The sequence below is a fragment of the Watersipora subatra genome, chromosome 5 (assembly GCF_963576615.1).
Source record: "Watersipora subatra chromosome 5, tzWatSuba1.1, whole genome shotgun sequence".
Lineage (NCBI taxonomy): Eukaryota > Metazoa > Bryozoa > Gymnolaemata > Cheilostomatida > Watersiporidae > Watersipora > Watersipora subatra.
This window is the reverse complement of record NC_088712.1, coordinates 56416402-56560580: the sequence shown is the minus strand read 5'-3', so window position 1 is coordinate 56560580 and position 144179 is coordinate 56416402. Positions and strand designations below refer to the sequence as shown.

Below are 144179 nucleotides of genomic sequence, written 5' to 3'. Positions count from 1 at the left end.
ACTTAAGCCAACTACAGGGCATATTTAAATAATGCCTTGGCGCCACAAAGGATTATAATGGTATGTGACTTTACTGCTTTTGCAAATCTGATGAGCTGTACCATAAAAGCTTTACAGATAAAATTTTTAGCTGAGATTACTCAATGAAAATAGTCGATGTGTTAACTTGCATTTACTATGTGTTATGAAAAAAGTGAAACCGGTAAAATTTGGCTGCCATAAATATTATGAGGCACACACAATACTTGCCAAAAACCATGTCAATTTTCTTATTGAAAACTGACAACAGTTTTTCGTTTGCATCAGAATAAGTATGTTTAGTTTGCATAATAAAAATTACTTGTTACAAAAATGGCAAATCTTTTAAATGCAATCTTAATGTTGTGTTTATTAACAATTTTTTAATGACTGCTATAATTAGAAATACTGGCCAGTGGGCTATGTACAAAGGATATAAACATGCAAGTTTAGTAACTGCTATTAATGATACAAAATTAATGACTTATACATAGGGAGATTATCATGTTAAAAAAACACGAAGAATAGTTCATCACTATATAATTACATGATTATAGGATCTACAAATGAGCCAATGAAGATAGAGATGTGTGAATTGTGAGTACATATCTGACATTTATTTATATAACCTCCATGAAGTATTGATCAGTTTGTCTGACCAGCCGATCTGATTAACAGCGTTAATACAATAAAGTGAATATATACATGTGTAATTACTTAATGACCCATTTTAAACAGTTTCATCATTTTGTGTAGCTGATGAAAAGCTTTGAACCTGTAGACAACATATTCAGGTTTAATTCTAAAAAAGGACAATGGCTGGAGCATATAAAGTACCTGCCCTTAAATACCTGCCTAATTTACACTGCAAACAGGCAATTGTCTGACTAGAGTTCATTAAAACCATTATAGTTATCAGTTGCATAAGATTACTGAAAATAAGGTGACACAACAGAAGCTTGTAGATAATTGGTAGATTGAGAAGTACCAGCTTTCTGAAAGACAAAAAGAACTAACCTTGTAGTTATAGCAAGTGTATTGTAATCCTAAGAAAAACGAACCACTGACCCAGCTGCCTCCGAGGATTATGCTGATCTGCTGCAGCAGCCCAAAGAGTGTTCATTTTAACAACAAACAGCTAATTAATAATCAATAAGTGAGTCAGACTCCCTTACAGCTTTTATAACATGTGCTATTGATTGGTAACACAAGGTTGCATAATCTGCAAAATGGAAACGACAAAAACCCATTAGTCAAGAAAATTGACATCAAAATCTGAATTGTTCAACTATATATTCGTTTGTTATCTTGTTAGCTCCACTATCAAGTTGTACTAAAAAATTCTTGATTTGCTGGGCCATCAAACTTGCAGCAATCAATGCAGAATAATTCGAGAGATCTGAAAGAACATCTATTTACGTAGATGTGAAAGTAGCCAGAAGCTCAACAGTTTTATGTCACTGCACAGACTCCTTAAAAGTTTCTTTTAAATCACAACAGAAGCTTTGTCATGGCCAGGATATACTATAAATAAATTTAACTTGATGCTTCTAATTAGAATATATTACAAAACATTTGACGTTTCTTTCATTTTATAGGCGGAAAGGAACAAACATCCTCATTTAGTTTCTCCTGCTTCTAGCTGCAGCAAGTATCCCTTGATCAATAGAACTGTCCATCAGAAAGACTCCTCCAGCTTTTGTAGCTAATGCTATTGCTGGTACATAATATAGCCAAACGATAAAGCTGACATACTTTATGCACAGGAAACAGATAGGTGATGAAATTTAAAATGATGAGAAAGTTGAAGTTTAATATAGTAAAATATATGCTACAAATTAGCTTTAGGTGTGTATTTAATAAGCTAAGTTTATTTAAGTTAAGTTTAATGCTTATGTCATACGTTTTTCTTGAAGGTAATTACTCCATATAGAATATGCTGCACATAGTACATTGCAATCGTACATTTTATTGCAGATCCTAACCACTAAATACACTAAAGCTAGTGTAAGTAACTGTAATTACTAAGATTAACATACTATTTTGTTACTAATTTTTAATATGTACAATACGTGTATAAAACTTTGATGCTTTTTACCATGCAGTGTTTGCATTATGCAGTTACCATGACTTCTTATATCTTTCTATAAGAGATTTTTGCCTATGATGCCAACACTGAAAAAAATAAAAATCGTATTGTAAGGGTTTGCACTAAAGTATTGCAAAGTATAAAAATTGGTAAAAGAGAAAACATAGTCATTCTTTGTTACAGGCTGTCTTTGCTACAACACACGTGAGTACCTATCTTATACAACAACCTTGAACCTATCATATCGCTACTGTCAGATATTACACAAAATTGAAAACACTCTACCATACTTTATCGCAATTAAAATGTTTTTTTTTATGGAAGACAAAATTTATTGAACTAGCATTGGTCACAATGTATCAAAGTTCATTAGAGTTGCAGGAAAGTTCAGTAGAATGCAGACTATCAAAGCTGCGCATAACTAACTAAGCCAGAGTTAGAAGAAGGAAAAGTCAACCAGTACAACAGAGTTTCTAAGAATAAAGGAAAGCTTGTATGTTCATATCCAGCAACTACCACAATATTACGTTGTATTTTAGCGCATTAGTCGTCAACAGTCCTGTTTTATTACATGGTCCGCTCTGGCATAATCAAGATTACGACTAAATAACTTAAAGAAATCACTGAAAGAAATAGACTGTCAATATTATTGACGACTAAATAGAATATTTAGCTGGCATCAATCACTAAATCATGCCTAATTTGGGATTCCAATCAAGATGGTATTCCCAGTGAAACTATAAAAATTCCAACGGGTTTTTTAGATTCCAACCATAATGGTATTCCCTACAGCATTGAAAATCTTGTATTTTTTGGGATCTATATCATCATGGTATTCCCGCTTAGTTGAAAATTTCTTGAAACAAACATGCTTTAATGGATTATCATGATCCTAATAATTGTTCATTACAATATAAAGAATAACGCTTTAAATTAGTAAGGCCGAATACCCAAAAGTTTTTGAAACAAATAAAGCTATTTTTTTTATCAAAAGTTTAATGATGAACACATGTAGTTCGAAGATATTGCGCTCCAGATCATGCGAAGATTCAGCCACTTGAATGCATAACTGATAAAAGTGCTTTAAGCTCATAGCTCATATCTCCTAAGACTTTTCCAATTAAAATGGTAACACAAGAAAATGTATCAGTACTGCTACTTTTTAGCACAGAAACATGGTAAAAAACATATATAAGCAAGCTTAAGAGCCAATCATTGACAGATAGCCACAGGATTTCTGCACCAACAGAACTGTTCAAGTTTTTTCATCTTATGAGCTAAATTTGTTCTTTCAGGCAACCAATAGAAGAACTGTTTCATCAAATGCGGAAAAGGCTGATATACTAGAGCAAAATATACAAGCAAAACTAAATAATCTGATCACGACAGGGCTTGAGCGCATGACTTTCTGCTAAGTAGGATTGCAATTTAACTAACTGAAATAGATGGCCTCTCTACCACCCACTCCTGTATTCCCATCGAAAACAAACCCAATTCAGCAATTAATAAATAAGGCATAATAGTTGCTGATTAAACAAGAATTAAACTACAGCTAACATTCAGTCAACCTGCTGATTGGCTAACAAGTGGGGACAGTTTCCTGTTTTTGGTGGGTAACACATTGCCTTGTGTAAATTGATTATAGTTTATTGAACAGCATTAAAATGCCTATCAAAATGTTCTCTCTTCTTTTCCTTGGTGGTTAAATGAAATAAAGAAACGTTTATCAGCTTTCTCTTGAATGACAAAAAGAGGCAAGTGGTTATGATTGGTTCACTACCTATTCACAAAGATGAATCTGCATTTGCTAAGGGAGTATTTTTAGGAAAGAATTAACGACTTTCCTAAAGCCTGATTCCCATATCAATTGCGAGACCCAGGCGATAATATTGCACAGCAAAACGCTTGCGACGCTAGACTCGGCGGCTTATGTTCACATAAAGCTGCATCGCTGATAACCGCAAAAAATGTTCGCTCGCCATACCATATTTATAATGCTGACCTTCACCTGTACAGTGCATTTCGGGAAGGTTTTGTCTGCGACTTTTGGCACAATTTGAACAGCACTGAACTCTTGCATTGCCGCCAGCAACTACCTGCGGTACCCGGCGGGTAGGTTCCCATTTCACCGCTAAAAGCCAGCGGTGCTGTTGGCAGTGCTTTGCGACATATATGGAAACTAGGCTTAATGCTAATCAATAGGCTGAACCTCTTGTGCATGAGAATCTTACAACTTTTCACGCCTGAACAATATCATAGCACTGATCCCATATAATGGCGGTAATAATTGGGTGGCAATAATACTGATGACTACAATTGTACTACTAGTTAGCTAGCCATTGTCATTTTCAGATTTTCGTATTCACTCGAGACCAAACTAATAGTTGTTATACAGGTTTAGCTCAAAAAGTCAGTTACTGTAAAAAGTGATGTGTTTAAACGAGAACTGTCCAATATTATGTATTCTAAACTTTTGTTACCATCCCTTACAGACCTCTTTTACAAGCAATACTGCTACTCGAGAAGCCAAAAATCATATTCTGTAACACGTATTCAAACAATAAACAGGCATATAAAGCTATGAAGGGTGAAGAAGCATATACTTGAATTACTCCTAGGAGTTGGGTTTTTCAGGGACAAGTCATAAACTGTTGCGTAAAGTTGCCATGAAAAGGTTTTTTGCTCCACTTAAATCTTCCTTTGTCTCTAACCATTTGTTTTTAACTCTGCATACTTTTTCTTATTTGCCCACTTGGATATTTTTTACCAGTTTCCTGTCTGAGACTGTATTTGATCTCTTCCCCTATTCTCTCTCGCAGACACATTCCAGTTTTTCTAACATTAATCTTACAAGATCTAGTAAAATCTGCTCTATTTTCACGGGAACTATTATTTCTGCTTCTTATAATATTAATTTTCATTTTTGATGTGTTACCTAATTTTCTGTGTCGCCCATTCGCTTACACAGCCGGCTGAATCAGATAACTTCATTCAATATAATTGGTGAGTGTAGTACAAAGACAAGGAATGCAAAATAATTGATCAAAAGTCACAAATAAAATGAGGAAAAATATATTACTGTTCAATTCAATATAATACAGATAGATACAAGCGGTATATAACTTCAGTGTATCATCTCTGTTTACCAAAAAAGGAGCGTAGTTTAGTACCACCAATAGATTTGTTCACATGTCTGATTGTGAGGGAAATCCTTGTTCCTCGACTAACAGTATCCCCAGTTTTATAGATCGTCTCTTCGATATTGCGTATAGACTCATTGAGTGCGTCACTTTCTACCTCTTTTATACCATGAAGGTAGGATGTGTACATCAGCTCTTGAACTAACACTAGACTACGTCTCTCTAGTAGAACTGACCCAATGTATCTGTCGTCTAACGTACTAGTTCGTGACTCCTACAATGGAAGGATAAATGTAAGGAAGGGATTATTTCAAAAGTTGTAGATGATCAGTATGGTGACAAATAAGCCTTTCATTTACATATGATAGAATTAAAACCGGCATATTTCTTCTATCACCGATCTTTTTACTGTTCTGAGTGAGGATATTTACTGTTCTGAGTGAGGATATTCTTCTTCCTATTTTATGACTCACAAAGCACATAAATTCTATGGGCCCTTCCAAGTTTAGTTGATGAACTAACCATTGAGTGTTAAGGAGTGAATTAGCTAAAAAACTAGAGAGCGTGACATTTTAGTCAATGTCCCTATTTTGGCTTTTAGAACCCAAATATTTTGGCACCTCAAAATATCATAGATAAATCAATCAAGCATGCTCAACAGTTTCAACCTTAGCTAGTTAAAAGGCAGCATAATATCAATAAGAGCATAAACAATAAATACAACAATGTACTGATGAAAAGATGCCACGATTAAGAGTGTAAATCATGACACCACTCTCGAAGTGCTATCAAAAAGTTAACTTGAAAAGGATGTGATGCTATTCCAGGTTAGGATAGCCACTTGGGCTAATTTTCACAGCCATACACATCATTTTTTTCGAAACCAAAGGCAGAAATGGTTTATTTATAATAAAACATAACTCAATGTTTTTATGAATAAAAAACAACCAAATGATAACTGAAATAGGATACCAAACGATCTCGACAGCTATCTGTGACCAGAGTAACTTATTTTGTAAAAGTTGTGAAAAATACGTATATCACCATTGCTTCAACTCGATCTTGGCAATTGGCAAATGAAACAGTACATTAAGTTTTCACTGAAACCCACACACAATTGAATTAGAATAAAACACATCCATACAGAGGTACCAGACTTTCAGCTATCTGAAACTAAGGAAGTCTAAATGAATTGTATAGCTATTCAAACAAATAGAGCTTGGAGAAATACTGCTTATAATTTTCAAGTAAATATACAAGCCACACATGGAAGACAACATGAAAGACCGACGCTGAACCAGCAAAACCATCTTTTCCAAACACATCAAACCATGATTGTAATTGTTCTTTTATTATTTGTGGAACTTGGGTATATCATACTTAATTATTAATTATTCTTTGATTATTACTTAATCAAAATTATTCATACAAAGGACTAGTAACTTCATTTAATACAAGAAAAACAATAGCTTTTAAACTTTGATTACTTTTTGTCTTTTATATAAAATCAAGCCTTCATGTTCTGACAGAGCTTGTATCAGACATATGACATACTGCAGGCACCTCTAGTAAAATTGAAAGGTAAACGACATAGACATTGATGCCTTATGCACTAACCGAGATAAGGCACACAAGTTGTACATATGGCAATGAGACAAAACGTGATGAAACAAAAAGATGATAGAGTCCAGATCTCAGTATCTCAAATACTTAGAGTGATTCCACAGCAACATACGCTATATTTGTTTTTTTTAGCGTAATGCAAAGTTTCAAGAGTTTTAGTGATTAGATGATATATTTTATAAGCCATTTGATTAACATTTGATCATAAAATATTTACCTGAAACAGGCATGGGGCAAAAAACTAGTGTCAATTTTTTATCTCATGCATTTACCCCTTGAATTCTAAACAATGATTACTTCAAGGGTCTAATTACATACATGTAACTTGATATGCTAATGGATAAGCGATGATAAAAAGATCTGTTCAGACCTAAAATTTCACACTTACCTATTGCACTTGGTCTTTTCTTGTACTCAAAATAGAGTACAGTTTGAGTACAAGCCATACTATACTAATTCGATTCTGTTTTGACATCATAAGGCAAAAGTGTCGCATAGAGAGTTATAAGAAACCCATAGAAATTACCTAATGCAAACACTGCCTGGTAATAAAACATCAATTTTTTTCATACATGTGCATACTAAAAACTGGTAACAAAATAGTTAGTTACTAAGGTTAACTATGTTAACCTAAGTAACTATAGTTATCTATAGTAAAATTAGTGTATTTAGTGGCTATTATCTGTAATAAAATGTAACATTACAATGTACTACATGCAGAGTTCTTATCATCAAAACAGACGTGTAACATAAATGCTGAATCTAACTTAAATGAATTTAGCTTACTGAAAACATACTTGAAGCTCAAGTTTTAGTGTGTATTATACTAAATTTCAAATTTGCCATCGTCTAATCACTTATCACCTATCAGTTTTATCGCCTATCTGTGTTCGGTTTCGTTTTCAGTTTAACTTATAATGAGTAGAGTGAGAGGAGAGAAAGGAGAAAAAGGAGAGAGAGCAAGCATTGTATCTCTTTCAGGCGTTGAGGAAGGGATTTCGGAGAATTGCATATTTGTTATTCTGACATACTCAACATACTGACTGCCAAACTTGAATTTCAAGAAAAGTTTTTTTGAAGTCGTGTAGTGAAAATAAATCATATGGCGGGAATAAAAACCATTGTATTCCACATCGTAAAGCGGAAAAATCAATTAACAGGGACTTCGTAACCCAGGCCGCACTGTATACGTAAAAATCTGTTTATCTTAAAGAGTCATTCACTCCAAATTTTGAAAGATTTTGTTACAAGGTATAAATACTTTTCTATCATTTGAGATCTTGTACGTTGCTTTAAGTGACCTGATTGCCAGGATGTTTCCGTATTAAAATTGAAAAAGATTTGATCGCTATTAAAATGCTCAGCCATGCCCAGGCTTCCAAAAATGCCATCGATAGCCATACTCATTGTTTAAATGTTATAAAAATAGGCTCTCATCAGCATCTGGTACTTTCATGTTTACACAACATTTAGAGGAAAACAATTGGACAAGTTTTAACCGACCTATCGTTAAATCATTTGAGACATCTATAGCATTGCACCTGAAGCTATAGTTGAAATTTCATTAAAAAATTAATGAGCCAATACAAAATATTATATACCATGTATGTCAACAGTGATGTAACACTGCAACTTGAGCGCTACAGCGAATGTCATAACAAGAGGGACAAATTAGACATCAGCATTAAATATCATGCATGATATTACTATACAAACAATATTATCACTGAAATTTATAGAAGTTTGACTGTTGACATCATTTTTGAAGTTGTTTTTTGAGTGTTTTAACTTAGATGAGGTTTGTTCGATTTTAATTTTGGAACATCCTGACAATCAAATCACTGGAACAATGAACAAAATCTCAAATGATAGAAAAATACTGACACTTTCTGATAAAATTTTTTAAAAATTTGACGCCAGTTACCCTCTAAGTTTGAATATGTTAAGATGTGTACATGTTAGCATAGAATTAAGCTCACAAACTTAACACATAATAAACTCGTAAACAAATATGCATGAGGAGGAGTGAACAAGACTCCTGTTTACTAAATAATTTGCAATGTCTATGAGTGAGAACGATGTATAACATACATTCAAACTAATGTTGCTATCTTCCAGGTGTCTGTAGAAGTCGAGTACACCATGACTGCCTATTGTTATGGTCGATACTGTAGGGTAGAAGAGGTCACCATCTTCATGAGGCTAAATAAAAACAGTACCAGACATTCCTATATGTAACATTTGATGTCTGTGAAGGAATACATTAATTGGAAATATATATCAGTGTTCATGTTGTTTAAATATCAATGTATGAAATGATTTATGACAAAGAGTTATAAAAAGACGGAGCGTTTTAACACGAATGTATTAACAAACATGCTTTTGAGTAATGATACAGTCACTTATATGTAAAATATGAGAGAACAGAAAAAATAAACTTATTAATATTAGTATTGTATGAAGATTACGCAAATCTAATAGAATCACTAAAATTGCAGGAACAAAACTTTACATAAAAAGCTGATGATGTTCATCGCACTTACTATACTTTACAAGCAGTTGATTTCATGCAAAATATTACTAAGCATTACAATAATCTCATTATACAAACACAACTTTCACTGAGTTTTAAGGTTTATCAAAGTCTAAGCTAGAGTTTTTCCAGCCATAAAAAAACTAGTGACAAAGATTTCTTATTTTTTAAATTCCATTAGTGTTTTTCAATTAATTCTTCAAAAATTATATACTTTTAAGTAGCCTTTTTAGCCAATCAACATGCAAACTGAAATGCTTTCTATAAAGATAAAATAGTGATGAAATAGGTTAGTAAACCATCACCAAAAGCAGATTGTTAAAATATCAGCATCCCTTGTATAAATCTTATATTGCACGTGTTACTATGGTTGTGTTCCATGTTTTAATAACATGGGATTGCAACATGGACCATAACTTTATAGAGAGATATCTTATCAACTGTTTCTATAGCTATCTTATTCTACTACTCATATTGATAGGTTAACATACCATAATGCCTTGACCTCTGAGGTACTCATTGACTAGACAGTGGTTTGGTTTCAAAACTCCGAATGCCCCAATATCAGCGATTCTACTCATGTAGGTCTGAAGCCACTGTAAATAATAAATAAAGATAAACATAATAATAAAATTAATCAATATATTTCAAGTACATGTATACTTTATATCAGAGCTATTGTGATTAAAACTAAACAATGATATTACACAGGCTCCAACCACAGCAATGTATACAATCACCTTCAGCAATACTGTATAATAATCAGTTGCAAAAGAGCTGACTACTTTGAAAAACAAGAATTTCGAGACGAAATCTGGGATTGCTAAAACTCCGAAATGCCTGGCACGTCACTCGAGTATCAGTAGGCATCCCCGCAGAAAGCGTGAAATTAATCTGTATATATATAATTAGTTCCTTTAGCAGTTACTACTGCTGAAGGAAACATATATAACCTATATACATAAGATTAGTGCTGGGCGTGGGTAATAAAACTCGTTGAACTCGCAGGTTTATCTTCTCTCGAGTCTCGGGTAATAGAGAATTTGAGTATTTCGATCTTGTGGGTTCGGGTTTTGACTTGCGAGTTCGGGTTTGGTACACGAATCCATCGAGTAGAGTGGACAAAAACTTGGTTTATTGCGCCCTGTGCATAAATACTGTTTGATAACCCACCTGTTAACCCTTTGAACCCTGGCCTTTTTTGTCAATGCGCGTCAGTAAACCTGGGCAATCTGTCCAACAACCCGAAGTTTTTAAACTTTTATTATATATATCTGAGCGTGCTCATAATACAATGATATTTGGCTCAAACACAATAAAAAATCGGGCAACCCACAACAAATGTCATCAAACAGAAAAAAACAGTACTTTCCCATTATTTGGGCTAACACTATAAAAGTTTGTACGATTTAAAAAAAAACTCGTAACAACATTCACAATAGCATCATATCCATTGAGCACATGTTCATCATTATTTTATGCCTCAAAACATACTAAAAAATTATAATTAGTATTATAAAATTCTTTATTTGCATCACAATAATTTATGGTCTACCAACAAACGAGTCGTGTCGATTTTTTCGAGATATCGTTCGAATAAAATTTGTTATCAAACAAAGGAAGTAAGTAAAGATATTTGAAAACTGTTACAAATGGAAGTGAAATTTCTGGTCTAATATCTCGTGCAAAACTTAATTTGATTGGTTTACGCTGTTACTTAGAAACGACTTTTGTAAACAGTCATGTGAATGCTGGAATTCCGGCCGATAGAGATTCTGACACACCCTACGCAACGCCTGAAAACCGACCATTGGTGTTCAAACTTCAAAGGGTTCAGGCTGCGAGCACGAATAGTAAAAAACAATAAATAAATTGGCTAGAATTATAATTGCAATGTTAATTTTAGAATATGTCTGATGTTTGGAACATTTAGACATGAAACCCGTATCAACAAACCGATACCCAAAAAACCCGTTGGCCAAGAAGTACTCGTGCCAAGCACTACCATCTACTCAATAGTCGAATGGAAGGGGACGAGTCTAAACTCGTTGACCAAGAAATACTCGTACCCAGCACTACATAGAATGCTACCTTAATGATGAAAATTCGCGTTAAAAAAACCGGTAGATACGAACAGTGTTATGTGTATGCCAAAAATGTTCAAACAGATATGCCAAAAAGTAGATTTTGCATTGCGTGCGTTTTTCATGAGTGGTGCGGCTTTTCGCTGCTGATACCAAAGTATTCGCAACATGCAGTAACACTTCTGAAAAATCCAGTAGCATTTCTTTTACAGCAGTACTGTTTCTTTCCAGTTGTACACATCTTTATACAGCATATTGTTTTATTATTATTTAGTGTTTTCAAATACAGTACAAACCAAGTACAAATAGGTTACTTATATAATCCTTAAACATATATATCCATTCAAAATAATGAGCTGAGACAACTTATGAACACATTTGCTTAATGAATGGCGGTTCAGAACATATCTCATTCCTAAGTAGGGGAGCACTTTTATACATATTTCCTTAAGCCGTTAATGTACACACATACTGCCAAAGGAAATGTATATAATACCGTAAGTCCTTATGCTCAAGCCGCGCGGCTTGTCGTTGAGCGCGGCTTTTGGTTCAAGGTAATAAGCCGTGGCTAAATCCAAGTTTTTAAAACTTACGTGAGGCTTAGGGCGGCTTCTCGATAAATGCGGTCTCTGCTCAGTTCCGCGCTATAACCATAGAACCGCAGTCATGATACGCTTTTATGTACGGGATTTTGGCAACCTACTCGTTTATTTTCAGGGTCATGTTTATGGAATACTTTAGACTAACGAATAATTTATTGCTATGTTTAACTCACCACAGTCGTAGGTCATTAAAACCGTTTTATTCCTGACCGCATATTTCCATAAACGTGAAGCCATCTAACAGCGCAATAAAAATTTAGCTGAGACACGACGAAAAGTTGTTGATGCAAGGGTTTAGAAATTTTAATTCGAACTTGGAAGTAAAAGAAAATTCTTTTCACATGTACTGATGTAGCCTGTTTTCTTATTCAAGAGTACTAGGTATAACGAAACCCTTCTCAACACTCTCGCTCCTGAAGGGGGTCAAGGACGACAAAACCTCGGTCATTAGCCGCGGTCTGTGGGCATACGCGGCTTGTTAGAGGATTATTTTTTCTTTCGTGAATCATCTGGTTTTGAGCACAAGCCGCGCGGCTTGAGCATGAGGACTTACGGTATACATTATTTACATAAATACATTTATATATAATATATATTCGAATATTGTGTTTATGATATATAATAAATATTACATTTATAATATAATTATAATATATAAATGATATTATAATTATAATATATAAATGATGTTATAATTATAATATATAATAAATAATATATTATTTATTATACTAGAAATTCCACTGTCATACAGCCCACGACCAAAGTAATAATGGAAAAAAGAAAGGGTACTGTTGGTTGTTGAAAAAGTAGTTCTCAGCAGGAATTGACAGAGTATAGTGTAAATGAGACTGGTTTGAGATGATATAAAATAAATTTGAGGGAGCACGACTCTAAAAAGGCGCAACAGAAATAACATAAATGTAACAGAAATAAATATTAATAAAATAAATAATTAACTATCTCAAACTTATTTTTTACAATAATAAAGCAAATATTAATTCAAGCTGTAGACCTAAACTACTGTAAGTAATTAAACTAACAACAGCAATAATGAAATATGTTTATTATAGCTCTGAAATGCAATATTACAAGTAAAATATATTGTAATATACAGTTTGAAAGTTGGTTGTGTTGAATGCAGAACAGTTTTGACAGCGATATGTAACAGAAATAAATATTAATAAAATAAATATTTAACTATCTCAAACTTATGTTTTACAATAATAAAATAAATATTAATTCAAGCTGTAGACCTAACCTACTGTACGTAATTTAACTAACAACAACAATGCCAACAATAAAGAAATATCTTTATTATATCTCTGAAATGCAATATTAAAAGTTAAACGGCAAACTGATGTGTAATATACAGTTTGAAAGTTGGTTGTGTTGTGATGAATGTAGAATGGTTTTGACAGCGATATGTAACAGAGAGCAAGCGTTGACATTTACGCGTCTGGAAGTTTTATGCAAACTGGAGTGAAATAAAGAAATATTCTTGTCATAAAAGGGCGTTGTAGTAACGCCCTACCTTGTAGATAAGATGTAAAGAAATCTGGCTGATGTTCTAGATAATTTGAAAAACCTTCGATAATTAGACAAAAACGTAGGCTGATAAACTGTGTACCACATTTTCGTACCTGTAAATCGGTCTGCGCCTCAAACAGTACACAAACAGTACACAGTAAACAGTTCTACTATCTGTCGCATGGCTTTATTGGCGTTTCGTAGGTCGGTCGAAACTATTAATAAACCAAGCTGTTCAAGCGTTTTGTGGCGATTTGTGGCAATACTTTATCGTTCTATTCTCTGTCGCTCGGCGTTTCAATTTCCGGTCTTAACTTTTATTAAACGAAGCTTTTCAAGCGTTTTGTGACGATTTTCGTCCTAATAAATCTGTTTATTTATGTATAATCCGATCAGATGGGTTAGTTTTAGGAATTTGCGATAACCTTTCAAAGGCTTGGTAACATATTTAAATAGGTTTATATGCGTTTTGTGTCATTATTATACTTAAACGACTTTACTGAAAAATTGTTGATAGGATTTCGTTGCAAGGGTTTGGTGACGGCCGTTAACGGATAATTTTTCGGGAGTTGTGTGCACATGTGCAATTATCATAATTCTCCCAATCAATCGTTTCACTCTTGTTTGGTCGTGGGAAAATATATATAAATATATATATTTATATATGGTAGATTGTTTAATAATCACTTACATGCTAGTTTCCATGCAAAAAATTGTACTACATCACTGGAAACGCTGCTAGCAGTTATGTTTCAATTTAAAGATTACAGCAGAGTAGAGAAGTTATCAAGAAGCCAAGTGTAATAATGATGAGACAAGGATTAACTAATGGTATTAGCAAAAGATGACATACAGTTGGTAAGGGTTCCTCAATCATGCCCTTTGCTTGAGGCAGGCCTCCTACAAAATACATTCATGGTACATAAGCTAAATAATATGCCAACCAAGGTGCAGCAATGATCAAAGCATGTTGGAATATGCTCAAAGCTTCAGTTCAATCTTATTATTTATACATCGGTTAGTGAAAGATAGATGTGAACAGCTTGAGCATGGCTCACACTGGATTGAAACCTCATTGAACCTGAGTGCAAACACTGGTATAATATTACGCAAATAGAATGCTTGGTTAGGCTAAACTTGCATATTTAGCTTGACCACTGCTACCATCTTGACTAGTGGAATTACACTATAGAATAGATGATAAGTATTCCAAACATACTTGACTATATTTAAAGTGAGTTACCAAATTGCTAGCAATGTAATTTTTGTATATTTCAACATACCTAAACTCACCTGAACATTCAAGCAACATTTACTACTTGTAACAGAGCGCATGTCACCAAAGAATGTTTATATACTTGTAGATACCACAAATGTACTCAAAACAGGCTTTCATTTGTTTAGCCTCAATGTTGGTTAATTGGAAAAAAATCTTGCTTTTACAACTACCTGTTCAGCTATAGAAATTGAGATTGAAATTTAGTTGCGAGAAAAATTATCAATAACAGCAAACAAGTAGCCCTAAACAGAGACCTCAACCGGAGGCATTTTACATTGAATCTGTTGATTCAAATTAAAACGTGCTGACTAGTTTTACAGAAAAGAATAATAAAAGCCTGCATGTAGATGTAGAACATAGTTTCAAAAAACATAAACCGGCACACGCCCAACTAAGGTTGAGTGCTTCAGATTTAGTTAAAACCAGAATTTACACTTACATGTACTTTTGAGCAAATCAAACAAAACTACTAAGCGAAAAGTGAAGGATTATTTTAATCAACATATTTTACTAGTAAAAAATTGTTCCAATGTACCTTATACGAATCAGTCATACACTTCACAAATGCTATCTTGATATTTGAATCATTCACATTCTAATTTAAAAAAAAATCCTGTTAAATGCAAAACATAGCAGCCTCCTAATGAAAACCCATAAATGTCAAGTTGGCAAAGTCCCACGAAACATGTTTTACAAATACCATTACTTATTTCAAAGTAATCTAACAAATGTGTCAATACATGGTCTCTAGTTGGTGTATTTTATGTACTGCAGGTGACAAGATCTCGAAAAACAGCTAATGAGGCTGACTATAGAAAATAATGAATTGTTCACTAATTTACTTTATAGTAGAAACACACCAAAACCCAATTACGCCAAAATGGTAACTAAATATGCCAATAGATTCAATTAATTAAAATACTGGTAAAAATTCCAATCCAGTTAAATTTTATGACTGCATAAAACGGGTAACAGGCAATAGTAAATTATTGCAAAAATAATAACTGCCAAAGATTTTCGTAAAGAACAAAAGGTACAAAAAGCTTATGAGTATACAACAATATTTAGTTGAAAATTATTTCACAGTGCACCCTCGGGATACGATTACCCTGATATACGATTTTTTTCACCTTACGAAGTTGAACATTGTGAGATCTTCACCTCGCTATAAGAATTTTATTTCACGATACGATTTTGAGAAAAGTTTCACCCGAGTTAAAATTTGGCGGTCGGTGTGCTCATCACGCACGTCGAAATAACAAAGACACCGAAATACAGTTTACCGAAAACGTTTTCAGAACGTTAAGAAGAGATACGATGACTGACTTCTCTCAAGACAGCATTTCGTGTGGAAATTTCGTGTAAAATACACAAACGAGAGCAAATATTCATTTTCAGCGTTATACTCTCTTTTACTATAAACTTTTAGTCAGCATACGTATATAACTACCAGTATCCATATTTAATTCGTTAGCTATGGAATCTGAGACCGTTACACAACGAAGAAAAAATGATTTCCGTGTCAACAAAGTTGGAAGTCATAAATAAATAAGAAGAAAGCGCCCGTATTGTTAATATTGTCAAGGAATATGGTCGTAACTAATCAGAATTTGCAGTTATTATTAAAGCAAGCACAAGGAGGAGCTTACGACTGACGATTTGAAACAGTTGGAAGGCCATGCACGCGATCAGCATTAAAGAGGAGCAACCCTTTAGTATGGGCGAGGGCCGAGGAACTAGAAGATACAGAAAAACCTACATTGGCAGAAATATTTCAAGTGTTTAATTTACTGATGTGGACTGGTACATAAAAACAATGCGTGTGGAATGTATATCATTATTTATATTTTTGTGGCATGATTTATTCATTTCATGTTTTATTTATTTCATTTTGATTTTATGTTTTATTTTCTTGTTCAACATGTCTTTGCAGTCCGGCCTGTTCTCTACTACGTAAATACAATTCATCGTATGTATGTAACTCATATATAACTAGCTACTCAAGATAGTTGACGCATCCACATTACTTTCTGAAACTTGCTAAAGCCCTGTCCTCTAGGGTACAAATACGTCCCAACTTTGTATGTTTGGTTACATTGATTCTTGTGCACATTTCATATAAGACAAACTACTGTACCACCTTCTCTGGGTCCTTTTACAAGCGCTAGCTAGCAATTTTCTGCATTGCACCATCAACTTTTTCTTTTAAACCAGTAGAAAAATTGGACAGGAATGGACAACTTCTTTTAGCTTGCTAAAAAAATTCCAATTCATTACGTATTAAATTTTCAAGTGTACAGCAACATAATTAGCATTGATACGCTTTTGCCTCCTCTCTGCTTTACTCGCTACATGTTCCTGCTGAAGCCACGTTACTCCAAAGGTATGTACGCCCTGTATAGCAAATAAAATTTTATTTTTCTTTTCGGTAGCCATTAAATGGTCAAGTGTGCGAGAGGCCGCTTTCTATAACTGCATCGCTCGGCCTAATTGATTTAGGTTGAAAAAGGTTTCAACCAGACACGCTAAATTTTATAGTGAAAGTGAAGATAGGGACTGTTGAAGAATAAAACTTCGTGATAAAAGTTGAAATTCAGTAAAATAGTTCAAAGTACATACTAAAACTTAGTTTTAAGTGTTGGTTTAACAAGCTAAACTTACTTGAAGTGATTTCAAAGTTTATGTTATGCGTACTTTTTGAATGTAAGAACTCCTTACCGTACGTACTGCATTTGGTAAACACACTATAATTTTGCATTTTATTGCAAATCATAACCATTAAAATACACTAAATACAATACAGTTACTGTAGGTAACTATAATTAATAAAGTTAACATACTATTTTGTTGCTAATTGTCGATATGTACACATTTTTATAAAAAATTTGACGATTTTTACCAGGGGGTGTTTGCATTGTATAATTACAATGGTCTCTATACCTCGATATACGAATTTTTCACCATACGATGTCAACCCTGGAACGAGTTAACATCGTATCTCGAGGGTGAACTGTATTCTAATCTTGAGCTTAAGGAAAAGTACAAGAAAGTTATAGTGCATAAAAAAAGCCAGTGGTGACAGAGTGCAACACGGGTTCATCATAATAAAATAGAAATCACCGACCTGCTGTGGTTCCTCATCTTTTCTAGATTTAGATTAACAGTGATAACCGAATACAGGTTTAAAAAACTTACACTTCATTCACGAATATATTATAATTTACAGACCATAAAATACTTGAGGTTTTTATACAACATCAAAACAACCATCTCTCTTACCCCAGTTCTGTAGCCTACGATTAGATAGTTGTGTCCACTTTGTTTTTGGTGAATCATATATTTTCCGCATCAGCATCTCTTCCTCATCTTCAGTGATAAACTTTGGAAAGTATGTGATCTTTTTTGGAAGCTCCGTAACCTCCATGACATCTTATGAAGCTTTCTGAAGAGAAACCTAACACAAAAAAATTACATAAAAAGTATATGTAAAAAATAAATCAAGATTTTAACACACGATCAAAGTGCAAATACTGCGACAAGTCAGAAAAACTTCATATTGGCTTATGTATGTGTGAATGTGCATATAAAGCTTTTTTTACTAGAATTCTACTTTCATTTCCATCTTCAACTTAAAAGTTTTTTCATGATTGATACAAAATTCAAGTGCATATCACACAAACTATTAGGCAGAGAAACTAGCGAAAAATTGTAATAACATAAAACTGAGTAAAATCTCTAACAGAACCCTGTGCTAGTAACCGGTTATAAACAGTTATAGTGAAGGTGTCATAGATGTGACCAAATATGAAGTGAAACATCGTCAATTGCGACAGACACATGCCAACACACAACTATAATCAAACTAAGTTGTGAAGTCACCAAATGAGTTGTGCTTCCATTTAACTGTTGTATAAAAATTACTAGTGATACATGTCGAGTGTTCACATACATGTAACTGGTAATCTTAGTGATACAGTGGTTGCCGCTTACGGGAGGTTGAGTGGGGTGGAGAAAAGTGGGGTAGGTTGAGCAAAAGGACAGGTTGAGCCATGCTGACCTTTTCAAAAACCATTAAAAATTAGTTGTGTTCTTTTCCAGAAGGTCAAAGTTCAATGTTAGCCATTTTGAAACCATTGGAACTTGCATCAGATGCATGGTAAGCGAAATATTTCTAAAATAGTAGAAAACACCCTTAAAAGTAAATATTGTCTTCCATAATCAACTAACTATATTTTCTTCACATTTTTGTTTACAGTCTCCTCATTAACATATATTTAGAAGCAACATGTTTATGTTAATTTCTTCTTCAATTACCATCAATTGCAAATAATATCCGTTTATTTTGGCATGTGTATTCAATATGAGCATAAGGGGCAGGTTGAGCCAATTGGCTAGGGGGCAAGTTGAGTCAGGCTCAACCTGCCCTACATCAGTGTAACTGCTAAAACAGAATGCATTAAACACCAATTTTTTTAAGTACCTGTACACTTTAAAGAATACAATGCCACATAAGTATGAAAGAAAAACAGACAGAGCTCAAGACAGTGATATGAAAAAAAAGAAACTAAGCGAAGCTGATAAACTTGTGAAAGGTGAGGGTGGGCGATTCGTGCAGCTGCGAGAGAAAGGCATTGATAGGATGACTCTAGATAGATTCATCAAAAATAACAACAAGTATGGCTGTGAAAAGTGTAGTGAAGTGAAAAGAGTCGTCACAAAAGAACAAGAAGCTGAGCTGGTACAACATATCAGAACTTTAGACCATAAATTCTATGGACTTAATACAGAGCACTGTAAGAAGATAGCATATGATTTTGCAGCATCTAATCACATCAACACGCCTTCCAGTTGGAACGAAAATCAGAAAACAGGCAAGTTAAGGGTTGAAATAATTATGGCCTTATCAACTCATTCATTTTGTCGGTTGTAATTTTACTGTTGCATATTCATCATGCGTAAGCATTAAGGCCAAACCAAATTAATAGTAAACTCTGTGTCAGGACTCAAAATCAGCAATTGACAAGTGAGAAAGGTGTTTATTTTTAAAATATAAATTTTACAAGGTTTGAGGGCAGCACAAGGGCGATCTTTGTTAAAAGTTTATTTCAGTTTCAAGCATTCTGGTAGAAGTCACATAGTTTAAAAAATGGTTCAAATTGGTATTCAGAGCATGAATAATCCATTTTTATGTAAATAGTGACTTCAAACCAATTTGCATGCAAATTACAGCATGTTGTTTAATGATTGCTAAAAAGTATTGCGCATGAGGAAGTAGTTTGGCTTCGGTGCTTACATGAACAATGACCATGAGCGAGTGAGGAATGTGTTTATTGATGTGAAAAAAGCATCAGGAAAGTGACACAGAGATAACTATTTATTTGGTTTCGCTTAATACAGCAAAAACAGTTTTGTTTTTAAGATCAATATTAATTGTCTTTTTACAGGAAAGGATTGGCGTAGCTCTTTCATGACCAATCAAAAATTCTCAGTTCGAGCTCCTGAAGCTATCTCAGTGACTCGACAAGCTGGTTTCAATCGGGTTGCTGTAAATGAATTCTTCCATAAACTATTAGACCTACTTGGAAGATATGTATTTAGAGCAGCAAGTGCATTCTGTCAGCAAGCAGTTAGAATTCATGTAATGCAAATTTTCTACAAAAATTCTGTACATTGATGCCTGAATAAGTAATGAGCTTTGCGTTGAATACATGGTTAATGTGTCAACACTTTTTATTTCAGATATGAGTTTGCGCCTCAACAGATATATAATCTAGATGAAATGAGCATTACAACTGTCCAGGTGCCTGCCAAAGTGATCCGCTCTAAGAGCAAAAACAGGTTAGAGCCGTTGCATCCCATTAGCGTGGTGAACTTTCTACTTTGTGCTGTGCAATAAGTGCGGGTGGAAATTACATACCACCTTTCTTTATATTTTCACCTGTCTTCAAAAAAGAGGTTTCCATGAATGGCACTCTGCCAGGTGCAAAGGGAGTTGCTTCCAAGTCAGGCTACATGACATCAGAGATATTTGTAGCTGACTACATGCCATTTTTCATCAAACACTTTTATTGTTCACCAAATAAGCCAGTTCTGCTGACTTTGGATAACCACAATTCCCATGTGTCATTAGAAGTAGTTGAGCTATGCAAGTGATCAAATATCAAGCTTCTTACTCTACCTCCACACACCTCTCACAAGCTTCAGCCTCTCGATCGAGTAGTCTTGGATCCCCTGAAATCCTATTTCAAAAAGGCTTGTGACAACTGGATACGTTCTAATTCTGCTAGACCTATATCGATCTATGACATAGGTCAATTAGCTGCTACTGCATTCAACTTGAGTATGAAGCCAACTAATATTTTATCATGGTTTTCATGTACTGGCATTTTTCCTTTAAATACTCAAATATTTGGTGATCACGAGCTCATGGCAGCCAACGTGACAGACTGACCACTTCCAAACTATGTATATGATGAAAAAATATGCAGCCTGCAACCCTTTCTACTGCAAATGATGAAGAACATTCTGAAACATCTGCTACTGGAAGTGATGATAATCATCCTGCAACCTTTAAAACTCAGAAATGGCTACTTATTCACTATAATGGGTCATCAATAGTAATTGTATGAAGTAAGAAAAGTAGTTGTATTCCTGGTATTTTGAATAAAATATGTTATAGTTATTACAATTAAGTCAAATAACCTTATCCTGATCTTTGCAAAAAGATGTCATAGGGTAACTGTCTCAAGTATATTAACCTTAACAAACACTGTATGATGTATGGAACATGATTGGAATATGTTTTTTCCACAATCAATCAAACACGCGGTAGTCTCCTCAAAATGATAGTGAATAAGTAATATTTAAAAAGAAACTGTGTAATTGCACCCATGATATTGCTTAGCAGAAGTATATCCAAACTAAAACAGAGCAGTGCAGAAATTATTAATTATGACAATCAAGCCAATTCTCAAAAATTGGCACGCTAAAATCAGACAGAAAAATCGATGTTACAGTGAGAAGTAGACGAGGAAACACAAAAAATTGTTTTATGCAACGTTTACGCCAACAACTTGGTTGAACAAAAATGGCAACAGGAAAAATTACTTGTGTGACGAGTTGAAATGAAAAAGGTCTGTATATTATGGGTGTTCAAGACAGGAAGGGCACGCTGGTGGGCCCATCCGACACAAAAGGTTCAGAGATGGTGATAAATAAAAATAAGAAAGATGACAGACACAAAACACCCATAAATAAATCTTTAAGTCTTAAATAACATAAATCCTCAAAACAAACAGCTAAATACCGTAAATGACTGATTGTTGCCATTTCATAAGATGGATATTGAAACATAACTTATTTTTCAAGGGATTGCGCTTGTGAAATAGCTACTTTTTAGGTTATTCTGTACTTCGGTGTAAGCAATACTTATTGATGATAGTGGCCCTTAGCATGCAGCTTTCAATAAATCAATCAGCATTAACTGGATCAAGCAGCCTGTCTTAGCCTCTGTATATAGGACTGTGCATTGTCAATGGCAGGGTGAACTGAGCTCGAGTGTGAAAATATTCAGAAAAAGAACCTCTCTGAGTTTATGTTTTAATCGGCCTCTTCAAATGACAAAGCTAAAAAATGATCACTGCGACCCAAAAAGTGCTTAAAACCTGTGAAGAAACCAAGCTAAAACATTGTTCATCAAAACATTCCGTTAATCTCGTGTCCTAAATGGTTGAAATAAGTTGAAACATTTTTCTCTTTTTCACTACATCCTGAGTTTCTTTAGGCAAAAATAACCATAGCACAGCTCACTTGGATTGACTTCTGCTATACTAAGCAAAAACATGGATGCATTGAAAATGAGGTTATGGCCCCTTTTAAAAGCCTTGTCACTTTTTGAGACTATGAAGAGTAAAAATACTATTATTTAAAATTGAGCGCACTTCCAACTGAGACATACAAAGGTACCATGGGTAGTAAATTCAATTACGGAATAAACCTGGTAAAAGGGTGTTGGTGAACCAACTGACATCTCTAGTAGAATAACCCAAATCTACCGCCTAGGGCATGGTGAATATATGTAACAGCAGACTCGTGTCAAAACTGCGTATGTCCCTCATCATCAGGCACTACAGAAAACTTGAATACTAGGCTAACCATACAGATATATATGACAGAACAAACTCGGAAAAAAACAAGCCAGGCACATGACATCCAAAAATGTGACATTCAGCAGAAGCTATAAACAAATATGTCTCTGAGAAAAAAAATTCAATACAATGGCTAACAAATCGCTATAATAACCAGCACTCGGCAAAATTTTTCATGTTCACCTGTGCAGGGATGAAGACATTTTTGGATCAGCGTGGTAATAAGATGCATCGTCACGAAGTGCTTCAAGATGTATTGAGCAACAAAGATCAAAGAACCATCTACAACAAATGCAATGTCTAGAAATTGTTGTTTTCAGATAAGAAGCAACTTGAAAGCTGTAGATAATGCTCTCGCAAGTAAAGAAACCAGAAAAGCAGACAGATTATAGAAAGTACCACAATTAGTAGAGCATATCTGAATGGTCTTCTAAGAACTACTACGAAAAGTTGCTCAAGTTATGATGAAAAGATGATTTTTTTCAAAGGAAGGTACACGTAGGTGTGCAGCAATGCAGTATGTTCCAACAAAGCCAAACCCGTAAGGTTTAAAACTTTTATTCTAGCACGTTTATGTGGAATAGTTTCTGGTTTTAAGATTTATGAAAAAAGCAGGAACATTAGCAGAATCCAATTCAGAGAATGGATAGGAGGGAACGAAGTAGAAGAAACAAGTGATTAAAGGGTAGGGAAGTATTTGCTTTGTGACAGGTTTTTCACCATTATTCTGTTGATTGAAAATCTAGCCAACCGGACTATCTCTCATTGAAATGATTATTGGTGAATATCTATGTGCCAGTGCAGGCCTATTTTGACAAGGTCACAATGTCAAAACTAAGAAGTACAATGGAGCAACCCGTTACAAAAGGTAAAGAGAATAAAAAAAGTCCGTGTGGTGAAATGGTTTTATAGCAAAAAAATCCTCGAAGCAAAGATTATAGAAGATGGTGTAAGCAACAAACAGTCTTCATTACTATTCCAAGACGAGCAGTTTTTAGCTGATGCAACTTATCAACGGGCAGTGTTGATTTTTGTAACAAGCCATATCCTACCACAGAGTAAGTCAGGTCAAAATGATGGCCGATTTGTGAAATTATAGTGTACATCTGCTAAACTTAGCAGTTGATTTTAGTAGAGTTGCCCCGATTTTCATATCGGAATCGGTGCCGATATGGGTGTTAAGTATCTGAATCGATATCGGCCAATCTTTTCTTAAAAAATCGGAAACTTCAGATACTTTTTACATATCAGCTATTTAGCAGAAACTTGTATTTTAGCCTGCTACTTTAATAAAAAAATCATCAGCTGCGAGCTCCTTGCTTTTACCTAATGAATTCCGGACCTGTCACACAATCTATTTCATATCTATAGCCTAATCAACATCCACACAGCTGAGCAACTTTTTGGCTTTAGTCAGGACGTAATCACAAAGTGCGGTATTTCCCAATAACAGCGATATGATTTATTGCGGCCAATCACGAACAATAGAACCATAATGAGAAACAAGAATGCGGTGTAATATTTCTATTTACTAGCATTGCGAAAGTAATTTGATCAATTGATGCATAAAGTTATCTCTCTCTCTTGATCATGACGATATGATGTATCGTTTGTATCGCATAAAATAACCTCAGTGGCTTATCGGTGTTTAGCCTGTCCTCCATGATCTGTGGTTTCAGTACTACCGGCTACATCGAGTTGCATTTTACAACTAGTTGCATTGGAACCACGCTTGTCTTTATGTTGAAATTATTTTTACTATCACTAAAGTTATTATGGCAACAAATAGAAGACGTTTTATTGCTGCTGAAGATTATACAGAGGATTCAAGCAGTGATATTGACTACTACCAAACAACAGATGAATCAGATGATTCTGGTGATGAAACTGTGCGTCCTAGGACTGCTACTAGTGATACATGGACAGTTTTAGCTGATAATCAAAGAGACATTGATTCAGGTTTGCCATTGCCAGCTGTTGCAGCAGCTCCCCTGCCTGCACCTGGTCCTGTGAATCCACCTGACAGCAATGCAGCTCTTCTTGATTACTTCAGTAAGTTTTGTACCATGGATTTTTGGCATTTGCTAGTAGAGCAAACTAACCATTATGCTCAAACATATCTCACACAGAATCCAAATCTACCTCCATATTCAAGCCGCTTGAGCTTGAACAGACACAGATGAAGTAGAGATGAAGGCTTTCTTGGATTTGGTACTGAATATGGCATTGAATCAGAAGCCAACTATTGCTGCATACTGGGATGAGGCAAACAGCTCACAAGAAATTCCATACTTTCTAAATGTCATGACTGTAAATCGTTTCAAACTGCAGCTTCAGTTTTTTCATGTGTCTGATAATGCACTGATCTTACCTCGTGATGATCCAAATCATGATCCTTTGCACAAATTCACGCCAGTAATGGAGAGGTTCAATAGTCACTTTGCTGCTAGTTATATTTGGCTAGAGATGTGAGCATAGATGAATCGATTGTTGGGTTCAAAGGAAGGCATATTGTGGAGGACTGGACAAACGCTAACCATGCTCTTAGCTTTAGACACCGATATTCTTTGTTATGACCTTAGGTGTGCTTCTTTTATATCTTATTATGTAATAACCTTATGTGTGCTTCTTTTATATCCTATTATATAATACTGTGTTTCTGGGCCTGCCGTCATGCCATTATGTTATTGTCTGGGCCTGCCATTATACCATTATATGTTATTATCTAGGCCTGCCTCACAGGCCTGCCACAACGCATTTAGTGCTACATAATCATTATGTAAGTGGGCGGGGTGAAACCATATAAAAGGAGGAGGCGCAGGCCACCTCATTGGGATTTTTACTTGTGAGCTCGATGCTGCTTAACGCTGTATTGCATATGTGCTGATTATATATATAATAAATAGACTACATTTATTCATACGAACTGATCATGTTTATGCCTGCCTGGTTGGCTTAGTCAGGATCATTCTGCCAGAACTGATCTGGCTTCAAGTACGAACTGCTTGGGAGATACCTAAGGAAGGCTAGGGGTTGGCTACGCTACAACCGGACTTGATCAGAAATGCGATAGCATTAGAGATCAGGCCCTACAGTAAGCTAGCCGGGACCTAGACTAGCCAAGATAGGGTCTCAGAGAGCAGGCTGTGTTAGTATTCCAAGTGAGCCTGAACTGAGGGCAACTAGCCGCGGCCTGATCAGACCACTAGGTGTGTCAGGCAGGCCGACGAGGGGAAGGCCCAGTGTTCAGACTGCACCGGCTTGTTAGGAAAGTAAGGCTGGCTCAGCTACCGGGGCCAAACCTTTACAATATGATGGTGACTTACATCAAAATAAAATAACACCACCAGTGGGGCCCTAAAATGTACATACTTGCTGAGTCACCCACGGGTTACATCCACCGAAACATGTTTCGTTTGCCGAAGAAGTACCAACCGCCACAGAGTCAGAAAGGACAACCATATGATGTGTGCGTGAAGCTGATGGATGGTCATCTCAACAAAAGACACCATTTAAGTGTAGCTAATTATTACACAAGCATTGATCTGTGTTCTGACCTACCCCAAAAAGGTACTTACTGTACAGGGACTATATGTTCAAACCGACGTGGTTTACCACCAGCAGTGAAAGACAACAAAACACTAGGAAAAGGGGAGCATGACAGTCTTTGTAAGGGTGCAATCCTAGCTGTAAACTTTCACGACAGAAAGTGTGTAAAGTTTCTTTCAACTCTATAGCTACTGCTAAGACTGAGATTGCTCAGAGACGTATTGGCGACGAGTTTCAACGGCCATCTGTACTAGGATTGTATAACTCCACAATGGGCGGTGTCAATCTCTCAGATGAACTGACGTGTGAGTATGCTGATGAAAGACATACGGTCAAGATGTGGAAAAACATTGTCTTCCATCTAATTGACAGAGCAGCAGTGAACAGCTATATTTGCTTCCAGAAGAATGGTGAAAAAGTGGTCTCACGCTACAGCTTCATGATTCGGCTAGTTGAGGAGCTAATTGGTGGTTATCATTCAGGTGGACGAAAACGTGGATGTCCAACTACCGGTGCCAGTGATACTAGGCTGATTGGTAGGCACTTCATTCGCTTTATTCCTGATAAAAAAGAGAAAGAAGTGGTTGGTTTGTGGAGATGGAGAAGGATATTCTGGAACAAGAATACGAACATACTGTCCAACTTGCGACGTTGGTTTGTGCATCGGAGAGTGTGATGAGCGTTACCATACTCACTCCAACTACAAACTGTAGCTTGACATTTCTTTATATGTGAACATGATGTTCGATGATATACATGTTTGTATTTGTTTTGTATTATAACAGTTTATAACAATGTCATATTGTTTGTATTATAACAGTTTGTAACAGTGTTGTTTGAAATTTAAATAAACTGGATAAAACAATTATAATTCCGCAGTATTCATTTATTGTGAGTTACAAATTAGTGATTATTTGACACAATGATAGCATTCAGATAACCTACCAAAGTATATTCAGCTACTTCAACATAGCTGGATGGTTCTTTTGTATGTTCATAGCTAGTAAAACTAACAAATATCATTGAAATATTTGCAGCCGAACTCATCAAATATAGTACAAGTATATACAAGACAAAATCGATTATAATTTTGCAACAATCGTTTTTTTTCTAAAATGGGGTATTCTGCTTCTATTGCAGCACTCAGATACTCTACCAAGGCATACCTAGCAGCTATAACACAGTATGATGTTTACTTTCTATGTTTGTAAACAGTAAAACTAAAAAAAAGAATTATTGAAATACCTGCAGCCAAAGTAGTGCAAATAGGTATTGAAAATTGCATATTTCCCCCCAATAAATTAGCATTTTGGGTATTTTTTTTAGAAAAAAATCAAAACCCGAAAGGGTTAACTTAGTATAAAATTTTATGACCTAGTTTTGGTTTCACTACAACTTACAATGAGTAACACTGAACTGAGAGAGCGAGCATCATATCCCTTTGAGACATTGTAGGAGAGATTTCAGCCAATAGCATATCGCTATCCTCGCTATTCCAATGTATTCAGCATGCTGGCAGCCAAATTTGAACTTCAAGAGAACTTCTGTTGATGTCATATGGTGAAAAAAATGTTGTACGGTGGAGACGAAAAAACCTGTTCCATATCGGGATGCAAAAAATAATCGTATAACAGGAACATGGTAACCATGGATGCACTGTAAATGGTGTTTGTTGATTTCAAATAGGCTTTTGAAACAATGAACAGAACCGGCTTGCACACTATTTTCAGGAAGCTTGGATATCCTGGTCACTTCATCAACCTACATGTAGTGTCAGTCCAAGATTGTGGAATGAATGCGCCAGCGAGCATGAGACGTGAATTCTGGGAACCAATCATTGTCGAAACTGGTGGAAAAAAATGTCATGTCATAAGCCGTCAGTGCTCAAGGCAAAATCGCAAAAGCAGCTGCTAAACTGAGTTTGAATGAAGTGCTAAAAATTATTTGTACGGTGACTAATACCAAAGGTTATTAACAAATAAGAGACACTCTTTTTAGAGAAAATGAACACAAAAAGTGCACTTCAGTAAAATGAGCAACACTGTCCTGTAATGGCAAAAACTGACCAAGACAACAATGATTGGATGAGATAACTGAAAGTGCGCGTCTTATGAAACTAATTCGTAACCTGATTACAACCTTAGATATAAAACCCCTGCACTTATCGTAGTCAGACAACATCAAGTATGGAAATTTAAATTTTTGGTTGAGTATGATTTTTTTCACTGATCATTTGCTGATTGTGCATCTGGGATATCGTAATAGTTTTATGGATATCCCAAAGAATACATTCAAATACAATACACGCAAATACAAAAGATTTGGAAATCTTCGCCAAATACATCAGAAGTTTGACAATGTATGAACCATCACAGCGTGATCTACAAAGGAGTAAGTCTACCATAATTTAGCTTAAAAAAAGTTCAAGCCATTATAGCGTAATCAGAGTACAAGTATTATAAAACAAAAAAAAACAAATTTTTACCACCGAGGCAATTTACTATATAAACGGCAAAAAATCTGTCTGTGTGTGTGTATGTGTGTGTTTTAGCCCACCTTATAGAGCGATCTGTCCCTTTTTCGATTTTCGAACTGAGTTAGTATGAGTAAGTAGTAAAATTTAATTAGTAGTTGTGGGATATTATGTAAATATCTGAGGCTTCCTAGTGATTAGCCGGTAACAGGGGACTGGCTTTTATGGAGAGCCAGGGCTTTGAAAAGCTGGCTTTTTCTGTGAGGGGCTGGCTTTGAAAAGCTAGATTTTCAACGGTCTCGCTATATAAGCAGGCGTTAAACAGATGCTTCAAAGAAGGCTCAGCAGGAGGGCAAGTGAGCTAATCATCTGTATTGCCTTGCTTCAACTGACAAGCTTTGCCTTGGGGAGATCAGACTTGATAGTCCATTGGGTAGTAGTGTGGCTGCTGATTTGGTTTGCCTACGAGTTGGCCGTAGGGACTGCCGTGAGATCGGTAACAGCATTCTGCTGTGGGCATGTATCTCCATGGTGAAGGCTGGTGGCAAAGGGGAGGTTGGTGTATCATCGTAGCAGCTTGGTGCTGCACAGCAATATCCTTGTTATATTGCTAACAGTAGTCAAGTTACTATTTTAAATAAAATTTACTACTCATTAAACAAAGTAATGGCTAGTAACTTACATGTAATTAATATTTACTGCCAACGTGTACAGGTAAGGTCACGTGACTGTTTGCTTTTTCCGGCCACCTAAACAATTGATGGCCACAATGAAAAAACCAGTGATGTCACACTTGCAGTTTCGAGAAAATCATTTTTTAAGATTTGAGACTGGCTCACGCAATCAAAATACAGCTTATGACAAATATATGTAGGTTTATTGACAGATACATAGTTTGGTGCTTATAAAATATCATTTTTAACTCAGAATATTGGTTTTTTATAATTCAGTAGTCAAAAATGAACATGCATGTACTAGGCAACGGACATCACCTATTTTTCCATTTGAATACACTTAAAAAGGTTTTGCTCGATTAAACATATTTTTTTCATTTCAAACTACATTTAACCATAGTATAAGTACTGTAACACAACCAGTAATTGATAGCAGTTTGAAGTTGCACTACAATGTCTAAATTTCATCACTATCTGCTGTCACAACATCACTAGTTGTAAAATTGGCAAAATATGGTTGAATCTCTAGTTTGCAAAATTGTTTAAGGACCTGCCAATCTTGGTATTTTGCTTTGCTGACTGGCAATCGACTGATGGTAATGATAGTTGATTGAGTTCAATGAAGAAGCTTAGATGGTTTTTTAATAGCACTTTCGATGTAACTGCCATTTGACGATTCTCTATAAAACGCCATGAGCTTGCTTTCCGTATTCGCAGCTTTCACTTGACGTATAGGCCTAGTTTTCATTGGGCAATTTGTCTGGTACATCTGTTTAAGATATTCTGTGTTATTAAAGAACTTTGAGCTGTTAAGATAGATTGTATTAAAGGGTTTAGGATGTTTGCGAGCATTTCAAAACAACTTTACCCAATTAGACGGTAGATCTACGTCTGACTTGCAACTCACTGCAGTCATGTCTCAATCAAATTCTACATAAGAATGTTCACACATTGAATAGCTTATTGTGATCTGGTTAAAAAAGGTTTTCTTATGCACAATCCAATAAAAATAGTGAATGAGTGTGTAGTTTTTGTTCTGTCCAGCGTATCCATCACAGAACGAATCTAACTGCACTATTTCGGGATCTATGTGACTTTCGATGAGGCCTTCTTCTCTCTACTTTACACACAGTTATTAGCAAAGATAAATAATCGTTTTGTGTTCTTTGTAGTGTAAAATTGATTAAAATCAGTAAACAACTTCTGCTTGTCATCTGCTCGCAATTACAAAGCATGTTTACCATTTGCATAAGCAATTTTCTCCTGTTGTGTGGCTAGAAACCTTTTGGTTTTTAGCTTGCTTTTGTGCCCTACCATCTTTTCTTTGTTTTCTAGGCTTCTCAGTTTATTTTGAAGACTCAATCTATATCCAGATGCCATCATTATTAATAAGAATTTAACGAACAAGCGCGGTTACGCATCGATCGTTTCTGCTAGCTAAGCAACATTAAACAATGCAAGACTGCGTTAACGAGCAAAACGCTCTTTGATTGGTTAGCTATTGGACTTAACCGATTTTTCCATATTACGGCTTGGACATCTCCTGTTTTTTCATTTGAGCATAAAATTTAAACAGTTTTTCATAGGATAACACGGGTTTTTCCAAAATTTTAATTCACCATACAATTCTACAGCACAAATGCTACAGGTAGGTAACGATAACTCCAAAAAAACCAAAATGTGACATAACTGGTTTTCCATTGTGGTCTTCAATTCTTTTCGCGTCGAAATTACCTACTAAGTTTCTTCTTCAAAAAGGCAAGTACTTTTCATTCAGTGTTGTATTGACTATGAATTGCCATAGCTCCACTACTTAACCCTTTCACTGCCGTTCATGTACAAATTTAGCTATCGGCCTACTGCCAGCCATTTTGACGATATTGCTTATGTATCTGCCCATGCATTGCTTATGTATTTGCCGGTATTGCATATGTATACAATATTTTTTCAATTTCAAACTTTATCTAGAACATTTTGGTTATATATTTTTGATTTTGCCAACATGTTAACAAACAATGCTATTCAAAAAATTCATGGTATTTATACTTTGTGCATTGATAAAGCGATGTGAAACTACGATTGCTACGAAGCTAAAACCATCCTCTACAATGTTCCTTATTCTTACAAAACTGTTACTTTCACCACCATCAGAGTCAGTGCTACTATTACGATTTTAATCATTTGTGTAAATCTGAATGGGCTATGATGTCATCAACATAGGTAATTATTTGTTTTCTAACTCGGAAGGCATTTATAAAACTTACACACAAAAAATGTTTGTTTTTAAGTTGGAATTTCCCAAACAGATTTAAAATTAAATTTTAAGCTAATTTTAAGCTAATTTTATAGAGAAACCTTAGGAAAACACTGTCACTACCATAAAAGTCCTAAAGATTGCTGGTTATGTTATCAACGAATAATAAAATTCAGTTACTATGCAACTGCTGGGAAAGTCACAAATACGCGTCTACGGCAGTCGACCATAGAAAACAGATAAATGCATCAACGGCAGTGAGTGTTAAAAACGTTGAATTTGCCATTGTTTGTGATAGTAAAAATGTTCATTTCCTTCTGCAACTGAATTACTTTTACTTGTTTTTCTAGCTACGAGTACTACAGAACTACAGCTACTACAGAACTTGCACGGGTACTGCTACTGCGTTTTATCTACTAAATTCCTACTTCAAAAAGGTAAGTACTTCTCATGCAATGTTGTATTGTCTATGAATTGCACCCACTACTTAAAAATGTTGGATTTGCCACTGTTCAAGATAGTAAACATGTTTATTTCCTTCCGCATCTGAATAACTTTTACTTTTTCAGCTAAGAGTACTACAGAACTACAGCTACTACAGAACTTGCACGGATACTCCGAGCGTTGCGATAGGCGACAGTGACTGCATATTTGGAGTTGTTTTACAGCATGAACGACAATTCTCAATAAACTTCTTGCTGTACATGAATCTATTCCCGTAAATGGGTAATGCAGCTCGTAACATCTAAAAACTTTGCTTCTTTAATTCCAGCAATGACTGATTAATTCAAAGATAGGTTGAGTCATCTAAAAACATGTACATATGTACTGTAGTAGAAAAAAATCAGTTATTACTGCATGTAGAAAAATGATTTCAGATTTTCGTTAATCATTTTTTCAGTATTGTGAACTGGATTTTATTTCTATCCATTTGCACCAACTTCTTGCTTTATCAATTTGTTGCCCTGTAGATATCGTTGTTTCAATCCATGCATTGGGAAGGATGGGATAAGTTGAACGTATGTACAAATTGAACCATCGTAAGAATTGCCTTTCAGACAACTTTAACCTAATATATAGGTCACATGACCCACACAGTGTGATTACACTATTTATTGTAATTAGCCATTACAGCATTGCAAAGTAAACTAAAATCTTACATATTTCAATTTTACTTCTTGAAAATGAATATTTTGAAGCTGGAAAGCAGACATTCATCTAGGCTGCTGCAAACTGTTTGCTAGTGGATGTCTATTGCATAGAAAACAATTATTGGTATTGTTATTTCATTTGAACACAAATTTTGGCTTTCATCTAATGAATAAACCTTGTTCTTCCTATAAGGTAAGTTGAGCTGGTGCTGAAGGGGTAAGTTGAACATATGTCCAAATGAGAATGTGGAATTTACGTTATAAGAGGTATATGTTACAGGAGCGGCTACTGTGTAATACTGATGAGACTGGCCTCACCAGGGTGGAGAACCACTAAGGTATTATTGCTCCTCATGGCAAAAAGCAGATTGTGTCTATCACAACTCAAGAACAAGGAGAGCTGGTGACATATGTTGTAAGTAACAGCACCGCTGGAGTAGCGGTCCCCTCATTGTTTACTTTTCCATGGACAAAATACAATAACAGTTGGACAGTAAATGGATCTACATGGTCTATGGGTTGCACTGGCCAATCAAGATCTGGATGAATGATCTTTCTGCCTCATTTTGTAAAACATGTCAAACTAGGTAATGATGACCCGGTGCTGCTTATTCTCAACAGTCTCACATTCCCAACAGTCTCACATTTTCACGAGTCTCACATCAGCATCAACTCCCTCAACTTCGCTATGACACATGGTATCCATATGCTGACCCCATCGCCTCATTGCTCTCACAAGCTACAAACACTTGACTGTAGCATTTACAGACAACTAACAATTTATTATAATCGGGCAATGGAGGACTTTGTCCGCTCTCATATTGAAAATGGAGTAACCAATTATGGCATTACTTCTATTCCGGCAATTGCCCATAACCAAACTATGAACATTGCAAATGTAGTTTCTAGATTTATAGCACTAGGTATCTCAATCATTTATTTGAGATATCTTTCAAGAGAGTGATTTTGCGGCAGTGGGAATATCAGAAAAATATTGTCCAGAGGGTAGTTTGGCTGACGCTGAGCTTAGGCATTACCTTTCTGTTGCTGTAGTCGCAAGGCCATCAACATCTCATGTAGTAGTAGAATCATTGCCCAGCACATCAGCAGCATATGTATCACCAAAGGAGATATTACCATGGCCCCGCCTATAAGGGGGCATGGTATGAGAAGGGGGATGAAAGAAGAGAAAATCAGTAATAATTACTGACACTCCCGCCAAAAAGGCTCTCAAGAGTGAAAAAAGCAAAGCGATGGCAGCGTAAGATGTCAAATCAAAAGCTGATGAAGAGTTTCAAGCGCACTGCTGTCGAGTTGTCAGACACCAGCGATGAGCCAGAACCTGTGCCATCTGAGCACGATAGTGACAATGCACTTACAGACGAAGATAAGGAAATTCAAGCCAAAGATATTCTAGTGGAAACGTTTGTTCTTTTTGAATACACAGAAATGAACGAAATTATTCTACACTGCTCAGATTAAACCCATATCTTGACAAAAGTATGAGATTGGTTGCCTGAAGAAAATTGGGCAATTCAACTGGTTCATTAAGCCCTCCATCAAATATCCTGACATTAGTGAAATTGACAGGATACTCCTAAAACCGATTTCAAAAGGCCTTGGGATTTGAGTGCTGGTATAGTTTCACATTTCAAATTGACATTAAAACAACAGTATACACTACATAAAACTTGTATTGTCATAATTTTTTGCTGAATATTTCATCACTGTTTTTAGTTATAACTTACTGCAAAATTTATTATTCTTACTTAAAACTTTATGGGCTGTAACATTATTACCGTATGCTTAACTTACCCCAATAGGTAATTCAACTTGGAACAGGGTTGGTTGAAGATGAACCGACTATCAACAGTTTTTTAAATAACAAACCATGAACAAACTTTTATGGTTACTTACTTGTAATGATGATATTACATAGCAAACCCCTCTACATTTTCACTATTAAAGTTTAAAAAACAAATATCGGCATTTAATGATAGAATCTGCATTTTTTTTATAAAAGTGGTGGCAACTCACCTCGACCTTTCCTACTATTACTGCGTCAATCAGTGTTAAAGTATGAATAGGATTACATTGGCAAAATGTTCACTTGATAATTATTGTATTTGAACACAAGCTAAGGGTTATGTTTTTTGATAATATCTCGGCTGTTCGGTTCAAATAGCTGAGATATTATAGAGCTTTGTGTATGGATTATACCACATCTTGTTGTTGGAAGAGGGTTAATGAAGTAGTCTTGCTTCATATCTGCTATACGTGACTACTACAGACTACTGCTAATGTAAGTTGCTTCATATGCAAAGTTCTAAGAATTTATTAATGTAAAGTGAAGTTAATGTGTTGACAATTTTGTATGGACTTTATGCAAAACTTAAATTTAATATGCCACTTGCAGAATACTCCTATTTTTATCAAATGAGTCTGTAAAGCTGTTCTTATTTATGTTCTCTAAGTTTTCTTGTTGAGAGTAATTTTCTTCTAATCAAATGATGTATGCATGCCGTTATAAAGCCCTGATTCCGCCACATGTGCGATCAATAATGTAGAGCATTCTTTTACTGATAGAGGTTAAACTATAACTGTCACGAACAACTTTTATCAAATTCATTAGGTAAATCAGACACGCTGATTCCGGTTTTGTACTTAAAATAAAGATTAGTTTACTAACCTTAAGTCATTTAGGCTTTTTTAAAGCGTTTCAATATCCGTTTTGAAAACAACACAATCGGCATTACAAGCTCCGCCCATAAATATGTGACGAAACCTAGCTTTTTCAGGAACGGAAGTTACGAATTTTTAGTCCGATTTAGAATAATAGATTGGTGTCTTAAAACCCATTGTTATCTAAATCCAGCCTGTAAAATAATTTCAGTTTTTTATGAAAGGTATATAAACTATTTAAAATTGTTCGTAGCTTGTTACATGATGTTTAAATGGGCTGAACGCCGAGAAAAATGAGCTCAAAAAGTGCGGTTTTATCACAATCTAGCGTTGTTATCGCGCTTTTTTAAATATGCAATGCTAAATAGCTTATCTACCTTTCAGAAAAGACATATTATTTTTAAGGCTGAATTTAGATATTAATGGATTTTAAAACACCCATCTCTATTATTCTAAATCGGTCTAAACATCCCTACGTAACTTCTGTTCCTAAAAAGCTAGGTTACGTCACGTAGTTATGGGCGGAGCTTGTTATGCCGATTGTGTTGTTTTCGAGACCGATATTAAAACGCTGTAAAAAAGCCTTTATTACTCTGAAAGTTAGTGGACTAATCTTTATTTTGAGTACAAAATTGGAATCAGCGTGTCTGATTTACCTAGTAAATACGATAAAAGTTGTTCGTGACAGTTATGGTTTAATAATTGTAAGTGTGTACTATACTATGTAGTTTTATTTGAATTAATATGCAACATTGCTTTTGTATGTGGAACTTGATGCTAATATGTTTACTTCCGTAATATTGTATTTTTGATAATTTTTCCCTGTTAGTGTTATACAGATATATCTTTGTACAAAGTCTAATACTAACATTATTCAATATTACAAGGCACAGTATTTTGGAATAATAAAACTAGTTGCCAACGACCTACACTATTACCCTTGACCTTGATGCATATGTGCACAACCAGGTCATTTTATGCACATAACATTATCCCCGAGTCAAACTGTAAGCACTATTTGCAATTAGTTGCATATCATAAGCTTATTGCATGCCACCTGTTAGCGATAACTGACAGGCCTGAGACTGGGAGCAAACTTACACTGTTTTTACATCATTATCAATTGGACCTTTCCTAACCATCGGTCACTTATAGTATGACCATTAACTATGTGATGTGTAAGTAGACTGAGCAAAACATTTTGTATGCTTTATTAACTCATGTGAGCGTGTCTTGTGTCAGTTTAAATAAGAAAGAATGAAACTATGATCGAGTTCTATCTTTTTTCAGGATTCGTAACAACTTGTGAACTAGCATTTTAAAAGTACACTAGCACTTGTACTACTGAATAACATAATGTGCTGATGATTATTATTAGCAGCAGCAGAATTACCACATACTAATAGTTTGTATACACTAGCACTATACGCTAGTACTAGTAATTGAGACCAGCAAGTTTATGAGTCACACCAGCAGTAAGCACTTCATTCATTGCTACCTTACTATTCCCATAATTATATTAGTAGATTAATTAGAAGATTAGTGTTAAATGATACAATGGCACTTTTATACCAGCGCACTTTTCACACTAGCTTCTTTGTTCTAGTGCATTCAGAGCCAGGGGGGCATTTGCATTTCTTCTCAAGGATATTAAAACCAGGTCATTTTACATAGCTCCACATAATGATATTGTGTTGAATTATCTCTTTACGTCTTGAGTAGTGAGTTCTTGATAAGGCACTCAGTGAACAGATAACTCCAAATCAGTACAAATTTCTAATCAAAATTCACATTCATAACAGTTGTTGAGGAACAGAGCAATACGTTTTGCAGGTCTTTGATAAAGCTTCTCAGTCAGGAAAGTACACAGAATAAATGAACTGAGTTGACCATTTAGTGCACAATACTAAAGCAATGATTTCTATAAAAATTTACATGGAGGTGATGAATCAACCTAAAATGGAGAAAAGAATGATTTCAGAGCCCCATAATGTGAAAACAGATTTTCCCATGCACTCATTCCACCAAAAACCCAGCTCTGCTTAAAATCATTAACTTGTTACAAATTTGGTATTGAGCATTGTTCAAAACACTTGTTAAAGGCTTGGACAATTTGGAGTTGTCAACCCGAATATAAGATTTTGAGTATGAACGTTGGTTCAAAGTACTTTAGTACAATGACTTGGGTTCTTAGTATCGTATCTAATATTATATTTTCTACAGACTGTTCTTTTGAGAACTGAAAATCTTATGCTTACATGTTATATTTAGTTAATAGCAATTCATTTTACTCAATGTTAGTTTGCTTTTTCACTTCCATATACTCATGCATACATATTTTCATGTAGCTTTGATATACTATTAGTAGTCTATACCAGGTGTAGCTGACTCCAAGTTACATGTGCTTTAGCTTTTCTTGTTTGCGTGCTGCTGTTTTAATATTACTTCATTACTTCCTGTTCATCATCAGCCATGTTGTAGTATAGTTGTAATAATCGTTGCTATCGATCTATATCTTCATCCATCCAACATTTGGGGTGCTAATGGCATCATCTACACCCTCAACAAGTTATGGGACCAGGAGCAGACTCTACTTTGATGGCAACCAAGACTATTACCTTATATGGGAAACCAGATTTATCAATTACGTATAGACACTAGACAAAGGAGTTCATAAAGCCATATTACCCAAAGAAGGTGACTGTATAGAAAACATCTGCTTCCTCCTGTGAATCAGCAATCAACATACCACTGCCCATTTGATGAGTTTCAGAGTATCATAACTTAACATTAATAAAGATATGTGTCTATTGTGAAGTACGATGTTGTGGTCTGGGGTTATGAGGGCGACCATTATTGATTAGTACCGGAGATGTGACACCATTCTAGGGACCCAATGAGGTGTTTTTAGGTCATTTAGGTAGCCGGCAGCAGCACCTATTCTGTCAAGCCAGCTAGCAGCAGTGGTAACAGCCACTGACAGCCCTTTATTAATGCTTTCAGTACCAGAAAATAATTGTTACATTTCTTTATCACTTATTTACTGTATAATTTTAACCTAAAGCAGACAACTATAATTATACTGTTACATGGACTAAACAGAGACAAAGGTGTGTGTTTTAAATACATTATTTGTGTTTTGTAATGTACTTCTGCAATGTGTTATGTAACCTTTTACAGATATGTTTTCATGTGTGTCTTATTATGTATTTACTCGCTAGTATTGGTTGCTTGTTATATTATATCTACGTTTGTAGAATTCACGGTGTAACAGATGGTCATATTCAATGAATAAATCAACCTCTACCATCTCAACCATCAGAGAACTTAAACCGTCCTATAGTCTAGTAACACAGTGCAATCCGTATAAATTGAAAAACGAGCAGTACAAGCTGGCAATCCGCATAAATTGCTATAGTGAGAATGAAGTATTGGACAAAAGATCACTTCAACTTATTATGAATGACACTAAGGGCAATGGCCAATATGCTCTTAAAGTATTATGACAACATTATGTATCAACAGAGAAATCTAGAATATTGACACTATATGAAGAGTTAAAAAATCCTACGCATCGCTGACAATGAGGACATCAACGATTACATAATCAGGGCAGAACGAGCAGCAACTAGCTTGCGAGCTGCCAAATAAAGTTTCCGATAATTTAGTTATTGCGATGATTCTCAAAGGTCTACCTGAAGCCTATAAGCCTTTCATTGTTATACACACTCAACTCGACCAAGCCAAAACTGACAGAATTAAAAGCTGCTGTAAGTAACTTTGCGAATACAGAATCTATGTGTGGTATAGCACAGATGGCCTTAGCTCTTGCTGCAACCAATAGTGGTCCATCCAAACATCACTCAGTCTGGTAACAACAGTACGCAAAAAAAGTATGGCCTGTGGAAAGACAAATCACAAAACGTCTGACTGCTAGTCAAAAACAAAGTTATAATGTACATACTGTCACAGAGATGGCCACCTTGAAAAAGTGTGTCATATTAAAGAACTCGACAAGAAGAAGGCAGGTAATAGTGAAAACTCATCTGCTAATGCTACAAAATCAACTGAACTCTCATTCAGTAATACTGCCATAACTGAACTTGCATGCACTACATGTAACAATGACACTAGATTACTAGTAGGCTGCGGCGCAACATGTCACATTGTAAACAATGCACACTTCTTCACTTCTCACGACACTACCTTCAACCCTAAACTACACTACATTCAACTTGCTGATGGTACCAAAACCAATGAGCTAGCAACAGCTGAAGGTAAAGCTAATTTCTTTATATCTGATGCTAATGGTAAGCTACACAAAGTATCCCTTGATAACGCGTTGTTGGCACCTGACTTTCCTGTTAGTTTATATTTCTATGCAAGCGGGTGCTGAAATAACCTTTGCTAAAAATAGAACAAAGTTTACAGCCAAAAACACAAAATTTAACATAACTAAGGATGGCAAGTTGGACTACTTAGAAACCGCTGCTAATTGTAACGACGCAATCAATGTTACAAAATCCATTGATGAATGGCATGTGGTTTTGGGTCATATCAATCATGACGATATTCTGAGTCTACAGAATATTACAAATGGAGTGTGAGTTGAACCTGGCAAACAAAATCATACTTGCACAACATGCACCACTAACAAAATGACTAGACTCCCTAAATCTTATGATGACGACCCTGCCGATGCTACTAAGCCGTTGGAATGTGTGCACTCAGACTTATGTGGTTCTACAAATCCATTGTCAAGAGAAAGACATAAATACGTAATAAACTTCATTGATGAATACTCTAGCACAGGGGTCTCCAAACTATGGCCCGTGGGCCAGATGCGGCCTGTTGGGCCCCTCAATCCAGCCTGCAGAGACACTCAAGAAAATCTTAAACAAAATAAAAATATTATCAAACAAAATAAACATTGTGCAGAAAATGCACGTTATGACTCAAGCCAAGTAGCAAGAGTGGCTTGAGTCAATTTGTGTCCCAACTTCCTATTCGTAATTCCGTTTCAAGCACATTGCGAAATTTAAAGAGCTGAGGGATAACGTGGAAATTTTTTATATTTCAATGCTCATAATGGTTGATAAGAGGAAAAGAGAAGTAGATGATGAATGTCGGCAAATTCAAGAAGAGTGGAGTGTTAAATACTTCTTCATCGAATCTGCAGATAAAGCATTGTGTGTCATCTGTCATGAGACTGTTGCAGTATTGAATAAGTACAATTTTCGCCACCATTACCAAAGCAAACACCAGAGAAAATATTCACAATTTGAAAGAAATATACGTGAAGAGAAACTCGCAAAGTTAAAGCAGTCCATTAATTCTAAAAGATCAGTTTTCCCAAAAGCTTCAAAACAAAATGAATCGATAAGGGCTAGTTTTAAAGTGGCTTATATTCTCGCTAAAAATGGCAAGCCTTTGACAGATGGTGAGATAATAAAAAACTGTTTGCTAAAGAATGTGGATGAACTTTGTCTGGAAAAATCAAATTCTATTAAAACTATAACATTGGGTGACAATACTGTTGCCCGGCGAATTGGAGACATGAGCACAAACCTAAAAGAGCAAATTGCCAGCAATGCTAAGAATTTTGTGCATTTTTTCTTTGGCAATGGATGAGTCAACGGAAAGGTGTGGCACTTTCCAGTTGCTAATTTTCATTCGAGGTGTGGATGCCAATGTAAATATCATTCAAGAGTTGGCTTCACTGAACAGTATGTACAACACAACGACTGGAGAAGACTTGATGAAAGAAATACAGAAAACATTTGAGCAATATAGTTTGGATTGGAATCGACTGAAATGCTTAACTATAGATGGGGGAAGAAATATGTGTGGTGTGAAGAAAGGATTGGTGGGACAAATCAAACAATTTTGTGCTGGAAAAGATATATCAGAACCAATGTTTCTACATTGCATAAAACACCAACAAGCTCTTTGTGCTAAGTATGTGGACATTAGCTGTGTGTTGGACACTGTAACAACAATGGTGAATTTGATAAAATTACATGAACTGAATTACAGACAGTTCAGGGAAATGTTAAGAGAGACTGAGACAGAATCTGTAGACATGCCATATTGCACTGCAGTAGGATGGCTAAGTTGTGGAAACGTGCTGTCAAGGGTTTTTGAGCTAAAAAAGGAAATTGCTGAATTTCTTGCAGGAAAAGGGAAGCATCAAACATTACTGTCTGATAAAGCGTGAATATGTAAGTTGGCTTTTGCTGCAGATATCACTGGCCATATCAACAGTCTAAATCTTAAACTACAGGGAGAAAAAACCTCATTAGTGATTTGTTCACACATCTAAAGGCCTTCAGGCACAAACTAGACCTGTTCTTGAAACAAGTTCAGGTTATGAATTTAACACATTTTAAAAACTGTACAGAGGCTATGGTAGAAGCTAACACAGATTTTCCAATTTCATTTGCTTGTGGGATTATTGAAGAGCTTCAACATCAATTTCAGGAGAGATTTGCTGATTTGCATGCAAAAGCAAATGAGTTGAGACTCTTTCAAAATCCGTTTGAAGTGGATGCAGCTGCATGTCCAGACTGTTTACAATTAGAGGTGATTGAGCTACAAGCAAATGACTCCCTGAGGGATAAATTTAAAGAAGGGCTTGTTCAATTTTACCGATTGTTACCTAAAGAGAACTATCAAAATTTGAGGCATTTTGCTGCAGGACTGCTATCTATGTTTGGCACCACTTACTTGTGTGAAAAAACTTTTTCTAGAATGAAGTATGTGAAAAACTGTTATAGAACAAACATGTCAGATGAAAATCTGAGGGCTCTTCTAATGCTTGGGACCTCAAACCTAAAGCCCGACTTTTTCACAATTTTGTCATCAAAAAGCCAATTTCACCACTTACATTGAGGAAACTGAACAGACTAATTGTGATTTTGTTATGATATTACTCTTGGTTGAAATTTAACCTTTAAATTTTGAATAAATATCTTCTTAACTAATGAAGCTTGTGTTATGTACTTCGTTTTATTAAAATATTCGCTCTTTGACCAGCGGTATACGGTTTGTCAGTCCTCAACATGCTGGCTGAAAGTTCATGTGGCCCTCTGGCTGTAAAGTTTGGAGACCCCTGCTCTAGCATGTTGTTCGTATACACACTCAGAGCTAAAACCGAAGCTCACACAGCTTTACAAAAGTTTTTGGCAGATGTAGCTCCCATTGGAAAGGTACGAGAACTGCACTCAGATAACGGAGGCGAGTACATAGGTGCACAATTTCAGAAAACACTCCTAGCTAACTGTTTTAAACAAACTACTTGCACTTCACATCAAAATGATAAATCAGAAAAGTCATGGTGTTCACTCTAAGAATGTCAAGATGCCGAATTCCTGAAGGCAACGTAGCTAAGAACACCCGGCAATACGCTGCACAACAGGCAAGCTACCTGAAAAACAGAAGCTACCAGCGACGTACAAAATCAACTGCGTATACTCTGTTCACAGGTAATAAACCTGACATGAGTGAAGTGTATAGATTCGGCACAAAATGGACTTACAGAATGCACAATGAAGGGCACAAACAAAAGCTAGACAGCGGAGGCAAACTTGGTGTGTATCTTGGTATCAACGCTAAAAACAAAATATACTATGTTTTGTCTGACAACAAAGTCATCACTACACGTAATGCCACCAAATACACCAACACTTCGGCGGGCTACGGTTTGATTGAAACAAGACCTACTGTGCCAACCCACGACAGAGCCCACTAGCTCTAGCATGTTTCAGCAACAGTCAGATGCAACGAATCAGCTCATTACGCCAGAGCAAGTCAATAGTGACACACCTCAAAGAGAGCAGACAATTCCCTTTTCAACAGCTGACCAATATGATCACCCAAGAAGAGAGAAAACCTTCTGCTCATCTACCTGATTATTCTTTTTCTGTCACTGACCATACCTACACTACAAACATGATACCTCTCATACCTACCACATAAAGAGGCTATCGACTCTGAAGACTGCAATCAATGGAAAGCTGCCATGGATGCACTACAAACTAGCAACGCATGGAATGTTGTGCCATTACCTGACAACCAAGAGAAAACCAAAGGTCATTGGGTGTATACAGTTAAACAAGGTAGTCAACCTAAGAAAGTACAGTTTAAAGCTAGATATGTAGCCCGAAGGTACTCTCAGATTTGTGGTACAGACTATGACGAGACATATTCACCTATTACAAAGTTTACATCTATTTGTACACTGCTCCAAAAAGCTGTAAAAGAAAACTGTATTTACATCAGATGAACGTGAAGGAAGCATACCTAAACACTCCTATTGACAAGGACATATATGTACAATCGCCGGGATATGAGATTACAGAGGCAAATGGTACACGCTTGATTTGCAATTCAAACAAGTCATTATATGAATTAAAACAGTGTGGCAGAAATTGGTCTGTATCTCTCAAAAACTATTTAAAATCTATAGGATATATGGCCAATGACATTGACTCATGCCTATATACAAAACTACTCGATGAAAAACAAATCATTATATGTACTCTTTTGGGTTGATGACATAATTATTGCAAGCAATAGCCGTAACCTCATAACTGCCATTAAGCAGTCACTTCAACACAAGTTCCACATGGATGATCATGGCGAGCTCAAGTGGTTCTTAGGTATCGACTTTCAACGACTAGCAAATGGCAACTATAAAATGAGTCAAGTACGCTATGCTAAAGCTATTCTTAAAGGTTAAATTGCAACAAAATTCGCATGACAGTTATTTGGTATCCAAAGATTCACCACGCCTTACTCTGCGGTGTCGTAAGTGCAAAATATGTGAAAATGTGATTACAAGCTCCTAAAGGCTCAAAAACGGACATTTAATCGCAGCCATCACAAAGACGCCGTAAATCCCTAAATCTACTTTCAGGGATTTATTTATGAGAGCAGTAGAGCAAGCTGTACCTCGTGGGACACCAGGCAATAAACGAAAGCCGTGGATAACACAGCACTATTCGGCAACTGAGAAAACGAAACCGACTATTCAAAACCTTTGTTTTAACAAAAACTGTAGTCTAAAGTACGACTAAAACATCATGTTAAACATTGTAGACAACTGGTTGAAGCCGACTATAGAGGGTACATAAATAACCACATATGCAAAGAACTGACCAATCGCAACACAAAGCCACTATTTAGGTACATTGAAAATAGACGGAAGATGCACAACACTAATAAAAGCATTGAGAACAGTGCAGATAACTCACCCTTACAAATCGCAAATACCTTTGCTGTTGCGTTCGCTTCAGTGTTTACTGAGAATAATGGCCAGTTCAGTCGCTGTCTGCCTAAATATAATGTTCAGGTTGCTAATGATTCCATCCAGTTTAATCCACACGGTGTTCATAAAATGCTAATCAAATTAGATGCTAGAAAGGGTTCAGGGCCTGACGGCTTATCTGCTGCACTGCTCAATTTTTCTGCAGATGGAATATATCAAGTTTTGACAATTATTATGCAACATTCCTATGACACCTCAACAGTTCCCTTTGACTGGCGAAATGCCGATAGCAAAAAACTAATGTGAATTTTTTTGAAATAAACCTTTAGACGCTTCAACATACTGGACTGCAAACCAGCTAACACGCCTGCCAAGAAAGCCTTAGTTCTTAAAAAGGCTACTGATGCTGATTAGATAGACTCAAGTTTTTCATATCGTCGAGCACTTGGGAGCCTAATCTACCTAATGACAGGCACACGACCCGACATGAGTTGGATAATTTCATAACTCTCCTAATTCCTCAACAAACCTACTACATCACACGTAGCTGCCGTAAAGATAGTACTTTGTTACATCAAAGGTACTCTATCATACTCTTTCACATTTACATCAACTACTGGTACCCTATATGGCTACACCGACTTTGATCGGGGAGGCGATACTGATGACTGTCGCTCCACTACTAGCTATTTTTACAAAGCGGGAGGTACACCCATAACTTTAATAAACCCTAGATTGGCAAATAGCTATCATCACAGTAGAGCAAAAGTGAGGCATATAATTGGCTACTGTTTTCACGACGTTATGTCACAGTGATGTGCATCAGGGCAACAGATCCTTCAGTTGAGCAATGAGTTTAGCAGTGAAAGCATGCTTGTCATACTAGTTTTCAAGTCATAAACGTAACAATGAGACTAAATTCTTGGTGAAATGTCATCAGATGAGACTACAACACCTCAGGTATGTTAACCCACAATAAAACTTTCAAATACTTGGTAAACCTAACCTTTGCGCATGTACTATATCATCGGTTCACTTTGTAAGAAACTACTGGAAACAAACTAACTACCAACTCAACTGAACTTACTTGTCTCATCATGGTCTCATAACAACGAACATACCTTTCTATGATTATGCTGAATTTAAAGTGAAGTGAATGAATGCTTGGGACTATAAAAAAAGAATATCTAGACTGATTACAACAACACATATTAACAAACTTGTCTCTCAGCTGATAGGCTTGTAATCTAGCTTGGCATGATTGATCAAATGCCTTTTTTGTCTCAGTCCAAGAAATGTAATGATATTCATTCTAATACTGTATATGTATGTATTGGTAATGTTTACGATGAGAAAAAATCAAGCCGCTGCTGGTGCTGTGCCTATGGATTTTCAAACAATCCTGAGAAATGCCCAGATCTGATGTTTAACCACTTTCCAAACAAGAAACGAGCTGAAACCCGGAATGCTTGGGTAAAGGCGGTGCGAAGACAGGGTTGGACTCCAACATCAAACTCTGTAATATGCAGTGGAAATTTTGAGAAAGACTGCTACAAAGTTCCACCGAATATTGGAAAACACCAATGCTAAAATCTGATGCAATACCTACAATATTTACAGCTTATCCAACCTACCTTCAGCCAAAAGCTGTGAAAAGACGGACACCAACCATAAGAACAGAAAGCCGGCCGAAATGTGGAAAAAAATCTCAGACACCAGCCAGCAGCATAATATCTGACCCCGGAGATATTACACCTGCTGGTACTACTGCCGCTTCAAAGTAGGAATCTAGTTCAACCAACCTTAGACAAAAACTATCTGACCTAGTTGTTTTCAGTCATGTGTAATGGGTGTTTAATACAAAAGGTCCGGCTTAACTGCTTCTAAATCTCCTTTTATTCATTAGTTTGTTGTTAGCTTAATTTTTATTTGGTCACTCTTGGTATTATAAATGGTATAAAACCCGCCACATGTTGGGTTTTTTACATCATTGATGATATAGAAGCTTTAAATCATTGGTATTATCTATTACCATGTATGTAAGATTCTTGCCTTTCTCATCCAAAGTCAGTTCTATATATTTTCAATAAAATGCGCAGTTTCAGATGCACAAACTAAGACAAATTTGTGCGGTTTTTAGTATTATGTCAATAGGAACTTATAGATCAGCTGATTAACTCTTACTACACATCACCACGACACTGTGACATGCTGTTCATACTCCTCACTTATTTTAATTATTCACATATCTAGGGTTTATTATATCTATTGGTACACAACCTAGCTGAAAATACGTAAACAGCCGACTGTAGCACTCTAATCAAGTGAACCAGAATATATGACAATCGCTGAAGGTGCAAAAGAGGCACTTTACCTACGCCAATTATCTAAGTCGGTCAGTATGTCACAACCTGACTCTACGACAATGTATGTTGAAAATCGGAGTGCAATTGCTTTAGCTAAAAACATTGCAGGTCAGTACAACCACATGGAGCAAATTGACATTCGTTACCACTTTAATCCACAACAAACTGACATTACTTGTCGCTAGATCGATACTAAGAGCAACCTCGCTGACATTCTAACTAAACCGATTGACAAAGTCGCTCACATCAACCATGTACGTAAGTCCCAGATATAAATACAATGTATATTCAACCCAAATACAAAAATTTTAAATATGTACAACGGTTCAAAGTACTTTACTACAATTGCTTGGGTTCTTAACATTGTGTCTAATATTATATCTTCTACAAACTGCTCCTTCAACCCAAAATGTGTTACTGTATTTTGTATTCATTTCCTAATTGATATGTTGTGTTTTATTTTTTGTGACACTACCTATGCCATATCATACATAAATATGTTGAGAACTGACAATATCACGCTTGCATATTATATTTAGCTAATAGCATTTCATTTTACTCAATGTTAGTTGGCTTGTTCACTTCCATATACTCATGCATACATATACTCATGTAGTTTTGGTATACTATTAGTAGTGGTTGTAGTAAATTTGCATAAAATTTACGAACAAAAATTTTCCCCCACTAAATCAAAAGGACATTTCCCCATTAAATGTCGGTGGCACTTTGATGGGCTGAAGAAAGGACGGGAGCAAAGGCTAAAACTACATTAGCAAGTCAATCAGGGATTATTTATCTAACTAAAGAATTCAAATTTCAATGACTAACGAAGAATGGAATAAATGCAAGCTTAAATGCGCTCACTAAAACAATTATAAGGCACCCGCTATCTTGGGCTTACAAGCAAACAATCCTCTGAACTTCAAGAAAGAATATTTGTTGGTTCTTTGTTTTATTATTAACTTTTTTTCCATATTAATTTATGTATTACAAATATGTAGCAAAATTTTTATATTATGTATTACTTGTAAATAGTGTTTGTTTTTTTTTTTAAATTAACTGCTGCTTTGACCTACAAATGTCACCTACTTGTAACCACCAATCGTATGTTTTGTTTGCTTCTGCTCGCTTATTTACCAGTTGTTTTTGCATTTGAGGAGCAGTCAAGACTTGACTAGTATGGTGAGACATGACAGCTTGGCTTAAAAGGTGTGCTAGTCTATACACAGTCTGCTATCGGCTGTTATAGAGCCTGATTTATCGGCTCTTGTTGGAGTTGCGCTGGTATATATACGATCTGCTATCAGCTGTTATATATTGTAGAGTCTAATTTATCGGCTCTTGTTGGAGTTGCACTGGTATATATACAGTCTGCTATCGGCTGTTATAGAGCCTGATTTATCGACTCTTGTTGAAGTTGCGCTGGTATATATGCGATCTGCTATCAGCTGTTATATATTGTTGAGTCTGATTTGTCGGCTCTTGTTGGATTTGCGCTGGTATATATGCAGTCTGCTATCGACTGTTATATAGAGTCTGATTTATCGGCTCTTTTGCTGGGATAGCAATGATATTTATAGTCCGCTATCGGCTGCAGTATATAGAGCAGGGGTGCCCAAATGGAGGCTCACGGGCCTGATCAGGCCCTCAAGTTGTTTTTATCAGGCCCCCCGAGCTGTTGTAATTCTTTTTAATGTTTTGCAAATTTTAAAGTTTGTTTGGCAATGCATTATTGTTATTGTACCAGTAGTAATGATTAGTTATCTGGAATAACCTGACCAGCATTATTGATAATACTCAAGTTTAGTTTTGCATTAGTGTGGAGGATTTGTCAGCATAAATTGTTTGATTAGGGAATATCCAACAGCCCCCCATTTGAGATTGGTTCAACTTTAGTTTTTTACCTACAGGGAATTTCCCAGCTTGCATTTTTAGGACTTCTACTATGACTAATGACTTGAAAAATTAATTCATAGGCGATCATGGCTCAGAGATTAGTACACAGAGAAAACTGACGTTTTAATCCAGACCGGAATACACAATTCTTTTTTAATGAAGTAAAAGGGCAACCTATATGTTTGATATGCAGCAATTCAGTTGCTGTAAACAAGGTAGCAAATGTCAAAAGGCATTACACTCAAAACCATCCAGACTGACGGAAGATTTCCTTCAGGTACAGCTAGGAGGACAAAAAAAAAACTTGATAAACTAACAAGGCAGGCTAATGAACAAATGGCTATGATGAGGGGCGCTACAAGCTTGCAACAAAGAGCAGCTACTGCTGGGTATGAGGTTTGTTATAAAATTGCCAAAGCAATGGTTCCATAGAGCTGCAGCGAATTGTTCAAAGAAAAGAATGCATGGTTCAATAACTGTTCAAAGAATGCCATTCAAAAGCTCTACCCTGAAAAGCAAGATATTCAGCAAGCTGTTCAGTCGGTACCGCTATCTAGGAATACATGTACACGACAAATAGAAGCTATAGCAACTCATGTGACTGAAGGTGTCATATATAACTTGAACAGGTGTGAATCATTTTCAGTTGCAGTAGATGAGAGTACCGACATAAACTATGTTGCTCAGCTGAATGTGTTTGTTCGGTATTATCTCAACAAGTTTAGTGAGGACCTTTCAGCAGTTATTTCACTGACAGAATGTACTTCTGGAGAAGATATATATCAGGCATTCAAGGCTTACATGAACTCCCATAAAGTGTCAATGCATAAGATAATATCTGTGGTAACAGATGGCGCCCCAGCTGTGGTGGGTGTATACTATGGTTTTGTTAATCACCTAAAAAATAACATTCCTCAGATGATTGCATTTTATTGTATCATACACGAAAGCGTTCTCCATGTACAACTGAAAGACGAATATGGAAGTCTTATGCTGGACATAATAAAACTAATAAACATTCTCAGATCAAAATCATCTCTATGACATCTCCAGCTTAGAAAATTTCTACAGATGTCTGATTCCCAGTATGAATTGTTAGTACACAACAATGTCAGGTTAGTACCATATTGCTATCTTCGAATTATATTTGACATACTTATTTTCATTACATTATGATGAGATAAAAAACACTGCAAAGTTGTGAATATTGTCAATTATTTTTAATATACATTCTACTTTAATGTACTTGTACAGATGGCTGAGTAAGGTTAGAGCTTTGCAAAGAGTGTAGTCTGTAAGACAGCACATTAGGCTCCGTTTCTTAGTGAGATTGGAGGAGATGCAGCAGATCGATTTTTAAAGATTCTCAGATCGGAGCATTCACTGAGAGACATGGCTTTTCTGACAGACATTTTGGCTTATCTGAATGACATAAATTCGAAGTTGCAGGGTGAAGGTTGTAATGTGGTAAAATTTTGACAGGCAGTAACATCTTTTAAAGACAAACTCCACTGCTTTCACGAGGACATAAACAGTGATATGAACCACTTTCCAATCATCAGGGAAATCTGAATAGTCGTGATGATGTTGTGGACCTTATAGCAGCACACACTTTTCTCATTGATGTTTCTTCAGAGATGAAGCGTCGCTTTGCTACCTTTGATAGTATCAATGGCATTATTGAGCTGGTTGCGTGCCCATTTCAGGCACATCAGCTTTGGAAAGCAAAAGTTGATAAATTTCTTCATGTTCAGACAGATGTGGCAGAATTAGAGCTGTGTGATTTAAAGGAATATATACTGGCTAAAGTTCAATTTGCTGGCTGCATGTGTATATATATATATATAAATGTATATATACTAGCGCGTGTACATTTATACTATATATATAGTAGATATATATATGTATATATATCTACTATATAAATGGCAAAAAATCTGTCTGTGTATTTGTGTGTGCGTGTGGGTTAGTCCACCTTATAGATAGAGCAGTCATTCCTCAATTCAGACATACGAGGCAAACTAAATTAATATGAGTAGTAAATAAATTATAGAGCAGTCTTTCCTTTTTTTCAACTTGGTCATACGGTGAAATCTATTTCGGCATAGATGTCGTTTAGAGCGCCTATTGTTAAACCGAAACAGTCATGTTTTGCCGAAATATCTATAGCGAAATACATGTAGATTGTTTATAAATTTCACCACGGTCGTACGAAGCCAACGGAAGGTCACGAGAAGTTTGTTTTTTTCAGCCACCTCGACAATTATTTTTGCGTCGAAAATTACTTACTAAAGTTCTACTTCAAAAAGGTAAGTACCTCTCATTCAATGTTGTATTGTCTATGAATTGCCGCACATCTACTACTTAAAACGCTGAATTTGCCACTGTTTCTGATAGTAAACATGTTCATTTCCTTCAGCATCTGAATTACTTTTACTTTTTTTCAGCTATGAGTACTACAGAACTACAGCTACTACAGAACTTGCATGGGTACTCCGAGCGTTGCGATAGGCGATGGTGAGAAGAAAAAGAGCAGGGTATATTACAAAAAAGCACATCTGATTCACTTTTAGAAATGATCCCAATGGAAAATATCCCTCAAAAACCCTAAACACAAGAAGTTTCACCAATTAAAACACTCACCCCTTGAAGCAGTACGATGCGTCCCAAAATGCCTACTGCCAAAACACAAGAACAGATTGATTGCCGTAGAGAATGAGATCAAATTTGCAAAGCAGCAGCTAGACGAGCAGAAACTCCTGAGCAAACACGGCTACAACTAGAACAGGCTAGAATAACTACTGCAGCTGCTAAAAGTACAGAAACTGCAGAGCAAACACAGCTACGCCTACAACAAACCAGAATAGCTACTGCAGCTGCTACAAGTGCAAAAACTGCAGAGCAAACACAGCTACGCCTACAACGACACAAAATAGCTACTGCATCTGCTATAAGTGCAGAAACTGGAGGGCAAACACAGCTACGCCTACATCAAAACAGAACTGCTACTGCCGCTGCTAGAAAAGCAGAAACTGCTGAACAAGCACAGCTATGTTGAGAGCAGGCCAGAATAGATGCTGCAGCTGCTAAAATTGCAGACTGCTGAGCCGACCCAGCAGCGATTCAAATGGCTCAGTGCAGCTGCTACAGCTGCCAAACGTGCAGAAACCTCCGAGCAGATGCAGCGGCAACAATAACATGATGCACTAGCTACAGCGGCTGCTTGGCGAGCTGAATTTCCAGAGCAGACGCAACGGTGACAACAGCAAGATGCACTAACTATAGCAGCTGCTCGGCCAGCTGTACGTTGCCTGCTCAAAAGTAGGCACGAGCAGAAAACTTTTTTTCACACACCCTAAAGAAAAACAAAAAATGTTGTCTATCCGCAAGTGTTGCGTTGAATTAACATTGTGTTATTATTGTTATGTTATACTTTCATTCAATTAACGCTATGTTATTGTTATGCCATGCTATGTCCTTCATGTTCTGCTATAGCTACATATTATCCACATGCAGCATTTTTTAACATATCTTTCAGTGTATACATATCTATATTTTCATGCATTCGTTTCTCTTATTGCATCTCATAAAAAGGCTATCATGTTGGCGTTGTTTTATTATTGTTAGGTGCTAATTCTGGATCTGTCTTGACATCATACTGTCTGTGGTGCTATACATGTAAATCTTGCTAATAGTAAATTTTATCAACACGACCACATTACTGTGGCACTGCTTGTATATACCGTGTCAGAACACAGGCTATAGACAAAGAACTGGTGAGCCCTGATTAGTGTTTTAAGCATGTAGGGGTCTCCATTTAATAAATGCTGATGATAGCAAAATATTTTGTAGAATTTCTTGAAACATGCAAAATTTTTCAATACTGCCAGTTTGAAGAACTTCAGTTTGCCTAGCAATGTCAATTTCATTATCAGTTCTCTGTACAAAAATAGGACAACTCCGATTTGAGTGGTTCGAGACTGATGTATTGTAGACTAGCTGTCAAACACATTGCAGATTTCCATTGTTCTCCCCAACATTATTGACATATATGACTGCATATGTGTATGCAGTCTGATCAGGGCAACAATTTCAGCAGACTGAATATTTGGAGTTGTTTTACAGTATGAAAGACAACTCTTAATAAACCTCTTGCTGTACGTGAATCTGTTCCCGTAGATGGGTAAAGCAGCTAGTATATATATATATATATATATATAATGTGCTATTGGCTGTAATATATAGAGCCTGTATTATCAGCTCTTGTTGGAGTTGCGCTGGTATATACACAGTCTGCTATCGGATGTTATACAGAGTCTGATATATCAGCTCTTGTTGGGGTTGCGTTGGTATATCCACAGTCTGCTATCGGCTGTGGGATAGCGAGTCGGTATTAATGGTTTTTACACTGATAGTGACGAAAGTGTAGTTAAATTGGAGGTGCCTAAGCTACTATAACCAAGCATCAGTTCCTGCTTGGCCTGGTTCGGGTGTTGCCATGATTTTACTTCATTGTCTATACCAGGAGTAGCTGACTCCAAGTTACATGTGCTTTAGCTTTTCTTGTTTGTGTGCTGCTGTTTTTGTATTACATCATTACTTCCTGTTCCTCGTCAGCCATGTTGTCGTATAGTTGTAATAAAGGTTGCTATCGATCTATATCTGCATCCATCAAACATTTGCGTTGCTAATGGCATCATCTACACACTCAACTTGGTCCTTTAACCCAAAATGTGTTATTGTGTTTCCTATTCATTTCCTAACAGATATGTCGTGTTTTATGATTTGTGTTTTATGCTATATACCTATACCATGTCATATATAAATTTTGATGTCCATTTTTGTTTGTTTTCACTGTATTCTCTGGCTTAGATTGTGAGACTGAAGTAAAGGTATAAACTGGAAATCGAACACCATTATTATCATCAGTTCACTTTCTGATAATTCACATAAAATTCACACTACTCATACAAAGATATGTTACAAAACGTTAATCACATCAGACGATCACATTCTAGTGTTATGCTTGGTGCCTTCAAAACTATACACAGGTATAGTGAGGTTAGGCAGAAAACCGTATACTTGTTAACGAAGAATTAAATTTGTTTGTGACAAACTTAAGCTGGGTTCTGATAGGTTCTACGTCATTGCTGACAAAAAATAAAACAGGTTGGAAAAATTAATTGCGTGTAAGCTATCACTCGCGACATTTTTTATCCGTAGGGCGATGAGGATACTGATCTCCAACAACGAATCCAATATACTTTTGTTTGCGTTTTATCTAGAAGAGTCAGAACGCTATTGGATTATCAAATAAACCCTAGCTAATAGCAGTTTCGAGCCGGCGAAGCGTATCGTTCGGAGCGATAACGGACCCGCCGTTACGAGGTCTATTTACTATTAGCAAAAACTGTCTCGACGATGGTTAATCTTGGTGTGAAATTACGTGCGTACATCTACATGCATACATTTTTTTATCAGGATCCTAACGGGTATGGCTCACAGTTTCGATCACGATGTTTTTGCAGTTGCCAATCTGGAACATTTTTTTTATTGCGTTAATAGTACAATATTTACTCCGAAGCTACGTGACTTATGCCTCTTATTTTGAACAGTATCCAATCATGTCTCATCTCAGAGCCGGGATATCAGTCGTAAAATCACTGGTGTCAAGTCATACTGAGAAAGAATTAGTAGGAGGCTGGGGTCAGGGCTCGTAAGAAAATTGGTTTTGTAGCTTAGCTAATCTCTTGCCTTTCAGTCCTTTTAGCGTTATGCATCATGTTTGAAAAATTATGCTGAACAGCATTGTTATGTGTTTAGGGAGAAATTTTATTATGCATAACTAATCCGAATCTACACAAAACATCAGGGTTGAAATTCTTTTCTCATGTTATTCTTTTTGGACTATGTTTAGTTTGTGCACTTTTGTTTAGCTTGTGAGAACTACTTTGATTATTATTGGTTCAGGTACTTGTGAAGGCGTTAAGCTATATTACAAGCAATACTGATATTTACCAGTACAATTTTCCTCTTTATTATATAAGTCAAACAATTAAATACACAACTAGTAAAATTCTAAAACAATAATATTAATGACAAATGATTAGAATAGCGAATGAAGGCTACATCCTTACTCGAACAGTCGTCCATGCGTGTTTGCTCAGTCCCGTACGGCTGTGAGGATCGACAGTCAAACGAGAGCTGTGACAGTTCATAGGTAGTTTGGTATTTGAGATGGTTACGCAGAAGAGACTCAACTGATGAAGGGGAATGAGGCTCCATAGACAGGGGAGCGAGAGAGGCTCCTTAGCAGACAGAAGGGAGAGCGCCTAAGCAGGCCCTCAGAAAAGAGAGGCTGAATCATTGAAGCTGTTTTCTTTTATAGATGTCTGGTATATGGGACAGATAGCCTGTTGCAGTAGGTTGAGTTTTAAGGATTAATGCTTTATGTCAGGTGTGTGAATATATCTTGTTTGCTTACGTGTTCAGCTGGTCCGTGTGATGTAGACATGTAGGGCGGAGCTCGTGACTTACTCCTGGAGTCTAGGTCATGTTTGACAGAATTGTAGATCTGTATAGGTGTAATCATTTGATTCATCTCCAATGTTTCTTGAGTGGTTTTCTAGTGGTAGTTTATAGATTTAATTGCTTCAACATCCCTTTGGTATGTTCTCCACCCGTTGTTGACACAATTTATATGATTGATGCCTCCAATTTTGAAACTTCTAATTTGCTTTTGACATTTTCTAGTTATTCTATCTTATGATATCTTTGGGTGTCTTGCTGCTTGTGCATATTGTATGCTTAAGTTGCGGTCTGGCTGCATTCCCTGTTGGTATGTTGTTTTCGAGATATTTTCATGCAACAGCATTTGAGCTCCACAATGCCTTATATTGCGAAATATTCTTGTCATTTGTGTAATCCAGTTTTGCTTAGCATAGATGGAATGTATCAACCTTATTTGTCTGACTTTTGCTAGGATTTTTGCGTTATTGTTTACAGACGTCGGTTCGAATTCTTAGATAATTTTGTTACTCAACCAAAGAGCACCCCTACAGACAAAGGTTGCACTTTACACAGTCTCGTATGTGTAGATCTCACACATGTGTGAGCATTGGATGAGCAATGCAGAAAATAACAGTAGTATTATTTTGTTTTAACTGCATGTATTTTCTAGCAACTCCTTGGGCTAGGGTGTTCTTTTTATGAACAACTATTAGTTGGGCGAACACATATATACCTATGCAAGCCAATTGGTTGCTTGGTGAAGTTTTTCATTGGGAGTGATTTTTCGTTTTATTTTTCATGCTACTTAAGGGAAAATATTGTAAATTCAACTCTAAAGACCATCTGCAAAACGTTCAATTTTGTTTCATTTACTTATAGTAACAGCTGACATGGCATCTCCTCCTTTCAACTGTTGTATGAAGTTTCAATTCATTTTTGCAAAAAATAATTTTTTATGACTTTAGCTTCTTCAAGTTTCCATGCCAGGTTTTTTGCAGGCATCACTTACGATAATGCAAGTCACAATAAGTTTAATAATCATCAGACCTTCATAAGATACAAAGCATTCAAGGCACATTCAAACAATGTCTGTTGCCGAACATGGTTCCAACCACATGTGAATACAAGCTTGGAAAATGTGGTTGTTCATAATGGCCATGTTCAAATTAAACCTACTAACACTTCCAGTAAGTTCAACACAATCATTTGCTACTATGAACTGTACTGTTTTACATCTATTTAGTCAAAAGGAAATTACAAGGCAAATAACTACCTTACATAACATCTATATTAGCTGGTACATGCTTCTTACACAATACTCTGTTGATTAGTTCAAACATAAAAATTAGTCTCATTCTTAAATAACATAATGACTGTAGCCTTTTCCTCTTGTTCGTTGCGATTATCACTTTAACACCATTCATTTTCAACAAGGCGTGTGTAATTAATTTTTATGCCGATTCTTATTTAAATGCTCGTTTTTAACCAGAAGAAGTAGGCAAATTGATTGTCTACTTGTCTCGATGGGGCTTTGCTGTGTGAAGAAAATCATGTGAAAATAATACAAATAATGTTGAAAGCAGCTTGTAAATAACCAGTTACTGTGATCTATGCTTTGCATCCAAACTTATCCCGCAAAATTATTTATTTTCAATATTGGGCTTGACCAAAAATTATTTCTATACAAGAAACATTAGTCTGAATGTAATGAAATCTGATGCTTAGGTTTTTATTGCTGACAGAAACATCGCTGATACAACTTGGAAGAGTGTTTTAATGGTTTTTAGATTTTAGGCATTCATCAACGTTGAAGTAATTTATTCACTACAAAGAATATAGTTGAGACATCATTTTTTAAAGGTTGACTTGCAACAAAATTCACATTACAGTTATTTGGTATCAAAAGATTTATCATTTCTTACTCTGCTGTGTTGTAGGTGCAAGATATGTGGAAATGTGATTACAAGCTCTCAAAAACGAACAGTTAATCGCCGCTATTACGAAACCGCCGTAGATCGGAATCAATCCATTTGGTTATTGTTTCGACACGTGATGTTCTCACGTGAATTGGAAGGCCAAAAAAAAGCTCAATATAAAACTTGTCATAGCTCTAGTTTATGATAAACACTTCGTGGTTTTACTGTAAAGCTTGTATCAAATATAGATGCTCGCTACTTTACAGTTTTGTTTCGGCTTGGTCTGATCATCTAGCCGTAATCTGATCATGTAACCCGTACTTCCTGCCAAACAGCGTGAATAGTTTCTGCAGTATTTTTCGACCATCACAGGTGACCAACATGCTCGTCATGTTTATCAGAGGATGATATGCACTCCTTCGGTCTAAGGTTAAAAATTTAAACAAATTTTTACAGTAGGTTTTGAGATATCAGTGCTCAAAGTGACAGCATTAGAATGGTGATGAAATAGGCTCATAAGGACAATCGACATGGTTTTATTGAATGCGGGAAGTATATTTGTGAAAATACTTTGACGAATGAGGTTGCATGAAATTGTAAACACAAGTCATCTTGTACAACTACGTCCCATTTGAGCCATTTTGGAAAGGGATTGTAATCTATGGCAGTTTAGTGATGGCGGCGATTAACTGTTCATTTTTGAGCTTTTAAGAGCTTGTAATCACATTTCCATATATTATGCACCTACAACCCAGCATAGTAAGACATGGTGAATATGTTGATACCAAATAACTGTAAGGTGAATTTTGTTGCAAGTCAACCTTTAAAATACAAATAAAGGATTTTCTTATTTTATAGTCCAAAAGGCATTGTTGCTTTGTTGCTTCATCCAATAATAGTCAATCATCTACTAATTATGTTATATAATAGTTTTTATATTCTTTATTCAGCTAAGGAAACTGTTTCAGCTTTGGTTTTAGGATGGTAAAATGTGCTCATAGTTGATGACTGTTGTTCAAGGTCAGACTTTTTGCTGATGTCTAGCGAAGAACCTTAACTGTGTAAATAGATCACCGTCGTTTGAAACATTTAGGAAATAATGATGATGGTATGACCCAAGTACTAGTCATACTATCATTATACAATTGATTTTCATTGTGTACCAAAGAAAATCATACTAACCATTTGACTTAATTATTGAAAGTTTGAACCTGTGATAATGTTTGTATCTGAAATATAAATGGAAAAAAGAATCCTTTTAAGACAACAACACTCTATTATTACTTTACCAATTGGTGCGTTAAGGTTAATTATTGTTTGAGCAGTGGTCAAATAAACATTTATATTTTAGCCAGTCACAAAAACTGATCCTTCAAATCCTGAAATTAGATGATTCTACTGAATTAATAAAATTAATTATCTGTTTGCACAAAGTTGATTAATCTCTTAGTGCAAACTGATCATTTTTCCTGAACATGATTCAACAAGAAATTTACAGTTTTGGTTCAGATGATGGTACTATACCTAGTAATCTGCAAGTCAACTTTGTCTAGACAATAAACTTATCGAAAGGCTTAGAAACTATTATTCTGTTTTATGAGTTTCAGAAACATTGTATTAATTTATTTTCTGTAGAGGGCATGATTTTTCAACTAAAAAATATTCTACCTTAGTTTCTTTAAAAAATATACACTGAGTGCCAAATTGGGAGAAAAACTCCATATTTTTTGCAATGTTTTGACAAAAAATATTTTTGAGGTTCGCTGCTATTTTATATGCAATTATTGTATCTTTGCTAAATGGATTGCTTTTGAAATGCTGTTTCTGAGCTTGTGAGATCACCATTATTGTTTTTAGCATTGAAAACAGATGTTATTGAAAATAAAAGCTAGTTTCTTAAGTTAACATAGAAATATTATGAAACCAAATCGTGATTAAATAGTGCAATGACCATTCTTTGGTCATCTGTGATTTGCAAAATGCGTTCCTGCATGTCAACAGTAGAATGCTTCAATGGAGAAAGTCGTGAAAGGGCAGCACATTCCATAGACTGGATTTATGTAGTCCATGATGGTGTGTTTTGATGACTAACCCAAAACTATATATATATATGGATCTATATCGATTAAGCTATGGCAAGGACAAATTGACACAACTTAGGACGAAACTCTGATTTCTTTGATGAACTCTGTTTTAGAATACATGTATATCTTCATTGAAACATTATTGTTTTGATGTTTTGAAGCGTTGCTGTCAAATATTTTGTAGAAAGTTTGAATACTGAAAGCCAATAACTGGTACAATGGCCTCGAGATCTAGTAGAAGTACGAAACGTAAAGCGGATGAATCTAGCAATAATGTTGTCTCACTGTCAAACTCCCAAGTTGTTACTGAACCTAAGCAACCCAAATCAGATGCTGCGGTAACAGAGAATGCGGCCTCAGACGTTCCATCAATTGATTTAACAGCAAATGGTGACGGGACTACTCATGCTGTGGTTAGAAAGAAACTCTCACATTGTCTCTCTGTAGATCCTGTGCCTCTTCAACCGGTTGGTGCTAACGCTTGCTGCGATCTCTTTGCATTTATGATTGTCATGTTCATCATGATGCTCTTATTAAAATCTTAGCTTGTGTAGCATCCACATGTATTCGGTATTTACACCAGTTCTGGCTGAGTACTCATCCGTTTGTCTCTAATCGGTATTGTGTGGAGGTTTCATTTGCAGGCTTTGTTGAATGGCTGTTATCAAAACTGCTGTATCATTGTTGCTATGTAAATGTCTTGGTTCTATGATGGCAGAAACTTGTAATGTACTTGAGAATCAACTAAAGTTTAAATGCTAAAAGCTGCTGGTAGTTACTCCATGAAATTAAATTTCTACCTCAAGTATTGCCTTTACATGCGCATTTTTCAATGTGCAACGTGAACGATGAGCAAAAATTTTCTCCTTTACCTGAAGTAATTTCAAACATACCACATTTGAAGCTTATCAAAGTGTCTCATTTTTGTAAACTTGTAATTTTTGAAAATTAAAGAGAAAGTACGATATTGTGTAAATAATACATAAACTAATGTAGTGTAAACTTCATCTAGATTTGGCTGGAATAAATTCTCTATCACTACCACTGTCTCCTTCAGTTCTAAGCCCACAATTTTGTATGCTAGAGTAAAATAACAGAAAACTTGTTTTCTAAATTTATAATTAGAAAACAATATTATTATTGTTTTCTAATTATAAATTTAGATTTATAATTAGAAAACAATTACATTGTTTTACATTATTATTAATATTTATATTAATTTTTTTACATCTGTTATGTGATGCACTTGTTTACTTGCCATAGTTATATGGCAAGTAAACATATAAATGCTCTTTTATTATTACATATTTATATGCTATTTTCTGGATGTATTAAGAAATTAATGAAATGAACAAATTACAGAGTATTCTTTCGGCAAGTTTTAACAGTTTCCTAATAGTTTTAACAGTTCTAGAATCATTAAAGTTATACGTATGTTGAGTTTATATGTTACCATTTAAGTGCATCTTATTTATTGTTGTTTCACTGCAGTATTATTTCATGCTGATAGACGGCTATGCTCTCTCATTAAAGTTAGACTATAGTCTTACGGATATCTAATGATGCCACCATCAAAGTCATGTTTTGCACACTGTGGTTTTTACAAAATTTGCACTCGATAAAATCTAATATCTTCTTTTCTACAGGGTAAGGACCCATCCCAGGCAGTGAATATAGCAGTTTCTAGTCGAGCTCTTTTTGACACGGGTATCAACTATGATTGGACAGAAGAACCAGGAAAGTTCTCTGACTATTTAGATGGGATCATGAGAACTGAAGCTGACCCTTTCCCGCCTGGCGCAGCATTTCCTTTCATCCAGGTAAGTTATAAGTTTAGCACACATGTTTACATGAAAAGGGAGTTAACAACTTTCCTGGTAATTATTATGTGCTACAGCATACTAATACAGACAGTATTATAATACTTGCGTAATAGCTCAATAGGCAGAAAATATAATATTATGTAAAGGAATAGGTCATCAGAGTTGAATTCCTGCGTTTTTTGTATGACCTAGTTATTACGGAGTTATAATAAAAAAATTTTTTTTTAGAGTTTACACTATTTTACATCTATAAAATGCATACATTCTGAGAGAGCACATGCTACTGCACACATTGGTATATAAATATGTTTTTAAATCTGAAAAAAACTTCAATTTTGCTACCTTAAAGGTTTACTTGCAACAAAATTCCCATTACAGCTATCTGGTATCAAAAGGTTCACCATGTCTCATTCTGCTGTGATGTAGGTGCAAAATATGTGGAAATGTGATTACAAGCTTTTAAAAACTAAAAAACGAACAGATAATTGCAGCCATCACAAAAACGTCATAGTTTGGAATCTCTTTATTTCGATGACGTTCTCAAACATTTTAGTTGTTGTTCTGACACGTGATATTATCTCGGAAATTGAAAGTCCAATAAAAGGCTCAGTATAAAGTGACCTGTAGCACTAGTTTATGACAAACACTTAGGGTTCTATCAAAAAGCCCGTATCAAATATAGATGCTCTCTACTTCACAGTTTAGTTTTGGCTTGGTCTAATCATCTAGTCGTAATCTGATCATGCGACCCATACTTCCTGCCAAACAGCTCAACCAATTTTTTCTGCGTTTTCGACTGTCACAGGTGACCAACAGGCTCCTCATGTTTGTCAGAGGATGATATGCACTCCTTTGAGCTAAAGTTAAAAAATTAAACGAGTTTTTACGGTAGTCTTTGGGATATCAGTGCTCAAAGTGACAGCATTATGATGATGATGAAATAGACACATAAAGAGCATAGACATGGCTTTACTGAATGCGTGAAGTATATTTGTGAAAATATTTTGATGATTGTGTTTGCATGAAAATGTAAACAGAAGCCATCGTGTTCAACTGTGTCCCATTTGAGCTGTTTTGGAAAATGATTCAAATCTACGGTATTTTCGTGATTAACTGTTCGTTTTTGAGCTTTTAAGAGCTTGTAATCACATTTCCACATATTTGGCACCTGCAACACAACAGAGTAAGACATGAGGAATATTTTAATACCAAAAAACTATAATGGGAATTTAATTGCAAGTCAACCTTTAAGGCTATGGACTATACATTGTTACCATTTGACATATTGTCCTTTGTAAAATCTTGATTAAGATAGCCTAAGATTCAACACAAAAATAGATCCTACTAACAGCTGTATTTCATTCACACAAAAAATTACATTTGACTGAAGCAAAGTTGTCTTATTTACGGCGAGTAACTGCAATAGACTTTGCCATTGTCATATCTCTAAAGGTGCAAGCACTCTAGGCAATTTTATCTCATGCGTCATGAGGAGTGCAGAGATAACACTGGCGTGTGCTTAAACACACTTGAGCGATTCATTAGCAAACCATAACATGGGCATGCTCACAATGTGTGTTGTTCAATGGGCACGTTCTTGTGGCGTTCAGGGATGGAATTGGTCTTATTAAATTCATGAACAATTCAGTATTCCTTTTCATGATGTTTCAATCGTAACAAAATAGCAAAAGGTTGTTGCTGTTTGTTGGTAAACATTGTTACGAAAAAATCGAAGCCATAGAATTGCATTCTGGGAAAAACCAACCAATTGAAATGCATTTCTTTGATAAATTTGTGATAGAGAATGTTTATTGCTCTACATTAGCTCGCTGAGCGAGTTCTAGCACAGATTAGCACCACACAGCGTGATATCACACTGAGTATCGCCTAGTGTGTTTGAACCTTAACTCTCTGGCTAGTGCGTCAAAACCGAATACTGGCCACACCATCATAATTATTCAGCCATTGTGCCAAAGTGAATCATACAAACAATTTGACTTAAATATTGGAAGTATTGACTGTACGAACTCATGATGTTTATAAATATCTCAAATATACATGTGTATTCTGTTTAGTGTCTAGTTTAGTGTTAAGTTTAGTCAAATTATTCAAATACAAACACAACTCTTTTTTATAAAAGTTTTGCTACATGTCATCTCTTTTAAATTTAATAAGTTAGCATTCTTCTTAGACAAATCCCTAGAACCTCATTAGACATTTTGCGTGAAGTTTATCACACATTTTGTTGTACATATACAGTGATTTTTTGGTGATACGAGTTTTTACCAGCTTTAAAATAAACAGATAAAATGAACTTTCAAATAAACAGGTAAAACATAGCGTTGATTATTATGTCAGTCATTTTCTTATGCAACTATTATTATTAGTTATAAACTTATTATTAGTGATAAATCAATCCTATATATAAGTCAATCCTCTTGCACTTTTAATCAATTGTTGGGAAGACGGGTTAATAATTATTATTTGTTAGGATCAGCAGAGTTGTCATCTATCGAATTCCATTTAAATTTTGCTACAGAGTTTTTGTGAATATCATACCTGGTCGTAATGGCTGCAATAATAATTCAGCCAGGCGCAAGCAGTGAATAAATTATTGATAACGAATTTTAGATAATTATTAAAGATAAGCATGTTTTTTTATTATAAGCCATTATTATAAACTGCTGAATATTACATATGTTTTTTAGCCAGTTCTTCTGAGTCTTATTTGACTTCCCTGACAGTAGAGTGAACCTTTATAGGATTTATAGATACATTAACATACTGCAAGACAAATTTTGCTTTTAGCGATATTTTTTGGCCACTCAAACTAACCAATGTTTACTGAAGTTGTAAGACCTGAATTGCTGCAAATACACTACAGCCAAAAACATCACTTACTGCCTGGCTGCGCGAGACTTAAGTCATTTACTAGAATTGCTAGAATAAATATCGCCTGCATGCAGAATGTTTCTTGATCACTTTTGCTGCAGGTTGAAATTCAATTGCTACTTTTGATCCGGCCAAAGTTTAATTGTGGTTTGAAGGAATGTGACTTGGTAGCTCCAGTTTCGCAAAGAACTCTCAGTAAATCGCCTTGTCTCTTCCGATTTTCACCCTCTTGTATCATGCATCTACAATCTTACTGTTTGAGCGTAGAATGTGATGAATTCGCCGGATTTAACCTGCTTATAGACATGTAATAAGTTGATTCACTGGAACTCCACTGGCACATCCTTATTGCTCTCTAAAAATCCTTGTTATTGATGATGAAAGCGGAACTTTAATAGGCTTTACGTGATACAAGGTCACGTACTACCATATGTTTTTGCGCAATACATGTATTAATATTAATCTGTCAGACTGAATAGTTTTGTTGAGCTTGCTAAGAGTTCCTAAGTTATGTACTTGTGTTGTATTTCACAACTGTCGGTGTCGTTTATCTGAGTGGCTTGTCAATCTTGATTAATGGTTTATAAACGTCATATAAACATTCCTTATCACACTCTGCCACTTCAGAGGAGACATTATCAAAACTATATCAAGAGTTGTCTGCTTTCGAAAAACAATGTTGGCCTCATCTCCTATCCAGTTGGTTAGGCTGAGACATGTGAATCAATAACAACTTTATCTGTTGGGAATTTCTGCAAATGAATACAAGTTTGGTTTTGTACAAACTAGAAATATTTGTTTTAAGGTGTGAAATTTATACACAGTTCACTCTAACATGCTCAACTGTCGAGTTCCAAATTGAAGATCTGTTACACGCAGCTCCGTAGCCAGCAATGGTAGTTTTAGCGATGCATCAATTTTTGCAGTTCTTCTGGCTCCCCGCGATATGTGACTGAGGGACTGACAACTCCCACGATATGTGGAAATCCGTGAAATAAAATAAACTCGTATCTAATAAAGCTACTTTTTTCATAAATTGTAAGCAGTTTTTTTAAAGATCCATTAGATAATTGTGTGTCAAGGTCATTTAAAATACACGATGAAGGTCGTTACACGTACTTAGCACTTTTACACTTCACAAAATGTAACAAGACTATCAAGGAACTGCAGTGACGGCCATCACAATAGGCCTTGTCGATTCATACCAGGCAGGAGTAGGAGTATGAGAGAGATCTATGTAATGTGGTTTTTATTTTTATATACTGAAGTCGCGAAGGCTGAACTGCAATGTAGCAAGCGATTACTTTATATAAACATTGGAAATTCAACAATTTTAGGAGTTTGCTTGCCCTGCCTGTTTTTCTAAACGAGATAGGACAACTTCTTCTAATTCCGTTTCCAAAACCATTGGTATTGATGGAGCTTCAAGCCAAAATAAAATGGTTACTATTTATTTTGTTAATGCTTCTTCACACAGTTCTGATCATTCAGTCTACAATCTGTGGCTTTTTCTTGGAAAACAAAGGTACATGAAGATTTGTGCTGCAGCAGTTAGTGGAAAAAAATGTTAATTTTTATTTTGATACATTTAATATTTGCCAACCACTTTGTGAAATATTCACTTGAATATTTTGGGAACTCCAGACACTCGGTGAATGTTTTGATGGTAAAAATAGGTAGTTGTTTAGTAAACAGCTAACTGATATATTGTGGATAGTTTTCTCTTGTTGTCTACACAACACAGAATTAATATCTAGATGTTGTTGCATTTTACTCGATGTTAGGAATAGAAAACCGTATACTTTTTATTGCACTCATGAACTGAAATATCTAAAAATCTGTTGGTTCAAAGTGTTGGTAAAAACTCATGATGTTTCTTAATAAATACAATTTATAGACTAACACATTTTTATTAAAGCAAAAGTACAGCATTGAGCATTTAAATGGTGTGATCAGCTCACTTTAGTGGAGTTATTTAGCTCTAGCTTATTTATAAGATCTGATATGGAAGCCTTCTGATAGTGGCTAATTTTCAAAGCTACTTATATATAAGTCTCCTTCATTATTTTTAGTGTAGGTTTAGGCCATTATAGGTACTGTTGGACCATGTTCAAGTGAAATGGTCTATCAACACCTTGTTGTTAGGCAGAGTCTTCCATGTAGAATCACCAAGTTTCATGACATTTGACACCTAAAAATTAAGGTCATCTGATGTATCAGGTTTGTAATAACTAGTTAAAATGTGCCCTCATAGTCGGCGACGGTTTAAAAACAACTGCAGTCATGAAAAATCGTTTGATGATGTTTATGAAAATTGCATGCTTTTGTTTATGAAATACTACCATTTGCTGCAACTCACGTGATAGTTGATCATGATTGACAAATTCCATCCATATATTGTCAAGATATTTTCTTTCATGGAACACACAAACTCTTTGAAAGTGTAGTGTTATTAAAAATCATTAAAGAAGCTTCAAGTGAAGGTCGTTTTTCACCTACAGGTACTGTCTCATATGAACCTATGGTTCTATTGGCAGGCACTGTTTTATGTAAACCTATGGTTCTATTGGTAGTCACTGTCTCATTTAAACATGGTTCTACTGACATGCACTGTCTCATGTAAACATATGGTTCTGTGGACAGGCACTGGCTCATGTTAACCCCTGGTTCTATTGACAAGTATTAGGTTCTATTGCACACGGTAGTGTGTGTGTGCGTGTGTGTGTTTATTTTATCAACATGAACAATACAGAAAAAGAAATTGCATATTAGTAAATACATTATATCAGGTTAAATACAAATTACTGAAAAAATGAAAAAAACTATAGCAAAATTCACTCAACCTGAGCACGAGATAATGATGACGGAGCCATAGGTGCACTGTAGCAATATGTAAACATATGGTTCTATTGGTAGGCACTGTCTTATGTAAATCTATGGTTTTATTGGCAGGCACTGTCTTATGTAAACCTATCATGCTATTGGCAGGCACTGTCTCATGTAAACTTATGGTTCTATCGGTAGGCACTGTCTCATGTAAACTTATGGTTCTATTGACAAGCACTGTCTTATGTAAACCTATCATTCTATTGGCAGGCACTGTCTCATGTAAACTTATGGTTCTATCGGTAGGCACTGTCTTATGTAAATCTATGGTTCTATTGGCAGGCACTGTCTTATGTAAACCTATCATTCTATTGGCAGGCACTGTCTCATGTAAACTTATGGTTCTATCGGTAGGCACTGTCTCATGTAAACTTATGGTTCTATTGACAAGCACTGTATCATGTTAACCTATGGTTATGTTGGCAGGCGTTGTCTCATATAAACATATGACTCTATCGGTAGGCACTGTCTAATGTAAATCTATGGTTTTCTTGACAAGCACTGTCTCATGTAAACCTAGGGCTATATTGACAAGCGCTGTATGATGTTAACCTATGGTTGTGTTGGCAGGCGCAGTCTCATGTAAACTATGGTTTTGTTGGCAGGCATTGTCTCATGTCAACATATGGTTATGTTGGCAGGCATTGTCTCATGTAAACTATGGTTATGTTGGCAGGCATTGTCTCAGGTGAACAAATGTCTTCTTGCCATAAACCCAACAGAGCAGGAACGCTTCAATGTAATATTGATGAGTCATAACCATGCTCATGTCGGAATCAAACTCATCAACTCCATCAACCACCATGGTGAGTCGCTTGTATTGAACTTTTATTCACCTTAATAGCGAGCCCCCAACCATGAAATGTAAAAGAGGCTAAACGTTTGAACTGTTTTCAGATCCATTTATATATACAAGTGAATTGTTATGTTAGTTGTTATGTTTGCGGTTCTATGTTCTACTGGTATACTGCTCAATTAATTCTCATCTTAGAATTCAAAAGATTTGAGTTTCCTGCATACACCTCCCGGTGCTCAAAAAAAAACTTTTTTCAAAATAGCTATTTTAAAATGAATATCTGATGGAATATTTTGGGGTGTTTAGTCCTGCCCGTATTCACAAATTTGAGGTCATATTATTCATGTTGCGTTCACTCATACAAAAGGCAATGTAGTAGTTTCTATTTAAAGTTTGCCAATGAGTGTCAAACGATTAAAGTTTAGTATAGGCTAGTGCTGCACGATATCTTTGCATGTACATTTGATTATTTGGTCTTAAAGTATATCGAATATTGAAAAATATCGAACATTGGAGTTGTCTTCTATCGATATATAGTGTTAGGCTTTAACATGAACGATATGAAAGAATATTGGTCAATATTGGTTAAAAACAGGATTTGTCCCCTCTTTACAATAAGGAGAGTGGACAACTCCAGTTTTGCAAATAAAACACGCCAAATCGATATTCATATCGATTTGAAAACTGACCAAATATAAAATCATCCACTGAAATATATCGTCACATCGAATGATATCGTCTTACCATGCAGCACTAGCATAGGCTGAAATTGTTGGCTATATTGAAGGCCTTCAACCTTATCATGTTGTTAAATAATTGGAATGTTGTGAAGATTGTGTCACAGCTTTTATCTGTATTGTGTTGAAACCTTCCAGGTTTTGTTCACAGTAACATAGTTCCAGACATTTACTAGATAAGACCATCATATATGCAACATGACAAAGCTTGTATAAAGCACAGAATCTTTTGTTAATGAAAAAATAAACACATTTTTCCTGAAGCTGTAAGCATTGCTAAAAAGCTGTATCTGGCTATCTCATAGTAGCTAGAAAGCTAGTAATGTAACACTTTCCATAACTGATGTATTATGGCTGGTTTGCATCTCTCAATATGTAGGGTTTTCCCCGGGTATACTCGTCCCCGTCTGGTGATCTAAGATTCCAGCATGGTTTTGTGTTTTTTCGATAGTGTGTTTCAGCTGTTTTTAGTTTAGCTGCGTGCGAGCAATGTTATACAGCCCCTCAAGGATAGCCGACGGCTCTCATATGGGTGGGGTTTAATGATAGAGCTCTGTTGGGATGAACCCAAACACGGCACCCGAACGAACAAATATGCTGAATAAAAGCCCCTTGTAAATTTACAAATATTATGAACTATAGTGGTTATTTTACTTATCTGTTGAATTCATTTTGTTGTCAAATAAATATAGTATCCCAATATTGTCACCATTATAATCAGTCAGTTGCTATTCGCAAGCATTCGTGATATTAATAGTCACAATCGTAAAATAGCCCAAATTCGGTTTTGTATTTAGATTTTGAATATGAAAACTACACTGCACAGCTTTGCCTGCTGTCCCATCTTATTGACCAGGTAAAACAATGTGACAACGATGAAAGACTTTGCCATTTTATATTAGGGGTGGCAAAATATTAATCGAAAACTAGGAAAAAAGGCAGTTGTTCGGGTAATTTCGCGTAAATTATATTCAACTATAAGCATATACTACGACCTTTAACAATTTTAAAATTACTAAAAGAAGGTAATTTGAAATGTTTTATTTTGCATGGTTTCATTATTTTGGTTAGGTATCACCCCTACATTGTAGAAATTCAAGGTTTGCTATTGTGAACCGCGGAGTTTACTGACTGAATGAGCTGATGAAATGATAACAGCGAGTCGTGTTTTCACACACCTAACAAGGCAACGCGACCGCCCTGCAAGAGTCGTGTTTGCTCCGAAACCCAGGCTAGCACAATCCTCACAGGGCTCCATCATTAAACCCCGCCCTTATGATAGCCGTCGGCTATCCTTGGGGGGCTGTATATCATTGGTGCGAGTCATTGAATAGGATGCAATTGTCAACAGGTAGTTGTTCCTCTTTTGGTATGGCATATCATGGCCATAGTTGATCCACATTTCATTTTTAGACAAGTCCTGTAGGTTTAATCTTGGCATTGCCCATTTGACTCCTTAGAACCTTAATGACAACATTTTTATCTAATTGGGTGTCTGGTGGAGTGCATGGCATGGTACTCCAATTTTTTACTTTTGTAGTTCCTTAGTGAACTGTGCAGATTGCATCTGTTTGTTTTTTGGTAGATGCGCTGGTGGGGTTTGTGTAACATTTACCTTGGTTCATAACTGCTATCCATTTAGCAATTCACTTGGTAAAAATCTATACTCGGATGCTTCTCTGGGTGCTAGTAAGGACTTCTTCAGTGCTTGTTTGAATGTTTAAACCAATCGCTCATAAACCTACCAAGATGACATGGTGCCCTATTAAGATGTACAATTCTTCACTATTTACAACATTGTTGAAACTCTTCCGATATGATGTGAAACTATTTATGCTGTCCGAAACGATGATGTGAGAGTACTCAAGTGTGCAAAGTCAGTCTACGTAATGCTAGTAGTCATTTTTATGGACCTGCCAGTAACAGCCAGTTCATTCCCATGAAGTCTATGGTATGATCAATGTGGACATGACTTCATGGTCTCTTCAGTATCATCCGAGGGTGAATAGGCAGTTTCTGGTCTGTTTTGGGGTGCCATGCGGTGTCACATTGTTATATGGTATTTGTGACGTCTTGGCCAGTGGAAACTGCTGTTGTAGCTAGTTATTTCATTCATTGTATACCAAAATTTTGCAGATGTATCAGTTCAAAAACTGTCTCTGTTGAGTTCGAGTGATCCTCATTCTGAATCCATAAAGTAGACAGTTGTTCTCTACAGTGAGAGAGGCTTCTAAAAATCATTGAAGGTTGACCCTTCCACCTTTTTTCTACCCCAGTTATTTGACCTCTTAGGTGGCCATCCATCTCTCATATATCTTGTCACTGCACTGAATATTGCATATTTTGCTCTCACATCCAGTCCAATAGAAAGTTTGCTGAAAGAGTGTGCTTATATGATTCAATGTTTTCTGGTAAACAATGGTATATTGGTACCAACTGAAAATGAAGGACTATTTTGCTGGTCTGCTAGCTAGCATTGCTTTGTCATGTAAACAGTGCTAATAGTGGCTTGTGATATGTGACCAGCACAAACTTCCATTCACATGAAGTATGGTGAAACCTGTTTAGTGCAAAATGATGAGGCATCCTTCTGTAGCTGACTGACATCATCGAGCGAGCGTCAGTTAGAGTTTTGCTGGCATATGTTACAGATCATTTTGTACCATCTTTATATTGATGAAATACTACCACCTTTATCCCATGGCTGATGCGGCCTCAGGATATTAATGGCTATAGGAGGATTGTAGTTAGCCCAGACCATACCACCAAAGATAATCTCCTCCAGTTTCTCAAAGATTCTCTGTGGATTAGACATCTAATGTCAATTTTATCTCTTGGAGCACTCTCTGTAAGGGTACTGTAACTGCTCCCCTGGATTTTGTTGCGTATGATACACTGATGTTGGGATGTATATATGTAGCTTTATTTATACACACCACAGAACACCTTGAAACTTATTGCACCTTTCCAGAAGAGAGTTAGTTACGTACTTGTAGACACTCCGTATACTTGCATATAAAATACTTGCAGAATATATGTATAATATGCTTGAATAATATGAGTAAGATGTAATCGATTGTCACTGTCAGATATAAAATATATATGTAAGAAATATGTAAAGCCAGAGAACTCACATCTTGACAGTTGAGGCTCTGGTGTAAAAGTGATAAAGACGAGCACTTGCTCACAAAATACAGTGTTGAAAATTCTAGAAAGATTGATTCACTGGGTAAAAATTAGCCAAAATAATATGATTGCAGCAGTGATATCACAAAGGTAGCAGCGTGTCTCAACAGGAACTTTATTCATTAAAATAATATTGCTTGTATTTTGAAACTCTTTTGAATCATCGCACTTCTTTGTGCTGTGGCTATTTCTAATTCTAATTCTGGCAGTCTTCTGTAGGATAAACAATCAAATCGAATAACAAGGGTGATAGAAATGTTATTAGAAGTTTCTGGAAACGTTACAGGTACCAGTGCTTTTGAAGCATGCTTTTTCCCAGCAGTCAAAATTTGTGTTGCCTTACGGCTTCACTCCTTCTGCTGCACTAGTTACACTTCCATTGTTGTGACTGTTCATACGGCTGTTATATTTTCTTATTCATTAATTTATCTGCTTGTCAGTGGTTTACACAGTGAAGCTATTCCAAATTACTTCAAATATATACACTGCCTTTCCATGACGCGCATAATTTGGAAATTTGAGCCAATTCGCAAGTTATCTGCATCATGGAAACGGCATAAATCCGCGAGTTTGGCGATCCGCAAAACTTTATCGAATCCATCGTGCTTGCAAATCATGGAAACAGCACTTGCGATTAATGCACATTAGAATATCGATATCTATTACATTAAAAACATGTTCACGCTTCAGTCGTTTTTATTTCGATTTTAGCAGTCTCGATGCCTCCTTTTAGCAGCCAATGTTCCGAACGATTGCTGCTAAGCTTAGTGCGACAAGATTGCCTAGCTATTTATAGAGTCATTAATTAAACTAATACTTGACCTATGGGGTCAAGCGCTGGCGTTAAATCATCGGCAGGTGTTTATTGAAACGTTGACTGCAAAGTAACTCAACTTGCGAATCATTCGAATTATGTGAATCATGTGAATTATGTGAGTCATGGAAACATAGTGATAGTAGCTGAATGCCTAGCATTGTGCAGGTAAAATTATAACCTAATGAACTTGATTAACTGCGAAGCTAGTCTAAGATAGATATAAACTCTGTCTATATTCTAAATTTAGCATAGCCTAATTTACTATAATAGCTGTAAAGCCAACTTGTGGTTGCTGAGTTGACCAGTAGTATTTTCACATGTGTTGCATAAGTATTTGCTTTACTATTACATAGCCTGACAAGGACAGTGTAGTGTATTGGGTTACCTCAACAGCCTGTTTCCAGTTCAAATCCAGTGCGAAGTGGTTTTTTCATTCCTAAAACTTGATCGCTATACCTGTACAAAAAACAGACGTCAGACCAGCACTGAGATTCATATACAGTCATACTTCGACTTACGAGCTTAATGCGTTCCGAGACTGAGCTCGTATGTCAATTTACTCGCATGTTGGTGCAATTTATTTATATATAGAACAATTAAATATATATTAATTGGTTTCTATACTCTAAAAAATGCAAATAAAACACTCAAAACAAGATATTGTAACAGAAAAAGCATGTTGGTTATTGACCTAACTTACCACATGCTTTCAAAAAGCAACAAATAAAACACAATGCAAGGAAATGTGATTAATTAAAAAGGTAAAATTAAATACATACAGTAGCAGCTAACGCTAGCATTTGCCAGGGAGGGAGATATAAGTGTTATTCTGCTTTACAACAGTTGAATTTGATAAATTTGGATTTTATCAAAGTCTTAAAAAACAAACTTAAAAGCAAACCTAAAAGCAAACTTTCATTTTTCGTAATTAAAATTTCTTCGGCGTTCATGATTGGAAGTTTCTCGCTGGTTAGCTAATTTTTCCTTTGTTTTCGCTTTCACGACTAGCCGGCCGTTTTAAGATAAACCTATCTAAGGACGTTTGCCTTTGTCGCCCTTTTAACGTGTTGCGATTAGAACGAACACTGGTGTCGTCACAAAGGGTTAATGCACGACCACTAGCCAACTTGTCCGAAAGTCTATTTTTATAGTTAGCACCGGCCTTTTCATATAGACCTTTTCGCCTTTATTGAAACATCGTTTCAGTTACGCTGTCACCGGCCAATTGTTTACTTTCATGTTTTCCAATGCCTGAGCAGTCTCTCCATCAGCGGTCGTGAAGATCGCTGCGTCGTTTAGAAACGCATTATGGTTAGTCCTTTTGCAAACTAAATGCCCTGAAAATAACCCTTCGGTTTGATAATTGTAGATGTATTTCTGTCATATTGCTGAGCTAGATCAATCACGCATACACATTTCGCATATTTTACAATAATTTTCCGTTTAATATCAATTGTTATCATTTGCTTTTTCTTTCCATTATCTTTCATTTTACTGGCAAACTTTCGGTCTACGCACCGTACTTTTAATTCACATAGTTCTGCACTGATAATTGCGCGCAGAAAACACGGTACAAAAGTATAACCTGAGTAGTTGAAAAATACAGAGTGATGCTGTTCTCATAAAACACCTCCGGCATACTTTGCAACTGACTCACGTGCTCGTATCTCAAACATTGCTCGTAAGTTAGTGCTAAAACTTGCTTAAAAGCTGGCTCGTATCTCAAGTTTCTCGTACGTTAGAGCACTCGTAAGTTGAAGTATTACTGTACCGTAAAACCTGTATGCGAACCCCGTCTTTATTTGAACGCTACCACTATTTGAACGCCACCTCTATTTGGACGTCACTTCTATTTGAACGCCACCTCTATTTGACCGTCACTTCTATTTGAACGCCACCTCTATTTGACCGTCACTTCTATTTGAATGCTACCTATATTTGAACGACACATATATTTGAACGCCACCTTTATTTGAATGCCACCTCTATTTGAGTGCCATTATGAGAGAAAAGTTGAAAAATAGAATGCCACCATTTAATTGAATGTCACTTCTATTTGAGCACTACTTTTATTTGACTACCACTTCTATTTGACCGATACTATTTGGCATTCTTAATCTTTACGAACCCATAATAACAATGGATCAGTAGAAAGGTGTCAGCAAAAACCCTTTTTTTAATAATGATTTGGTTTTATTAATAATAGTTACGTCATTCATTGTTTCTGTTCGTATCGAAATCCGTTTTTCAACTCTACATTTTAAGGTTTTTCATTAAAAACTGATTGCAACGTGATAGAAATAATTAGCAACTGTATCAGGCTAGTAGTAGTCTTTTAACGCGGTCTTGATACTTCGATGTATGTGTTAAAAAGTTTTCACATTAATGATAGAAAATTTGCCACCATGTATTGTAAGACTAAAATTGTGAGGTTATTTTGATTACACCGCGATTTCTCTTTATTTGTGCTAGAAGTTTTTATTCAATATGGCGTCACGTAAAAGTTTTGCTCAGATTGCTCTGCTAAAAAGCTGGTTTGACGCTAATATCTACTATCTCAACTGTGCGAAAAAAGGGTTGAGGTCTAAAGATGTGGTGCAAGCGATTGAACAGCAAGAAGAATATGATATCAGAACGGTTATAATCAGAACGCAACTGATCGAGCAAACGATGTTAATATAGTTGTTTTAGAAGGGTTAATATTTGTTTTAAATGGTAATCTTTGTTTTAAAATGTATTGTAAAATGTTTTGTTGCTGCATGTATTATAATTATGGTTTGTTTATGTTACTTGTTCTCGAAAATCTATTTGTAGCATATGATAGATTATTTTTATAAAACTTATAAATCTGCAGATTTATAGCATATTATTTCATAGGATGATTGTGGTAATCTGAACTCAGCTTACACTGGATCGGCTCTCGGAATTCCTGTTCTGTTGCACATAAAAGCCAGTTTTGGCTGCAAACTGTAAATCGATTGCAAATTACAAGCAACATATCAACTGGTAGAGACATGTATCAACTTCTCCATGTATATTTATTTAAATGTCGACTTGCAATAAAATTCACATCACAGTTATTTAGGATCAAAAAATTCACCATCTCTTACTCTGCTGTGTTGTAGGTGCAAAATATGTGGAAATGTGATTACAAACTCCAAAAGCTCCAAAACGAACAGTTAATCGCAGCCATCACGAAACCGGCGTATATTGGAATCAATTTATTTTTCTGACGTAATCAAACGATTTGGATATTGTTCTCATGTGAATTGAAAGGACAATGAAAGGCTCAACATAAAACTTCTCGCAGCACTATTTTATAAAAAACACTTTGGGTTTTGCCCAAGAGCCCTTACCAAATATAGATGCTCGCTAGTTTACAGTTTTGTTTCGACTTGGTCTAATTATCTAGTCATAATTTGATCATGTGACCTGTGCTTCCTTCCAAACCGCGAGAATAATTTCTGCAGCATTTTTAACTATCACAGGTGGCCAACAGGCTCGTCATATTTATCAGAGGATGATATGCACTCCTTCGAGCTAAGGTTAAAAAATTAAATGAAAGATATCAGTGCTCAAAGTGACAGCATTAAAATGATGATGAAATAGATGCGCAAGGACAATATACATGGTTTCATTGATTGTGTGAAGTATATTTGTGAAAATAATTTGACGAATGAGGTTGCATGAAAGTGTAAACAGAAGCCATCTTGTTCAGCTACGTCTCATTTGAGCCGTTTTGGAAAGGGATTCTAAGCTACGGCAGTTTCGTAATGGCTGCGACTAACTGTTCGTTTTTGTGCTTTTAAGAGCTTGTAATCACATTTCTACATCGTTGAACCTACAACACAACAGAGTGAGACATGGTGAATTTCTTGATACCAAATAACTGTAATCTGAATTTTGTTGCTAGTCAACCTTTAAGGATCTACAAGTTAGAGAAAAATTGGTAAATCTTTTGCATCTAACAGGGTTAATGTTGCACTGCCTAAAGGTGTAAACACACTAGGCGATTTTATCGCGAGCGTCATGAGGAGGGCGGAGATATCGCTTGTGTGTGCATAAACACACTTGAGCGATTCACTAGCAAGCGATATAATGGGCACACCCACAAACTGCCAATAAAATTCCGTATCATTGGTTTCTTCGGAGTTGTTAATAAATTTAGGTCAGTCAATATGGCGCCGTCTAGGCGACAAACGTAAACAACTTACGCAATTGTTACTAAACCTACAACTTACGCAATTGTTACTAAACCTATCTCACTTTCACGGATTGTACACTGCCTACACTACAAGGAGACATAAGAAAAAACGATTATTGCATTTTAACTGTAATATTTTTTACTATTTTTATACATATTTTATTTTGTAGTGGTTTTTTATATTTAAGCCTTATGTATTAAATATTTACCGTTCTCAAGATGGTCAACCTTCGCAACGATTGACTCCAAATGTTGGTTTTCAACTTGGATTTTTTGTAATTTTTGTTTGTTATGGTGCACAGGACTGGGAGTGCTATTATTAAATTTATGAACAATTCAGTGTTCGTTCTGAAGATGTTTCAATATTAACAAAATAGCAAATTGTCGCTGCTGTGCGTTGGTGAACATCGATAAGAAATAATTACCCGCCATAAAATTGCATTCTGGTAAAATCCAACCAATCGAAATGCATCTCGTTAGCGATAAAGTTGTGCAGAGAAAGTCTAACGTTATCGCTCTGGATGAGCACGCCGGGTGAATTCTAGCGCAGTTTAGCGCCACACAGCGCAATATCGCTCTAAATATCGCCTAGTGTGTTTATACCTTAAAGGAGACTGCAAAATATAGGCGACTTTCACTTCACCAGTAAAAGGATTAAATATATCTTTTCAACATCCTGCCGAGGTGTTTGAAAAATAACACACCACCCTTTATTCGAATGTCACCTTTGAGAAAACATCACCCCAAGAGAAGGGTCGAAAAATAAAGCACCACTGCATTCGAATAAAGGTTTTACAGTATATAGATATAACACCTAAATTATGCATAAATCACTTTGCCGTATATGCTGCCTTTTAACCTTCATGGTTTATTTCACAGAAATAGTCTCTCACACATATTCTAGCAAGCCCTTTATATACATAACATGGCTAGAAAGCTAGTATGAAGCAAACAACATTTTATCAATAACATTAGCACAGTTACCTGTTAGCTGTAAGCTACACTAGAAAGCTATATCTGACTTTCTCAGCAGCTAGAAAGCTAATTATGTAACACAGCAGCCCAACACATAAGCACCATCCCATAGTAGCATTCCCTACTATCCCTTTTAAGCATTGTGATTGATTGTTTGATCACAAGGATTTATTCACTAGCTTCATTTCCTTAAAAAGATGAAAAAGAGTTGAATCATACCCTATCAACCATATCCTCGCTATATCTGCATTTGTCTGCTCATTCAATGACTTCAGTCTAACATCCATGATTAACTTTATGTCCTTTGGTTGGTATATTTTGAGTATAGATAGTTTGTGTTGAAGCTCTACAAACTAGTTTCATGCTCAATTTCAGGATACTTTGCATGACCAGTATTTGTTGTCAATCAAGTAGCAAACATCTCCGAGTATGATTATATGCCATGAGGTTTTCATAGGCAAGCACTTGTTTCAACCCTCGGACTGCAACAGCTAAAATCCTACAGACCTTCCTGGTTGATGAACTATTCTTTAGTCCTTTGTGATATGAGAGATTCAATGTTGACTTTGTCATGGATGTAACAACGATGATAGAGAGCTTATATATATATTAGGTCTCCTAGCACTTTGAAGCCTAACCTTGTATACACAAGCAGGTTCCCCTCATTCTAGACTGCATTAACAACTTTCAATTGACTGTGAAAGCACTCTGGATAGCACAATTTATTTTTAACTGAATTTTCGATTGCAGAAGCATGCTGGCACGACCCAATGAAAAAATAAATTGAATGGAAAAAATAGTTTTTGTTACACTATTTTAAAGAAGTAGTGTTTTAGAGCTAGCTGAAGAAACATAATGACCGCAATACAATGAGTCTGGTAGAAAAGTGTATATTTGTTATGAATAGAAAAATAAATATTTCTAGTGTAAAGCTCTCTATGCTAAGGAAAAAGGGCTTTTTAGGTTTGTCTGTTTCAGATCACTTTCAATTTTTATTCCAGTTTCCGAACATGTTTCAGTACTTATATCACTTCTAATTTGACTGTTACTTTAAATTTTCATCAATCTAGTTATCTTTTGAGCTGTGCACAGCTAGTAGATTAGCCAAGGATAAAATAGCTGCACTCAATTTTCCTCAACTGTGTATTTTTCTGCATTAAAATATATCTACGTCACTGCACATTGCCTGATAGGGTTGAACCGTAGTAAGCACCCCTGGAGTAAAATAGCAGCCTTCTGGCTTGTTCCAAGTGGCCACACGATTAACAGGTGATCACATCTGGCAAAGGAAAGTAGTTGAATATAACACTTTGTTTTATAAGGCAGATTTGGCAATGAGTGTTTTGTTATTTTTTGTCTGGAATAATCTTTTAAATAGCCAATGCTGGTAGTTCGATGAAGCAGTAGAAATTATAATTCTGTGATATTTGCTTCTGGTAGAAAACAGGCTAAGGAATGCTAAATGTTTTGAGTCAGAATAGCTCTGTCATTTGCACAGCTCACTGAAAATTTAACAATATCTCGTGCCTTTTATGACTTTCCTTATTAGTGGTCAGAGGTCTGTTAGTTGGGTGATTCAGCATGCCAGGTAACAACAATAGTTGTTAATATCTGACCCTTTAATTAATAAATAGTCACGTTTACGAGTCTGATGCTTCTCACCAATTCCTACAGAAAATAGTTGCGGAAACATCACTGTTAGATACATGAAGACTTTAAATACCCTCAAGGAATAAAATTGCATAGGTTTAGATGAGTGCATCACAATAAACGATACTTTGCCTTTGATGGAGTCTTAGATGAGTTCAGTTTGATGTGATTGGGCATCAAGTGTGGCTAAACTGCTTTTAGATTTGGATTCAATAGTCTGTTCCCAACAGCTATAATTGTTACAACAATGGAAATGGTGTGTAGAGACCGATTCAATCCTTACTGGGATCTGTCAACTTTCTTTATTACAGTAAATAAATCTATTTCAACAGTTTTACTGCTACGTGTCTATATAGCAGTGGTCGCTCTTATTTTCCGTTCATTCCTCCTGCCATGTCTGTCTAACTTGCTTGTGACTTGGCACTCATTTTCTAGCGTTATCTTTGGATGGCTATTCAGCGGACGGCTTATCACATTGTTAAAGGTAACTCGTGATTAGAAGTTCTGCTGAGCTCAGCAATTGCAATTTAGCGCAGTTCCTCAGTTTATGAGATGTCCGGGTGGATTAGCCACTTTCCTCATCTGACGCTTGCGAGCCTATAAGCTGGCCACTATTCATTCTAACAATAGCATTGATTAAATACCATGCTTCGGCGTCTCAACATCATTCATTGCGGTGGTTGAAACACCCCGCTCGCATCGATTTTGTTTGCATTAAAGCTAAGCACGTACTCACATTGCTGAGCTCGGCAAACGCAACTTTACACAGCTTGCTAGCTCATCAGAATTGCGGGCGGAGTAGCCAAGCCCCTGATCTGAAGGTTGTAGGTGTATGAACTCCTCTATATTGATTTAAAATATTACTTACTAAGCTTTGGTTCCTTTAGCGTGTTTTGTTTCGGTTGGTTGTTACTACCCTCATCAATCAGCCCTCTGTGAAAGCTAATCAAATGAGCTTAGCAACAAAAGCTAGCTATGTGGTATATAAGGAGGAAACTGGCCGCTGGGTGGTTATGTTCGATTAGTAGTTCTACTTGTCAGCACCCTTTGTCAGAGGTTTAGGCTCTATTAACAGCCTGGCTTCCGTCATCGTATTCTGCTTTCTTCGCAACCATGTTCAGCAAGGAGCCATTTAAATAGCATACTTCGTTTTGGTGCTTCTATCTAGGAGACCACAAACCTTTCTTCACCGGCTAGACAGTGTGGGGGCCAAGCAGCCGTGCCGTCATTCTTAACTGAATGCTAGCGGTGGAACCCACACTAGACGGCCACCATTGCTATAGCATGGACTAGCCTTTGCGTACCTATATGGCTGAGTCTGAGTTATATCTGTGGTGAGCTCTGTCTTCTCTTCTCAGCACCAACTCTAGCATCCTCAGAACTGCAAAAGTATCTTCATCTGTTTCTCAGTGGGTTTTACAAAAATATTAGCTTCACTAATAAGTCTAATATGTCATTGATGTTCCAGCTCTTGTTTCAAATGTTGTACTATTTGAGAAAGGTTGATAAGCTACCTTCTGTGTTTTCACAAGGCATGTTTATGACCTTGTCAACTTGGAGTTCTTTGACCAGTGATACTCTTATTCATAGTCAACCATTGATATATTTTAGATCTTTGTAGTTTGTGAATGTTTAGTTTGTCATTAATGGGCTGGTAGTTGGTTAACAGAGTATATTGTAGCGCACCCTATCTTTACAACACTTGAGAATAAATGAGTACAAATGACAAATCATTAGTCTCCCCAGGCAAGTTCATCAACTAGACTTACTAGAGCTAACATTATGCCAGTGTACAGGAACACCTACTTGCAGAAACCAAGAAATACAGAGGAAACAATTGCGACTGATTATATATAACAGACAATACATGTATATAATGTATGGATATGAGTATATGCCAGCAAACATCAGTCGTTGCAGCAATGATATAAACTCCCCCTCAGGATAGGTCACGGCTATCTTGTTGGGGTGTGGCCTAATATCGGCTCTGTTAGGGTGAACCCGAGCATGGCACCAGAACAAGGAAATATGCTTAATAAAGCCCCTTGTAAATTTACAAAGATTATGTACAATGGTGGTTATTTTACTGATCTGTGGGTTTGGTAATGTTGCCAAATAAATATAGTTGCCCAATATTGTCACAGTTATGATCAGTTAGTTGCCATTCACAAGCAATCATGATATTAATAGTCACCATTGTGAAATGGCCCAAATTTGATTTTAGATTTTGAGTATAAAAACTACACTGCATGGCTTTGCCTGCTGTTCCATCTTATTGCTCAGGTCAAACAATGTGACCATGATGAAATACTTTGTCATTTCATGGTAGGGGTGACCAAATAATTAATCAAAAACTAGAGAAAAAAGGCCATTGTTCAGGTAAATTTGGGTAAATTATATTTAACTTCAAGCCAATACAAAAACCCCTGCCAATCCCAAAATTGGAAAAAATAGGTAATTTGAGATGTGTTATTTTCCATGGATCCATTTTTCTGGTTAAGTACTGACCCTGCACGGTAGAAATTCAAGGTTTTTCTATTGTCCCATTCAGTGAACTGCGTGGGTCTACTGACTGAATGAGCTCATTTCTCCACTCAGAAAGTCATCACCGTAGCGAGCCATGCTGAGCATATCACTGAAATTGAAAAAGGAGGGAGACAATTACGTGTTTGCGGGTTACATGTTTTGTTGGTAATATGAAATAAGCTACCTTCGACGATAAATAAATACTCGTACTACTAACCAGAAATCAAGTGGTATCTGCAATCAACGCGTTTCTGCAATGAAGCCTAAACCCAAAAACCTAATTAGGCAACACGACCATTCGCGAGAATTGTGTTACCCGAAACCCAGGCTAGCGCAATCACAACAGAGTTCGATCAACAAACCCCGCTCACATGGATGGCCATGACCAATCCTGAGAGGTTTTTATTTCATCGGTTGCAAGTCAACAGATAGCTTTCGTTTTTTATCTAACTTAAACGACATGACAGATAGTGTGGGTATAGTTTAGGCTTTTTTAGAATGACAATGGCATACAGCTTTGAAATGCGCTTATCTATTTTGGTAAAAGCCATAAAGCTATATTAGCCTGTCTATTATATATATATATATTAGCAACTGTCCTAACACCGTTTCATGGGTATCTATTGCCAGCCCTCTACATCGAAAGAATGTGTCTCACAGGAGGAGCAACCCCTGTCCCACATTATTTAGAAGCCTATAATGTGTCCCTCTTCCTGACGTCATACCCTAATGAAGTGGAGAAGGCTTTAGAGTGTGGTAAGAAGAATGACAGTTTACTTTTTTGGTTCACGGTTGATGTCTTCATATTTGACCTACATATTGGTTGTCTGTCTATTTTAAACTTTCATCAAACTGGATATTACCCAAAGTCTGTAGGCATAAGATAGTTTTTGGTATTAGAGTCAAGGGAAGCTACACAGACTGATTTATTGAGTCATAAGTGTTTCTCAATAGGCATTGTGATGTTGCTTTAATGGCTACTGATCAATGTCCTCACAAAGCTTTTTGAAATCTAGCTGAACACAATGTAGTAATGTTAGTCTGGGTATATTTTGCCTAATATTATAAAACCTCTATTAGAGTGCCACATTTATTTGAATGCCGCCTGTAATAAAATTTCACTCTAGGAGGAAGGTTAAAAATACAGCGCTGCCCTCTATTTGGCAGTCACTTTGACATTCTTTGATCTTTACGAAGCTGTAATAAGAAGTGGTCAGTATAGAAGAGGGTCCACAAAATGGTTCTCATATTGACTCGATCACATCAATAATAATTTTTTGTTGTTTCTGTAACGGTTGCCATGGTTTTAGTGATAGTGTACCTGAGAAGATCGATGGTCAAATCATCCGAACTACACTCTGATTTCAAGTCACCAAGGTCTAAATTCAATCCCTTGTTTTTAGATTCATCCATAATGTGGCTTACAATCTTAGCTGAATGCTTTAAAGCATTTTGATGAAGGATGCAAATGTACTCTGAAAACTTTGAAAGCAACAATATCAAAATGATTAATAACTGTATTTGGCTAATATTTTTATCTCAAAGTAGTTTCCTGTTTAACTTAGTCTGATACTTGTACATATATGAAAACAGTTTAGTAAAAACGCTGAGGCACTTACGTCGCTCCCTCAAAAAGGACTACCATATGTAGGTAACATTATAGCATCATATCATCCGTAAAAAGGTTAAATTCATTTTTCCAAAATTTTTGTGAACTAGTAAAAAAAACAGAGCGCTACTCTCTATATGTTGTTTAACCTTTTCCACACCGTTCCCGTAATCTGACGGGCTGAGAGCGCAGTCTCAGCGCACTAAACCCGTAATTGCCTGTCAGATCTGAGTCTTCGACAGGTATTTTTTAAATTCATTTATTTATTTTAAAAACGGCACTAAAACCTTTAATTAATAATTTGAGGAGTTTTAAAAAATATCATACTATTATTTTGGTGCTATAATTAGTCCCTTCTACGCATGTGCAAAAAGAACACGTTGTTAGAAGTTGAACGTTCTTTTTGGAAAGCTTATCATCATGAATGGACGCGATATTTGAAGCGCTGCTAAAAAGGTTCGTTTACAGGAAGATACCGACTGGTTTGAAAGGGAAGAAGAGGATTTTAGACCAGAAAAATGTGAGGAAGACGATGAAAGTAAAAAAGAAAATCAACAGAATGAATTGGATTGCGAAAGTGAGACTGAAACGGCCGGTGTTGAAACGGCGAATGATGACGGATATCAAAGAGGAGCTAATTTAAAACCAAAAAAATTACATTTTGCTGACAGCCTGGCAGGAGTATAAGTTTGAATTCTTAAACAGGTAAGTGTTTTTATTATTCAAAGCTTTTCAAACATCGGCCATGATAAATGTTATATTTAACGAAACGAATAAATATGGCCTTCAAAAACATTGCGATGCTTCGGAGCCTGTTGATGATAAATATTTGGTGAGTTGCTTGTTTAGTTGTGCATATAGGTATTCTCAAAAATCCTACTCTGTTGCCTTACTGGTCCACATTCCTTTATTATCTACGCTGATTTTTAATCAGTTTAAAAATTGAAAGAAAATTAGAAGCAAGTTTACACTCTATTGACAATTTTGAAGACCCTGCTGGCAATAAATTGTTCAAATTAAAAAATGTTTTTGCCATGGCATGCGACTGGTTCTATCCTGTTTTTCTATCTGATAAATTTATATTTGTAGATGAAAGCTTGCTGGCATGGAAAGGCTGGCTCAACTTCAGACAGCATATTTCATCTAAAGATCTAAATTTGGAATTATGTTATTTGCTTTCCGTTGCTGTCTCTGGCTATGTGCACCAGTCGTCTGTATACATCGTCGATGAGCAAGCTGAATGCACTGGCAGTGGAGTCACTTGTGGAATATTTTTGTGCGAGTCATGTTTTGATCCTTACCATGGTAACTAAATTTATTTACAAATGGTATTTTATTTAGTTTCTGCAAATGCTTCACTGCTTTGTATTGCTAGCTTTTGTACATACATTTGCTAATCCATTGTATTAGTTGTGCATTGGTGTGCTGTATTTGTTGCACACTGCCATCTTCAGAGCAGCAGTCTAATCAAATAGTTCAGTTCTCATATTTTTCTGCAATCTAGCAGTCCATGATTTGCTGTTTCTGCTCATAATAAATGCTGCTTCCTGTCTTTTGCTGCTTCACCAAATGTGTGAATATAGGCTCACGACTTAATTCTTCTTGCACACAACCAGTTAATCTTTGCTGCAGCACACATGAATCTGTGCAATGACTTTATAAGCAAATTTTTTACATGAATCTAGTCTCAAGAAATGCATAAGAATTCAGAGCAAAATATTGTAACTGCGTATATATAGATGTCTAGCTGCAAGGTTTTTGCAAGCTGTGTGGAGGAAAAAATCTCATTCTGCAGGAAAATGTCTCAGCTTCCAGATGCATATTCATTTGCAGTTTTGTGCCAAATTGCGCGAAAGTTGGAGCAACCTTGTCGGATGACTGTCTAGTGTCTAGCGCTGCTTATGGACATGGCGTCTCGAGCATTTCCAATGGCGCTCCCGCTATGCATCGGAGCTCATAACTCCGCTTTCACTGCTCTTGGACGACTAAATGCTTTTGCAAATTGTTGTGAATATATGAATCCATGCAAGAATTATATATACAACATAGCCAATTGCTTTTAGTAAATATAAAATACAATTGAAAATGACGTACAAACATAAAAAACTCGAAGCTTCAACGAATTGCAACTCTTGCAGGTAAGCAAATGCAAGCTGACTACATTAAAAAAGTATCAGCTTGTAGAGAAATTTCTCAGGATTTCTATGCATGTTAATTTATGTAACTACCTCAATTTTGAAGAAAGTTGATGCAGTTTTTACGCAGTGGTGTCGAAGGCTCAAATCGCCATAGTAAATGCATTGGTGCGCTGGGGAATTTCCAGCCGTAAGCCCGCGGTCAGTGTCGTATAGTTTCACAGAGTCCCGTGACCAAGAGCCGGAAACAAAAACGCTTGATTCCAAACAAACCCGATCGACATACTGATCTCTAATGGAATATTCTTACCTCGCTCTCAACATCTCACTCTTTTGCATTTACTTTACGTTTTTACAAAAACGTTATTAGCAGCTTTTTGTAGGAAATTTTGTTTTCTTTTAAATGGTTCATGATACAACAATCAATTTTAAAGTGACTGCTAATGGGAGTAGTTTTTGTTGATTTATGTTGCGACCTCTCCATTATAACTTATATAAAAATAGTAGGCGCGGCCTGTTTGTTTGGAATCGAGCGAGCTCCCGTATACGCTTCTGTTAGTCGCGGGTCTCTGTGAAACTATACGACTCTGCCCGCGGTCGCTAAAGGGTTAAGGCTCTTTATGTCATAGTTTTTGATATATAATGGTAACATAATTATTAGTGAGGTGTGAGAGTTGCAAAACTTTTCTGAACGCCACGCTGCATCTAGTACTGACAACAAATACAGCAGAATCAAACTGCAGCCTCTGTAAGCATACTCTGAAGTAAATGATAAGCTGCCAACCTAAATTTGTCTTTTCATCAGGGTTTGCTGCAGCAGCACTCTCTAATCAAGAAGTGAAAGACAGTGTAAGCGAAGAGCTCAGAGTAGCGTTTGATCTTGACGCTGTACTATTTTCTGCTGAGTCCGAGGTGCACTATAAGACTGGAGGGTTAAAGGCTTTCTTTAAGCATGAAAAGGCAAACAGAAATAAGCTTGTTGAAGAGGTAAGATAAAACAAGGCGCTAGCAAAAATACAAATGGTCTTGAGGAATGCTAAATAGCTGCTTTTTGCTGCTGCCTTGAAAAACAGAAATGATTGCTGTTCTTTTGAGAAATGGATAAACATGATATAATAGGTCTTTCAGGTTCATTGTGTTGTGGTTACATAATTGGGTGTAATGAGGTGTTCAAATGAGTACAAGATTGGGTAGAGTGAATTGGTCAGATAGGTACATGAGTGGGTACAGCTAGATGTTTATATGGCTACACAATTGGGTACAGCGAGACGTTCAATTGTGATTGCGAACCCAGCATAATTGTTGAAAAAATAGGGTAGTTTTTGCCATAACTGTGATACATGGCACACAATAGTGGGTAGAATTACTTGACAGTAGATAGAGCATTTGACAAGACAGCAGCAAAAAACTGTGTCAGGAGATATCCATAACTACATTAATGCTTAAGTTATGGTAACCCAATACTTAGCTTATATCAAACACGTTGATTGTATCCTAAGATGTTATATTGGATTACCATGTCAGTTACATATCGCTGAAAGTGTCATGTATTGGACAACTCCATTGTGTATCTCCTGTAATAGGGCTAGCAACTCCAATATGATAAGGTAAAAACTAGCTTTCATGAAGTTCGCTTCTCAGAAACTGAGTAGACAACTACATGTACATATAATAACCAAATATCTGCAAGTTATATGTACATGTAGATAGAAACTTACTGACTCATAAATAGCCACATTTTATGGCCTTTGAGTTCACTTAAGGCTTGTTCGTATTATTTGAAGTACTAGGAACCAGTCCAAATGCTGAAACTAATAGTACACACACACATTACATAATGCATCCTTTGACTAGTGTCATTTCTAAATGAAAATGTTCTTCTACATTGGTAGAAAAAAGAACTAATACGTCCATGTTTGGCATAAACACTGATAACCTAAAAACAATATCCTTATTCAATTTTACCCATTTTTAGTGCAAAGTGGTTTTATTTGCGATTTGTTTTCACACAGATGTAATAGGGCTCACACGTACTAATGCAAAATGACTAGAGTATATTTAAACTGTTTATGTAACATTTCAGTGTGGTTCTCTATAGCTGGTTAAAGCACATCAATTATATCAGTACCATTTCAGCTTATTCAGGTTCTTTAATATCTTGGCTTTCAAATGAGCTGCTGTTTGACATGGTGAGACAGCCATTGGTTGGTGTTTATAGGATTTCCTCAGAGCTCCACCACGGAAATGCTCAATGGTATAGGCTCGCAAATTATGTCACACTTTTCATATTTGGTGTTGTGTGCTCTTACCGCTTATTTATCAACTACGATAATGACGCTAGTGGCATGCGAAGGTAGGAAAACTCCAGAGAACCAATGAAGATGACAAAGGAATCAGTGTCGTTAGTTCTCTATGTACAGATTATTCCTATGATAAATAACTCAGATTCCAAGCACCATACTATATTTTTCGGATGATATTATGCACTAGCCATCTCTTTTTATTGTGATGTTTAGGGGCACGAATGAGGGTAATTAATTTCAAGCATTGCGTGATCTCGCAAGAGTGCAATTTACATATAGTCCTAGGGCCACGCCATTGCTGTTCACAATTTAATCGATGTGATTTCATTACCTTTATCAACGACAGTATATTTATTGAAGCATAATCATATTTGGAAAGCGATACGAATTCTATAAAACGATGTGATAATAATTACTATAAATATTTAAAATGAACGAAAGAATGAAAAAGCAAACTCTAACAATCACCAGAAATTTATTAACCAAGAACATGTGTTTGTATCGTTCGGGCGTTAGTACGATCCCTGGGCATTGTTGATTATCTAGAATCCTAGTTTATTATTAGCGCTCTTTGGGTTTAAGAGCACCAACTGTCACAGAAAAGCGCAGCCTCAATGGCAGCGAAGTGGATCGACGACCTAAGGCTAAATGCAAATTATGACATCACATTGTGAGAAACACAACCAAGCGTTTTTTTATTGCAGGACATACTTTTGACACCCTGTTTTTCATAGTTCTATTATACTCTGTGTATTGAATATAGGCTCATTCAAAAGCCAAGACTCTGAAGTACTGAAATATATGATAAAAGTACTGATATAATCGATGTGGTTTAAATCTATTGAAACCCTAGATTTCTTGTTTAATTAAAGGGGCAAACACACTATGTGATTTTATTACCTGCATCATGAAGATCGCGAAGATATCGCTGGCGTGTGCTTAAACACACTTGAACGATTCACCAGCAAGCGATAACGCGGGCACGCTCACAAACTGTCAATAAAATTCCGTATCATTAGTTTCTTCGGCGTTGATAAGCTTACGTCAATATGGCGCCTTCTAGGCAACGACGTAAACAACTTCCGCTTCTGTTATCAGGACTATCACATTTTCACGTATTGTGCACTGCAAGAAGACATGAGAAAAAAAACGATTCTTGTATTTTCAACAGTAATATTTTACGATTTTTATATATAGTTTACTTTAAAGTAGTTGTTTGTTTTAAATATAATAAATACTTACCATTCTCAAGATGGTCAACAATAGACTCTCAAATGTTGGTTTTCAACCGGGTTTCTTTGTAATTTTTGTATGTTGTGTTGTACAGGACTGGGTGTGCTCTTATTAAATCTATGAACAATCCGGTGTTCATTTTGATGAGGTGTCAATCGTAACAAAACGGCAAAATGTTGTTGCCGTACATTGGTGAAAATCGATGCGCAAAAATTACCAGCCATGAAAATGGATTCTGGAAAAAACCAACCAATCGAAATGCTTGCGCGCAATGAAGTCGTGATAAGGGTGTCTAGCGTTTTCGCTCTGCATGAGCTCGCTGAGGTAGTTCTAGCGCAGATTAGCATCGAGCAGCGTGATTTTGCACTTAATATTGCCTTGTGTGTTTGTACCTTAATGCTTTTCTTGAGCTTTAGTACCTGACTGATTTCCATCGTTGTTATGTATGAATATTTTTATTGAGCAAAAACGTCGCAGCACCAATAGTTGTGCAAACCTTATTGTCATTTTGGTTGGACTATTGATATGTATTACTATCACATCTATTGACACATCTATGTTCATTGCTTACAGCCTACATCTATAATTGATGTTACATCTATTGGCATCTATATTCATTGCTTATAGCCTACATCGATTGGCATATCTATGCTCATTGCTTATTTCCTACATCTATTGGCATTACATCTATTGACGTATCCACGTTCATTGCTTATTGGCTACATCTGTTGATGTTACATCTACTGACATATCTATGTTCATTGCTTATAATGTTACAGATCAGTTCTGGTAGAGATGTTCTTTTCACTTGTGCAGCAGAATTGTAATTTTTTAACTGGAGTTGTTTTATTTTTGTCTAATCTCAAGTACATTAAACTGTTTTTTGTAGGGGCCTCTGAAAAAATTTGCACAAGCACTCGGACGGATGCAGAAAAAGTTTAATGATAATCCGGATATTGTCAAGAAGTCACCAATAAAAGTGTACGTTGTGACAGCACGAAGCGCTGCCAGCTCTGGAGAAAGAGCTATCAAGGTTAGTTTTTGATTCAATCAGGTTTTTAACTGTAACAGTTACTGAGCTTAGTATTTCATCTAATCGATTGTTCCACAGTTTTTGATGTTAGTCTAACATCCAATCAATTGTTCACCTGGTTTTGATGTCAATCTCTCATCCAATCAAATTTTCAACCGTTGCTGGTATCAGTCTCTTGTCCAATCAGATGTTTAACCGTTGTTGATGTCATTTCCTTAACCAATGAAATAATATTGACAGCTCTATCCTTTTTCATGACAGCCGTAGCCGTCTTTTTCTATTCAGTGTGTTAACCGACTTGAATAAACAAGTAAAACAGCCAACCATTAGATTACTAAGTTGAAGAGGTCGTGTCAGAGAAAGATTATCATGCATATACTTGTTTATATGTAGCTTAAAAACTTTATTACTACTATGGTGATAATCTTGGTAGCATTTCTATTAAAGACTCTGAGAGCATGGGGTATCAGAATAGATGAGATACACTTCTTAGCAGGAGCACCAAAAGGCCCAATTCTCAATGCCATACAGCCACACATCTTCTTTGATGACCAGCATACACACATAGACAGTGCTAAGAAGTATGGAATATCTGCTGCTCAGGTAAGGTTCCGTGTCTAATTATTATTTGCAAATTACCCATCTAATACATAATGTCACATTATTTTTGGAAATCAGGCTATTGACAATACCGCTGCAGACTCACTGAAAGCTCTCGTAGACCCACCATTATAGTATAGTGGTTGCTTGGTAAAATCGAGTAGTTGTCTTCTCCAGGTTGGTGGGGAATGAGCAAGCTGCTTCTGATGGTATGAATACAATCTATGTTTAGCTTATATTTACTGTACAGTTAAACCCCAACTTATGAAATCACTTCAAACTGGAAATTGCAAAATGTATGTTGGAGTCAAATTCATAGAAATACTCTCTGAATGTCACTTAATTTGTTACATGGCTATTTATACAAAGCATTAAATAAATGCTCTGTATAAACAATTTCAAATACTAAATTAAAAAAATATCTTATGTTTTTATTTTTAATTCACATTGTAACACATGAATGAAATGTTGGTTTGGCAATATGTATTTTAGAATTAGAGGTAGTGCTGGAAACACATGTTGTAACTTACTCGAGCATGCACATAGATTAGATGAACGGGAATGTAAAATATGTCGTGTGGTTTGGTTTATTTACCTTGTGTTTTAGTTATCTCTAGCTTCTTTCGTTTCACTTACAAAGCTCCAATGTTTTATTTGATGTGTCGGGGTGATGTTAAGGTGAGGTTTGACTGTATTTGCATGTGGTACCCTTGTAATCACATTTATTTCCCATCCTAATAAAACTGTGTGTGGTTTCATTGTTGCAGAATCTGTAGCTGAACTGCATGTTTCCGCTACCATATTTGCACTCTAACAGTTCTCCCCTAGCATGCTTAGATGTGGTGTTGTGTTTGTACTACAGGTTCCTAACACTATAGAGAGACAGATGAAGATCAACCAGTCTGTACAGGTACTTTAACACTATTGTTGACATTGCTTGAAGTTAACTTTTATTGCCTATTTTAGAGCTGTTCTATATTAACGAGTCAGCATGGGGCTGTACTGCCTAGTTTAATCTTAACACAAACCTAAAGCCTAACATAATTTGTTTAATTCAAATCTATGGACCCCTCGAGGTTGCGTGCAATTATTCGTGCAACATTTCCTAAAATCCTTCAAGGATAATATTGATACTATTGGGTGGTCATAATTTTTTTGCCTCCATATGAGATGAAAATACATGCTACATGTACATGCTACATGTACATGCTAAACTTATGCTATTGGTCAGTTGTATAATATAGTTTGCGTTACTATTGATGAGTTGGTGAAATTTCGCTGAGGTGCTCTAAAAAAACCATGTTGTGTCCTAGGCTTAATCCGCGACTTGTCTCCGTGTAGGCTAGGCTTCCATCATTAATTGTGAACAAGTTTTAAGTATCAAACAAATTCAAAGTGAAATTTGAAGCACATAAAAGATTTGATTATGCAATGGGGCATCAATACGTATTGCAAACTTTCATTCACAATTTATTTTGTCAAAAAACCAAGGCATAGCTAATGGGTGAAGATTTAAAACGTTTGTGTCATGACATGTTCGGAGTTCAGCCATTTATTCATATTTCAATACTAGTGATTGCCCGGGTAATAAAATTTTTTGCAAAGAAAATTTATTTTCATTCAACATACATGTATAACAACAGCAACCATTCTAACTTTCAAACTTCATATCCTGAGAAAAGTCTTTTGTACAGTTTAAATAAATTAAGAAAAATAAATAAAAACAACTAAAGGTTTTCAAACTTTTTCAAACAACTGTAACTTTCAAACTTCATATCATGAAGAAAATGTTTTGCGCAGGTCAAATAAAATAGAAAAAAGATAAAACAAATATAAAAGGGTTTAAATGTAAATGTGAAATAATTAGCAGGTAATAGCTAAAGTAAGTCTGTTTTGATACGATTACAATAAAAGATGATTGTAATGACACAATTAATACGAACTGAGAAAACAAAATAAAAATCCTAAATAATTATGTTGAACTAATAATAACAATTACTTATTCGGTTACTAAAGTTAAAAAAGGTTACTGTTCTACCAGAAGCTATCCGTCAAAACTCTGAATACAACGATACTGGTACCTCTCGATACTGGCACAAATGTGAAAATGAGATATCATACTGTCTTTGTCTGAGCGAAGTGAGAGAGAATGTAGAGGCTATTCCTACTCGAGATAATACAATTGTCCGGGTGAAAAGAATTGGCATTGACAGCGATTTAGCAATTGAATCTTCCGAAAAACTGGAAGTAGAAGTTCACAAAAACGCGGAAATGCATCGCGTTTCATATAGCTAAAAGAGTTCCTAGAGCTTCAATTAATTCATCATTTTGGGTGCGGAAACGGAAAAAGGTGTATACGTTATGTTGTAAGAGTGATGAATTGTAAGAACTTTCATTGTCTCGTGGTTAGAGTATTGGATTGTAAGCGTGCGGTCGATGTTTTCGTGAGTTCAAGTCTAGCAGAATGCAAAATTTTACTTCCAAATTTTTAATAGCTATAGCTAGACATACCGAAGGACAAACGACAGACGACAAACTTTGAGAAATTTATTTATAGATGAAGCCATTTTATTTCTCCAATCTGATTATTTCTATATACTAAGTGTCACAATTATTTATTGATTGGCTGCCAACTTTTTTCTAAACACTTGTAAACCTAATCCCTGGTGAGTCATCATCTCTTGAAAACCTAGTAAAGCTACTCAATCTCAGTGCATAGACCATACAGATTAAGCGACTTCTTCTTAGTATTTCACTTACAGAAACATTAACATTCAAAGTCTGCTGATTGTATTTTTGACTATTGTTGCGCGTTCGAAAATTTGTTTGAGAGCTACAATGTATATTATCACAGTTATTATAACTTTGCAGCTGTCTCTGGTCTCTTTCTCCTTGTTAGTAGTAATTCCCTTTATTTTGTTTATTCTAGGATCTACATGCTCAAGATAAGGATTAGAGATACTGTCATATCATATCAACTTGCTTGAGCTGTAACACCTGTTAACCTACTTCTTACACACTATCTAGTTTTACTTTTCTGTGCTATGAATATCTTCTCCAGAGTTATCTTCTCTCTATAATTACTCCAGAGAATTAGACCTTTGAGATAAGATTGATTCATTTGTCAACTCTCTAATTGTCTCAACAATTATTTTTATTTTTTCAATTATTTGTGAATTACCTTTTGTATATTTTATATTGTTCTTTGAGTCATTTAGAATTTCTACTGGTATATACCCGAGCTATAGTTATCTCTTACCTTTTTTCAAACCAGAATCAGTCCTTTGCATTTGGTAGCTACATGTATTGTTAGTCAGACTTAAATATTTTCTTTATCGTCTTTTTACAGTTCTTCCATAACTTTCTATTGTATTCTAAGTTTCTTTGAATAAATTTTATGTATTTCTTGTTGCACTTTTGATTTAAGGACACCTTAAAAAGTGTTTTGGTGCTTCTCTTACATTGGTACTGGTATTTTTGTAGCTAGTGTGTTGCTATTTGAAATATATCATATATACACTCTCACATTCGCTGCTCTTCATCAATCAATCTGTTATGTATAATGGCCAAACTTTGAAATGTAATCGTCACAGTCTTACAAGGTTTGTAACATAATACATTAAAGTTAAGCAAACATTTGACAAAAAATGCCAAGGAATTAACAGCATATGACCCGGAAACATATTGAAGCATTGCAGCTTGTACATCAATACAAATGTACATTGTTTGATTTTATGGACTTCAAATGATATGAAATGTCAGTTTATTTCTTCCTCTTATAGTTTTATTAGCTGTGCTACCTGGCATTGCCCGGGTATTAAAACTCAAGCCTATAAACAATGAGAGGTGATGAGAGTTGCCTGCCATTTGCTATTAGCCTGGTATATTGCCGATGGATAATTTGAGTAAGCTTACTAATAAGACCTACCCCTCTCCCTGATGTTATGCCATGACTGTATCGTGACCAAAAACAGTAGCCTATTTGCTCCCATATACCGACAGGTATATCACCTAGTGAGCTATCAAGCTCGTGTGGCATGCTTAGTAAGGCGTCGGACTGGCAAACAGGAGGTTCCGAAATCAAATATTCTGCTTTACGAATTCTTTATTCCAAGATTTTAATAGCTATAACTGGACATATACATCGATGACAAACTTTGAGAATTGTAAATGTAAACATATATATATAGCAACATACTTCTTGATGAGTAGTGTGAGGGATATTAGTGGTGATAAGAAAAAGAAGAAAATGTTTTTATGTAAATGAATGACTTACAAAAACATGAACAAACACTAGATCAACTTTTCAACAGATCAAATCAACCAGATAGATAACATATTGACTAATCATCCCACAACACTATCATGTCCCTCGTTAATATGACATGGAGGTAGCTAATCTAGATGTGTTATATTAAAATGATGTTGTGCAAGAACTTTAGCCGATTTAAACTACAAATAGCATAGAAACTAGCCGTGGTATTATGTATAAGTATTTTGAACGCTACTAGTTGATCCTCCTTACAATACTTTACAAAAGGAAGGCTGGTTACCGCGACCAATCAACAGAAGTCACTGAGTCATTCATGAGCTGTTTACTTTTTGAAATACCCTGGAGTGCAAAGGTTATGATGACATCATATGTCTATCAGCCTTTATCAAATTCTACATGGTGAGAACACTTCAAATATGTGTTGTGTTATCTTCACACTCTGATAAAACTAAAGCTTACAAAGTAGAAGCTGCCCAGCTTTTAATTCAACGGCATATCAAAGGATAATATTGACTCCCGGTGTGAAGGAAGGAATATCTAGATGCTACCAAAAACAGTGGAGCCTGGTTTTTTTCCAAAGCAACTTTTCAAATGTCTCTGGAACGCAAAAACCTTCCTCAACTCTTGATAAGGTACATGAACTATGAGAAAGATCCTCAAGAGATGAGGGAAAGATTACGGGGCACCACCACAGAGTTGAGGTATGAAACACTGAAGGACACTAGACGTTATGATGACATGAGTACTGCAGTACATAGAGCTGTATTAAAAGAGGACATGGGAGTATAAGATGTATGATGGATGGTTTAACACCTGACCAACAGTTTGATTTGTTGACAATACAGAACTCACATGGTCGAACTGCTGTACATAAAGCCGCCTATAAAGGACTCGTTGATATAATTAACTTTTTACTGAGCAGTCTTTCGCCTGAACAGAGATTCAGCGCACTAAAACTGCAGGACAGATATAGAAATACACCTTTACATAATGCAGCTACATATGGTCATGATAAAGCTCTGTCTACTTTCCTAGCTAGTGTAACTCTACAGCAACAACAAGAGCTGCTTCAAATCACAAACACAAACAAGGAGCCAATTCAAGATATCAGGGAAACTACCTGAGGAACTATCTGTATGGAACCCGTAGTTTACTTGGTGACCACCATTGTAGGCTACACAAGTACAAGTTTAGTTGTAACAAACTCACATTAACTTTTTTTTGCTTGAACGAAAGCTGATAAATTGATTTTTTGAATATTTGGGTTGATTTTAATGCTTTTGTCAAAGAGAGTTTCTAGTTTCTTGGTAGACAGTTTTAGAAGCTATTATAGTTATATGTGTAAGATATCTATATTTTGCACTACTACCATTGTTTCATTCAACAGGCAGCCATGAGAACAGCTCTGTGCTTTAACCATTGTTTGGAATAACCAGCTTAGCATAATGAAAGTATGGCAGGTAAATAACTGGTTCAGCTAAAAGCTGGCAGTAAAACGCTCGTCTGACAAGATATCTGTGCTACTTTGTGATATCAAGCTCTGAGACAAAATGAAATATGAGCGGTAGTTGTTGCTGCATATCTACTCAAGTGACAAATATTAGCTGTTTATTGAAGGTTTTCTCAGATCATGTAAACTTATGATTCGCTAAAACATTTACATCTCTACTTTGATAACTTAATAAAACTTGACTTTGGTTTTAAAATTGTTATTTGACTACAGATCAGGTGAGGTATAACCTAATAAGTACATAATGTATTTTGCAACTAAAACTTGTTTAGTGCAAAAATTATGAAATTCGCTTGTGTAGCTGACTGTAACATCGTTGTGTGCCAGTTAGAGTTTTGCTGGCATGTGTGACGGGTCATTCTGTAGCTTACCATCTCCATAGTGATGAAACCGTACCGCTCTTACCCCATGGCTGAGGCAGCAAAAACATATCGAGGGATTGTAGTTGGCCAAGAGTATACCACTAAAGATCATCTCTTCGAGTTTCACCAAGATTATTTGTGGATTAGACATCTAATGTCAACTTTATTCCTTTTAGCACTTTCTGCAAGGGTCCTAGTACTTTTGAAGCATTCTTCTTTCCAGCAGTCAAAATCTGTGTTGCCTTACAGCTTTTTTCCTTCTGATGCAGTAGTTACGCTTCCATTTTTGCAACAATTCATACTATTGTTAAATTTTCTCATTCATCAATCTATCTGCTTGTCTGTGGTTTACATATCGAAGCGGTTCCAATTTTTTTTAGATATGTGTATAGTAGTTGAATGCCCAGCGTTGCACGAGTAAAAAAATAATAACCTAATGAATTTGAGTAACTTACCGGTGAAGCTAGTCCAAGATAGATATAAACTCTCCCTATAGTCTAAAATTATTATAGTATAATTGACTATTAGCCAGCTAGAAGCCAGCTTGTTACTCGAGCTAGCCAGTGGTATTTTTGTAAGCGCCGCATAAGTATGCCCTTTACTAAACTATAGCTTGGCAAGAACAGTGTACTGTATTGGGTTACCTCGCAGGCCTGCAGAATACAGTGTGAAGTGATTTTTTCATTCCTAAAACCTGATCATTATAACTGTGCGAACAACGGATGTCACACTAGATAGCTTATATAGATAGCGATAGAGCCTTATAGCCTTAGCAAGATAGCTTATATTGATAGAAAGCTTATATAAATATTAGGTCTCTAAGCACATTGAAGTCTAACCTTGTATATACAATCAGGTTTCCCTCATTCTAGACTGCATTAACAACTTTCAATTGACTGTGAAAGCCCTCGGGATAGCACAACTCCTTTTGAACTGATTATCAGATTGAAGCTACATGCTGGTAGAACCCAATAAAAGAAACAGAAAGTGAATTGAGAAAATTTTTTTTGCTCCACTCTTTTAAAGAAGTGATGGTTTAAAGCTAACTGAAGCAACATAATTTCTGCAGTACAATGAGTCTGGTAGAGCGTGTATATTTGTTATGAATAAAAAAGTAAATAGCTGTAGTGTACAGCTCTCATTGCTAAGAAGAAGCTTTTTAGCTTTGTCTATTTTAAAGAACTTCCAAGTTGAACTCCAGTTCCTGAACATGTTTCAGTCATACCACGTCTAATTTTATTGTTTGTTGTTTTAAATTTTTGTAAATCTGGTCATCTTTTGACCATATTAAGCTGTGCACGGCTAGTACATTAGCCAATGATAAAATGGCTGCACTCCAATTTTCCTCAACAGTGTATTTCTCTGCATTAAAATAGATCTGCACCACTGTTCATTACCTGATAAGGCTGAACCTTAGTAGCACTCCTGAAGTGAAATAGCAGCCTTCTGGCTTGCTCCAAGTGACCACACGATTAACAGGTGGTCACATTTTGCAAAGTAAAGTAGTTAAATATAGCACTTTGTTTATAAGGCAGGTTTGGCAACGAGTGTCCCGATTATTTTTGTCTGGAATAATCTTTTAAATAGCCAATGCTGGTAGTTCGATGAAGCAGTAGAAACTATAGTTCTATGATATTTGCCTCTGATAGAAAACTAGCTCAAGAATGCTTAATGGTTTTAGCCAGAATAGCTCTGTCATTTTCACAGCTCAATGAAAATTTGATAATGGCTCCTGCCTTTTATAACTTTCATTATGAGGGGTCAGAGGTCTGTTAGTTGGTTGATCCAGCATACCAAATAGCAACAATAGTTGTTATTGACTGACCCTTTAATTAATAAATAGTTATGTCTAATAGTTTGATACTTCTTACTATTTCCCACAAAAAATAGTTGCGGAAACATCACTGTTAGATACATGAAGACTTTAGATACACTCAAGGAATAAAAGTGCATAGGTTTAGGTGAGTGCATCACAATAAACGATATTTTGCCTTTGATGGAGTCTTAGATGAGTTCAGTTTGAGCTGATTAGGCATCAATAGTGGCTAAACTGCTTTTGGGCTTGAATTTAACACAGTCTGTTCACAACAGTTATAACTGTTACAAATGCTAAAATGGTGTTTAGAGACTGATTCAATCTTTGCTAGGATATGTCAACTTACTTTATTACAGTGAATAATTTCACTGTAATAAAGGAAGTTGACATATTTCTTAACATAAAACTATTTCAACAGTTTTACTACTACATGTCTCTATAACAGTGGTCACTGTTGCTTTCCGTACATTTCTCCTGCCATGTCAGTCTAACTTGCATGTGACTTGGCACTCATTTTCTAGAGTTATATTTCGATGACTAGTCACGTTATGAGACGTTCGGGTAGATTAGCCACTTTCCTCATCTGACGCTTGCGGGTATATAAGCCAGCCACTATTCATTCTAACAATAGCATTGATTAACTGCCAAGCCTCGGCATCAGACATCATTCAGCTTCTCAACATCATTCATTGCTGGGGTTAAAACACCCCGCCAGCATCGACTCCGTTTACATCAAAGCTAAGCATGTACTCACATTGCTGAGCTCAGCAAATGCAACTTTACACAACTTGTTAGCTCATCAGAATTGAGGGTGGAGTAGTCAAGCCCTTGATCTGTGTAATAAGTACTTTTATCATTGTATAATAGTGCACCAGCTAACTTGACACCAAGACCGCTTGTATTCAAATGACACAATAATAGGTATGACATAATGAATGACGTAACGAATGACATACCCACTAGGTAATAAACAGATAGACAGCAATCCATGAGACAGCAATACTTGTACACAGAAATGAGTAATAGTATTACATGCAGTACACAAGAGTAAATAATATAGGCGTATAAAATAATACATACACACATAGGTTACTATATATACATAGACTACACCTCCCCCTGATCTCCAAGATCAATTAAAACCAGCTACATAAAACTCTGGGGGTTTCCTAGCCCTAGCTGGTCTAGTGGCATTGTTAGCTGCAGTTGAATAATTGTTGTGATTGTCTTTAGTTACAGGTGGAGTTTCAATGTTTACTAAACCCTCCGTTGACTCGTTAATATTAGTATTAGCTATGTCTAACTCACAGTCTAAAGTAACTGGCTGTTTATCAACTCTCCAACTAAATCTTATGTCTCCTATATGACGAGTCATGTCATCCACTTTGACTGCTGTGTTGGAGACCAAGAACGCTACCTTGCCAGTTTTCCACACTGATGTGCACTTAGCAATACTTGGTTTTACATATACCTGGTCGCCCACTTTGTAAGGGTTTAAACTAATGTCCCGTTTAGCCGATATTCTAATAATTTCTTGTTTCTGAGGATTGTAATTAAACAATCTCCTAAATGGAACAACACCATCGGCATTAGGAGAATTGTTGTACCAATATAGCATGCCATTGACAGTGCCCCCGGAGCGGGCAAGCATGTGCTTAATAGTGCAATGATTGTGTTCTATCACTCCATTTCCAGAAGCTCTATAAACACAGCTGTAGATATGATTTACACCCCATTTGTCAAGAAACTTGAACGATCTATAGCAAGGTCCATTATCTGACAATATTTCCACTGGAGACCCGTGCTCACAAAATATGTGGTCTAACTGTTCCATGAAAGCAGAAGAAGCCTCGTTTCTTTACTTTCTCCAAATCGCAAACCTGCTCGGTCCACAGTCAATAACAGTCAAGTATGGGATTTCCTGGTAGTGTGTTAAGTCAGTTGCTAAACGATACCAATCACTTTCCACGTCTACTTGACCAGTTTCCCAATGAGCTGGTGCAGGATCGACTTGTTTGCACACATGACAGTGCTTCACTACTTCTCCAATATCTTTCTTTTTTACAGTAGGCCCCACCTTTTTGTGGCTAGATACCATGTACGATCAACGCCTAGGTGATGAGCTTCATGTAGATCACGCAGTTTCCCTTCTATACTGTCAGGAGTTGTTACATTGACAGCACATACTCGTTTCTCCAACCATTTGTGGGGAGCTCTAGTCAGTTCATCAGCTTTATTGTCTTCAGACTTTACGGGAGTTATTTGTAAGACCAACTGATACTCACTGATTAGATCATTTAGTAGATTGAGACGTCGTTTCACCAGCATTTCATTGAGGCCACTCACCTTTGGTCGTTTACAGTCCTGTAATACAGATTTCACCCATCCAAATACTGTGGCAGAGTCTGTCAAAATTGTCACATTTTTTAGAATCCATTTCATAGCCATATTGATTGCTTTGATAACTCCTTTTAACTCTGCCATATTGATATGGGCTCCATCATTGACACCTCTCAACCAACTTGCATCCTCTACTATCTGATTGTCAATCTCGACACATGCTCCTATTGCCAAGCTGCTAGCATCACACCATACTTTACCACTCTCAGATGCAGGTACTTTCCATTGGCCAGTTACAGGGTCATGGCGATGTATGCTGTTATCAATCTCATCTAATTTTTTCTTGACATTACTGTGTACCTCATCGTCCCACCCATAGGCGTTAATTTCTCTTTTGAGATAGCTACATGCTACTCGCAACCACCTTGCTACTGGATAGTGACCAATATACTTTCCACATATTGAGTACAGTTCTCGTTTGGTCACAGTGGAATGCACTTCTGGCAGCTCAGAGTTTCTACTCCACTTGAGAGTACCGCTATTGGAAGCTTCTACTCTCAAACCCAGTACTCGTGCGCTTGACAGACTTTCTGGTTCTTTTGACAGTAAGTCGTACTTCTGCAGATGACCCTTCATTTTCAACGCTGACACAACATCTTCATTTACCACGATATCATTTATGTAATGATCTGTGCTTTTGGCTATCTCCTCATCCATTGACAGAACCTTTGCTAAGATATGAGACATTATCATAGGTGCCACATTCAAGCCAAACTCTAACCTTGTCATCACATACAACTGACCATTGAATCGAACAGCTTGAAACCGTTGTAGTGAACTGTCCACATGAAGTTGTAGGTATGCCTTTTTCAGATCTAACATACATATATTGTCTCCTAATGTTCTCCACTGCCTCAGTTTTTCTTGACATATAGCTACGTCATTTTTAGAATTGCTGTTCACATGCTTGTTCAACTCCCTGCTATAGTCCATCACTGGTCTCACCTTTCTACCTTTGTTTGACTGAAAGACTGCCATCAGTGGAATTATGCCACTTAGGTTGCCATGAATCTTCACATCATGTGGCTCCAGCCAGCCATTAGAGATCCACTGCTCAATCTCACAGCTGGTTGTTCTTTATAGTCTGTGTGTATAGCATACTCAGCGCATTGATTTTTCAACTCTGGTTTGTGGCTTTTCCATTTCCATACTACCGCCCACTTAGTTCCTTCAAATACAGCTTTAAAGTCAGTATCTTCGGTAGTCAAACAGTCTGTCTCAGGCTTTTTCAACTCGGAGTTATTTTCATATAACATAGCAACCACAGGTTGTGATGCACAACCAAATGCTACCCTGTCTCTTGCACGTATTGTCACACCTTTAAGTGTGTAGATTCCGTCTACACCAAGAATCAACCCGCGCCCACATACTAACTCAGGTACTACCAGGCAACGTAACTGAATAGTGTCACAATGGTCTATAGCTACATTGATGTCAGCTTCTCCACAGCATTGCGTGCTATTTTCATTTAACATCTTTACTGTTCTTTGTTGCCCTCTTATGCCAAGACCTAATTCACGAACAACACTTACTGAAATTACCGACTACTCACATCCACTATCAATTAGAGTTTTTATGTACAGTATATGAAGCCTCACAGATATAATTGGCTGTGTCGTCTCTAGTGTTGGTTGTTGGGAAGAGCATGCGACGCTGAGGCTCCCCTATTCTCGTTTCCCTGCTGCTCCTTAGCCATCCAGTTTCTGCTTATATGACCGATGTTATTGCGGTTGTAACCACAAGCTGGCTTACTAAAAAAAACTTTTCGTTTTTCTTCCTGTAAGACAACTTCTTGAAATATGTCCAAAATCTGAGCAAGCATAGCATTGAACACCCTTTGCTGGTTGATTACATGTGTCATGTGTAGCAGCACCGCATACATAAGATGATGCACCTGAATTTGAAGAAAGAATTGCTCGAGCTCCAGTTACAATTTCCCTTAACCTCATCTCCTCTACGGCAGCCGTAGCTTTAAGTTGGCATGCTACCTCTGATGGCAGCCCTGACACAAAAGCACATTTGAGAAGCAGTTCTGGATTACCCTGTCCCATAGATTCTACAAGCTTTCTCAAATCTGCTAGGTAAACGTCTACTGTTTCGTTATCTTGCAAGGCTCGCTCATGTAGTTGACTGTAATCACTGTATATATTTATGCTGAATGCCATCAGTAGTTCGTTCTTCAACTTAACATAGTCACCCTTCACATCCTCAGACAGCTGCTCATACAAAGCAAATGCTGAGCCATTTGAGAATAGTGGTACAAATGTTTTAAGATTCTCTACTTTTTGTAGTTTAGCCACCAGTTCTAGTTTGCTGATCCAAGTGCCGAACTCTCCACTGATATTATTGTCCTTGTAAGATTTGATTAAATCAGATAGTTTTACTGCCATTGTTTTTTATAGCCGAAATAGCTTGTAATAAGCACTTTTATCATTGTATAGTGCACCAGCTAACTTGACACCAATACCGCTTATATTCGAATGACACAATAATAGGTATGACATAACAAATGATGTAACGAATGACATAACCACTAGATAATAAACACAGAGACAGCAATCCGTGAGACAGCAACACTTGTACACAGAAATGAGTAATAGTATTACATGCAGTACACAAGAGTAAATAATATAGGCTTATAAAATAATACATGCACACATAGGTTACTATATATACATAGACTACACTCTGAAAGTTGCAGGTGTAAGAACTCCTCTATATTGATTACAAATAGTAATTACTAAGCTTTGGTTCTTTCAGCAAGTGTTGTTTCGGTTGGTTGTCACTACCCTCATTAACCAGCCCTCTGTGAAAGCTTATCAAAAGAGCTTGGTTACAAAAGCTATCTACGTGGTATATAAGAAGAGTCAAACTGCTGGGTTTGTATGTTTGATTAGTAACCCTACTGGTCAGCACCCTTTGTCAGAGGCTTTGGCTCTATTAACAGCCTAGCTTCCGTCATCGCATTCTGCTTTCTTCGCAACCATGTTCAGCAATGAGCCATTTAAATAGCATACTTCGCTTTGGTGCTCCTATCTAGAAGACCTCAAACCTTTCTTCACAGGCTAGACAGTGTAGGGGGCCAAGCAGCTGTGCCGTCATTCTTAACTGAATGCTAGCGGTAGAACTCACACTAGATGGCCACTATTGCTATAGCATAGACTAGCCTTTGCATAACTATTCGGCTTAGTCTGAGTTATATCTGTGGTGAGCTCTGTCTTCTCTTTTCAGCGCCAACTCTATCATCTTTGGAACTGCAGAAGTATCCATATCTGTTTGTCAGTGGGTTTCACAAAAAAGATTGGCTTTACTAATTTATCATTTGTGTTCTAGTTCATGTTTCAAATGTACTACAGTAATACTTCAACTTACAAGTGCTCCAACGTACGAGAAACTTGAGATACGAGCCAGCTTTCAAGCAAGTTTTAGCACTAACATACAAGCCATGTTTGAGATACGAGCACTTGAATCAGTTGCCAAGTATGCCGGAGGTGTTTTATGAGAACAGCATCACTCTGTATTTTTCAACTGCTCAGGTTATACTGTTGTACCGTGTTTTTTGTGCACGATTTTCAGTGCAGAATTATGTGAATTAAACGTACTGTGCGTAGACCGAAAGCTTGCCAGTAAAATGAAAGATAATACAAAGAAAAAGCAAATGATAACAATTGATATTAAACGGAAAAATATTGAAAAAATATGCGAAATGTGTATGAGTGATTGAGCTAGCTCGGCAATATGACAGAAATACATTCATAATTATCAAACAGAAGGATTATATTCATGGCATTTAATTCGCAAAAGGACTAACCATAGTTTCTAAACGGCGCAGCGATCTTCACGACCGCTGATCATTGGACAAACAATTGGCCGGTGACAGCATAACTGAAACGATGCTATGTGAAAAGGCCGGCGCTATCTATCCAAACTGTTTAATACACATTTGAACAAGCTGGCTAGTGGTCGTACATTAACCATTTGTGACGACACCTGTGTTCGTCCTAATCGCAACATGTTGCAAGGGCGACAAAGGCAAACGTCCTTAAATAGGTTTATCTTAAAATGGCCGGCTAGTCGTGAAAGCGAAAAAAAGGAAAAATTTCTCGCTAACCAGCAAGAAACTGCAAACTATGAACGCCGAAGAAATTTTAATTACGTTTAGTTGAAAATGAAAGTTTGCTTTTAGGTTTGCTTCTGAGTTTGTCTTTTAACACTTTGATAAAAATTCAAATTTATCAAAGTCAACTGCTGTAACGAAGGAAAACTTATATCTCCCTCCCTGGCAAACGCAAGTGTTAGCTGCTATTGTATGTATTCAATTTTACATTTTAATTAATCACATTTCCTTGCATTATTTTTTATTTGTTGCTTTTTGAAAGCATGTAGTACGTAAGGAGAATAACCAACACGTTCTTTCTGTTACAATATCTTGTTTTGAGTGTTTTATTTGCTTTTTTTAGAGTATGGAAACCAATCAATATATATTTAATTGTTCTATATATAAATAAATTGCACCAACATGCGAGTAAATTGACATACGAGCTCAGTCTCGGAACGCATTAAGCTCGTAAGTTGAAGTATGACTGTATTTGAAAATAGTTGACCAGCTACGTTCAGTGTTTTCACAAAGCATGTTTGCGACCTTGTCAACTTAGGAGTTCTTTGACCAGTGATACTCTTACATGTAGCAAACCATTGATGTATCTTAGATATTTGTAGTTTGTAAACGTTTAGTTTGCCATTAATATGATGGTAATTGGTTAACAAAGTATATTGTAGTACACCCTATCTAAACAACTCTTGACCATAGCATGACTGCAAACGACGGAACATGAGTCACACTAGGCAAGTTCATTAACTAGAGCCAACATGATGCAAGGACATGGGAACACCTACTTACAGAAACCAAGCAATACAGAAGAAGCAATTGCAACTGATTATAAAAAAACAGACAATACATGTATATAAAGTATAGATATGAGTATATGCCAGCAAACATCAGTCGTTACAGCAGTGATATAAAATCTCAACACAAGATAGGTCATGGCTATCCTGTTGCGGTGCGGCCTAATATCGGCTCTGTTAGGATGAACTCAAACATGGCACCAGAACAAAGAAGTATGCTGAATAAAGCCCTTTGTAAGTTTGCAGAAGTTATGTACAATGGTTGTTATTTTACTGATCTGTGGGTTTCATATTGTTGCCAAATAAATATAGTTGCCCAATATTGTCACAGTTATGATCAGTTAGTTGCCATTCACAAGCATTTATGATATTAATAGTCGTCATTGTGAAATGGCCCAAATTTGGTTTTAGATTTTTAGTATGAAAACTACACTACACTGCATGGCTTTGCCTGTTGTCCCATCATATTGGCCAGGTCAAACAATGTGACAACAATGAAATACTTTGTCATTTTATGGTAGGGGTGGCAAAACATTAACCAAAAACTAGGGAAAAAAAGGCCGTTGTTCGGGTAATTTTGAGTAAATTATATTTAACTTTGAGCATATACTAAGACCCCTACTAATCTCAAAATTGATAAAAATAGGTAATTTGAAATGTTTTATTTTCCATGGATCCATTTTTCTGGTTAAGTACTACCCTTACACTGTAAAAATTCAAGGTTTGCTATTGGCTCATTCATTGAACCGCGTGGGTCTACTGACTGGTGGTTGAGCTCATTTCTCCAAACAGAAAGTCATCACCGTAGCAAGCCATGTTGAGTATATCACTGAAATTGAAGAGAGAGGGAGTGAATTATGTGTTAGCTGATTACAGGTTTTGTCGGCAATAATAAATAACGTACCTTTGACGGGAAATAAGTACTAGTACTACTAACCATAAATTAGGTGTTATCTGCGATCGACGCATATCTGCAATAAAGCCTAGACCCAAAAACCTAACAAGGCGACATGACCGTCCGCAAAAATTGTGTTAGCCCCAAAACCCAGGCTAGCACAATCCAATCAGAGCTCGATCAACAGACCTCGCCCACATGGATTGCCGTGACCAATCTTGTTGGGGCAGGGTTTTATACCATGGGTCGCAGGTCAACAGATACCCTTCACTTGTTATTTAACTTAAACGGCATAACAGATAGTGTGGGTATAGTTTAGGCTTTTTTGAAAGTGACGATTGCACACAGCTTTGAAATGAACTTATCTATTTTGGTATAAGCTATAAAGCTATATAATCCTGTGTTACACTTCCGATTTCTCCTAACAACTAAATTACATGTCTTATTAGCAGTCAGCACAATGGAACGCCCTACCTGATGAACTGCGTAGGGTTGGGAGTGGGCCCACTTTTGAACGTGCTCTCAAACTGTACCCGTCGAGTGATGACTAGATGGTTTTTGGCTGCTTGCTGTTAACTTGTGGCCCAGCGCCTTGACTAGCAGGGCTACTGCACAGCTTGGGTCTCATCATTATTTTCTTTTGTTGTTTTTCTGTTTTCATATCTTTTGATGAAATAAAACAAAACAAAAAATAGAAACTGTTTGACCTAATCTCCTGTCTTAACACCATGTCATTGCTATCTATTGCCAGCTCTCTACATTGAAAGAATGTGTCTCACAGGAGGAGCAACCCCTGTCCCACAATATTTAGAAGCCTACAATATGTCCCTTCTCTTGACGTCATACCCTAACAAAGTGGAGAAGGCTTTAGAGTGTGGTAAGAAGAATGAAAGCTTACTTTTTTTGGTTCACAGTTTGATGTCTTCATGCTTGACCTAGATATTGGTTCTCTGTCTATTTTGAGCTTTCACGAAACTGGACATTACCAAAATTATGTTGGCATTAAGATAGTTTGTGGTATTAGAGTTAAGGGAAGCTATGCAGACTAATTTATTGAGTCGTCAGTGTTTCTCAATAGGCAATGTGATGATGCTCTAATGGCTACAGGCCAATGTCTTTACAAAGCTTTTTGAAATCTAGCTGAATGTAATGTAGTAATGGTGGTGCTGGGTATATTTTTCTAATACTGTAAAACCACAATTTAATTGCCTCCTTTATTTGAACGGCGCCTGTAATAAAATGTCACTCTTGGAAAAAGGTTAAAAATACCGCGCCGCCCTCTATTTGACAGTCACTTTAGCATTCTTTGATCTGTACGAAGCCATAATAAAAAGTGGTCAGTAGAAAAGTGTCCACAAATGCTAATAATTTTGACTCGGTCACATCAATAATAATTTTTTTGTTGTTTCTGTAACGGTTGCCATGGTTTTAGTGATAGTGTACCTGAGAAGATCGATGGTCAAATCATCCAAACTACACTCTGATTCGAAGTCATCAAGGTTTAAATTCGATCCCTTGTTTTTAGATTCATCCATAATGTGGCTCACAATCTTAGCTGAATACTCTAAAGCATTTTGATGAATGATGCAAATGTTCTTTGAAAACTTTGAAAGCAACAATATCAAAATGATTAATAACTGTATTTGGCTAATATTTTTATCTCAAAGTAGTTCCCTGTTTAACTTAGTCTGATACTTGTACATATATGAAAACAGTTTAGTAAAAACACTGAGGCTGAGGCATTAATGTCGCTCCCTCAAAAATACTACCAAATATAGGTGACATTAGTATCATATCATCCGTAAAAGAGTTAAATTTATTTTTCCAAAATTTTGGTGAGCTAGTCAAAAAAACAGAGCGCCACCCTTTATATGTTGTTTAAGGCTATTTATGTCATAGTTTTTGACATATAATGGTAACATAATTATTAGTAGGTGAGGTGTGAGCATTGCAAAACTTTTCTGAACGCCACGCTGCATCTAGTACTGACAACAAATACAACAGAATCAAACTACAGCCTCTGTAAGCATACTACGAAGTAAATGATAAGCTGCCACCCTACATTTGTTTTTTTATCAGGGTTTGCTGCAGCAGCACTCTCTAATCAAGAAGTGAAAGACAGTGTAAGCGAAGAGCTCAGAGTAGCGTTTGATCTTGACGCTGTACTATTTTCTGCCGAGTCTTGAGGTGCACTATAAGACTGGAGGTTTAAAGGCTTTCTTTAAGCATGAAAAGGCAAACAGGGATAAGCTTGTTGAAGAGGTAAGATAAAACAAGGTGCTAGCAAACATACAAATGGTCTTGAGGAATGCTATATAGCTGTGTTCTTTGCTGTCGCCTTGAAAAACAAAAATGACTGCTGTTCTTTTGAGAAATAGATAAACATGATATAACAGGTCTTTCAGGTTCATTGTGTTGTGGTTACATAATTGGGTGTAATGAGGTGTTCAAATGAGTACACGAATGGGTAGAGTGAATTGGTCAGATAGGTACATGAGTAGGTACAGCTAGATGTTTATATGGCTACACAATTGAGTACAGTGAGACATTCAATTGTGATTGCATACCCAGCATAATTGTCAAAAAATGGGGTAGTTTTTGCCATAACTGTGGTACATGGCACACAATAGTGGGTAGAAATACTTGACAATAGATAGAGCATTTGACAAGACAGCAGCAAAAAACTGTGTCAGGAGATATCCATAACTATGCTTAAGTTATGGTAACCCAATACTTAGCTTATATCAAACACGTTGATTGTATCCTAACATGTTATATGGGATTACCATGTCAGTTACATATTGCCGAAAGAGGCGTGTAGTGGACAACTCCATTGTGTATCTCCTGTAATAGGGCAAACAATTCCAATATGATAAGGTAAAAACTAGCTTTCATGAAGTTCGCTTCTCAGAAAATGAGTAGACAACTACACGTACATATAATAACCAAATATCGGCAAGATATATGTATATGTAGCTAGAAACTTACTGGCTCATAAATAACCACCATTTATGGCCTTTGAGTTCACTTAAGGCTGGCTCGCATTATTTGAAGTTCCAGGAACCAGTCCAAATGCTGAACCTAATACTACACACACATTACGGAATGCGTCGTTTGACTAGTGTCATTTTTGAACGAAAATGTTCTTTTACATCCGTAGCAAAAAGCTAATGTGTCCATGTTTGGCATAAACACTGATAGCCTAAAAAAATATCCTTAATCAATTTTACCCATTTTTAGTGCAAATCGGTTTTATTTGCGATTTGTTTTCACACAGATGTAATAGAGCTCACACGTACTAATGCAAAATGACTAGAGTATATTTAAACTGTTTATGTAACATTTCAGTGTTATTCTCTATAGCTGGTTAAAGCACATCAATTATATCAGTACTGTTTCAGCTTATTCAGGTTTTCAATATCTTGGCTTTCATCTATCTTGGTCATGAAACATTGCAGTTTGTACATCAATACAAATATACACTGTCTGATTTTATGATTTTATTAGTTTGTTTTTCCCTCTTATAGTTTTACTAGCTGTACTACCCGGCGTTGCTCGGGTATCAAAACTCAGCTAGTGTTAAAAATATAAACGATGAGAGGTGATGATAGTTGCCTGCCACTTGATATTAGCCTGGCACATTGCCAATGGATAATTTGAGTAAGCTTACTAATAAGACCTACTCCTCTTGTGATGTTATGCCATGACTTTGCGTCGTGACCGAAAGCAATAGCCTATTTGCTCCCATATAGCGACAGGTATATTGCCTAGTGAAATATCAAGCTCGTGTGGCATGCTTAGTAAGGCGTCGGACTGGCAAACGGGAGGTTCCGATATCAAATCTTCTGCTTTACGGGTTCTTTATTCAAAGATTTTAATAGCTATTGACATGATGACAAACTCAGATATACACTGTATATAAATATATATATATATATATAAATTGTTATTTTCATTGACCTTACCAGGAGCTTCCCACCAGTGTTGTGGTTAATTAAGGCCATACTCATCACATAGACTTCTATACACAACACCTGCGACATGATTATGCCGCTCAGTGTATGCGTTTCCTGCTAGCTGCTTGCATCCACCGATGATGTGTTGGATGGTCTCAGGTGCATCTTTGCACAGTCTGCATCTAGGATCGTCTCTGGTGTGATAGATTTTCGTTTGGAGTTGCCTCGTTGGGAGCACTTGCTCCTGGGCTGCCATGATTAGCGACTCTGTATTGGCTGTTAGGTTTCCTTTGTTCAGCCACATATATGTCTGGTGAAGATCGCCAACCTTAGATATTTGTTGGTAGTAAGCACCATGAAGAGGTTTCGTGTGCCAGTCAATTTTTTCATCATCAGGGCGTAGGTCCGTTGTAAGAGCAGCCGATTGAAATTCAGCTAGCAACTTATCTGAAATGGCCATGGAGGATGCTTTGATGCTTTGCTTCTTTTCTTTCACTGTCTGCTGTACACTTTTGAGTCCCCTACCGCCATCTTTCCTATTAAGATACAATCTAGTAATATCAGATTTTTGGTGGAGTGCTCCATGCATGGTCAGCAGTTTACGAGTTGCTATATCCGTTTCTTTGATGGCTTCCTCAGTCCACTTTATTATGCCTGCTGGATATCTTATTACTGGCAGTGCGTAGGTATTTATTGCCATGACTTGGTTCTTGGCATTGAGCTGGCTCTGTAAGACCTGCCGAAGGCGTTTCTTGTATTCGGTAATGGCTTTGTGACGTACCTCGGCTTCGTGGTTGATGTTGCTTTGCATAATCCCCAAGTACTTGTACCCTTCTTCTATATTTTTGATGGTACCATTTGGCATTCTTAGGCCATCTGTGAGCATAGAATGGCCTTTCTTAAAAATTAGCCTTCCACATTTCTCAATACCGAAGGTCATTCCGATGTCCTTGCTGTATACCTTAGTGAGGTGTATTAGCGAATCATTGTATAAAATATATATATATATATATATATATAGTATATATATACATATATATATATACATATATATATGTATATATATACATAAGTATATATATATATACATATTTTATAATTTAGCTCTGATTTATCATTGAGCATTCTGTAACGAACTGTGCAGCATCCACTTTGTCTATATATATATATATATATATATATATATATATATATATATATATATATATATATATATATATATATATATATATATATATATATATATATATAGACTAGCTGTGCTACCCGGCATTGCCCGGGTAGTAAAATGGTTTTTGGACAAAAAAATTGATTTGTTATTAGCATATTAACAACATTTGTCATTCTAACTTTCAAACTACATATCATGAGAGATGTGTTTTGTGTAGTTGGAATAAATTAGGAGAAAAAATAAAAACAACTGTAAAGGTTTTCAAAATTTGTCAAACAACTGTAACTTTCAAACTTTATATCATGAGGGAATAATTTTGTGCAGAACAGGTTCTTTTCTTTAGAGGCATTAGACAATGCTTCACTTCTGAGAATTCGTGTATTTAACAGATGAACAAAAAATATGACAGAATATAGTAGTATTTTGTAGTTGAAATTTTATTAGAACAATGTCTACCAAAAATGGTTGAATGAAAAATTAATATTAAAGGTTGACTTGCAACAAAATTCACAATACAGTTATTTGGTATCAAAGGATTTACCATGTCTTACTCTGTTGTGTTGTATGTGCCAAATATGTGGAAATGTGATTACAAGCTCTTAAAAGCTCAAAAACAAAAAGCCGCCGTAGATTGGAATCTCTTTATTTCGATGACGTAACCACGAAATTTGGTTATCGTCTTTTCACGTATGTTCTCACGTGAATTGAAAGGCCAATACAAAACTCAATATAAAACTTATCATAGTACTAGTTTATGACAAACACTTCGGGTTTCACCGAAGACCCTGTATCAAATATAGATGCTCGCTACTTTACAGTTTTGTTTCGGCATTATTCAATCGTCAAGTCGTAATCTGATCACGTGACCCAATACTTCGCAAATAATTTTTGCAGCACTTTTCGATTATCACAGGTGACCAACAGGCTCGTCATGATTATCAGACAATAATATTTTCTCCTTCGAGCTAAAGTGTAAAAGTTTAACGATTTTTATGGTAAGTTATAAGATATCAGTGCTAAAAGTTACAGCATTACAATGACGATAAAACAGACACGTAAGAACAATAGACATAGTTTTATTGAATACATGAAGTATATTTGTGAAAATATTTCGACGAATAAGGTTGCAAGAAAGTGTAAACCGAAACCATCTCTCACAGCTACATCACATTTGAGCCGTTTTGGAAAGGGAATCCAAACTACGGCGGTCTCGTGTGGCTGCGATTTTCTGTTCTTTTTTGAGCTTTTAAAAGCTTGTAATCACCTTTCCACACATTTTGCACCTAAAACACATCAGAGTAAGACATGGTGAATCTTTTCATATCAAATAACGGTAATGTGAATTTTGTTGCAAGTCAACCTTTAATAATGAAGACTGGAAAATAAATGATGGTTAAACTTCCAACAGATATTGTACTCAAATTATGTTTAAAAATTGCAAGTTGAAATAAAAATCGATAAGCGACAAACTTTAAAAATTTATATTATAAAGTTCAAAAGTTATACGAAGTTTATATCTGTAATAAGAGAATGTAAATCTATTTACCTATATATATATATTTTTCAAAATATGTAAATGTATGTAGATATAAGAGAGTGAGAAATAACTGATACAAACGATAAATCTTACAGGCAATCTTACATTAATCTTACAAATGATTGTTGTAAAATGTGAAAATAATTACGAGTTACTAATTGTTTAGGTTTAGAAGAAAAGATGTGTTGGCTAATACACAAAGTGAGCACTAATAGGAACCTTTTTGAAACACGCACTTAACGAATGAAACATTCAGCTGTTGAGGAAAGAAAACAGCGCTTGTTAAGCCTGGGTTCCATATAACAGTGCAAGGCGCGCAACAAGGCGCGCAACAAGGCGCACGACGTCGTGCGTAGGCCCGCTGTGATATGGAAACGTCAGCGCACGATGATCGCGCGACGTGCGTACGCTGATCACAAGGATCCGGCAGAATGGATCCTTGCGATGGGTGCGTGCGATGATGTATCCCACAATACATCGCTAGACCTTTTCAACCTATCCCACAATTCAAACGGAGGGCTGTGGCTCCGAAGAAATCGGTCTCCCATACGAAAGAGTAAGCCTGGTTTTAATATGACGTCGCAATTTTGCAACGGAGGGCTGATTTTTCCGAAGAAATACGTCTCTTCTACGAAAAAGTGAGGAAATTATCCACCCTATCCAATGCAAGCATGGCGCCTACGCGCGATATGGAAACACTGCATCGCGACCCAAGAAATGCATTGCGCACGATCACTGGGCCGCGCACGATCATTGCGCTGTTATATGGAAACCAGGCTTTAATATACTATATCGCTTATTAAAATAAATGATAAATAACAAAATGAAAATTATTCATACAAACAAAAATGTTTTAATTTTAACCCAAAAAAAAAAATGTAAAAAATGCTTTAAACGAACAAAGATATCATTTGTATATTATGATTGTGGACGCAAGGTACCAAATCAGAATCCAACAAACATAATGCAGCTGAGAAAAATTCTTCTAAGCAGCAGGAATAAGTTAGTAACGAACAGAATGTAGATGTAAAATAAAAAGCAAGTATGTAAACTACAAAATGTCGATTCAAAGTATATATTTTGATAACTTACATAATGTAATCAGTGCAAAAATTGCCAAATTTCAAGTGCGAGATAAATTATTAGCTTTAACGAAAAAAGACGATTAAGCATAGTGCTGCATATACTTGGGTCCCAAAATATTTCTGAACAGGAGCATCGTAACTCATGGACGCAAAGCTAAAATAATTAGCACGGGCAGGGTGTATGCGTTATATGAAAAGATATTTGACATCTATGGCGTTCTAGCTCCGCGGTAGAGCATCCGGATAAGAAACTTGTCGATGCGTTCGTGGTATTAGTCATGAGTTCAAAACTATCAGAACATAGAATTTTAATATCGAGATTTTAAGATCTAAAGCCTGGAATGCAGACATACGACGACGATGACAGACGACATACTGACTTTGAGAAATATATACATATATAAATAGCAACATACTTCTTGATGACTAGTGTGAGTGATATTAGTGGTGATTAGAGAAAGAAGGGAATGTTTTTATGTAAGTGAAAAACTTACAAAGACATGAACAAACACTGGATCAACTTTTCAACAGATCAAATTATCCAGATACATAATGCATTGGATAATCACCCAATAACACTATTTTTCCCATCTAATATGACATGTAGGTGCCGAACAAAATAGTTGGAACGCAATTGTTGAATCGCTACATTTTCACTTAATTCGTTATCACAAAGTTTTTGTAGTTTAACATCTAGTAATTATGCATATTTATATATCAATAGAATCCTTTCACTCTAAGGAACCCAACTAATTTTGTTTCAAATAAATATTTAAATTCTTTCTCCATTCACCAAACTATTTTCATTGTGAGTCAAATTTTAACAAGTTTACTCAAACTCACTCACTGGAGGATTAATTCATCTCTCAGACTCACTTGGAAGTTCTAAATGAACTTTAAAATATGTTTGGTATTTTTTCAAGGCATTTTGTCTGTGATTGCTGAATAACTTGAATACTCAAGTTGGCCAGTTTTGTATAAATTGGCTGTAAGCTGTTGAGAGAATGTCACTCATTCATAATGTCTACGCTTCAAGATAAAAGGTTTATTGTAGTGCATTTTTACATGGAGGAGAACATGACAATACGAGAAATTAACTCAAATTTGTTATACTTGAATGATATTGTGCAAAAACTTTAGCCTATCTAAACTACGAGCAGCATAAAACCTAGCAGTGGTATTACGTTAAGTATTCTGAATGCTACTAGTTGGTCATTGTTACAAGACTTTAGAAAAGGAAGCATAGTTCCTGCAATCAATCAAGAGATGTCGCTGACTCATTCATGAACTGCTTACTTGATGAAATTTCCCAGAGTGCAAAGTTAATGATGACACCATATGCCAGTCAGTCCTAATCAAATTCCACTTGATGAGAACACTTCAAACATGCGTTTTGTTATCTTCACCCTCTGATAAGGATAAAGCTTACAAAGTAGAAGCTGCCCAACACTTAATTCAACGACATATCAATGGATAATATTGACTCCCGGTGTGAAGGAAGGGATATCTAGGCGCTACTAAACACAGTCGAGCCTGTTCTTTTCGAATCAACTTTTCAAATGTCTCTAGAAAGCAAAATTCTTCCTCAACTCTTGATAAGGTACATGAACTATGAGAAAGATTCTCAAGAGATGAGGGAAAGATTACGGAGCACCACTGCTGAGCTGAGGTATGAAACACTAAAGGACACTAAACGTTATGATGACATGAGTACTGCAGTACATAGAGCTGTATTAAAAGGAGATATGGAGAGCACAAGATGTATGATGGATGGTTTAACACCTGACCAACAGTTTGATTTGTTGACAATACAGAACTCACATGGTAGAACTGCTGTACATAAAGCTGCCTATAAAGGACTCGTCGATATAATTATTCTTCTGCTGAGCAGTCTTTCACCAGAACAGAGATTCAGCGTGCTAAAATTGCAGGACAGATATGGAGATACACCTTTGCATGATGCAGCTAGATATGATCATGAAAAAGGTCTCTCTACTCTCTTGGCTAGTGTAACTTTACAACAACAACAAGAGCTGCTTCAAATCACCAACACAAACAAGGAGTCAATTCAAGATATCAGGGAAATTACCTGAGGAACCACCTGTATGGAACCCGTAGTTTACTGTACTTGCTGAGCATTGTTGTAAGCTGCACAAGTTAAAGTTTATTTTGTAACAAACTCATACTAGGTTTGTTTTTGCTTGAAAGAATGCTGATAAGTTGATTTTTGAATGATTCGATTTATTTTAACCCAATTGCTGGAGGAGAATTTCTAATTTATGTGTAGAAAGTTTTAAAAGCTACAGATTAAGTGTAGGATACCTCTATTTTACACTTCTACCATTGTTTCATTCAACATGCAGCCATAAGAGCAGTTCTATGCTTTAACCACAATTTCAAATAATAAGCATAGCATAATGAAAGTATGACCGGTGAATAACCGGTTTAGCTAAAACTGGCAAAAAAGCTTTCCTATAATAAGATATCTGTGGTACTTCATGATATCAAGCTCTGAAACAAAAGTAAATATAAATGGTAGATGTTGCTGAATATCTTTTCAAATAACAAAAAAATTGTCAATTGAAGTTTTTCTCAAATCATGTAAATTACTGCTTTGCTGAAATATCTACATTGCTACATTGATAACTTAATAAAACTTAGCATTGATTTTAAAGTTGGTCTTTGACTACAGTTCAGGTGAGGTCTAACTCATAAGTACATATTGTGTTCTGTAACTAAAACTGATTAAAAAGACAAACCTGTTGTGCAGCCTCATACTTGAACGAGCTTGTACAAACAGGCTGATCTACAAATCATAGACAAAGACTAAAATAACATAATATTATTAGATCAACAGAAAAATTCTATGTGACATTGTAAATTTTATGTAGTGTGTTAAGGATCGGCTTTTGTTAAGGATGATGGGAAATAGATAAGACAAAGAATATAGTGATGCTGTCACATTTATTTTACAGCTACATGCCATCTACCTAGTAGCAAAGTGTACTGCTATATGAACTGCATCAACTTAAATAATTATCATTTTGACTTGGATGCTCTACTACTATATAATTATTATTATTTTCTAGTTAATTTATACTTTATTCATTGAGAATACTCTGCTACCATATAAATGTTGGTACTTTAAAATTATTCATTACCTCATGTGTTGAGACTACTTTACCATCATATAGTTACCTCTATTTTAAAAATATTTATCAACTTATTTATAATCCTTCACCATCTATAGGCCTATACGTATATATATATATATATATATATATATATATATATATATATATATATATATATATATATATATATATATATATACGATGTATATATAAGTCTCAAAGTATGTGGATCTGTTTGTCATTTCGGCTATAGCTGTAACTACATGTATAGCGCAAGCTGATTATGTTACCGATACGGTCTGATACGATAATACCAATACGATATCTTACTGGTATATGCCCCTGTTAAGAAATATTTTTATGTGAGGTACAATAACTATATCTGGGGTCAAAGCCAATTCTTCTCATGCGAACAAAAGTATTATCTTAAGAAGGACTAGCCTCGAAATTCTCTCTCTGCTTGATCAGACAAAGACAGACCGATATCTCATTTTTACATTTGTACCGGTATCGAGAAGTACCGATATCGTTGTATTCAAAGTTTTGCTGGATAGCTTCTAGTCGAACAGTAACCTTTTTATATTCACACACATACTTCTATGCAAGAATTGTGATTATTAATTTTACATATTCAGGATTATTTCGTTGTTTTAGTTTGTAATAACTGTATCATCTTTTATAGTAATCATGGAAAACAGACTTAGTTTAGCTATTACTTGCTAGTTATTTCACACTTACCCCTAAACCTTTTTATAGCCACTTTATTTTTTTAATTTATTTGACCAGCACGAAACACTTTCTTTTTGACACAAAATTTAAAAGTTGTTTGACGAAGTTTGGAAACCTTTACAGTTGTTTTTTATTTTCTTTCCTAATTTATTTTAATTACACAAAACACTTTTCTCATGATATGTAGTTTGAAAGTTAGAATGGCAAATTTTGTTATCTTTTAAATACAAATAAATTTTCTGTCCAAAAACCTTTTTATTACCCAGGCAACACCTGATATTACAGCTAGTCATATTGTGGAGGACGAGACAATTTAGCCATATTTTATTATTTGTGTTTGTGCTTACGTTGTTTCTAGTTAACTTTATGTGTATTTCTTTACCCAGTTACGTAATCCTCTGGTAAACCTATTACGTAACACGGTATTTTTGGGCCTGCTTCGCGGGCCTGCTGGTACACCCTTATACCTATTGTCTGGGCCTGCCTCACAGGCCTGACCCAATACAATGGCTGTTATATAATTGTGGGCGGAGTAAATAGTATAAAAGGAGAAGGCATAGGCCAACTCTTTGGGATTATGCTTACGGGTTCGATACTGTCAAGACGAAGTTTTACATGTGCTGATATACATTAAATATACTATACTTATTCTTACGAACTGCCTACGTTTGATGCCTGCCTGGTTGGCTTCATAAGGATCCTTCTGCCAGAGCTGATCCGGCTTCAAGCACGAACTGCTTCGGAGAGACACCTAAGGAAGGCTAGGGGTTGGCTGCGTTACTCTCGGACCTGATCAGAAATGCGATAGCATTGGAGATCAGGCCCTCCAGTAAGCTAGCCGGGACCTAGATTAGCCAAGATAGGGTCTCAGAGAGCAGGCCGTGCTAGCGCTCTAAGTGAGTCTGAACTGAGGGCAACCAGCCGCGGCCTGATCAGACCACTAGGTGTGTCAGGCAGGCCGACGAGAGGAAGGCCCAGCGTTCAGGCTGCACTGCCTTGCTAGAGAAGTAAAGCTAAAGCTGGCTCAGCTACCGGGGCCAGACCTTTACAATATAATATTTCAAAAAGTGCATGGCTTTAGCTGCTATCTATTACAGTTAAATCTTGTCTGAATTTTCTAGATTTTCTAAAAGAACATTACGGTGATATATTTGTTGAATTGTTTGATGAAATACCCATTTCGCATTGCTAGAGATAAAAGAAAATCCCCTTCACGTATATGTGGTGTTCTGAAGTATTCTAGAGAAACGAATAATTTCTGACAGACAACACACTATTGTTACAATAGTTGGTACTTTACACTAGTGCGGTACTTTACACTTTACACTACTCTACTATAGTGCGGTAAACAACGCACTATAGTAGCACCAGAAATGTTTCTTTATTTTAAAAATGTTCTGCTACTGAATTTTTTAAAGGAAGTTTGTAAAATCTTAAGCTTTGTAACAGAAAATTGTCTGGCACCCAAACAAGTACAAAACTCTTAGGTAATCCTTATTAGCAATATTTCATATGTTTCTAATCATGAATAAACTGGAAAAAAATCTTTTTTGTATTTGTGTCATAAATCAAGCTCTAAAAATATATTTTTTTTAAATTTGTCATTTTAGAAATCGTTTGGTATTTAATTAATTTTGTTTATTGCATTACAGAAAATTTTTTAATTGGAATAACAATGAAATAGAAAGCAGTTTAAAAAGTGACATAAACATAAAAGTATTAACAGTAATAGAAAATTATTAACAGATACGGTGCATCTTTAGGATACAATTTTAGCTCGTTCTCGGGTGGGCGTCGTATGGTGAACAAATCGTATGTTCATACTGGTTAGCCAATTGTAATAACAAAGAGATTGGGATGCAATCTAAAAAGTAACACAAAAATGTAAGTATTAACGGTAACAGAAAAGTATTAACAGATAATTATGATTTTATATTACTTATCATAACTAGGTTGCACCTCTTTATGGTGAAATTTATTATTTAATGAAATTTAGCTTGATGCGGAAAAATCCAATAGAATGTGTAGATAGATTAGCTTTATAGGCCAATAGTATAATTAGTAACTGCTGCACGGTATTTGAGCACAGTTTATTTTTCCTGTTTTGTGAATTGCTCCTCTGCATAGGATTGTATGATTTGCTGGTACCATTTTAGTTTTTCATGGTATAAAAGACATGTGACAATTGACATGTGTAATTGACACTTTGTTCTCAACCGTTCTCCAATTTTTTAACAATTGAAGTTATATTAGGCATTTCTAGCGCACACTATATTTGACCATGTTTACTTGCCTTTTAGAAATCCACAAAGATTATGTTCATTTTATGAATGTCTTTCTGTATTATTGTATGCCATTTTGAAATAGGCCTATACAGATACAAGATCCACATTGAACTGATCTGTACTAATGTATGTCTGTTAGTAGTAATGTTAAAGAATGCTAAACCGAGAGCATGATGCATGTGCTAGATTGGTTGTCAAACGAATGGAGTCACAAGAGTGGATTTAACCATAGCTTGTATCAACTGTGTTCGGTCAACATGCTGAAAAGTGTTTGTAATATTCATCGTTATAGCAACATGAGAAAAGACTAACTGCTTAATGAATGTGAACTCTAACTGATAATAGACATCCAATCACCTACAGACATCGACACAAACATAAGGCTACTCTCTACTGAAAAGATAACTGCCCTTTATAATATTGAAGCTGATACAACATTTGGTTTTTGAGAACTTTGATGATCTTTATTTAAAATTATCAAGGCCATATATAATTCTTGTGTATAAAAATCTCTAGTGATTTAACTTAGCTCTGAATTATTTTCTTTTCAACCCTCCCCTTTCTTTGCTACACTCCTTGTATCAAAGAATACCAGTCAGTGTGAGGCATCTGTCAAACATTTTTTTGACAGCCCATTTAGAAGTTAACCTCATCTTCACAAATCATCATATAACGCAACATACCTAACATATCGCATCAAATCACCAGAAACGACAGAATACCACAGGGTATTACGAAAAATGCCGGCATAACACAATATATTTCAGAGCATAGGTTAGTGAATACATACTTCTGTTTCTGTGGTACTAGTTCATACTGTTTTATTAAGTGTTTAAAGTTCGTGTACGCTACGTGTTTAATGTTCATACCAACTCAACCTGGATATGTTCTTAGATACTGTTAATTATCTGTATCTGGTGGGGTAATATTAAGGATCCTACAATGCACACCTTATTAATATTCTACAAAATAGAGCATGAAATAAATGTATATGAAGTCACATACTACAGATACGTGTGAAACTCAGACCGCCTAGCAGATATAGTACACTTTAGAGTTATACGGTCTACATCAAGATCTCAGCTCTGGTGATCACTTGAATACCCACCTTCAGTCACATATATAAAATTGCTCGGACTAATATCTTAGAAATAATTTCATGGCATTATAACATAACTAAGCAGGAGAGGTGTCAGCCAAAATGCATCCTTACCGGCAGCAGCTATTACCAAAACATTCCAAACGCATATAAATATTTTATAAAAGGTATGTCAATCAGCAAGAGTTTAGTCCACACCAGGGCATTAGTTTTAGTGATCACATGGTTACATATCATCTATATATATATATTTCTCAAACAATGTGGATTTGTGTATCACACCCGGACTATAGCTGTAGTGCACGCTGATTATTTTACCAATGCGACCACAAGGTACGACGACCTGGTTTAAGAAACATTTCTCGTAAGGTTCAGTTACTACATCTGTAGTCAAGGCCAATTCTTCTGACGCGGACAATTATATTGTCTCCATGAGAAAAGCCTCGGCATTATCTCTCAATTCGGTCAGACGAAAACAGTACGATATCTCATTTTTAAATTTGTACTGGTATTGAGAGGTACCAGTAATGTCGTATTTAAAGTTTTGATGGATAGCTTCTGGTGGAACAGTAACCTTTTCGCATAACCCCTGCATTCGCATTCGCAGTAGCACCCACACTTGCACTTGCACGCGCACACACACTAACACTCACACTCACACTCACACTAACACTCACACTCACCACACACCACACACACCGCACACCGCACATCGCACACCGCACATCGCACACACGCACGCACACACACACTTCTATGCAAACTGGTTATTATTAATTCAACATATTCCGAATTTTTATTTTGTTTCTCAGTTCGTATTAATTGTATTATTATCGAATCATCTTTGATTGTAGTTGTAGCCAAACTGACTCGATTTAGCTATTACTCGCTAATCATTTCACATTTAGGTCTAAACCTTTTTATATTCGTTTTATTTTGCTTTACTCATTTGACCTGCACGAAACATTTTCCTCATGATATAAATTTTAAAAAATGTTTGACAAATTTTGAAAATCGTTACAGTTGTTTTTATTTTCTCTTGTAATTTATTTCAATCACCCAAAAAAAATTTTCTCATGATATGTAGTTTGAAAATTAGAATGACAAATTTTGTTATATGTTAAATACAAATGAATTTTCTGTACAAAGAATTTTTAATTACACGGGCAATGCGGGTAGTACAGATAGTCATGCATATTTATGGACTAGAAAACAGTTAGCAAATAAGCTCATTGGGCAAGACTAGAATTCACTTATTCCTAAAACAAACATAAAAGGCTAAATTCTTTTCATCACCTAGTTAATGTAAAATTGACCTAGTTAATGTAAAATGTAGCTAACTGGACTTGGCATGACGACTTAAGACCTTCTATATCAACAGGTTAACATTTTTTAAAATATATCTATAAAGTTAGCATCCTTCGAAAAGTTGCTACACTTTACAGTAAGTATTAAATCAAGCTAAAATTAAATAGCAAATCTTGTAAAATCTTCTCTTTGTACACAATAATATGTAAACCTTGAACACAGCCATGATCTTTAGAAATAGTTAACAGAAGCATCTCACAGATATCATAAGGTCATCCAAAAGTAAGCTTTTAGGTAGTGTTAACTAAAACTATATATAAACTAGAAATTCCCCTGTCATACAGCCCACGACCAACGTGATATTGGAAAAAAGAAAGGGTACTGATGGTTGAGAAATGCAATATTAGCATTCAAATGGCACTGCAGTGCAATAGGATAACTGCAATGGTAGCTACAATGGTAGCTGTAATGTACTGGGTGCTATTATGTACAACAAACAGCAATAATTAAAGGAAAAGATTGTATGTTTATGTCTCTCCCCTGCAATAGGAAAAATGCAATATTAGAAGTAAAATGGCAAGCTGCTGTGTATTACACACAGTTTGAAAGTTGGTTGTGTTGAATGTAGAATGGTTTTGATAGCGATCTGTAACAGAAAGCGAGCATCAGCATTCACGCGTCTGGAAGTTTTCTGCAAAATTGAGCAAAATAAACAAATGTTCTCATCATAAAGGGGCATTGTAGTTCGGCCCTAGCTTGTACATAAGATGCAAAGAATTTTGGCTAACGTTCTAAATAATTTAATGAAACCTTTGGTAATTGGACAAAAAAAACATAGGCTGATACACTGTGTACCACAATTTCGTACCTGTAAACCGGTCTACGCCTCGAACGATCTATGTTTATTACAGAAAACTTTGAATAAATAAATTCGAATGATTATTCTTATAATTAAATCTTATAATAATTTTATAAAATCAAATAACTATTGTCATAATTAAATATTTTTGCAAGATATTAAAAACGGAAAGATATTAGAAACCTTCAGCAATTGGACAATGCTATAGACTGGTGAACCGTGCACGTTTTTCTCGTGAGATGAGGGCGACTTAATGGTTCTACTCTCGGTCGCACGGCTTTATTGCCATTTCGTTGGCCAGTCTTAATTTTGATTAAAAAAGGCTTGTCAGGTTATAATTGCAATTTTAGGCCAAACTAATCTGTTTAGTTATGTATTATCCGATCAGATGGGTAAGGTTTAGGATATTGTCTACAAATTTCAAAGACTTTGTAAGATATTTAAATAGGTTTATATGTGTTTTGTATCATTATTATACTTAAACGACACCATTGAAAAATGGTTAAATTTGTTGATGAGATTTGGGTACAAGGGTTTGCGTCGGTGTTGATGAATAATTTTCGTGGGTTGTGTGCACATATGCATTTAGGATAAACCTCCCAAACAATCGCTTCGCTTGTTTTTGGTCGTGGGATTATCATCAGTGGTTATTTTGGAAGCTTCTTTTTGTCTGCGCTTATTCCAAGTTACAAAAAAGCCGAAAATGGTAACTATTCACAAAATTCTTTTTTTCAGATTTAACACCTTCCTTTCCGTTGAAGTTTAGTAAGCTACCTTTTAAAGTCCGACTCAGTTGTTCCATGCTAGGTAGGCTTAAATATTGAAATATGCCTTTGTGTATATAATACTATACTGATATTAAGATCTCTGTACAGAAGGACTGTGATCGCTGGCATGAAAGACCATTACTGTTTGTGTACGTAATCAAATCTGGAACAGAATGTCCATACATTTACAATCAGACTGACTTTTACATTCCTTATCTCAATCTCTGTTTCTGACTCAAATTTTCCATCGGCAATGTGCCAGGCTAATAGCAAGCAACTCTCACTACTTCTCATTGTTTATAAGACAAAACACTTTTCTCATGATATGTAGTTTGAAAGTTAGGATGGCAAATGTTGTTATATGTTAAATACAAATCAATTTTCTGTCTAAAGACTTTTATATTACTTGGGCAACGGCAAATAGAACAGCTAGTACTATTGATATTATTATCTCTGTACAGAAGGGCAGTTGCCGTTGACATGAAAGACTATTACTGCTTCGGTACGGCCCAATTTAAACTGGGACAGATTGTCCATACATTTACAGTCAGACTGGCTCCATGCTCTTTACATTTCTTACCTCAAGCTCTGTGACTGACTCATGCTTCATAAAAGATTTATTATTGTTGACTTCACGAGGAACACAACCAGGTTTTGCAAAAAAGCCAATTTATAGAACTTATAACTGTTTTTTGTATGGCTTTTTGCCATACAAAAAACATAGTCATTTCACTTCCTCATAATGCCTACAATTCACCTTCATTCTTCACATTTAGACTGTCTACAATTCACTCTCATTTTTAGTCAAATTACTATACAAAGTCTAATATGTACGACAGCTACAGTAAACAGTCTCATAGTAAAACTCTTATAGACAAGGTAACTGTAAAGGTTTCTAAACGAATATGCTTCTCTATGTCAATGCAGAGGAACCTGATGTACCTGTAATCAACAAATAAGTGTGATTACTAACTCACATAATCTTGAATTAATACTGTTTTGTTTCCTTTCTAAGCTGCTTTTATTTATTGTTTACTTTCAATGGCTATAAAAGGCTTTAGTTCAATTAATTTCATGAACAGAAATTATTTTCATACCGTACTTGGTTAATCTTTATTTTTTCGGAATAAAACTTTTTCCGTTGAAATAATATAGTTAAACAAAGAATTGCCCAAAAGTTTTCACAATCACAACTTGTTAAAGATCCATAATACATATAAGTAGTTGATATGCTGATGCTACTTCAATTTTTACTGTAATATAGTAAAGATCCTGGGTTTACCCATGACCTTTACTATATTTACCCATTTACCCATCATCAATTATAATTATAAAGAACAATCTCTTGCTGTTCGTTCAAAGCTCTGGCAAGAGAGTGAAAAAACGATGCAAAACACAGGACTTGAACTCTTAACTTTTGGCAATGGTGAAGTTTGAGACCTTACGCTAAAGATAAATAATATTGAAATGAAATTGTTGGAATCAACTATTTCAATCAATCGTTCAATTCAATCAATCACTTGCATCAGTTTTTTTTATATTCAACTACAGAAATATTAAATATATATATATATATATATATATATATATATATATATATATATATATATATATATATATATATATACTGATGAAGAAGAAGGTTGCAGTTCACTAGAAGAGAGTGCTCAATATTAAAATAGAGCATTTATATAAACTATATTAAAAACTGAAAATATTTTCAGTTCTTAATATAGTTTATATATATATATATATATATATATATATATATATATATATATCCTCATGCTACAGACAGCACTGTTTCGGCTATTGAAGCCTCATCAGTGCAGGTCAGAGCTTAGGCAAGGAACACAAATCCCATTACCAATGAGAGTTGACTTCCTACCACAAAACAACTAAGTTGCCTGGCAGACTTTAAAAAAGTCAATGTGCTGGCACCAGAGTGCTCAAATCACAAAAGTGATGAGCTTTGCACAAAGGCTAATAGTGCCGCACCTCTCACAGAGTGCTCAACCAAACCGAAGTAAGGGAGCATATACTCATGCTACAGACAGTACTGTTTTGGCTATTGAAGCCTCATCAGTGCAGCTCAGAGCTTAGGCAAGAGACACAAATCCCATTACCAATGAGAGTTGACTTCCTGCCACGAAACAACTAAGTTGCCTCGCAGACTTTAAGAAAGACAATGTGCTGGCGCCAGAGTGCTCAAATCACAAAAGTGATGAGCTTTGCACATCTATATATATATATATATAAATTGTTTTCTCACCCCGGATACCCCGTATGGGTGGTAAATTCTGCTCTAACTCGGGTCTCTTACCAGAGACCTGGAAGTTTGAGCACTCGCCTCAAGATCTTAGCTGTTCCCAATAGCGCACTTTTCTGCAACTCACCTGAGTTGATTGCTGTTGGTATTTGGGCAAGCCACATTTTATGCGCCGGTGTTATTGCGCTCAGTGCCCCAATGACTACTGGGATTACAGTTGTTCTTACATTCCAGCATTTTTCAATTTCTTCTCCAAGAGGGAGATATTTCTCTACCTTTTCTTTTTCTTTGCTGGCTATATTGTAGTCATTGGGTACTGCTATATCTATATAGTAGTTCTCTTGTTCTCCTTGTCTACCACCACTATATCTGGTTGGTTTGCTAGGACATGCTTGTCAGTTTATATATATATATATATATATATATATATATATATATATATATATATATATATATATATATATAAATATTATAAATATATTATTTAATATTATAAATATTAATATATTATAAATATTATTAAATATTATTTATATATATATATATAAATATATATATATGTATATATATACATATATATACATATATATACATATATATATATACATATATGAAGTTTATTAAAAACTACAGGTTAAAATCATTACTACTATTAGTTTCATGCAATCGTGTTGCAATCTTCAGGTATACATATATATATATATATATATACATATATATATATATATACATGTATACGAGATATATATAAGATCTAAGGCGAGTGCTAAGATCTTGAGGCGAGTGCTCAAACTCCCAGGTCTCTGGTAGGAGACCCGAGTTAGAGCAAAAACTACCACCCATACGCGTTAACCGGGGTGAGGAATCAATATTTATATATATATATGTATATATATGTATATATATATGTATATATATATACATATATATACATATATATATATACATATATATATACATATATATATACATATATATATATATATATATATATATATATATATATATATATATATATATATATATATATAGATGGATATTTAATATTTTTGTAGTGGAGGACAGTGGCCTTGTAATGAAAGACAACTACAGTTGTTTCCTTGTTTAATTAAAATTGGGACAGATTGTCCCTCCATTCATATGGATCTAGTTTTCTTGGTTTTTTTTAACACGGTGAACCAATAGCACACTGCTGCATAGAAAAAGGAGTAAGGCAGTTTTAGTTTATAATGACATTTTGTCAACTGCCATAAAGATTAGAAGTAGCCACGACAACGTTTACAATCAGACTGGCTCTACGCTCTTCACATCCCTTGCGTCAAACTCTGTTACTGACTCAGCCCTCATTAAAGATTTATTATTACTGACTTGACCAGGAACCACAAGCAGGGTTTGCAAAAACGCCAATGTATGCAATTCACTGCTGTTTGTTTGCATTGCTTTTACCAAACCACATTTATTTGATTCAGAAGAGCTACACAGTAGTCCGGGAAAACACCATTTTTAGTTGAGTGTCACTCATAGCGCCTACCGCTCACTCGAAGGCTTTGCATTTGCAATATCTACAGTTATCTCTTTTTGAGTCAAATTAGTAGAAAAATCCAAGCTTCTAAGGACAGTAAACAGCCTGATACTAAAGTTCTTGTAAACAAGGTAATTCTAAATCTATACACATTTCACTTTTCAGTCTTTCTCTGTAATATCACACACCTACTTCATCGTAAATCTATCACATTTCTAATGTTATTCATGAATATTTTAATAAATAATACTTTAATAAATATTGATATAAACAAATATCATAATTTAATAAATATATTTTAATAAATATGCTGGTCATAAAACAATAAGTACTTGAGTATGGTTGCTTACTGAGCAGTTTCATGACAGTTATATAAAATATATGTAATATTTTTCATTGCTGACTTCACCTAAATATATCACTGACTGTTAATTAGTTATTCTAATTTCCTTTAATAAACTAAAATTTCTACAGTGGAATGAAGTTAATGAACTCATTGTGTTTTTGTAGGCAAGATATGCTAGTACTGTGGAATGTTCTTCAAGTACTTGTTACGTTGCTAGTAAGAATTCAAGGTAAAAATCTATTAAAATTTATGATTTACAGATAGTAATAATTGCTTCTTCTTCCTTTTTATGTAAAGTAACAATTTTTAGTTTTTGCTTTTTATGTTAGATATATTTATTTAATTAGTTATAGCATTAATGAGATTGGTATCATTGACAGTACCGACTCTCATGAGACCTTTCTTCCTGTAGGGGACTTTACTGTACATTTTAATTTCATCAGCAATTTATTATAACTAGTGTTTTAGCAGTCCAGTGCACTGTGAGAGATCATCATGTGTAACAACTACATGCACAATTAGTCCAAAATATGGCAAGATGGCTGTATGGTCTAATGGCAGTGCGCTTAGCTTTGAATCTGAATAAGCGAGTTCAGTTCTGGGTGTGGCTCCGGCTTCCGTTCCGGCTTCGGCTAGCTTTGATGGATGTTCTTCCTTACGCTTTTAGCGTAGCTTTGGAAATATGAAAGGGCAAACAAACACGGATTTTATTATACTAAAATTCATATAGCTTTTTTTAAAAATAATTTTTAATACTTTGTTTTGGCTCTCGCTTTGTGATTACTTATTCCATCTAGCCCGAATGAACAATACACAATTAAAATCTTTTTAACAACATAATATGACCATTATTACCTGTCTTTGGTAATCTTATAGTAAACCATATGATGCCGAATACCAAAAAGATAATTCTAAAGTTAGAAATGCAACTGTGTGGGTGCTAAACCATGTTGCATATATGTATCAGCAATTTTATTTTGCTGTTAGAGGTGCTAAGATACCAGTTAAAGCAGTTTAAACAAGCATAATATAAAACAAACCAAAAGTAAAGCTCTAAAAAATGTAACATCATTTAACAAATAAATTTTGAGTCAAGGGATTTGAGCTAAAGGACTATAACTTTAGTAAAAAGAGTTGTCAGAAAATTTTGATAGTCTAGATTAACATTTAAAAATCTTTTGCAACTTTTTCTTCTACTTTTAATTAATCACGTTTCCTGACTATTTAAAACTGCTCCATGGGCAATCTAAATATGTTTCTACTGCAACTATATCTGGTTTTAGCTGTTTTTAAACATATTTTGCTCATTTACCAATTGTTAACTGTCATAGATTCTGAGACTCTGCAAATTTTAGAGAAATGCCAAAATTGCAATTGGGCCACGTAAGCGTTTGTGCTGAAATGCAAAAACGGCACCCAAAGGGTCAATCTGTGAACTTACCCCCTTAAGACTTCAATTATTATAGACAATAGGGCAGTTTATGTTGTCCTTCTTCACCATGACAAGATGATGTGTTTGTAGGAGATGAAGTTAAATTGTCTGTAGATTCCATAGGATATCCTTCAGTCTACAAGGATGAGTCTATAACTCTAACATGTACCACTAGTGGAGATACAGATGCGACTGGTGTCTACCTGTTAAATAATGCCAGTTCAACAGTTGATAGGACTGCTTGTAGATACAATAAATCTAACAATACATGGCCACATACTAATTTTAAGAGCCTATCAGGATTTAATAGAATAGATAGGACTTACTGTGAAGCTGCTGCAGCTGCTGCTCCTCCATTCATCGTGTCCGTACCAGGAACTGTGTCAGATGAATTGTTCAGTGTTAACTTCAAGTGTTTACGTGACTTCACATCTCGTGTGAGCTCTACATCATTTTTTATCTCAACTATTAATGGTAAGTTGATAATGCTGGCATTAGTTAGAGAGACTAACAACCAGCCAATAGGACGCCATGATATAAATTGTTATAAGATCAAATTAAAGTTAGGTGTAACATATTAGACGCTGTAAACAGTAGAAGAATTTGTATACACTGGTAAGAATATTTCTTATAAAGTTAGCACTTCTGATAGCTGCTTATCTACACAGTCTTTCTTTTAAATAATTGCTACAAGCATTGAAAAAATTGCTATAAAACATGTTTGTGAAAATCCATCCAACTAAATTTTATCTTGGATAGTCATCTTTTTATAGCATATCAAAAAGCCTCCACTGACACATTTGCACTGAAGATATAATTTTGATAGAGTTATGTTTGTAAGTAAATGTAAAAGTGATCTCCAGTAAGTGCATAAAAACGTATTGTAATGGTTGACATCCTAGCTGAACTAGCTCAATTTAAAAAGTCAAAGTATATAGAAGTAGACAAGTAAAAAATTAGAACAAAGGTTAAAGCAACAGTGTCTACAAGAAAAAACCAGCAAATGGTCTAATTGCAACACTAATTACAGAATATGAATTGTGGTTGAAGGTGACGTGACAGGTAGTTTACACACTTCCATGTGACTCACAAATCGGAGATTGATGTAATTGTGGTTACAAGCCATTATTTTGTGTATTACCGTATCAATAGCTATTATTTTGAATATTACTGCATCAGTAGTCATTATTTTGAATGTCAGATTATCCCTAGCCATTATTTTGAGTGTTACAGTATCACTAGCCAGTATTTTGAGTGTTACACTATCATGAGCCATTATTTTGAGTGTTACAGTATCACTAGCCATTATTTTGAGTGTTACAGTATCACTAGCCAGTATTTTGAGTGTTACAGTATCACTAGCCAGTATTTTGAGTGTTACAGTATCACTAGCCATTATTTTGAGTGTTACACTATCATGAGCCAGTATTTTGAGTGTTACACTATCATGAGCCATTATTTTGAGTGTTACAGTATCACTAGCCAGTATTTTGAGCGTTACTGTACTCTCCATAAAATAAACTATGCGTGCTGCTTTAATAGAAAAACTCATTGAGCAGCTGTAATATATAGAATTATTGTGTATACCATCTAAGATATTATGTAATTGGCTTTCTTTTCCATAAAAACTAAAATAAAAATATATTTATTGTATGTATACAAAGGATGGCAGTAAATATTAGTACAGCTACTGAATTTGAAGTATACCTGTATTTATCGGAATGAACATAAGCTTAACCACAGTCAGCAAACAACTAAAAATAGTATTAAATGTAAAATATTGACTGTTTTAGTGAAACCTGGTAATCTCGTTATGAACAGTCCTGATAAGATAGCTGAGGGAAAAGAATTTACATTCAATTGTACATCAACTGGAGGGAGTCCTGACTCTGTGTATGACTATGGTTAGTAATGCAGTGTACTGAGTAGAGCTTTTAATATACAAGGAAATTATCACCGTTGTATATTCACCTACAGTGAGCTGTCATGTTCTGAGTGTTTGTGCACACAGTGTCATTAGGTTGAGTACGACTAGAATAACTTAGTGGCTCTCAGTAGTGTGATGCTATGTTGTACCTGTTTTCATCTTGTACATTTAAGACACTCTGCTGCCATATGAAACACTCTGCTTCCATGTGTGATTTTCTGCTGTTCTATTTGACACCCTTTTATTTAACAGATGTCAAGTAAGATACCAAGTAGAGCAAAAAACTGTGCTTCACATTAATATAATTATAGCTTCTATTAGTGTTCTACTGGTGACAGGTTCATCTACAAAAAGAATCTCTAAAATATACATATTAGCAAGAACTATCTAATAAAGTAAAAATATATAACAGCAAAAGTTAAAGGACGCTATAGTTATAAAATCATCAAAACTGCCTCTTTAAGGCTAAAATAAATGTAAACCTGTGTGAAATTTAGCAATATGAACTTTTTTAAAGATATTTCACTTGAGTATGGTATACTTTACTGCAGCTATATGTTGTATCTGAGTGGTAATAGTTTATGTCAGCAATTCAACACTTTTACTCTAAACCTTTCTTAGTGGTTTTAATGCATAAGGTAGTGACATTATGACAACTTTCGATGACGGTTTACTCTTCTACTTTTTCTCTACAGAAGTGTTAAGAGGAAATATAGTGGTTGCGAGCACCAATATATACACACCTACGGAAGATGATAGAGAAGGGTTGATTCTAAGATGTAAGGATATAACTCATTTAGCTCTGGCGAATCTCTATCCTGATATCATCATCAAGTCTGAAGATAAGAAACCTCACTGTAAGTTGAGTTGGTTATTATGGAGTCTATCACAACTTTCACTAAATCAAGTTAACTTGCTAATATATAATAGAAAGTCAGTGTTTGATGTCTTAGTTGTAGGTATAAGTAATCAAACTTACTAAGTTAATGGCTCTATAATTGTAGATATTGACTATGAAGTAATACCCACTGTTTTGCACCAAGACCCTAAATCACCACTGACACTGTCATGCAATGCGATAGGAAATCCAACTCCTTCTTACACTTGGATATGTAGTAAAGGATGTAAAGATACTGCAACTTACCAACTGGTCATTCCCGCAAACTCGCGGGAGGATGGTCAGCTAGAGAGAATCAGATGCAGCGTTTCTATTGAACGTGAGTTACTTATATTGTTAGGTATTAAGTAAGTGTCAGATAATAGCTTTGAAATTGTTTCTATGCTAGAAAATTATCAACTTGAAGCTGGTTATATTAATCAGCTTTAGTACTAGTTTTAATATTAATAAATATTTATGCAATCTTTTTTATCGTAAACCTCTGCACTTAATTTATACTTTGAGGTCATCAGCACATTTTACGCAGTCACTGGGCTGACTGATCGTCTGTAAAAAAACTTTAATCTAATTGCTCTTTTGAAGCTCTACAAGGTTTAGTTTAGTTAAAAAGCTGTATTCCGATTCAATCAAAAGTAGTTCATTTATAAGGTAGTAATGCTGTTCCAGAATATGTGAAACTCAAGTTGGTAAAACTAATTCGATATAAGCTTTACTTCTAGATTTGTTTTTTACCAACATTCATCTACCCACTAAGGCATTTAGTCTCTTTCTAGTCTAATCTTTCATAACTGAAACAAATGTAAAATTTTGATACAATGAAATAATTTAACACAATTTTCTTTTGTAGTCTTTGAGCCAATAATCAATATATATGATATCGTATGGACAGATGTAGCTGGACTACCATCTACAACCCAAGCCTTATTGGTTACAGAAGGAGACGCTACATTTGTTAATTTATTCGGAAGTGTAGCTGGAGTTCTCGCTGTTTCACTTGTTGCACTTGTTTCGCAGTCAGCTGTTTTTTGTTGGTGGAAAAAAAGAGCTGGTAAGTTGTGACTTACAGTTTTTTAGTAAATCAAAAAATATTAAACTAGTTCGACAGTTTTCTGTGCCATAAAACCAATATATTGAACTGTTAGGAGTCATTATGAAGTTATTTATCACCAGCATAGTCAGAAAAATTAAAAAAATGTTCATGTTTTATTGTGGTTGATTATTTTCAGATAAAAAATGGAAGCGTTTAGAATCACAAAGAATCAGGTAAACATAATTATATATAAATACATTGTAGACAATAAACATGTTCATTCAAATTATATTAATACAGCCAGCATTGTCAAAGTGCATACGGATGTGGGCATTTATGTGCATGTGCGTGTGCTTGTGTGTGCATATCTTCATGCACGGACCTATGCGTGTACTCATACGTGATTGGGTGCTTTCTTATAACTCTTAACGTCTATAAAACATCCGAACTCTATGTCTGTAGTAACTTAATGTGTTTATATTCTAGCCAACCAGCTATAGCAGACACAGAGATGAACTCAAAAACTGTCCCTTACACAGGTAATAAACACCCCAGTAACTATACAAGGTAACCATTGTATGATTTTATATATCAGTGTAAATTTTGAGTAAAATCTCTAAAATAATCTTATGCTCTTGATTTTACCAGATACAAGAGATGACAACTACGCATCACTGATCACAGCGAATCAAAGAGATCATCCATATGTTAGCGTAATGCATGAAAAACTACATGCATATGAAAATGTATCAAGAAGCCAACCTGTTCTTGGTATTAAAGCATAACAACGGAGTTCAATCGCTAAACACTAGATTTGATTTTTCTTAGTTTAAAGGTTTTTTGTCACATCATTCTCAAGCCATACTCATTTTAATAAAGGCATTTGTGTGTTTTTCTAGCTTCAAAAAAAATTTATGTTATGACTGCTAGTATTATCATTATTACTAAAGTTTTACCCTATTGTTGTGGCTATAAAATTGTTCTAAAAACGTACTATTAAAACTAAACTCATGCTATTATTAGCAATGAGATGAATATATTAGCCATCAGCTATTATCAATAATAACAAAATATCTGGAACTTTTCCCAAGTAGTACTTCCACTATATATCATGTACTACAACACTTTGCAGCATAACACACAAAGCACCTGCATCAGTGCAGAATCTCTGCCTGCTTAAAAATTGCACCTGCTAGGCTTGTCAGAGATGGTAACTAACTTGACTACAAATAAAAAATACCGGTTCAAAGTTTCAACATAGCTGCCAGCACATTTTGGTAATTAATGTCTTTAAAAATAGCTGAGTTCTACCACTGATGATCTGAATCAATTTTACACTAATGTAAGGTCTTGGAGACTAAAATATATCACAGTAGATGCTCTTACAACATACACCTCATATAACGTAAATTCCAAAAAACGTAAAAATATTTATGACAAGTTTTTGCTTCCTACTATTTAAACATTTCCATATGACGTAAGGTGTCAAGTCAGGTGAGTTTTCAAATTCGATTTAAATGGTAGCCTGACTCAATGCACTTGCAAGAGAAAAAGCAACATGCATATAGCGTTATATATTTTATATATTCCACTTCCATAAAATTCTAGTTTATTGTGATAAATCATCAGATGCGTCGACAAAATAGAGAATAAGTAACTGCGCAATCCTTCATCAATACTTGAGGACGACCGATTGATGCAGGTGTAACAGCATCGGTCTCAGCAATGAATCTCACCGCACTTGCAGAAGGAAAGACGCCGTGCGTATATCATTATACCCACATATTATATACTTATACGAGTTCTACAACAATCTAGTTTGTCATGATGGATCGTCAGATGTGCCGACATAACACAGAATAAAGTAGCTACGCATTGTTTATAAATACAACAGCCATCGATTGGTGCAGGTGTTTCAGCGTCGGTCCACCAATGCAAACGTCCCGAGTTGGAGTATCAGTAGAATTTGCCTGGATACAGATAGACGACAGACAGGTAGTACTGCATTTTTCTAAAATATTTTGTTGTTTTGCTTATTTGAAGATTGATAAAATATTTATTATTAGTTTTACTTTGAAGAGAATACATTGCTTTTAAGACAAATAAGCAAATCGTTGCAAATGAACATCACAAATGTGCACACCCGATCAGCTTATTGTAGAATTACCGCCATCATGATCTATAAAAATCAGTTAGATCTATCATAAAAAAGAGAAAAGTTGTCTGTGCAAACTAATAATGGTACAGTTAAGGTACAGCCTACAAATTGAAAAAGTTTTGTCAAGTTTTTATTTTTTGGATGGCCAAAGAGGTAAGTTTGAAAAGATATTGGAACAGATTAAGCAATTTAAATGCGACTTACTGTTCTTATAATGTCAAATCTCTATAACGTGAACGTTCTTAAAACAGATGATTTACGTTGTAGGAGCGCGAATTGTAGCTATTTATTTGCACACATTTTTCTACCACTTTTAAAAGCCTCTCTTTAACATGTTTGGTTTTTTATGTTTACTGGCTTAGTCATTATCGTGAACCAAAATAATATTAGCCAGAAACATATAATCAAAAATAATAGAAATAATAACCAAAAAATAGTAAGAGTGATATAAGAACCATATCTATGCATAAACATTTATACCAACTGGAACTGATAACATGGCTTTTTTGAGATGAAAATTCCTAATTTAGTTGGAAAGTTGCAGCCACAAACCTTCCATTGTCATGTTACCCAATATGGTTAGCATTGCTAATCAGGTTCATATGTTGTTGAAATGAGGTATTTTTATCTACATGCGCTGGTTTTTATGTATTAAATAAGTTATATACATATAAAACAAAACTTTCTATAGACTTTTGCTACATTTGCAAACCTTTCAAATTGGTTGACTTTCATCAAATGATTCATTTACTCAAACAGATACTATTAAAGTCCGAGACGTTTCTTTATTTTCAGATTTAGAACTTTAAAATTCTTAAAACATTAATGCAGACTATAAATCTAAGTGATCATTGAGTTATTAACTATATTAATGAAGATGTCTTGTAATCATTCAGAATTTTATAGCCATGATGGAATTGGCTTCGCTAGTAGTATTATTATAAACCTTATACCTGTATTTATTGGAACAATATTGTAATATAATATTATTGTGAACCAAAGTATAATACAATGCAATACAATATAATAAATAAATTATAATGTGGCACAAGCTAATGCCATAGAATGTCATATACTAAAACACAACACATTGTAACACAGCAATTTACTATAATAGAATATACTATAATATATCATGAAGTTATAGAAAATAACAGAATATGATACATAGTAATATAAAACAGTATATTGTAATTTAATACATTAAAATTTAATATGTGCTAATATTATGTAATAAAAGGCAATATGTTATTGCATTGCATAATTTAATTTTATATTATATAATACATGTACACTATAATATAGACCATAAATATATAATATAAAATTGTGACTAAGTATGTTAAGGAACAGATGTAATTAGCATCAGCTAAAACTGTCTGAAATTGGCAAGTTAGTATTTTACTCACCTTTGTTTTTAACATGAAATATGACAGTGAACAAATAAATTTACATTAAGAACTACTCAGAGTAAAATTTTTATCTGTTACATTGTCAGTATGATATACAAAGTCATTTATTGATGAATATAATAAGCTTAATTCTGTTTGGGCTGATTTTCTTTAATATGAAAAAAATACTGATACTATCTAAAGAATTTACATGGATCGACACATCTATGTGAGGAGTTGTTTTACTACTGTGACAGAGGTAGACAACATTTTTGTCTAGGAAATGGCATCATTTCACTACTGGTATATGGTCAGTACAGCTGATACATTATGTGGGTGGTGACATGGTAAATTTTTATAACAGTCAGTTGGCTATCAAACTCAAGACTACGCTAGAAAAGAATGCTCGAATGGTCAGTCCAAGCCTTTTCCTGGTGCTCTGCAGTAAAAATAAAACATATCTATTGACAAATTTAATTTTTTTAAACTTTGGTTGTTGAATTGGGAATATGCAAATACAGGTATCAAAATGATTACTCATGTAGTCTGTCAATATCAATATTTAGCTTTTGCTCCATATTGCTCTATTCACCGTGATAGTAAAACAAATAGTTATTATTCATTGTAAAGACATAATTGTTATCTTTTGTCTTATCTTAGCTGCACTGAGTTAGCGGTGGAAATAATAAATTTATATTAATTTATTTAGATGTTTTAGCTCTGCTGTCTCATTGAGAGTCTTTAAAGACTGGCTCTCTAAATACACAATCACCTGACCCTTCAATTCTGTAAAGCATCTTCTCCTTTATATTGTTACATTGACTGTGGTGACAAGATAAATAACTTTTATTTATTGACAAAGAACAAGACTGTTAGCCTTATAACCAGTCAAAATCAGGGAAGACTAAACTTTACAATAAATGGTCATATACTTCATTACTTAAAAAAATTATAGTTTTTCTTTAACCAGGTTGGTATCCATATTTTTTGAATAAATAAAGGAAAATATATTGCAAACTGTATAATATATAATATAGCAATTTATAACAATCTTTCTGGTATTTGAAATATAATGACATCTGGTCCTTATATTTTCCTTATTTCAACTGTGTATGCAGTTTCTAAACATTATATTGTTACTAGATTAACATTTGTAGATCAGAATAGCGTGCTTGCTGTAAATGAAACGTTTTTAATAACTTTTTCTAAAGCCTATTGTTAGTAAGAGAATGAATTTTACATGCAGAAGTTGATTAGGAAGCTAACGGCTTTTATATTATGTGCTAGTCTACAAAACATTAGGAGGCTTCTTTCTTGAAATTTTGACAGTATATTTGAGTGATTATCATGAAGGTTCTCAGATAGAACTCAAAGTATCACGTACATTAAAAGCTTTTAAGAGAAGTGCTCCTGGAAAGTTGTCAATGTTCACTTTCCGATAAAATTTATTCTTTTCTGTTGATTTATAAACACTTGTTCTCATATTATTCTTATTATTTCTATGTTTTAATTTCAGCTACTAATAACAACCAATGATTGTTCATCTGATTCTAGTTCAATATAAAACCAAGTTAATAAAATTAGTTTTTAAACAGCAAGTATTCCGAGACAAATATGAAAAATAGGCAGAACCAAACAAGACAAATAAATATGACTTTACAAAAGCGCAAAGTCATGTAAAGGAATTCTGCTATGGTGTGACTCAAGCTAGTTGAAATCATTCATGTTAACATTAGTGACGTTTAAAGATTTCAATGGTCCAAAGATGTTGACAGCTAACTGTTCAAAACATTCTAGGTAAATGCTTGGCTATGTACTCATAATAAAAAACTCTTTGCGTAAAAAATTGGTTTTTATTTAGCGTATACAAGATTTACCATTCTAACTTTCAAACTTCGCATCATGAAAAAAATTTGTTTTGCAGCGCAAATAAATTAAAAAACAAAAACATCTGTAATGGTACTTAAAATTGTTAGCATTAAAACATTTAATTTTAAAACTGTGTTTTTAATGCTAAAAAGGCAAACAACTATTACAACAGAAGCATGCCGAACAAGCGCAATGTTCAAACAGGTACACACTTTAAGCAGTCCAAGACAATGCATGCATTAAACATATATCTGGTCAGTCAGTGATATGCTGAAATCTAACAGCTCTGACTATATAATTCAACATAAGGATTTACCTTGAGAACATTTTACAAGTAGCTGATTTGCTAATATTTATAAACAAACAAAATGATTAAATTAGTTGTTAAAAAATTAAAATGAAGTTTAGCATTCTTAAACTTAGTCAGAGAGCAAAGGTTTGGTGAAAGAACAATACCATATATGAATAGCAGACCAACTCTGGTTATGATGTTATATCAGAAACTGGCTAGAGTCTTTTGACATTTTCATGTGGCTTTTCATGCATCACAGTAGCATATGAATGATCTCCTTGACTACCTGTAGTAAGTGATTCATAGTTGTCGTCTTTTGTCTCTATTTTAATCTTGGTGTCTGCTATAATTGGTTGGCTAAAATACCAAGACATTCTATGCTACGACAGCGACAAAACCTCTTATGTTATTTATATGTAAAGAGTTCCAAGGTTCAAACAATGATGATAAAGCATCCTCTAGTAAATGATCAGTGTAACTTTTGACCACCGTTAAATATAAACTGAAAACTAATTAAAACTAGTAATAATCAGCTAGATAAAATTGTCACAGTTTTAGTTGACTGCTGTATCTACTGCTATGCAGAAAGTAGAAAATTTTAACCTATATGCACACTTATATAACATTTTTATTTAACTTGAACGAACATTTTAATTGTCTATAGGTTAACTGTTTTTGTTGTATTTTTCCTGACTTTTTCTGATTCTAAGCTTTTCCATTTCATATCTGAAAACAAGCAACCACAATAAAACATTAAAGTGCTTCTTATTTTTCTGATTACATCAGTTATAAAAGAAACTTCATATTGGCATTCAAAAACTTTGTACAACAGGTTTTTAGGGCAAGGAGCTGACAAACTTATTTAATTTTTCATGACTCTTCTCTCAATTCAAACTTGCAAAACAAAACCAACCATTTCTCTTTTTCCAACACCAGAAAACGACTGATTGCACACCAAGTTCAACAGCAAAAAGACTAGCCACAATTCCTGGTGCAACAGCAGGTGAAATTTCTCTTTCATTCATCAAAAGTGATTGAGTTGTGGGTGGGAGTTTAGCTGTATCGTTCCATATAATGATGAGCACACAGAAATTTTCTCAACAGCTACAAAATAATATTTTTGAAGCCCTTTTTCTTTAAGTTTTTTGACAAAAACTTAAAATAAACAAGATAAAACAATGTTTTTGTTTCAGCCGTAAAAAAGTATAAAAAAACTGGATGTCTTTATAAGTTGATGAATGTTTGTAACAAAAAAAATGTATAAGTAAGGCTATATAAGTAAGGCTATATACTTGATAAGGTCAGCCAACTCATATTTTACATCTTCTGCAAATATCATGCCAAGTTGTAAAATAGCTGATCTTTCCTTAAAATGTGACAACAAATTATTTGAGGTACAACGAAAATCATTCATTTATATATATAAATCAAAGTGTTTATTTGTTATTCTGTAATCTGTATGTCTCTTCAGAGCTAGAAATTTATAGATATGAATGATTTGCTTTGCACGGGTGTTATTCTCACAAACAACAGTTCCACAGGCAGGCATGTTATCTACTACACCACAGGACCTACCTGCTATAGAGTGGAATAATTAGCAAAATTGGATTGTTTTATCACTTTAAAGATCATGATTGCGTGAGAGATCACGGCACGTAACAATTATTAGTACAATTATTTCAAGTTGCAATAAGCTGACTGCAAGGCTTAGTGGTAGTGTGCTTAACTTGATGTCTTTGCATCTACTAAATTTCAAGCTCAATTCCTGTGAGAAGCAATTTTTTTCCTAACAACCTGACGGAAGGACAAACTTGGCTCTTATTATGGTAAAGATTTAGACTAGTTTAAGTTACTAGCTCAAGTTACTCAAATTCATTAGGTAAATAAACTTAGCATTAGCAACCATATTACCTGCCAGTGTTTATAAGCTGTTTTAAATCTTGAATAAACATGTAGCATAAGAAGTGAAAAATGTTTTTCCACAAATTTTTTTAGTTATGCCTCAAGCCCTCAAATATTTGAATTATGCTTGGTCGCACACCAACAGAAATAAACACAAACATTTATTTAAAATATAGCATAGTAAATCTTGTACAAATTGATTAAAATTAATTTTTTTTGTGCGAAGGCGTTTTTATTACCCTACAAAGCAAGGCAATCACCTTGTACATTCATTAAACTAAGTTTGAGGTGCTTGCGGACAAGCAATAAACTTAGTGACTGAAAACTATGCACTATTATACTATCAGGTTAATTTAGTGCAATGTGTTTGTAATATAACATACTCTATACATTTCTGTTTATATAAAATCTTATACTGAAATCGTTTGAAAATGCCCGTTATAGATTGCCATTTTTGTGACAAATAAAGTCATTTCAAAGTTGGTGTCCAGTTTTTACTTCAACTATTAGAACATAATTCTCTCGCACTCAACAGAAGCAGTGCGGTTGATTGTTTATAGTTGACCAGCATCTTGTAAGTTTGCAAGAAGAATGAGTTGGGTCATTTCAGTATTTGCATATCCTTTACTACATGCCCACGCAAAGGAAAGAATTGGATCTCCTATAACATTCAGAACAGTGTCAGTGGTGATTTAAAGTGTTGGTACTGAATGTTTGATAAAATTCTATACTCAACACCTACAATTATAAAACCCTTAACTTACTAAAGCGCTTTTGAAGACTTGAAACTCTAGTTAAACATCAAACACATAATTTATATTCTCCACCAGCCAGTTTAATTTGAAATCGCCTTAACTTGATTTAGTAAGAGTTGTGTTAGACTTGATATTCAACAACTCAACTTACAGCAAGGATCCAAAATTTTCGATTTGGTTATGTTTACAGGGTAAACATTCTCCAGAACTGAATGAGTTGTGTCCTTACATCTCAGTGTCAAACCATCTCAATCTTCTTTAGTAGGTGTGTATCTATTGTTGCTCACAACTACAACATCTCCTTTTAACACCTCTATAGAGAAAGAGTAGAAGAATAAGATATCTGTGAAAGCTTTTATAATGTGATGACTTAATGCATCAAAACAGCGAAAAAGTTTTCAACAAAAATGATCAGCTAGCTATTGATATATTGGAAATATTGAATTGGCAACATAAGCCATTACCAATCTGACAATATACATGTATAACATCAGTGAGTCATACATTGTATCAAAATCTAGTGCAATTATTCAAAAGTGTTCTTATTGCTACAAGTTCACTCTGGTTCACATTAATTTTAAAACACCGCTTCCAAACTTTTTCTGATTTTAATGTATTCTAAACATTGAGAGTTACATAGATTTATATATCATTGCATCATTTTTGATAAAATTGATACTATAGTTTTTATGAATGTATCTTCTATAGAATATGTGTTGTTCTGCATGTTTGATCACCTAGAAAATATCTACTTCCTTATTATTATTAGTTTTCTAGCTTTACATTCAATCAGATTTTTTCAGTAGGTGTATAATAGTAGGTGTATAATAGTAGGTGTAGGCCTATAATTTATGCACCTAATCAGAGCTTTTTTGGTTTAAATGTTCGTAAATGTACAAGCGCATCGCGAGCAAAAATTAAGCTAACTGAACATTTTACATGTTTTATGTTATAGCCTTCATTCCTGTAAAAAATGACTGTCTCACTGAGAGTTATATTAATACTATTGTAGTAATCTGAATAA

The 144179-nt window shown here is 35.5% G+C and overlaps 6 protein-coding genes across 6 annotated transcripts; 4 read left to right on the top strand and 2 right to left on the bottom strand.

Annotated features, from left to right (window-relative positions):
- Positions 1–5115: 5115 nt before the first annotated feature.
- Positions 5116–18893, bottom strand: LOC137396561 (alpha-ketoglutarate-dependent dioxygenase alkB homolog 6-like). Its single transcript, XM_068082874.1, has 6 exons — positions 18803–18893; positions 18178–18340; positions 14473–14519; positions 9895–9999; positions 8962–9072; positions 5116–5521 (listed from the first exon to the last, which is right to left on the bottom strand). The coding sequence occupies exons 2-6, from the start codon at positions 18320–18322 to the stop codon at positions 5240–5242; spliced, it is 690 nt and encodes a 229-aa protein (XP_067938975.1). The 5' UTR covers positions 18323–18340; positions 18803–18893; the 3' UTR covers positions 5116–5239.
- Positions 18894–40916: 22023 nt separating this feature from the next.
- LOC137397494 (general transcription factor II-I repeat domain-containing protein 2-like) lies at positions 40917–41459 on the top strand. The gene has a single exon (XM_068083786.1). It carries the CDS (start codon positions 40917–40919, stop codon positions 41457–41459), a length of 543 nt encoding a protein of 180 aa, XP_067939887.1.
- An 8121-nt stretch (positions 41460–49580) lies between these two features.
- On the top strand, positions 49581–52555 carry LOC137397493 (zinc finger BED domain-containing protein 5-like). Its single transcript, XM_068083785.1, has 3 exons — positions 49581–49754; positions 49845–50225; positions 52457–52555. The coding sequence occupies exons 1-3, from the start codon at positions 49581–49583 to the stop codon at positions 52553–52555; spliced, it is 654 nt and encodes a 217-aa protein (XP_067939886.1).
- Positions 52556–54969: 2414 nt separating this feature from the next.
- Positions 54970–92184, top strand: LOC137396553 (cytosolic 5'-nucleotidase 1A-like). The gene is made up of 10 exons (XM_068082865.1): positions 54970–55070; positions 60053–60335; positions 61515–61688; positions 68146–68275; positions 82991–83116; positions 86910–87091; positions 90530–90673; positions 91121–91276; positions 91451–91482; positions 92136–92184. Exons 2-9 carry the CDS (start codon positions 60087–60089, stop codon positions 91463–91465), a joined length of 1176 nt encoding a protein of 391 aa, XP_067938966.1. The 5' UTR covers positions 54970–55070; positions 60053–60086; the 3' UTR covers positions 91466–91482; positions 92136–92184.
- Positions 92185–101295: 9111 nt separating this feature from the next.
- LOC137397492 (uncharacterized) lies at positions 101296–102612 on the bottom strand. The gene has a single exon (XM_068083784.1). The coding sequence runs from the start codon at positions 102610–102612 to the stop codon at positions 101296–101298; it is 1317 nt and encodes a 438-aa protein (XP_067939885.1).
- Positions 102613–130039: 27427 nt separating this feature from the next.
- On the top strand, positions 130040–135752 carry LOC137397491 (uncharacterized). Its single transcript, XM_068083782.1, has 9 exons — positions 130040–130061; positions 131024–131407; positions 132727–132837; positions 133556–133717; positions 133865–134077; positions 134606–134806; positions 134985–135021; positions 135275–135327; positions 135437–135752. Exons 1-9 carry the CDS (start codon positions 130040–130042, stop codon positions 135571–135573), a joined length of 1320 nt encoding a protein of 439 aa, XP_067939883.1. The 3' UTR covers positions 135574–135752.
- Positions 135753–144179: the final 8427 nt, after the last annotated feature.

What these genes read in the sequence shown, in the direction of transcription:
- LOC137396561 (XM_068082874.1), bottom strand. Translation starts at nt 18,322, where the DNA reads ATGGAGGTTACGGAGCTTCCAAAAAAGATCACATACTTTCCAAAGTTT. An exon ending in TCGTAGGCTACAGAACTGGG is followed by an intron (nt 14,520 to 18,177) that starts GTAAGAGAGATG and finishes TGTATTTTGTAG; the next exon opens with GAGGCCTGCCTCAAGCAAAG. An exon ending in ATAGCAACATTAGTTTGAAT is followed by an intron (nt 5,522 to 8,961) that starts GTATGTTATACA and finishes CTTCCATTGTAG; the next exon opens with GAGTCACGAACTAGTACGTT.
- LOC137397494 (XM_068083786.1), top strand. Translation starts at nt 40,917, where the DNA reads ATGGTTGATAAGAGGAAAAGAGAAGTAGATGATGAATGTCGGCAAATT.
- LOC137397493 (XM_068083785.1), top strand. Translation starts at nt 49,581, where the DNA reads ATGTCAAAAGGCATTACACTCAAAACCATCCAGACTGACGGAAGATTT. An exon ending in CAGCTACTGCTGGGTATGAG is followed by an intron (nt 49,755 to 49,844) that starts GTTTGTTATAAA and finishes AACTGTTCAAAG; the next exon opens with AATGCCATTCAAAAGCTCTA. An exon ending in CAGATGGCGCCCCAGCTGTG is followed by an intron (nt 50,226 to 52,456) that starts GTGGGTGTATAC and finishes CTAAAATTGCAG; the next exon opens with ACTGCTGAGCCGACCCAGCA.
- LOC137396553 (XM_068082865.1), top strand. Translation starts at nt 60,087, where the DNA reads ATGGCCTCGAGATCTAGTAGAAGTACGAAACGTAAAGCGGATGAATCT. An exon ending in CAACTCCATCAACCACCATG is followed by an intron (nt 68,276 to 82,990) that starts GTGAGTCGCTTG and finishes ATCTATTGCCAG; the next exon opens with CCCTCTACATCGAAAGAATG. An exon ending in CTGGAGAAAGAGCTATCAAG is followed by an intron (nt 90,674 to 91,120) that starts GTTAGTTTTTGA and finishes TTTCTATTAAAG; the next exon opens with ACTCTGAGAGCATGGGGTAT.
- LOC137397492 (XM_068083784.1), bottom strand. Translation starts at nt 102,612, where the DNA reads ATGGCAGTCTTTCAGTCAAACAAAGGTAGAAAGGTGAGACCAGTGATG.
- LOC137397491 (XM_068083782.1), top strand. Translation starts at nt 130,040, where the DNA reads ATGGCTGTATGGTCTAATGGCA. An exon ending in TGAAGATAAGAAACCTCACT is followed by an intron (nt 133,718 to 133,864) that starts GTAAGTTGAGTT and finishes CTATAATTGTAG; the next exon opens with ATATTGACTATGAAGTAATA. An exon ending in AAAAACTGTCCCTTACACAG is followed by an intron (nt 135,328 to 135,436) that starts GTAATAAACACC and finishes TGATTTTACCAG; the next exon opens with ATACAAGAGATGACAACTAC.